Source organism: Prorops nasuta, unplaced genomic scaffold, assembly GCF_024137725.1.
Source record: "Prorops nasuta isolate Cenicafe-Biocafe unplaced genomic scaffold, Cenicafe_Pnas_1.2 PNAS00001, whole genome shotgun sequence".
NCBI lineage: Eukaryota > Metazoa > Arthropoda > Insecta > Hymenoptera > Bethylidae > Prorops > Prorops nasuta.
In genome coordinates, this window is record NW_027116798.1 from 15,948,860 (window position 1) to 16,093,038 (window position 144,179).

The following is a 144,179-nucleotide window of genomic DNA, read 5'->3' on the forward strand; positions in this document are numbered from 1 at the left end:
CGTTATTCCAGTAATTTTTCATAATTTATCTAATTACGATGCACATTTCATCTTCAATGCGATCGCAAACATGTATGAGGGTTCAGTATACCTGCTACCTGTACATAAGGAAAAGTATATTTCATTTACAAAATACATACGGAAATATAATATTCAGCTCAGATTTATTGATTCATTTAAATTTCTTGCATCAAGTTTAGACAAATTGAGCTCATACTTGGAGAGATCTCAATTGCAAAACTTAGAGTCAGAATTTTCGAATTTAAATACGGAACAATTTAATCTACTAACAAGAAAAGGTATTTTTCCTTATGATTACGTAGATAATCTGAATCGTCTGGAAGAAAATGCTTTACCGCCTCGCAAGTTATTCTATAACAAATTAACTGACAGTGATATTAGTGAAGAGGCATATAATCATGCTAAGGAGGTATGGATCAATTTTCAAATACAAACACTTGGGGAGTACAGCGATCTCTATTTAAAAACTGACGTATTATTACTGACAGACGTTTTTGAAAATTTTCGCGATAGCTGCATGGAAAATTATAATTTGGATCCTGCACATTATTTTACACTCCCAGGCTTCACTTGGGATGCAATGCTTAAATATACTAGAATAAAATTGGAACTTTTCACTGATGTTGAAATGTTGCTTTTCGTAGAACGCGGAATACGTGGTGGTTTGAGTCAGTGCTCTCACCGCTATGAAAAAGCAAACAATCGGTATATGAATGATTATGACTCAACAAAACCAAGCAAATATTTAATGTACTATGATGTAAATAATCTATACGGATGGGCAATGTGTCAAGCTCTACCTACTCATGGATTTCGCTGGATTGAAGATACTAACAACTTTGATATCTCTAGCATACCTATAGATTCATCTGAGGGTTTTATTTTAGAGGTAGACTTGGAGTATCCAAGCGTACTTCATGATAATCACTCTGACTTGCCATTTTGTCCGGTACGTGAGGCTCCGCCCGGAGCACGACAGAAGAAGCTACTTGCAACTGTCGAAAATAAGGAGCGTTATGTTATACATTATCGGGCTTTACAACAATGTATTCGTCATGGAATGGTACTGAAACGTATCCATCGCGGATTAAGATTCCAGCAATCTGCCTGGCTAAACAAATATATAGACTTAAACACACGTTTGCGAGCTGCATCTAAAAATGAGTTTGAGAAAAATCTTTTCAAACTAATGAACAATGCAGTGTTCGGTAAGACGATGGAAAATGTAAGAAATAGAGTTGATGTGAGGCTAGTTAGTAAGTGGGAAGGAAGATATGGAGCAGAAGCATTGATATCCCAACCAAATTTTCACAGTAGCGCCATATTCAACGAAAATTTGGTTGCGGTAGAATTAAAAAAATTAACGGCGAAATTTGATAAACCTATATATGTAGGTATGAGTATTCTAGATATTTCAAAAACATGTTTATACGAATTCCATTATGAATATATGCTTCCAACGTTTGGTAGTAAATGTAGAGCATTGTATACCGATACAGATAGTTTGATATACAGTATCGAATGCGATGACATTTACACGATCATGAGAGAAAATCTTTCAAGATTCGATACTAGTGATTATTCGCCTAATAACCAGTATAATTTACCTCTAGTAAATAAAAAAGTGCCTGGTTTGATGAAAGATGAGAATAACGGGAGAATTATGACTGAGTTTATTGGGCTGAGATCGAAAATGTATACATTTAAAATACAAGATAAAATTTTTAAAAAAGCTAAGGGCGTTAAGAGTTGCGTTATCGCTAGAAAAATAACGTTTGAAGATTATAGAGACTGCTTACAAAATTTTACTGTTCATATCCATAATCAAAATTTAATTCGTTCAAAATTGCATAATGTTTATTCAATTGTACAGCAAAAAATTTCTCTCAGTCCACATGATGATAAGCGCTATATTGTACAAGGTACTGTATCAACTCTACCATGGGGTCATTATAGGATAAATGAAATAGAATTAAGTGAAGTAGATTTAAATGAAGATTAAATAATTGCTTCTTTATTAATAAATTGTATGTTACAAAATATTGTTTTTATTTATCCATGAATTATGTGTATTATTGAATCCTAACCACTTTACAAAGACTTTGTCCCCCTTCTTACGTAATACCTTCTCAACTAGATATACATTAGGATTAGCAGTTTTTAAAAGTTCATGTTCGTAGAATCCACCATATATATCTGTACCACTAGAATCCCTTAGTAAATATGTAACAGGATTTGTTTTCTGCACTTTTATAATTTCAAATATTTCAGTTGTCCAATTTGGTGTGTAGCCTTTTGCAAATACATTCTTATATTTACTGATTCGTACAAAATCACCGACTTTGAACTTGGCACGACCAACGATCTTTATATTACTGAATACTGTTGCTAAGAGCTTATTAGCATGTTCAGGTTTCACATCGGCTGGACGCATTCCTATAGTACGATGTTTTCTTGAATTGTATTTGTCAACCAGTTGTTGTAGCATAGCTCTCCACTTGTAATTTCCATTCAACGTAAATCCTTTCCACATTTCTGTCTTCAACGTTCGATTCCAACGCTCGACTATGGTTGCTTTCAATACACTGTATGTTGAGTAATGATTTATTCCATGCTTTTTCATAAGCGATTGGAAATCACTATTATAAAATTCCTTGCCATCGTCGGTCTGTAGATTTTTCGGACATCTCCCACTCTTCAGGATTTTCAGCAATGCAGCTGTCACTTCCTTGCCTGACTTGGTTTTCAGGGCTATTGCCCAGCCATATTTCGACAATGCATCAATAACTGTGAGAATGTAGTGGTAGCCTGCGTCTGCATAGTTTCTCATGTCTACCAGGTCTGCTTGCCAGAGGTCATCGAAGCCTCGTATTATTACCCGTCTACGTAAAAAGTTCCGTCTGGCAGGCACATGCAACTCTTCTACCAATTGCTTCTTCTCCTCACTACTCATAATTATTCCACTACGTGTTATGTTTACAGCAGGTCATCAAGCACTGGCGGTAGTATAAGTTTCTTCAAGGCATAATTTATATCGTCTTCTCTATTCTTCTCATTTGCAAAATCTTTTTTTGCCAGCTGATTAGAGAAATATTCTACAACAATTTTCAATCCAACAATCATATCATTTCGTAATTCCTTGTCTTTTCGATCCAATTTATAATCATTATGATCGACTTTATCAACCAATTTATCGATTCTTATACCAATTTCATCAATTTCATCGATTTTTTTCATTAGAGTTGTAAATTTTTCCTCAAGAATGTTACATTTTAGGTAATAGTGAGTTAGCTTCTCACTGTATTCAAACAATTCTCTCATTAAGCTATCACGTACAGTCATCGAATTACGTAACAGAGCAGCCATATTCACCGCACTTGTCTCATCCGTAACATCACATTCTAAGTTTGAAATTATTTTCTTCTTGGCATTAAATGCATTCTTTTGTTTATCAAACTTTAACGTATCATTATCAATTTTGTGGAAATAATTTCTCACTTTACCGGTATTGAAACCAGCTCCAAATTTATTTATTGTCATAGTGAAGTAGTACGTGGAACTGAGAAAATCTTGAAACTGCAATCTCTTTTATATAGAATAACGCTTTCTTCTCTTATTTAGATCCTGCCAATTTGTAACTATTATGATCGATTTTATCATTCAATTTTTCGATTCTTTCATCAATTTCGTCGATACGTTTTTTCAACAGATTTGTCATTTTTTCCTCAAGAATTTCACATTTTAATGCATATTCATTCAGCTTTACACTATATTCATTCATTTCTTTTGTAAAGCTATCACGCAGTGGTGTCAAATTACTCATCAGAACACTGATATTCACCGCACTTGTCTCATCAGTAACATCAGATCCCAAGTTTGAAATTATTTTCTTCTTGGCATTAAATGCATTCTTATATTTATCAAACTTTAACGTATCATCATCAATTTTGTGAAAATAATTTCTCACTTTACCAGTATTGAAACCAGCTCCAAATTTATTTATTGTCATAGTGAAGTAGTACGTTGAACTGAGAAAATCTTGAAACTGCAATCTCTTTTATAAGATGATACCTTCTTCATGGAGCTCCTCAATTATTGACTGTATCTCATTATGGTGATTCGTATGACCAGCAGCAGATGATGCAATTAATAGTTTTAATCGCTCGACCAGTTCGTTTGGATCGTTCCAATGTACATAGCTCACGGGATTATTATTAACACGCATATATCCCTTGCCTTGTACAAGTTTTGTCTTCGGTGGAAATAATTCACTAATTATTTTCTTCCATTTATGTCCCTTATTCCCACGAAGCTTTCCTGTACTAATGTTATCTGCTCTGTGCACATTAGTTTGAGAAAGAATACTTTTATATGTGTCTAAATCATCTTTAGTATAATCTTCAGGTTCTTTCATGAAGATCAATTCAAATAGACCTTTCGTGCCAGGATAATACTCCTTATCGATAATAATAAAATTACTGTAATCATCAACATTAAAAGCACATTTCGCAAGCCACATTTTATTCGTCACTTTATCTAACTTAACTCCAAAATTACTGTCAATTTTATCCTTAGCATTATTCGTCAACAATTCTATATATTTGGATGCAATTGAACCAGACTTTATCGTACTTCGATTAGCATCTTTTACATCCTCGATGGATGTATGCACAGGTAATTCTATTTGTCTCGCTAAATCTTGCGTGCCATATTCATTATTCTTCTTCACCTTCTCCTCCTCCTCCTCCCCCTCCCCCTCCTCCTCCTCCTCCTCTTCATCATCTTCCAGAGAAAGGTACTGTGTTTCGTGCGACTGTGGATATTCCTGCTCATCATCCGATGAATGACCTTGAACGTTAATTCTGGAGCTGCGTATGAAATCTTTCCGCTGTGGAGTCGATGTGAGATAAGACTTTCTTCGTTTCATCGGAATTATGAAAGATTCCTCGTGTGAGAGAGATCTCTTTATAGGTTCCATTTTCATCTCATGTTTCGGTGCAACGAAAATTGCTTGATTATTTTCGGTGAGCTTCTTTAATGGTTCAACTATTGGTTTAAAAGTTTCATTTAAACTGTCTTCCATCATTACTCTGTCTGATTTGAGTGCGCGATATTTTTGACGAATTACTTCACTTGCCTCAGCAATCTTCTTTAGAAGCTTTTTCTCCTTCATTTTGTAAAGCTATTCTCTATTCAATATATAGACTTGTTCAACGTTCAAGGTTAAACTAACATTTTTGACCATTAACATCACTCTTTAATCACAGCATATTTATTGAAACCCTTTCGATATCGTCCATTTTGCATTGCACTGTCTTTATCAATTACTAAAAATCCATAATCACGCTTCCAACAATTTGAACACAATTCATAAAATTTTTCAAACGCCATATCTGTATTTACATGTTCGTTATATATATGTTTTAGGTTAGTTCCATCTTGTTTAAAAATAATTAAAAAATTTGCATTATCACGTATTAGATGTTTTGGTATCCTTGCATAAGTCTGACAAAGATAAAAGCAATCAATCTTAGAATGTCTACCCATGGAGAAGTAGTCTCTTATATTGTCTTGCTTATCGGTTGCAACATCATCAAATATGAAAATTGAATTTGGTAGTGCTTCAGCTACTTTTATAACCTCACTATTATTAGAAAATTGGAAATAACTAATTTCTTCATTGTCCGATAATAGTCGCTCCATGTATCGATATTTTGGTTGCTGCAACGATTTTGAATAAACGTATAGGTTTTCAAATCTCACACCCTGAGGGCTTTCTATAAGGCTCAGCAATACATTTGTTTTTCCACAATTTGAAGGGCCACAAACTATACAGCGTATGGTTGATGGGAGTAGAGGTCCGTGACGTCTCATGCATTTATCGGTTGTTCGGTAATCTATATTAGAAACACGAATACCGAGCGGCTGCTTTACGAAGTCCATGACTGAAAACTCTGTGGTCATACAACCTATTTATAGGAATGAAATGAATTGTTTGATCAGTTCTCATCATGCCGTTATTAGTGTTAGATGTGTCAAGTTTGGAGGTATTAACCGCTGAGCAGTTTGAATACATACCGAAAATTTTACTTTTAAAGTACTTTCCGCGTAGTATTCAAGAGGTTTGGAATAAATTGCCTGAACATATTCGTGCAGATCCTGAAGTACAACAATATCGCTGGTGTTTTAAACATCATAATCTACCTAATACAGATCACATTGATGGACCGCTCCCTTCAATAAAAGATTGCTGGGCTTGTCAGCAAACTCTGTGTGAGAAACAGAAAGAAAGTTCCACATGGTAAGCTACGGTTGTGGAACTTTTTTCAATAAAATACTGAATAAATTACCGTTCGAAGTACACATACCTGGCTACAATTATTGCGGACCAGGTACTCGACTTCGAGAACGGTTAGCACGTGGTGATCCTGGTATAAATCCTCTAGACGAAGCCTGTCGTGAACACGATATCGCATATTCAATATATAAGGATCTGCCACCACGTCACCAGGCTGATAAAGTTCTTGCACAGCGTGCACGAAAACGTATCACTGCTAGTGACTCATCTTTACGTGAACGAGCAGCTGCAGCAGCAGTCTGGGCATCCATGAATGTAAAACGAAAACTTGGCTTAGGCCTACAAGTGCATGGAAGAAGCATGAAGAAAAGAAAAATTCGTATACCGAAGAAACGAGGAGGTTTATTGAGGAAAAAGCAATTTACTCAAAAAAAAAAACGGGGGGGTTTATTACCTCTGCTCCCACTGTTGAGTGCAGTGGGCGCATTAGCTGGGGGCGCAGCAGGTATAACAAAAGCTGTAAACGATGCGAAAGCATCCAAGAGACAATTGGAAGAGATACAGCGTCACAATCGTGTAATAGAAGGCAGGCGTGGACATGGTTTATACCTAACCCCTTACGGACGAAGGGGAGAGGGTTTGAAAAGGAGGAAAAAAACCTCGCAAAAAAAAAAAAATAAGCAACCTCCCGAAATCTGGAGCTACTAGTAATATTCAATTATTACATGCATGTCAGGATATACCACATTTTCGAGGAGTTTTTATGCGCACATCTCTACCGCAAACCGTACTATGCAATGAGTGTGCAATCGTGAATCTTGATGAAGATAAAGGTTCTGGTACACATTGGGTTGCCTACGTTAAACGTAATAATTACGTAAAGTATTTCGACTCCTTTGGAAATTTGAAACCTCCAATTGAACTTTTAGATTATTTTGGTCCTTCTGCTATAATCTACTACAACCACGATCAATATCAATCGTATGATACAAGCATATGCGGTCAGTTGTGTGTCAAGTTTCTACGTGAACAATGTCTTTAACGGTTACGCTGTCTGACCGCGAGTCCATATTAGAGGCAGATTTTTTCCCACCGATCAATCTTCGGGAGGAGCAATATGAACTTGGTCTCGTAGACTTTCAGAGCTTCAATTCAATCGCTAATGTTGATGAGTCGAACAATAAGTTTTACTACGATACTGAAGATCTGACTATACCTACAGGTTGTTATGAATTGAGTGCTATAAATGATCTTTTGCGTACATTGATGCATGAGGCGGATAATGAAGATGTCATTATTCTACGTGCTAATAATAATACGTTGAAAAGTGAAATAAAGTGTAAATATCTGATCGATTTTACAAAACCTAATAATATAGGCTCTTTATTGGGTTTTTCGTCAGATCGAATTATTCAGCCGAACACTCTAGCCGAATCAGACCAGCCCGTAAACATTATAAGGGTGAATATTTTACGAATTGAATGTAATATTACTGCTGGTGCATATACAAACGGCAAACCTCAACATGTTATACATGAATTTTTTCCAAGCGTGCCACCAGGCTATAAAATCTCGGAAACACCGAAAAACGTCATTTACTTGCCAGTCATTGTGAAAGTAATTGACCGTCTTACTTTGCGCATTCTCGATCAGGAAAACCGTCTAGTAAATTTCGGTGGGGAAGAAATTACAATTCGATTACACATTAGAAAATGCTAATTTACAAGAATACTTATAAATCACCGATACCAGATGAGCCTATCATCAGTCCAACAGTTGCTGCAGGAGCAGATACATTGGGTGGGGATTACGTTAGAAGACCGCTAACAAGAAAAAATATAACCTTTCTTCAATCACTGGGTTTCAAGGTCAGAAATAAAAATGGACCTGTTGGACGTAACCGCACAACCTGTGTACGACAATCGCATTACTAAAATGGAAATACATGCTTACAATCCGTATGCAAATGCATCATTGGGAAATAGTGACGAAATTCGAATTCCAATACAACAGCAAGATTTAATTCTTCTACCATGTGAGAGTTACCTATACATAGAGGGAAAATTAATCGAGGGCACTCGTGCTCAGGGTGCAACAGTTCAAGATACAGTGGGACTTGACTGCAATTCCATGGCATTCTTGTTCGATGAAATTCGCTATGAATTGAATGGTATTGAGATTGACCGCAGTAAGAATGTGGGTATTACTAGTTCCATGAAGAATCTCATTTCTCTGACTGGGGAGGAGAGTACGAGTCTACACCATTCAGGATGGTTTCTATCAGATTATAAGCCTACGAAATATTTTAATTTTTGCGTACCACTGAAAATGCTGTTGGGTTTTTGTGAAGACTATAGAAGAGTCATAATAAATGCACGTCATGAGCTCGTTCTCATTCGAGCACGTAATGATACGAATTCGATATATTCTTCAACGAAAATCACCGACTCCAAAATTGATGTTCAAAAAGTGCAATGGAGAATTCCTCATATATCATTGAATGAATACACAAAACTTCAATTTCTACGTATTATCGACCAAAACAAAAGCCTCACCATGGCTTTTCGATCCTGGGAACTCTACGAATACCCGCTTCTACCAGAAACACAGAGGCATACGTGGGCTGTAAAAGCTGCAACACAATTGGAGAAGCCTCGATACGTTATTCTAGCATTTAGAACAAATAAGAAGAATACGCAGCATATGAAGGTGCTTGACTTCGATGATAGTTTTGTTCGTGATATTAAAGTCTATCTTAATTCTGAATTTTATCCGTATGATCGACTTGATACTGATACTGAAAAATCACGATTTTCTGTACTATATGATATGTATGTTAAATTTATCCAATCCTATTATGCTGGAGAAAAACCGTCGAAACCAATGCTTGATTACAACAATTTCTTAGAATATGGCCCTCTCTTTGTCATTGATTGTTCGCATCAAAACGAATCTATTAAATCTGGCACAGTTGACGTTAAAATAGAGATCGATTGTTCTAAAAATATTGCAAGTAATACTACTGCGTATTGTTTAATTATACATGATAAAATTGTTGAATATAACCCGCTTACAAGTATTGTTAGAAATGTAAGTTAATCGTTAATAGTTAGTTATGTAAGTTAATCGCTAATAGTTAGAAATGTATGTTAATCGCTAATAGACTATAGTTAAGCTTATCATTATAATGAAGGAAAAAAATAATAAATAAGATATAATAATCATTTATTTGTGTTTAAATTATTCCTTACAAATGTTTTCTAAATTAATCTTTTGAAATTTGACTAACAATTGCAAATGTCATATTATTGTAATTTCCACCATGATACGTGAATGTTAATATTTGATTTGAAGCTGCATCTTGAAAATTCTTGAATTGTTCTGGTTTTTCCAGTAATGCCATCATCCTCGCAGGCAAGAAGAACCATTCCTTCGTAAGCAGCTTTGCTATTATTCTCTCCCCATATTTGGTTTTAATTTTCGATAATTCAGTTATTCGGTATGACCCCCCAATCTCCAAAGTATTCAGTTTTATAAAAGTTTTTGGTTCTACAGTTGCGAGTTCATTAATCTTAGTTAAATCCATTTCTATAATAATAAAATAATATTAAGAATAGAGAATAACGTAAAAAAGAAAAAATAATTCTTACCTTCTAAAGATTATCTACGACAATTACGTGACAATAAAAAAATATTCTATCTGCAACGTGAAACTGGTACTTTGTACTGCTTGAAGCTTCAATACTGCTATTACACCACAATAAAATATTATGACTGCAGCGTTACAGACTTGAACTTTCGACTGCTTCACGCTTCTAATCGAGACTGAATGAAATTTCCTAATTGCTAGCGTGGGTGACTTTGAATAATATCCTAGGAGGGAATAAGATATACACACTTGGAAATTGAGAGTAGGGGAAGTGTTGCAGGCAAACGAAACTTGGGTGGCTTTGAATAATATCGTAGGAAGGGATAAGATATACACGCTTATTGGAAATTGAGAGTGGAGGGACTGTTGCAGGCGAACGACATTTTTGATGGGTTACTCACTCATGATTGTAGATTTCAAAGAGAATTCATTATTTTAAACCTGTTGATACATGTATTCTTTAGATCAAGTAGTTGTTAATTAAAATAAATAAATCCATTTAATTATATACACGTTCCTTATATAAAGTGACATCAGTCTAGAATATAAACTTTTCATTGTTTAAAAGCAAGTCGTGAGATACACGTTCTTCAGATCAAATAACCGTCATCTAAAACAAATATATTTAATTCAAACGTGTCATAACACGTACTAGATGGTGCAGATAGTCACGTTCCTCAGATAAAGTAATGACAGTTTAAAATATAAACTTTTCATTATTTAGAAACGAGTCGTGAAATATACGTCCATTATTACTTGGGTTGGGAATACTAGCATCTTAAGGACATATCCTGAGTGCAGCTTAAAATTTACGAGCGCATCAATTGCTTTTCGACAATCTTACGTCACACTGTGACTCTGTTTAGCACGTGGGATCATTTGTCTGCTCTGCTTGTGAGAAAAGTCTTGAGAAAAAAATAGCTAGAGGCTGAATGATTTGTCTGGTCTGCTTGAGGGAGGAAAAGTCACGAAAAAATAGCTAGAGGCTGGTTTAGAGGGTAAAATATGGTCAGAAAGTATCGAGCGCATCAATGGCTTCTTGACAATCTTACTTCACAACTGTGACTCTGTTTAGCACGTGGGCTCATTTATCTGACCTGTTTGTGAGAAAAGTCTCGAAAAAAAATAGCTAGAGACTGGTTGAGAGGGTAAAATATGGACAGAAGGTATCGGGTCAGTTTTAGAGAGCCCTGGGAAAGCTCATAGGAGGAACATTGGGTGGTCCCTAGAATTTCACTCCCCATTGTTTCGCAAAAGGAAAAATAATGTCTGTTAACTATGTAACATGTAGAGCATGCTTACAGGAAGATGTAATGAATAATCTATTCATTTATAATATGCTTACAGTAATTTTTATTCAATATTCAAAAGATTTAACATATAATACTTTTATTCAATATATATATATATATATATATATAACTAAAAAGAGTTTTAACATATAATATTTTAAAATATCAAGCTATTCTTCTGCCCTTGCTACCTCCATCGTTGTCTCCTCCTCATCCTCCTCCTCCTCCTGCTCCTCCTCCTCTTCCTGCGGAATTATCCCTGCCTCTATCTCAATCATTCTGATACCTCTCATCAACAGTTGTATACAGCGTGTTACTGTAAAAAATCATCAGATTTTAGAAAAATGTATGATGCAATCTCATTCATAATAACTTACTATTTTCATACTCCATTCCATGCGTCTCGATTGTTTCTTCATTTACCGCTTGTGATAAATTTTGCATAATTTCATCTATTATTCTTGTAATTATATGAATTACTGGAGAATTCTGTCTATACGCTAAATTAATAATCACTTGATACTGCATATTTTTTCACTTTATATTTATCGACAGCTTGTATAAGAAAAAAGGAATCTGTACCCAAGGTTCAAAACAGGTATAATGTGAAATTAAAAGAAGGACCCAAGGAGGAAAATAGTAGGAGGGAATAGAATGGGTATGTGGAGGGAAAAAGACCCTTCAATGGTGTAGAGGTAGATTGAGAGGGAAGAAAAATGGTTAAATGTGAAATCAAGTTAAATGGCGGGTCCATAGTAGGAAAATAGTGGGAAGGTCTAGGATAAGTATGTGGAGGGAGAAAAGACCCTCCGAGGGCAGGACTAAGAAATCAAAAATGGCAGTCCGTAAGATGCTTAGGACCCCTAGCGGTGTAGCTGCCCCAGTAATTTTCGTGATCGCTACCTAGTGGAGAAAAAAGAAACTTTTTCCTCCACCAACTAAAATACAAAAAAAAGTTCTCTGGGTAACTGTCAGGATAACTAACCATCTGGGCCCTAGGGTGATGGGAGAGGGGTAACCCTTAGGGAACTAGTGGACCCGTAGGATAACTAACCATCCGGACCCTAGTGACATGGGAGAGGGGGTAAGCCTTAGAGAACTAGTGGACCCGTAGGATAATTAACCATCCGGGCCCTAGGCTGATGGGAGAGGGGTGAGAGACTCTAAGAGAGAAAGAGAGGGTGAGAGGGATCTCTCTCTCTCTCTCTCACTCCCCATAGCCAAAGCATTTCCTCCGCACACCCGCACCCTCCTCATCACCCAATAAACCCTAGCTCTTAAGAAGACACTTCCCCCCGCACACCCGCACTCCCCTCACCACCGTGTCACAGGAACCCAAGACACTTCCCCCGCACACCCGCACTCCCCTCACCACCGTGTCACAGGAAAACCCAAGACACTTCCCCCCGCACACCCGCACTCCCCTCACCCCGTGTCACAGGATCCCCCTAGCTACCACTACTGACTTGTACTGTCGTAAAGCACGCGTGAGGGATCCCGTTAAACAAAAAATAAAGAAACCTAAACTTAAGTATTTTTATACATATATATTTGAGCATTTTAACCTTAATTTGACTGGAGTAGCCTACAACTAGAAATCAAAATGAGTGGCAACATACACATTAATAAGAAGGTCTGCGTTGATGGCATTTATTTGCGTATATTGCCGTGTATTGTATGTAATGCCCTTTACTCGTGTTTTGGCTGGTGTCGTCTGCTGTACTGCAGCAGCTACACTACCTTTTCAGGCACAGTATTCGCAGTAGGAAGTAACATAAAAAGTTATAAAAACATTAAAGTTTTCAAATGTTGAATATCTGCGACTAAGCGGTTCTCATTGGCTGCAGTACCCGCAGTAGGAAATGACATTAAAATCATTACGTCATAAAAACTTGACAGTACCGTAAAAGTGCACTGCAATGTATAAACGAACGTTACCTGTTATACTGCCGATACTGGCAGTACAAAAACGAACACAGCCTAAGTAGTAAAAGCAATGTTTATGTAAACACAAATTTTGGCAGGTCAGCTGGATGGTTATGTTCAAATCTGTTTCAGATAAGTAAAAATTAATCTTCATGTATAAAATGCATTGGAACGCGATGCTTTGTGAATAATATCATTTTTTACAGATACTTTGGTTAAATTTGGATGGTGTGCAAAGTCAATTTCAAGAGTATATACACGCAAAGAAAAATTTATTGGCAAGCGGATTAGGTACTTCTTAGCAAACACATAATGGCTGGGATGACAAATCATCAGATTTAAGGATTGCAATGGATATACCAGAGATGTGTTTACCCTCATGTATTAAGTTACCACCAGTTGAGTGTATCCTTCGCTCTGCTGATCTGTAAAGATGCAGAAACATCAATGTACATAAAACATTATTTAGACTCAGGTAATCTTCAAAAATTTGATGAAAAGAGACTCAGTAAGTGTTTTTATAAAATGTTTTCTGCAGCCTTGAAATTTTTTATGATTCAAGTAATATTGGATTATGCTATTTTGTAGATAATTCATAACTACAAAAAGGAATGGTAGACACGTCATTGAATACAAGTGAACTCAATGATGATATTGGTACATTAAATTCTCTTCAGGTGACTTCAAACTAGCAGCAGTCTTAAGAGATACGGCTGTTATGGTTTGTTATGTAGATCCAGCAAACCACCTTTATCAAATTGCTGCAATTCAAAATGTCATTTTGTTTTTGGCTTAATGTCATATTTGTTTCTTTAACATGGAAAACACAGAAACCGTTTAGCCCTAGCAGCTTGAAATTACAAAATGAAGTCATTTGATAGTTTGTGCTTCAAAAAGTGTCCTTGACCCATTATATGGAAAATATGGATGGCAGTGTCTCCTATTCCTAGGAAGAAGTATGCGTAAAGTGTCTAGGATGTAAAAACGATTGAAAAACTGTTTTAACTGCATATTCTCATCACAAAACTGAGTATACCCTTGAAGTTGAACATCATTTGAGAATATAACCACTCGGTAGTATGCAATTTGCCCCAAAAAATTTGAACGAGTATTAGCCTTGTCTATAGAGTTATATGAAAATGGTGAAATTTGTGTAAATTGAACCGGAAGTCGTTCATACTGTACAGTTGTGCATGAAAAATACGTGGGTCAGTTCTATAGTGTTTTTGCATTGTGACAACTCAGATAGAGATAGAGGTTACAAGTGATTGAAATGTTGGTAAAAGAGTAAATATTACCCCCCCCCCCCCCCCCCCCCCAAATTTAAAAGACTATAAGAATCATCAACATTTTTAGATAAGTAACTTCTTTTCATTTATAAAATTATATACATATGAGAATATGATGCTTTGTGAATACTTTACGTTTCAGGAAAAATTGTAAAGGAAACTGAAAGGTATGAATAAGGCGAATGTGAATTTATTAAAGAATTTCTGTTTTGTCAAGTATATTTTGAATGAGCTCTGACCCACGGCAAGCTATTTTTAAATATGATGTTTGTATTTATAAATAAAATGAGTAAACACTATCGCTCATAGTAAAAACTAATAAAGTCTTAATACAATGTTCACAGAGTAATAGTAAACCCAAGGAGATGCTTTTTAATGCTAAATAATGTTTTCTTAATAATTAAGGTATCAAACCTTACAACAGGCCTAAAGTGGCATGTCCAAATTAGCAAATTAATTGTTGTCTAAATCTGCCCAATATATCCTGCTTAGGGATCACTTGAGTAAGCTATCACCCATTAAAATTTTTTCAATAAAATTTTCTGAAGCAGGATAACGTGTAAGGTCCTGTGTTTCACTTGTTAAATAGAAGAAAAAAAATGTTCTGTTTTTCCTACTTAACAAGTCAAAACCAAAGCGGTAAAAATTTTTCTATTTTAGTAAACTTTACAAAAAGAGTACCAATAGGTGACAGTTTACCTAGCAGGGTGGACCTCAGCGGGATGCATATCATTCACATTGTAAATGGTTGTGGTTTGATTTGCAAAGCAATGTGCACCTATTTGTAAAAATGTTTTATTTATGATATTAATAGCGTACTCGGACTTCACATAATTTAATATGCTAATAAATTCTATTCATTTCAACTAAAGATCAATAAACATCATTATTTTTCTTACTGGCAATAATAATGTTACAGGTCTACATTTGTGATTTGATCAGTAAAACAAACTGACAAATGATCAGAAGCAAATATCTAGTTTCCTACATGACATCCAAAATATATGAGTTAATTGAAATGTAATCGAAAGCCAACTGTTCTGGAAATATCACCGATGAATATATTCATATTGAAATTTGTTATGAAGAAAAGGAAGATTACATAGGATATTCTGGTGTATCAGTGTTAAGAGAATAATTGTAAATTGCATAACTTTAAATGTTAGCAAAAAAACTATAATGTAGGTACTGTAGCCACTTTATAAACTGCTATGCGTTGAATTGTTATGAAGGTAAGATTAGATTTAATAAATTACTATATAAGGGCTGGTAACAAGTCATGGACTCTATTATTCATTAAGAAAAACTACCAAACATTTCATTTTCTTAAAACAACAATTTAACTAAGGATAATCCTTTGCAGGCACCGTAAGTTATTGTGGTTATACTGGTAGAGCGAACACAATTCAATTGGAGCTCTGCAAATAAAGCAAAAACGATATAGGTTAATAAATCAGTTTTGAGACGATCATCATTGGTAAGACCAAATATGTATTTTTACCTTTAGTTTTTAGCACATTTTCTATTTTCTTAATTGTTTTCCTGTGTTTAAGGATTGAAATATTAAGGAATTTTTTACAGTTGTTCAATCTTTCTTGATTACAGTTACTATTAACGCCTTCATTCAACATGGCCCATCCACCTTCTGTTTCATCTGTAAGCTAATCTTGGAAAAATTGATAATTTGGTCGATGGTGTACAACATTTTTGCCAAATCCTTTATCTAATTGTGCTATTTCTATGTGGTATATCTTAATTATTTTAATTAACTTAACTGAAACGTAAATTTATAAAATTTATAAAGAATATATGATAGTTTTAATGCGTATTTGTAATATAGTATAAACGCATTTTGGAGATATATGTTTTCCCAGTTTTCACTTACGGACGAAATTATGAATTAGGGGTTTGGAACCAATCTTTTCAGACAATGTTTTATGATATCTCTCCTGGCAGTTATTAGAGTTATCGATAATTCTGTATATTGATAGAATGTTAGGGCTGATTCTTTTCAACCAAAACTTTTTAAAATATGTAAAAAAGCTCTTAAATATATCGTAAAGAATGATATCTTCTTTAGTTTCATTGATTATTTGCTGAAACACTTCACAAATATTATTAGAAGGTAAATAGGTAAATTACACAGCCTTATAAATAATATAATTCCTTTGACGTTTATTTCAATTGATTGGGATTCAAGGTTTTGAAAAACCTGTCTTTTTTTAGCATTTTTGTTTAGACTCTATTATCATGGAAAAGAAAAATATTATTAAATCAAATAACTGTTTATAGCCATTTATAGGTAATTAAAATGCTTCATTTCAGTAAAAAAATTAAAATAAAATTGTAAGAAAAGGAATAGATGTATAATTCTTACATGTACATAATGAAAATAACATCCTGTTATATGACAATTAGTAAAAACTATTTTAATAGCATTATGCAGCCCAATTTCATAATCACACAAGCATTGTAACGGTTCCATGTTTTTCATAATTTTATTGCGTGCAAATTCAAAAATTTGTATATATGTAAACTGCTTTTTATTGGGCATCAAGATCCATAAAAATGGTACAAACTATAAATGAATCGTAGAATTGTTTAAACAGATATGTTGTATATGTATCGCGTTCCAAAAAGATTGGAACGAAAAACATTTATGAAAGTAAGCAGCTTAGAAAAATTCTGCTGAGGACATATTTTTATATTTTCCAATTAAAATCTATCAGATTATTATATTGGTTGAATGTCGACTGGAAATTATGGTAAGATCACCTTGAGATTTTTTAGTAAAAAGATACAATTTTTAACACATATACTTTCAGTTTTTGTTAAGAGATTTCCAAAACACTACATAAATATACTGATTAATCAAGTCGTTTATGGAATATTTGGATTTGAGAATAGAGATAAAAGCAATGCAGTGTATGTATATGTAAAAAGTTATAGCGTTATTTTTTTTTAAACAAAACCAAAATTCTTTACAATTTCAAATACAGAAATTTCATAAATGTTTCGTTTTAATAGTATATTCGCGTAGTATTTTGAAAAGCTTAATTCTGTAAGAAGCTAATGGATATGCAATAAGCATACAGCTTCCTTGTCAAAAATTTCAATGTGACCTGGTCATGAACATCCTGCTCTACTTAAGGTTTACCAAATTCGCCATCTGTTACAGAGTTTTAATCAAATCAATAAAAATAAGTCATGAACTTCATTATTCTTGGATTATACTTACATAGGTTCAAAAATTTAGTGGAGACCTGGTATTTTTAGGAAACGCATCAACATTATAGAGACCTTATTTAGCAATATGTTAATGAAACATTTAATATAGTATAAAAAATGTGAAAAATATTGTTTAAGTCTTAGCCTATTTAGAAAAGATAGAGTGGGGAGTATGTAACAATTAATTTTAAATTCACATACATATATTAAGAACAATATAATAATAATTTGGAAATACCTTCTCTTTATATTTAGCCATGATTGTTAATAACTGTTTACAATCTTTTATCTTCGGCTTACAATCAAACGTTGCATCCATGCAAAAAACTGTGCAACTTGTCAATTTTTTTATTAATATGTTGTCCGTAAAAATTACCGACATACTATTATCATTATGTTGGTATTGATAAATACGAATCTTATGGCTTTTGCCTGGGTGGGTCTTAAATTGTAAGAGATTTTGCCGTTCCCCAATGCTAAAATAGTCCTCGATATTTCGTAATATTTTCGGATTTTTTATAGTTTTGTGACTTCGCCAATTATGCATTGTTCTACTAATTTTTTTATATGGCATATTTTCTGCCGAAGATGGATATCTGCATTAAAATAGAATGTAAATTAAAAAAGGAATGGAGTAGATAATTAATAATTACTTTATAGCTATAGAATCATAGATATTTTTCGGTGTTCCAAGTCCCCTTTTTGTTGCTTTCAATATTGCGTATCTAAATTTAGATATATCTTGATAATTAGCCGGCTTTTCATGATTATGAGATTTCTTGTTTTGAAAGTTACTATTAATTATTAGCGCTGTTGCACTGCAACTTTTATTTTCACATCTTAAGTATCTAAAAATGTATGTATTTGTAAATGTATGTAAGTACACATGAACCAGTTAAATTTCATTAATTAAATAACCAATTTAAAGTAAAGAAGAATTTATGTTGCAATTATGTAATCATCTGAAGCATTAATATTTAAATAAATGTAATTATTATTTACGTTACAATATTGCCGTCATTTTTCTTGTAGTGATGTTTTTTATAATAAATATATCCATCGGGATATAACATCCTGGGCATTTTTCTTTTATCTTTATCCATCATGTCAAAAGGAAAATTCAGATTATTAAGTACGGTTAAATGACAAGACGTTTCATTGTTTTTCATCCTTCATTTTAATAGTAAAAGCGCGGTCAATTTATTAATTTACATTTCTTTCGATAATAGTAAAATTTGAAACATAATATAAATTCATATCACGACAAATTAATATTGTACAAATATTAGAATTTAAATATGACTCATTCAAAATTCATATAACTGAAAAAATTCCACAATTCAATTGCAAACATGAGAATTAAAAAAATAGTTTACAAACGTTGTACTGAATAAATTATCTAGTACATAAAGCATTGTATCCTTCTGTGGAAAATAATCTCTCCTTTTCACCTTTCCTTCTCATTTTGCTCTCCGGCTCCACGTAAAATATCCCACAGTTCCTTCCATCACAAAAGGTCTGTTCTTTTTTTCTGCATTGCTCTACTGGTGCAATAACTTAGAGAGAGAAAAAATGTTTGTCTTATTTCAACTAATTGCACCAGTTCGATACTGCAGCGAAAAGGAGAACAAACCTATAATTATATATCCACAAATTTTTCTAAATCACCTTCATACAAATCCATGAATTCTTTAAAACAAATCATGAGTCGAAAACCCCTGTTAAATCCATATAATATATAAAATTTGTCATGATTACTACAGTCACCTTATTAATTTAACAAATAGTTTGCTTTACGTTTTCTGCTTCCTACTCTTTTCTTCTATATTTATTCTGATTAATTTATAACTATATTTTCTATTCTTTCCTTTATTATTTTGTTTTTTCTTATTATAATAAATAATCCTTTCTCCGTTTTATACCCACTCCATTCTCTACTCTATTTCTATATTCTTACTTCTTTTAAATTTATAAATTTTCGACTTTTGTTTTTCAATTCTTTGTTAACTCTCTTTGTTGTTTCCTTTCTTTTTTCCAAAGTATCGTTCATCTCATTAATCCAGTATATTCACTACATGAATTATTTCATTTTTCGTTTCTCTTCTTATCACCATTATCAAACCTATAGCCCTTGCTCTAATTGTCCTTTCACTCCACTTTCACCATTGATTTTGGCAGTCAAGGTATTTTTTGGAAAGATTGAACAACTGTAAAAATTTCCTTAATATTTCAATCCTTAAACACAGGAAAACAATTAAGAAAATAGAAAATGTGCTAAAAACTAAAGGTAAAAATACATATTTGGTCTTACCAATGATGATCGTCTCAAAACTGATTTATTAACCTATATCGTTTTTGCTTTATTTGCAGAGCTCCAATTGAATTGTGTTCGCTCTACCAGTATAACCACAATAACTTACGGTGCCTGCAAAGGATTATCCTTAGTTAAATTGTTGTTTTAAGAAAATGAAATGTTTGGTAGTTTTTCTTAATGAATAATAGAGTCCATGACTTGTTACCAGCCCTTATATAGTAATTTATTAAATCTAATCTTACCTTCATAACAATTCAACGCATAGCAGTTTATAAAGTGGCTACAGTACCTACATTATAGTTTTTTTGCTAACATTTAAAGTTATGCAATTTACAATTATTCTCTTAACACTGATACACCAGAATATCCTATGTAATCTTCCTTTTCTTCATAACAAATTTCAATATGAATATATTCATCGGTGATATTTCCAGAACAGTTGGCTTTCGATTACATTTCAATTAACTCATATATTTTGGATGTCATGTAGGAAACTAGATATTTGCTTCTGATCATTTGTCAGTTTGTTTTACTGATCAAATCACAAATGTAGACCTGTAACATTATTATTGCCAGTAAGAAAAATAATGATGTTTATTGATCTTTAGTTGAAATGAATAGAATTTATTAGCATATTAAATTATGTGAAGTCCGAGTACGCTATTAATATCATAAATAAAACATTTTTACAAATAGGTGCACATTGCTTTGCAAATCAAACCACAACCATTTACAATGTGAATGATATGCATCCCGCTGAGGTCCACCCTGCTAGGTAAACTGTCACCTATTGGTACTCTTTTTGTAAAGTTTACTAAAATAGAAAAATTTTTACCGCTTTGGTTTTGACTTGTTAAGTAGGAAAAACAGAACATTTTTTTTCTTCTATTTAACAAGTGAAACACAGGACCTTACACGTTATCCTGCTTCAGAAAATTTTATTGAAAAAATTTTAATGGGTGATAGCTTACTCAAGTGATCCCTAAGCAGGATATATCCCAGATAGCCTTATCCGATTGTGCAAAAGTAAACGAAATTCTGCTACAAAATCCAGTCAACAAAATGACACCATATTGGAAACAGAACCTGACTTGTCAGTTTCTGCTAACAGATTAACAACAATATGATATCGCTTTATGCGACAGAACCTACAGTACATTTGTAGCAGAAACGCAAGTGAACCTGCAGCAGATTTACAGCAGGAACACAGTAGACTTTGCGGCAGAGCCTGCAGCAGATTTGCAGCAGAAACACAGCAGACTCTGCGTACTTAATTTAAATGTCTTACGCCGTATGACGCATGCGCAGAACGATAAACATGATGCCGTCTTTTAGAACAACGTTAAAGCCACTAGGTGGTACACCGTTTAAAATTGTATTAATTATAATATCTGAAAATTTTTAAACATATAATGATAAATATCCAGAAGAAATAACGTTTAATTGCCGTTGAGGGAACAACGTATTTACCCATAACCAATTCGAAACGGTTGAATACAAGGCATCTTTCTAACATTTTTTAAACGTACGTTGTATTCTCCAAGAGAAATAACGTTTAACTTCCGTTGTTGAAGCAATGTTTTTCTCCACAACTAATATGAAACGGTAGGATTGATGGGATCTTTCTAATGTATTTTAAATATTGATTTTTTCTATAGATGCAACGATTAAATGATGTTAGCACAACGTTTTCTTCGTGAACTGAAATTATGTCAAGGAAACAGTTCAAATATTGTTTTTAGTAATATTTATTCAAATGATTAAAAAATATTTAACAACAAAGATTTTTAGGATTTAATTCGAAATAAAAAATAATGTAAGGTGATTTTCAATAACAGTTGCATATTCATCAAAATTGTAACGATCTATTATATGCTAACGTAGCTTAGTGGTTAAGGTGCGCGCCATGTTAGAAATTCTTTCAGCTATTTTACGATTTGTAGCCAATTCCAGGAGAAAGGAGACTCGAAGGATCGTCCGCTCTGCTTCTAGGATGCAGATTATTATAGTGTGTAAGATTCGATGATTGATAGAAATCAATATAAAGACAATTAATTCATATAGATTACGTGTAGGAGGAAAAACCTGCTGCACGCAGGTTCGCGTCCAGCCATCTCCTAATATTTTTTCTTTTTTTTTTTTAGTAAAAATTGATTGTATAATGGTAACTTATAATATTTTGTGATTTTAATGCAAATTGAAGTGTTAAATTATTCACGCGATTCAATTTATTCATCCTAAAATTTTTTCAAGCGGACAGAAACGTTAAATTAACCGTTGTGTAAACGTTAAATCAACCGTTGATAGAAACGTGGATTTTGGCGACATAGGGCACGTTGTTTCAGCTATAGATAACGCGTTAAGAAATTACGTTGATTCAACATTTTTGGTTTTATTGGGTAACATTTTAAAGAGCGTACATAGAGTAACAAATCCTGCTTTGTTTTTGTTTTTAATCTGCCTTCAGAGACTGTACTGCAGACTCTGTCGCAAATCTGCTATAAATCTGCGCTCGGGTTATGTGTACAGATTGCGTTTTGTTTTTGGCGTCATTCTGCTAGAAGGTTAGTATGTGCCGGTTCTGACGGCAAATACCAAGTCAAATGTTTCTATAGTTGATAGCAATCTGACAACAAAATTTGAGCATTTCTGTTAGCAATCTGCTGCCAATCTGCACACAAAATGTTATCTGGGTATTGGGCAGATTTAGACAACAATTAATTTGCTAATTTGGACATGCCACTTTAGGCCTGTTGTAAGGTTTGATACCTTAATTATTAAGAAAACATTATTTAGCATTAAAAAGCATCTCCTTGGGTTTACTATTACTCTGTGAACATTGTATTAAGACTTTATTAGTTTTTACTATGAGCGATAGTGTTTACTCATTTTATTTATAAATACAAACATCATATTTAAAAATAGCTTGCCGTGGGTCAGAGCTCATTCAAAATATACTTGACAAAACAGAAATTCTTTAATAAATTCACATTCGCCTTATTCATACCTTTCAGTTTCCTTTACAATTTTTCCTGAAACGTAAAGTATTCACAAAGCATCATATTCTCATATGTATATAATTTTATAAATGAAAAGAAGTTACTTATCTAAAAATGTTGATGATTCTTATAGTCTTTTAAATTTGGGGGGGGGGGGGGTAATATTTACTCTTTTACCAACATTTCAATCACTTGTAACCTCTATCTCTATCTGAGTTGTCACAATGCAAAAACACTATAGAACTGACCCAAGTATTTTTCATGCACAACTGTACAGTATGAACGACTTCCGGTTCAATTTACACAAATTTCACCATTTTCATATAACTCTATAGACAAGGCTAATACTCGTTCAAATTTTTTGGGGCAAATTGCATACTACCTAACCACTCTATTCCTAAAAAGGTAGAGGGTAAAGTGCCATAAAATTTTATAGTTACTTTCTAGGGATGGAGCTTTCGATGAGTAGACTATATTATAATGTATTTTGTGCGCATGCGTGCGAGTAGAAGAAACTTACGAACACAAGTAATCCAAAAATGTTTTCATGTAAATGTGTGTGCATTGATACTTACAGCTGAAATTAAAAGATTATAATAAGTAATATAGAAAGTTTGAGGCATAAAAGAATTAAAAGTATAATAACCATCTCTGTAAGAAAACCAAAGAGAAATGGCCTGTCATTCACTATACATATTGATGCCATATGGCATATGCACAAAGAATATAACAAAAATACTTTTAGATAAGTATATCTTTTGTATATAATAAGTGCATATTCAAGAATAAATCTTTTGTATGCTTTGTGGATGTATTTTGTTTATTTTACAGATTTAATCATTTATTTATTGTAAGCCATCTTCAATTTTTTATTGATCTGAAGTTTACATAGAATGGAAATCTCCCACAGAATAATTTCCATACCCTTCGACAAAGAGTGAAAGATCAACTTAGTAATTTTTGACATATTGTCTAACAATAGCATGTTATATATTGTGTTTATATGCTTGATTAACACTAATACTTTACATATCGAAAGTACTCTTGACTATTTAATTAGAAAAATTTCATCATACAGTCTTAGGTCTAGTTGAGATAGTGTCTTTAATAGGTCTGTTGATTTGATATTATTTGTAATATTCTAATGTATTTTTCATATTATTATTATATGTCGAGTTTCGAAGCTGCAATTAAGATCCTCATACCGTGTTTAATGATTACAGGAAGTTCAACTTATATATAAAAGAAGAAAATATTTGGAATTGTCATACAAGAATGAGATAAGGAAATGGAGGAATTTTTATCAGCAGCCATAAAGGAAATTTCACAAGTATTTTCTGAACGGTGTGAAAAGATGAGAACAATTCAACAACTCCTATGGTAGCATGTGTGGTATCTATGCTATTATTGTAATATGTATAGTTTGCTACGACTTTATATCTTCAACAATAACACAGACCTGGAAAATTCAATTTTCTCAGTTTCAAGAATGGACGGGAAGGAGGGGGGGGGGCAATTCTTCCATTTTTTTTACTGAATATGAATGTGGCTTTGAAATTTCTCTATCACATCAGGTGTTTTGAAATATCAGTTAAATGGCTGAAAAACGGCTGTTTTCCTCAGTTTATGATTTTTATTTTAGAGAACAAATTTTCTTTTTGTAAATTACCACTATTGCATCGCATCCTGCTAGTATAATAAGTTTTGAAAATGGATTTTAAAGCTAACGAATAATACTATATGGTTTAATTGTGGAATTTAAACAAAATTCGTTCTCTGAAGTAAAATAATGAAAATGGCGAAAAAAGCCATTTTGTACTATTTAAGCTAAAAATTAAAAAAAAATCTGATTTACTGGAGTAATTTCAAAATCAGGTTCGTTTACAACACAATAAGATCTACAAGAATCGTCCCCGACCATTTTTAAAAATGAGGAAAATGAGATTTGGCACGTCTGTGTAAATATTTATTAAAATAAAGTGTATTAATTACTTTTCATATTATAAAAAAGAGGAATATAAAAAGCAACTTTAAAATACAATAAGTAACAGCTATAACACTAGTGAGATTAGACTGTTAAAATCTGGGTGTAGATAAGTGATGCTGAAATTATAAGGTTCTCAAAGGCGAGTGTTTAGAAAGGCTATAACTATTATTCTTCATCAAAAATATCTTCAGCTTTAGTGTAGAAAACATTAAAATTGTGTAATATGAAAAGGGGAATTTGTAAACGATTATATGGTATCATAAAAAAGAATAGTAAAGCATTACGTAATTTATGAAAAAAAAATTATTTTATTGCAGACGAAGAAACACTAAAAAAGGAATACAAATATTTGTTTAAACATGCATACAAGTTTTACTTATTTATGAGTTCGCTCCTTAGTAAAGGATAATATTAAACACGTCAATGTATCCACTAAATTGTGTAGACATGCATAATCAAAATGTGTTTGTATGTTTTCTGAATAAGTTTTATTTAATTTCAATAAAAAATAAGAATAGTTTGCATTTCAAAACTATTATACAGTCAACATTTTGTAACTGAAAGAAAAAATATATGATTTCATAATCTCCAAATTAACCTCATACAGTACATAAATGTTTAAGGAAGGATGAACATTACTATATCATATTATTTTATAGTTGATGAGACGGTAGAGGGCATGTGCTGCATAATATAAACTACTCACCCAAAGTTCCTTAAATTTGCTATAGGAAAATATTATGGCACTTTACCCTCTACCTCCTAAAAATTATTTTTGTTGACAAATCATTCAATTTCCATTGATTTTTCAGAATGTAAGAATATCAATGATTAATGTCATTTATAATTCACAAAGCTGTTGAACTGGTTTTATTAAAAGTAGCAATTCAAAGCAGTGACCTAAGGGACTTGCAAAAGTAATAAGTAATAAGATTTCGAGATGTGACTTAAGGACCCGTCGCAATTTATTGCTGCTTTGGGGGCATCAATCAATATTTCGTCATTACAAACTAATTTTATGATAGAATAAAATACTTTTTTTTCCAGATTAATAAAAAAAATCTCGGTAAGGCTGTAGGTGCTATACGTAAAAGAAAATGAAGGGGTATCCATTTATAATTTTATTAACGTGTTTCCATGTATAAGTCCTATAATATATATGTAAACATTAATAAAGCATATAAATTTTAAGAAATTGTTAAATCCATTTCTTTATATAACTTGATTAATCCTTTTCTCCAAGTATAAATATTAGACTCAATGAATGTAGAAAAGCTAAGAGCTACTCCGATATTGATTTTATAATAAAATATTTGTTTTTCAGAAATCTCAATTTATGATTATAGTCACAAGTACAAGAGGCTTCGGATATCCTGTACAAAAGTCTCTTTGTGTGTATCTAACTTAATTTCACATTATTATTATTTTACCGCATTCAAAACCTTATGGGACTCGTAATGCTAGTGTAACAGCTATATTTTGGTAATTATATTCCGTATTTGTCAGTACCAGGATTATCATAGCAAATATCCTAAATGAACTCTTTTTAAATTAAATTATCGTAGTCATTTAGCATATTTTAACTGTTTCATCATCCAATACTGCTGCCGTCGTTTGACGATACCCAAGATCCCATGTAAAACAATTTATATTTCTCCTGTGTCCTCTTAAAAATGCTGTGCTGGTAGTCCACTTTTTAATGAGCAACACATAAACATTATTACCTAAAAAACATGAAATATTTAATAAAGAAGGCATAAAGAATGTAAAAAAATTCATGGATCTATAATAATATTTAAAACATTCGCAAAACATGAGCTATACCTTTGCTACCAGTAGTGACGAAATATTGATTGATGCCCCCAAAGCAGCAATAAATTGCGACGGGTCCTTAAGTCACATCTCGAAATCTTATTACGTATTACTTTTGCAAGTCCGTTAGGTCACTGCTTTGAATTGCTACTTTTAATAAAACCAGTTCAACAGCTTTGTGAATTATAAATGACATTAATCATTGATATTCTTACATTCTGAAAAATCAATGGAAATTGAATGATTTGTCAACAAAAATAATTTTTAGGAATAGAGTGGTTATATTCTCAAATGATGTTCAAATTCAAGGGTTTACTCAGTTTTGTGATGAGAATATGCAGTTAAAACAGTTTTTCAATCGTTTTTACATCCTAGACACTTTACGCATACTTCTTCCTAGGAATAGGAGACACTGCCATCCATATTTTCCATATAATGGGTCAAGGACACTTTTTGAAGCACAAACTATCAAATGACTTCATTTTGTAATTTCAAGCTGCAAGGGCTAAACAGTTTCTGTGTTTCCCATGTTAAAGAAACAAATATGACATTAAGCCAAAAACAAAAGGACATTTTGAATTGCAGCAGTTTGATAAAGGTGGTTTGCTGGATCAACATCACAAACCATAACAGCCGTATCTCTTAAGACTGCTGCTAGTTTGAAGTCACTTGGAGAGAATTTAATGTACCAATATCATCATTGAGTTCACTTGTATTCAATGACGTGTCTACCATTCCTTTTTGCAGTTATGAATTATCTGCATAATAGCATAATCCAATATCACCTGAATCATAAAAAATTTCAAGGCTGCAGAAAACATTTTATAAAAACACTTGCTGAGTCTCTTTTCACCAAATTTTTGAAGATTAACTGAGTCTAAATAATGTGATATGTACATTGATGTTTCTGCATCTTTAAAGATCAGCAGAGCGGAGGATACACTCAACTGGTGGTAACTTAATAGATGAGGGTAAATACTTCTCTGGTATATCCAACGCAATCCTTAAAATTGATGATTTGTCATCTCAGCTATTATGTGTTTGCTAAGAAGTACCTAATCTCCTTGCCAATAAAATTGTCTTTGCATGTACTCTTGAAATTGTTTTTGCACACCATCCAAATTTAACCAAAGTATCTGTAAGAAATGAAATTATTCACAAAGCATCGCGTTCCAATACATTTTATACATGAAGATTAATTTTTACTTATCTGAAACAGATTTGAACATAACCATCCAGCTGACCTGCCAAAATTTGTGTTTACATAAACATTGCTTTTACTACAATCGTACAAGTCAGCCGTAATCAGCAAGCAGAACTTGCAGCGTAGCTACTTCGCAGAGCTGCCAACTCAAATTGACCTTTTTCAGGTTTATTTTTCTATTGTTGGGAATGCTGCTTTCCACTTTACAACGGGCCTTGGTTTACTACAGTCGCAGTAATACAACTTTCGAAAAGAAAACCACTAGATTAACCCGTGTTTGGTGAGGAGGCTTCCGCGGGTGCGGCGACAGCGACACTTTGCCACCCGGGAGTAGTAATTTCGCTCTATGAGGTTGGCAGCACTTAGCGCTTGAAGCATTTTATTCAAGATGCGATCTCATAGCAAATTTGATGTACAACTAATACATAAGCTGCATATGTATGCGTGTATACAAGTAAATATGAGATATCTGAAATAAGAATTGGAGCAAAGGAGCATAGCGTGAGAAATAAGTAAGGCATTTAATTTGAATGAAATATAAAAATAGATTTAATATTATTAATTGAAAAGGATGATTTTTCTAATCACTTTATTAATGATATTAAATAGTTATTTGAAATTAAATACACATGAAAATTTAATAATCAGACAAGTTAATACTTTATATTTTGATTGCTATTGCATGAAGAAATTAGTGTTAGCAAACGTTCTCTGTATTAAAATAAAGATTTTATTTCGCAGGTTATTTCAAATGAATATGTCAGATTTTTCTCAATGGTGTGGTGTATTCTATGGTAAACTACAGTGATCCCTCCTTCAATTGATGCACAGATGGACATGGCTAACCGTTTAAGAAGAAGCTATGAAATAAAAAACCTATAAATATAAAGATTGATATGCTGAATAAGTATTAAGTAAGTAGCAATATCATTACCACATGTAAATGAGTTAGAGTCCATTGCAATTAATGAGAAAAACATGAAATGATTTATTCGGTATAATACACAAGTGAGACCAACATGTATATTCTCACACGTATTAGGTTTTATATGTGCTTATTATCATCTCCGTATCTATTAGGTCATGTGCAAATCAAAATTTGTAATTATTAATATACAAGTAAATACAGAGATGATAATAAGCACATATAAAACCTAATACGTGTGAGAATATACATGTTGGTCTCACTTGTGTATTATACCGAATAAATCATTTCATGTTTTTCTCATTAATTGCAATGGACTCTAACTCATTTACATGTGGTAATGATATTGCTACTTACTTAATACTTATTCAGCATATCAATCTTTATATTTATAGGTTTTTTATTTCATAGCTTCTTCTTAAACGGTTAGCCATGTCCATCTGTGCATCAATTGAAGGAGGGATCACTGTAGTTTACCATAGAATACACCACACCATTGAGAAAAATCTGACATATTCATTTGAAATAACCTGCGAAATAAAATCTTTATTTTAATACAGAGAACGTTTGCTAACACTAATTTCTTCATGCAATAGCAATCAAAATATAAAGTATTAACTTGTCTGATTATTAAATTTTCATGTGTATTTAATTTCAAATAACTATTTAATATCATTAATAAAGTGATTAGAAAAATCATCCTTTTCAATTAATAATATTAAATCTATTTTTATATTTCATTCAAATTAAATGCCTTACTTATTTCTCACGCTATGCTCCTTTGCTCCAATTCTTATTTCAGATATCTCATATTTACTTGTATACACGCATACATATGCAGCTTATGTATTAGTTGTACATCAAATTTGCTATGAGATCGCATCTTGAATAAAATGTTTCAAGCGCTAAGTGCTGCCAACCTCATAGAGCGAAATTACTACTCCCGGGTGGCAAAGTGTCGCCGCACCCTTCCGCGAGTGGATCTGATCGGGTCTGGACTCTGGAGTGGGACTACGATAACGATAGAAACATCGACTGGTAGAATTCTACAATCGATTCTACACAAAAGCTATCGCCATACATTGGCGTAAGAAACGTGCAACTCGTATTCGTTCTTTAGATATTTTTACGTTGGTATCAATGCCTTGCTAATATAACGGTTATGTTTTTTTTGCAGATTAAATTAAGCTGAATTGAAAATAATTCATTATACAATTAAATAAATATTATATATTCATTGTATAATCAAAAATTTTAATGTCTTTATTTGTAAATTATATGAATGCAATTGAACAGGTTATTATGATGAAACATTAACAATAATGTATTGAAAATAATGAAAAAGCCGCAGAATAACATGCGTTATACGATGAATTTATTTCTTAGTGTATATTAATTTATTTTTACTTCAGAGTAGAATTGATAATACATTTTTTCAAGAGCTAGTTTATATCGTATGTAAAGGTAATAAGAAAGCAACTGAGTTTTCTTTTGGAACAATATTTTTTTAAAAACTTAGAGATCGACAGTTCAATCAATGAATTGAGGAGAACCTTTTTTTACCACTATGTCGATCTTATTACAACAACCATTAACGAAGGGAAAAGGCTATGCTTTAGATATTTAAAGAGAACAATTTCTTTATTAGGCCATACACTGTACAGAATACTCACAACTAAATTATGCAAAATAATTATTAATCAGATGTTCTTTAGCTAAAAGACCTGAATTACCGCTTACAAAATATGTCTGTTCAATAATATCAGCTTCTTCAATATTAAACTCTTGCGAATTTCTATTTATCATTGTACTTAATTTACCAGAATTGCAAATATTGTGTAATACTGAACAAGCTATTATAATTTGTCCTACTCTTGCAGGATTATATCTCAATGTTCTTTCACCTAATTAACAACGAAATCTATTTTTTAAAAGTCCATTGCACCTTTCAATACAACTTCTAGCTCTTGCATGCGTTTCATTATAACGAAACTGCGGTGATCCTGGAGGAAAAATACCTGGAACAGGTGTCATGAGCCAAGGCTGTTGTGGATAACCCGAATCTCCAATTAACCATATATTGTGGTTACCTACAGAGTTACAAAAAGTGTGTAATATTATATTGTTAATAGTGAAAGCGTTTTGAAAATAATAATATTAATCTTTGTATCTCAAATTCGATTTTTAATGAAGACTATATTTATAACTGTTTACCCATATTATGTTGAGTTTCCAAGTGTTCACATATTATCGAATGATTCCAAATAAATGCATCGTGTGCTGCTCCACCGTAACGAGGGTTTATACTTAATATATTTAAATCATAGTCGCATACCTTTAAGAAATAAATTTTATGAAATTAGATATTGTAATTATAACAAAAGTTTAATATTAATTTAATCCGAGATAAATTAAGAATTTTATTACTTTGCAATTTGTCAAGAACATTGAATATTATTATTGCATTTTTTTAAATAATAAAAATATATAACTAACAATTTGGACATTTTTAGAATGTTGGCCTTTCCTATTCAAATAATTATGCTTCTCTATCGGAGGTCCTATGATATTTATGTGTGTACAATCTACAGCACCTATAGTTCCTGGAAAATTCGTTGCTCTCATGAACCGAGACTTCTTTTTATTAAGTTCTGTAGCTTCTGTGGGAAATATTATCCATTCTTCGGTTAGATATTTACTTATTAATTCGCTAACTTCTTTAATTGCATTTGAGACTGATTGTTGCGACATTGAAATATTAAAACTTTGACCTATTGTCCTTTGATATGATCCAGTAGCAAAAAAATATAACGCAAAAAAAATTCTTAATTCAGGGGTTATGGACGCTGCATGATAACCAACGTGCAAATGTGGAATCAATTCATCCATTAAATAATGCACCATATCTTTTGTAAGGCGAAATAAACTCTTAAACTGCTCATCTCGAAGTGAAAAGGGATCACTAATTTGCCTCATTACTTTTCTTTCAAGATTATATCCATTAATCTGTTTTCGTCTCTCTAATTCATCAATTATTTGATAATTAATAATATTCACAGGTAACATTTGTCAATAATCGTAGCTAAAAAATATTTAAAACAATTTGTATATAATTACTTATAAAATATGAGATGTTATATAGTTTTAAAGATATTTCACAATTTATCTAGATTTAATTTTTAGTTTTAAATAAACGGTGTTTAAGAAATTTATGTTTTACTTTGACAGTGATACAATGATAAATTTTAAAGAAGTGGTGAAGTTAGCAATCTATCGTACATAAACAGGAAAAACTACAATTTCACACAAGGTTTTCTTATGTTACATACATATTTCACTGCAATTGAACGAAATTTCTTGCAAACTATTTATTACCTTCTTATTATTCCTAATTAATATAAAAATGTAAGTAAATTTTAAAATATATACTAGATTTTTCCTCTATTAATTGTGTAATAATTTGAATTCCAGATGAGAGTAACTAATGAGCACTGGGAGGTACTCTTAAATTTTGCTGAAAATCATCCTTCAATTATAACGAATCAATTTGTAGGCCATCATGGAAAAAAGAATCTACGATGTCTTTGGGAAGATTTAACGAAACTTTTAAATTCTCTTGGATATGGTGAAAAGAGATTGGAAGATTGGAAAAAAGTAAAGTGAACATATATCATTAAAATAATTACTTTAACACTAAAGCTACCATTTGACGATCAAATCATCATTTTTAAATATAAACATGTGTATATAAAAACACCCCGGTACGTTTAGTGTTAAGCAATGCAGCTTAAATATTAATTATGTTATAAGTGTTTTATTTTGCTTTTATAGACTCTTGTAGACTGGAAGTCAAAAACAAAAGCAAAAGCAGCAAAAATCCGCTTACATCAAAGCAAAACTGGTGGTGGTGAAAGAAGCTTTATTATTTTATCTCCATTTGAGCAGCACCTTCTTCAACTAATGGGTAATGTGGCTGTCCAAGGAGATAAAGGCTTAAATAAAATTGGAGTAAAGAGGACTGTGAGTAATCATTGTTGTTATCATATTTCTAAAATATTCCATTTACTAGGTAAATTTTATTACTTTAAAATCCGTGTAAATTTATAACCATTAAAAATTATGATACAATAGGTTAATTAGAAAAAATATAGAAATTAAAAAAATCCTGTCGATTTTATTTTCAAGGGAGGGACTTTTCATATGTTTCTCTATTGAACTACGTGAACCTTGTAGTCAGAGTAAAAATAAGCACAAAAATTTTCAAAAAAGATTGAAAAATCGATAGTTATCTTTACACATTCAAATTGACACGTTACATACATAATTATTACATCATGTTTTTACAGGCTAGCTCATCACAAAAGGTTTATAGTCCTAAGAAATTACGACTTAATGAAATAGGTGGACATTCTGCTGAAAATGAAGATCTTTTGCAATTATTGGCAGAAGAAAATGAGATACAAGCTTTAGAAAATGAAACATTGGATGTAATGGAAGAATTAGATTCTAATACAGTTTTAGAAGATCCAATGGACAATGAGGAACAAATAAAAAAATCTAAATCTACAATACGAAGGAGGGAACAAAATAAGTTTCAAAATTGTATTGAAGAAATGAATGAAAAAACTTTGACCCTTTGACAGATATAAATTGTAATATAAAAAATTTAGGAGCAGAAACTAAAAGAATAGCCGACGCTTTAGTACAGCTTATCCACAAATGAAAAATAATGAAAAAAGTAAAAGATTGTTTAAAGAAATAATATATTAAGTTAAAGAAGCTGATTATTGAGCACAAACAATTTGTAGGCAATTATTCATGTATTTCAGCTAGAAAACATCCGATTCATGTGTACTTATTTTATATCATTTAATTATCAGTGTACTGTACAGAGTGTATAGACTAATAAAGAAATTGTGTTCTCTTTAAATATCTAAAGCATAGCCTTTTCCCTTCGTTAATGGTTGTTGTAATAAGATCGACATAGTGGTAAAAAAAGGTTCTCCTCAATTCATTGATTGAACTGTCGATCTCTAAGTTTTTAAAAAAATATTGTTCCAAAAGAAAACTCAGTTGCTTTCTTATTACCTTTACATACGATATAAACTAGCTCTTGAAAAAATGTATTATCAATTCTACTCTGAAGTAAAAATAAATTAATATACATTAAGAAATAAATTCATCGTATAACGCATGTTATTCTGCGGCTTTTTCATTATTTTCAATACATTATTGTTAATGTTTCATCATAATAACCTGTTCAATTGCATTCATATAATTTACAAATAAAGACATTAAAATTTTTGATTATACAATGAATATATAATATTTATTTAATTGTATAATGAATTATTTTCAATTCAGCTTAATTTAATCTGCAAAAAAAACATAACCTTTATATTAGCAAGGCATTGATACCAACGTAAAAATATCTAAAGAACGAATACGAGTTGCATGTTTCTTACGCCAATGTATGGCGATAGCTTTTGTGTAGAATCGATTGTAGAATTCTACCAGTCGATGTTTCTATCGTTATCGTAGTCCCACTCCTGGGTTAACGGGAATCCGTATACCGACATTACAGAGCGAAAACTATTTCGCATGCAGCGTCGTTATTTGTTCACGGATTGTAAAGTTATTACAGGTTTTTGGAAATGCCAGAAGCTTATCTACTAAGTTACATTAGGAAAATTAACAAAAAATGAAAAAAAATTTTGGTTTAAATAAATATATTAACATTATTGAGAAACAACAATTAAATCGCAAAATTCCCCAACGTACTTTACTAGATAATGTTCATACGTTTCCAAAAAGTCCACATAAATGCAAATCCGTCAAGAAATGACGATGCTGCATGCGAAATAAATAATGGAAGAATTTCGCATGCAGCATCGTCATTTCTTGACGGATTTGCATTTATGTGGACTTTTTGGAAACGTATGAACATTATCTAGTAAAGTACGTTGGGGAATTTTGCGATTTAATTGTTGTTTCTCAATAATGTTAATATATTTATTTAAACCAAAATTTTTTTTCATTTTTTGTTAATTTTCCTAACGTAACTTAGTAGATAAGCTTCTGGCATTTCCAAAAACCTGTAATAACTTTACAATCCGTGAACAAATAACGACGCTGCATGCGAAATAGTTTTCGTTCTGTAATGTCGGTATACGGATTCCCGTTAAAGGGGTTAAGGTAGGACGTATTCCGACGTGATTGAAGTATCAAAAACGGACAAGTGACCAATAGCAATAGGTTTTACCAACAAGTTAAAGGATTTCCATTTATTTGAACACTGCTTGCCATTAACTAAATATCCTTTTTTACCTAATTCTGCAGCAATTTCCTCCCATAATTTTTGTTGACCAATATTTTTATTTTTCCTTATATGTTCCAACAACAATTTTGTGCTTCCAATTGTCCAGGAATATTTATTCAGATCTGTCAAAAAAAAGAAAGTATTAATTATAATATTTCCTTTTAATAAAGTCTAATGAAATTAAGATTTAATAATTATGATAAATACACTTTTTTCACTCCAATGTTTTGGGTTGTGCAGGAAATAAAAGTATAATTAATGAAACTGTGTACTTTACTATTTTAGTATTCTGTACTACATTTAAACTTTACATACCTACATATCTATTGTGAGCGCAGTATTGATCCATCTTTATTTCTGAAACAATTAGTAATTAATTGCAAATATACAGAAAATTTATTGCGATTCAAATACAATAAAAATAAGATTAAGATTATCATTTTAAATATAATTTAATTCTTTTTAATTTTTTATTTTTACCTGATGAAATTAGAAAACTACGTGATAAAATGTTAATAATAAAAGTTTATAACTAAGTTTATCTTTATTTGCTTATTGAAATTTTACCAAAGCTGTTTTGAATTTCGATCACGTCTGAGTACGTCCTACCTTAATCCCCTTTAACCCGGATCCGATCAGATCCACTCGCGGAAGCCTCCTCCTAGACTTGGGCCGGTATTCATAGTCGTTACTTATATTTAAGACCGACTTAAGCATAGGTTATCTTTTTCTATTACTGTTAGGTGAAAAAGAACAATCGATACTTTAAGTCAGACTTAAATATAAGCAACGACTATGAATACCGGCCTTGGATCCATCTAGGGTTCCTTCGAAAGTTGCAGCTCTGAAACTGGGTCTAACCCTAACCCGCATCAGATCACTGAACGTAAGCATCCGCAGTCAATAGCGGAACGGGGCCTAAGTCTTGCTTAAGTTTTTTTGTGTGCCATAGCCCTTAAGGTACGATTTTACTTGTCGCTCGTCGCTAGCGATAAATATAAGATGATATAGTATATGCAATCCAAGATGGACACTAGCGACAGAATATGCAGTTTATCTCTCCTATGTTTTCACTTGTCGCTTGTCGCTCGTCGCTAGCAGCGACATATTCTGGGCGGGTTCTGAATGTAGGAACGAAGGAAACGGGTAATCGCTAGCAGTAATCGCATAATGATTTATTAGGTGTAGTGACTGTGGTGTCGTGTTATGGTATATGATATTTGAATTTAATTTGCATATGTATAAAAAAATTGTGAATATTATAATAATAATCAAAAGTTATGAGGTATGCACATATATTGAATGAGGAATTAATAAAGGTTTCATATATATTTGAAATGATTGTGTTTTCTTAAATCCTTGTTATGAAAATATTTCCTTCATTTTCCTATATAGCATGAGAGGATGAAAATTATATAGTTCATATATCACAAAATAATAATTTACATTAGTAAAGTTCCCGAGTAGAAATTTGTTAGCGCTCCAGTTAGGGCCGACTCTGTCATGCCATGTTTGTAATCCGGCCCTAGTAAGGTTATCCGATTCGGCCCGGACTGGGGATGTAACGCCTCGACGGAAATGGCCCATATTTAAGTTAGCGATCATGGCCCTAATCAGGCAAAACAGATTTGGAGCGAGTCTCAATTGTAAATCAGGCTCTAATGCGGCTATCGGGTTTGGCCCTAAACTGATAATCGCAACTGGCCCTGACATAGCACAACCAGGGCTGAGCCAGATGGGAAGTTCGGGTTTGGCGTTAATAAAGAAAAATTGATTTAGGCCGGATCTGAAAATTCCAGTCTGGCCCTGATCCGGCAACCCAAAATATAAAATTTAAAAAAAAATTGTTTCTTTTACTATATTAATTTCTTCACAGGGATAGGACATTATATTTTTTTATTACAAATATTGATGTTATTAATTATATAGACCTAACATTAATCAGAAAACACAGTAATTAATTGAAATATTATTACTCCGATGACGGGACTCGAACCTGGAACGAAATTGAACCTCACGCACAGCAGCAGCCTGCATCTTTAACCCACTCGGCTATCCTACAACCTGGTGTGTTAATGTTTGGATGTTACATATACATGCTATTATAGCTTATTTGATTTATTTTACATTAAGAGACATTTGTATAATAAATGCATATTATCTTAATCAAACAAATATTCTCGTACCAAACATCCGATCTAAGGATACTTATCCGGGATAGATAATGCCTACTTCAAGATTCCTTTTATTTGACACAGCAACTAAGTAGTGCAATCTGTATAAACTGTATAATTTATGTTACGTTTATTGTAGAATGCTGAACAGTTTCATGTGCACACATACATAATTCGGAATGAATAAGGAATTTAGAAAAAAAATTTTACTTCAAATATATTTAAAAAAAGAGTTAACGGTAACAATGAATATTTACTACGAGGTATGAGAACGTTTTTTGGTTAATTCAAAAATAGTGTAGATTTAGTACGATTGAATTTTTTGGAACTTTTTTACCGCGTAAAAGATTACAATAAATATATATATTTAGGTGATAAAATTTTTAAGAAAGAAAGAATGCTAAAAGAAAATACCGTTTATTATATTTGTTTCATTATTTGTAAGTGATATAAAATTGCCTTAAAAATAGGTATTAAATTATTATACATTAATATAAAGTAATAAAATACATCCAATACATATATATTAAATAAGATACACATGCATAAATATAATACTGAATGAAGCTATGTATCAACAGTATTAGTAAGCCCTCTGAGTTTCCTGTGGCCATCCCAATCCTTAGCATAACTTATCATAGTTCCCAATCCCGAGCAACAATTTGTTAAGGCATGCCTGATTTTATCGTGGGCCGGATCAGGCAGAGAAGCGGTATTCATTATTAAAAAATTTCCTACGTGGTCCTGACCTGGCCCTGATAAATAGATTCGGCTGCAAATTATTTATCTACCATATATCCGGCCTTGATCTTATTCCCGGAACGCAACCATTATTAAGAAATGTCTGATCCTGTACTAATCCGACATTTGTTTGAAAACCTGATTTGTTTAACTGTATAATATTTGATCCGGATCTGAATTATTTCCCTGAATTAATTGTTAAGTATGGTAGAAGTCACGTGTGCCATATTGAAGCCTGAAGAGGGATGAAGCAGCGAAAACCAGGTATATTCCTGATTGTTCCTGCCTGACCTTAACCCTCTTACGGTTTTATGTATATTTCAGTTAACTTGGCCCTAATCATATTTTCCTAATATTCACCTGATCGAATTTTTCTACTTTAAAGTTTGTAATACAGTCAAATTGGAACAAAAGAAAGCTGTATAAACGGGCATAATCGAAACTACGTTTCATTCATTCACATCTCTTACTCAAGTTGTTCAGTATCTATCCATTTTAGAGTATAAAAATGGATGAATTGATAAAAAAAAGAAAAAGAGAAGCTGCACGATTACGTGTTCAACGCTTTCGAGAACGTGAAAAACTTCAAAAACAAGCAAATTTGTTAAAAATGTATAATAATTTAACTGTGCCTGGTGTCCCAGTAAATCCTACTATATCTAGTGTTCAGGATAATGAAATTATTAATGATATGGATGATATGGTTGTGGAAGAAACTAATAATATTTCACCATTATTATTGAGAGAAGTGTCAACGGTAGAAAGTGAAGAAATTGAAAGTGAAGAGATTGATGAATACATAAATGTTAATAAAAAAACTGAAACACATGAAGACGTAGAGATGCTTCGAAAGTGGGCAATTTCCTCTAATATTAGTTTAGGGAAATTAAATGAATTATTGGTCATTTTGAGAAAGCGAGCTTTTCCACAACTTCCCATGAAAGCCGTTACATTTTTAAAAACATCTTCCGCCAATTACAAAATTGATCGTTTAAGCGATACATCGGAATATGTTTTCTTTGATATGGAAACTCATCTCAAAAGCATTATTGATGTATCTCATCTTGATGAGAAGATAGAGCTTCTATTCAATGCTGATGGTTTGCCATTATATAGATCTTCGTCAAAACAATTTTGGCCTATTTTATGCCTTGTTTATCACAAATATTATGTCTATAAACCATTTCCAATTTCAATTTATGCTGGCGAAAATAAACCTACAGATATAGAACAGTATTTGGATAAATTTATAATTGAAATGAACAGGTTGCAAAAAGAAGGCATCATTATTGCTGAAAAAAAATGCAGATTATTATAAAGGCTTTCATATGTGACAGACCAGCTCGATCTATTCTTAAATGTATAAAAAACCATGGTGGATATTACGCGTGTGAACGGTGCATCGTGAGAGGCGTTAGAATAGAAAACTGCACTATTTACCCTGAATTAAAATGTAAATTAAGAACTCATGAATCGTTTTGCAATCGACTCAACCCAGAACATCACACTGGGACATCTCCACTTCTACGTTTGCAAAATTGCGACATGGTTAAAATGTTTCTCCTGGACTTCATGCACTTAGCCTGTTTAGGAGTGATGAAGAGATTATTTACGGAGTATTGGTTAAATAAAAAATCTTCGACAAAAATAAGTTTTGGTAATAAGCTTATGCTTTCACAAATGCTAATTTCCTTACGGTCACAAATACCTATAGAATTTCAACGTACAACGCGTGATGCCTCTGCTTTTTAGATATTCCGCTGTCAATTTCCTACTTTCACCCACCGTATACCTGTAAAATGAAAAATCATAAATTAATGGATTTTTCATAATTGTATGCTTCTAAAAGTTTGATCATAACACTTTTTAAATATTAGCCTCATATTGCATAGAATTTTAGTGCAAACTGAGTTGAGAGCCCTTCTTTTCTCAGAATGTGGTATTAAATTTATTATTTTGTTGACATCTTCTTTAACTCCAGGTCTGAATATAAACATAGGGTTCTGGCATATCCTATGCCAAACCAAGGTCATTTTTATCTTCCTCTGTATATTCAGAATCAGGAACTACTACGGAGAATATCGTTGAAGCCTCTGCTTTTCAGATATTCCGCTGTCAATTTCCTACTTTCACCCACTGTATGCCTGTACAATGAAAAATGATAAATTATTGGCATTTTCATAATAATAAGGTTCTAGATGTTTTAGTCATATCGATTGTTAAATATTATCCTCTTATTCCTTAGATTTTTAGTCCAAACTGGATGGCAAGCCCTTCATTTATCACAATGTGGCTTTAAATTTATTACTTTTTTAATATTTTTATTAACTTTATGTCTTAACATCACCATTGAGTTCTGGTATATCCTATGCCAACCATAGGTTATTTTTATCTTCCTCTGGACATTCTCAATCAGAAAATACCACAGAGAATATCAATAAAGTCTTTGCTTCTTAAATATTCTGCTGTCACACACAATTTTATCTCCTTTTCAATTGTACAAATGTCATTTGCAAAATACTAAGCTAATGACTTATTATGATTAATATATCATTCTAAAGAATTCTCATCATAACATTCATCAATCATTAGTCTTATATTTTAAAGAATTTTACTTTGTACTCACTAGCAGGTGTTTCTTTTTCCAGGCTTCAGTTTCAAACACCAAGTTTTTGTATATTTTAATAATTAACTGCTGCTGTCTATATCACCATTTGCATTTCTTACTTTTAAATATAGAATTTGTCCGGATAGTTGATATTACAATTATCAATGTTATAGTATCGTTACCATGGAAATCCATTTTGATAATTTTAAACTTCTCCGTTTATTGCACAACTTTCTAGCCAAAAATCTTTTTTCAAACTTTTCTTATGCAAAACATTATATTAACCTGAAAACATAAAATCCCACAAAGTACCACAAAATATTAAATTTTAATATATTTTACAGTGCTGTGTTACTTATCTGATTCTGTTTCAGACTCTTTCATGTATTCATTCCTTTAGTTTGTTTAACAACTTTATAGCCAAAAATCTTTTTTCAAACTTTTCTTCATATAAAACATTATATCTTTCTAAAATGAGGTGGCATTACAAGAATCTTAACCTGAAAACATAAAATCCCACAAAGTACCACAAAATATTAAATTTTAATATATTTTACAATGTTGTGTTACTTATCTGATTCTCCACCAGACTCCTTCATGTATTTATTCCTTTAGTTTAATTATCTACACTTTGAATTATATCATACTATTTTTATCCCAACAGAGTAATTTTGATTTTGACAGTTCTATCAAAATCGATCGAAATTTAGGGTTATGCCGGTATTGAATATAGCAGTTGAATATAGCAGCCAACTTCAGCCCGAGACATACAGATCAGCCCGAGACATACAGAGAGAAAAGGGAGAAGAATTTCAACTTCGGCATATATATAGCTAACAGAGTATGAGATCTCTGGATTGCGTGAACCGATTTTAATGTTTATGGGCTCAAATGAAAGCTCATTCAAAACCATTTTAAGAAAAGCTTTGCTTAAATCATGATAGTGGATTATTCACAAAGAAAAATCGGTTTAAAAATTAGGACAGCCAAACTTGCTGTATAAAAGAGTAGTGCCTCGACGGCCGTATATACATGTCATTATCTACTTTTTTGTGTACTTGCCGTCGAGACACTACCGTGTCTCTTGATATGTTGAAATAATTATGCTTGCGTACTTTAAAATGTTGCATACTATTACACCAATTTACCTTAGGTTTTTATTATGCTTGATCTCATTTACTTACAAAATATAATTTTTACAGCTGTCATTGTTAATAAAACTGCAGTGCATTGCTTTAATTTCTTTTTTCTACTGACTTTTTTGTAATATATATTCTTTATTTAGCCTTCACCATTGAGGCAAATTGCACAGTTTTATTCAAAATTCCATCTGATAGATTGGTTTCATTATATTTAGAAATTGGAGCACTTAAAAGTTCTTTAATTATATATATTAAATCTTTTAATTTGTATCCTTTTGTCTTTTAACCTTCAACAAACAAAAATTACCACAAAGTATATTCATTTTAATTATAATTGATATAATAATTAGTAGCCATAAATACTTATCTGATACTTAAACTTCTTTCATGGTATAATTGAAATCCATCTGTCAAAACATTTATGATACTTGATAAGATTTTAGAATGTGTTTTAGAATGGACTGTACAAAGCTAATACGTGACTGCTCCCAATTCAACTATGTATAAGATTAATTAAAATTGAATACGTTTGTCAAAGGCAGCTACTTTCTCCACCATTTTGTCCCCATCAAAATTTAGGACGTTTGATACTCTACCCCTAACCTAAATTAAAATCACTTTTAGCAATTGTAATTTTTTACAGTTAGCATTCAGAAATTAAGAGGGGAGACTCATATAAAAAAAATTTTATTTGCGTTTTTTTTATGGCTTAAAAATTTTATTTAATATGTAAAGAATGTATTCCCAAAGTCTGAGCCTTTAAAAAATATTATAAAGGTCTTTTTAGAGACATCAAAGCTATGTGCTTGAAAAGCGCTCAGTTCAAGAATACGTTTAAGAACTTTTCAGTTCGAAACCTTTAAACGCGTTTTTCTGAAAACGTAAAATTTTCCGCGCTGTAGAATGTAACTCAAAAACCATGAAGGATAGAGGGGAGGAGGACAATCGGAATACATTTAGAATGGTCACAAAATCGTATGCTTGATGAGCCACTTCACATGAAGTTTGTAGCGGCGCTAATGTCAGTGAGGACAGCAATAACTAAAAGAAGAGACGGAAATTTTAAAAACTATTCAAATCACAACATAATTGTAATGAATAACGAAATAATTATTATCTAATCTTTATCTTTAATATTATGTTAGTAAAATCGTAATAATCAATTTTGTAAATTATTATCGTAAATTCTAAAGTCAAATTTGTTAGCAGTAAAATATTAAAAATTCTTTAAGATAACGAATTATTCAATTATTTATTTATCCTATTGGATTTTTGTTTGTGAAGTACAATCTTTTTATTATATATTAACAGGATTATACTAATTTAAACTTTAATAAAATCTTGATAAATCAGAGTTTAAATATATTTTATTTTTAATTGATTATATTAATTGAAATCCACATCTTTAAATTTTAAGTAAAAGAATATGATGAAAGAATCGAGTAAAAAGAAAAATAATTGTAATGAAAGTAACAGAAGAATAAAAGAATTTAGTATTTTATTAAGTAATGTAAATTAACATAAACATTATTGTTTAGTTAAACTATAGGTTCAACTTTGATTATAAACTCAATAATTTTCTTGTTGTAAATATATTAATGTTCAAATCTTTATTCTTAAAAATACAAATGTTTATTCAACAATTTTTATTAATAAAATAATCCGATAATTCTATCTTATTGGTTAACATTTTTTAAAAGATATATTGTGTAATTACTTAAGATTTTAATGAGATATAATATCTAAAACAGGTACAACAATATTTGTGCGAAACAGTGCCTCAAGTTGGCTCCGAACCTGTGGTCAGAAAGGAAGGCCTTATTCTAAAATAAAGTATTCAAAGCCAGGTTATGTGGTAAAAGAGTTTTTATTTAATATACAAAAGTTTACACTAATTTTACAAAAGAACCGCTAAGTTAAAATAATCGACTTCCTAGGGAATTTGTCGTCGTCAAATTCCAGGGAATTTCGGTAAACGAAGTTTCCCAAGAACCCCAGAGACTAGAATTCCCCAGAAAGGAGCGCGGACTTATAAGCTCCCGGACTGGACAATTTCCCTAGGGTATTCCCTAGTAAAATCCCCAGCCCCGGGAGGAAGCGAAGTTGGAGAAGTGGTTTTAGGGAAGGGGAAGTCCCCTTGCCCTTCGGCCGCCTTCTCCAAGAGCTCTAGTGGCTCCGAGCCACCCCAACCCTTAGGGTGAATTCTACCCCTCCCACTACCCGACTCGTCGAGAGCCCTGGACTTGGGGGTCGGAACACTGGGTCCGAGGTAGTCCTCGGAGGCAGTGTGGAGGGGAAGGAGAGGGTTGAATTTCTCCCGGGCAGTCCCCGGAGAAATCTCCCTTAAGGAGGGAGGAATGTGCCGCAGAGGGGTAGTCCCCTCTTGGTAGGCAGTGGGCGGTGGGTGATACTTACCAAAGTATGCTCCCAATGAGTTCGCCGGTGGAGGCGCTCTTGCTGGCCAATAGGAGGCGCTGCCGTTGAGGCGTCAAAAAAGGAAGAAGCCGTGGAGGCGTAAAAGATGCTGCTGTTGCTGCGGTCAAGCAGCTGTCGAGCTAGTTTGGGGTGCGATGGGTCCTTATCAAGGACCCATCTATATAATTACGCGACACTAATCTTGCCAGCGAGAGAGCTGCCGCGGGCGCTGGCCACCTAGTGGCCAAGCGCGCAAGTAGTGTCGCTTCGCGGCCGCGACGCGCCAGGGCCAGAAGACGCGCAAGCGCGCCGCGGAGAGAGAGACAGATAGAGCGACTAGACGCTGTCGGTCTAGCCGTCTATTGTGAGCGCAATAGAGATGGGAGATATAACAGAGAAATGCGGAATCTACTTCGCAACATTTTCTGCTCCTCCCAATCTCGAACAAACTCCCCCCGTTGACGCGATGGCGTCAAAACAAGGAAGAAAGAGTGTAGTCAGTTTAAACCAATTTTATTTACAAAAAAAAAATAAAATAAAAGATATAAAAACAGATAAGGACGAGACGACTATTTACAGGGCTTCATTTGAAGCTTCGCGGAATTTAATTCCAGGGCCGGAGTCCACCGGAGTATAATTTTTCCCTGAGGGGCCCAGGCCTTCCATCTCCGCAGTTTGAGGGCCGAATATAGCGGCACCTCGATTGTCTGCCCGAAGGCTCGGACAATAATTTTTTGCGCATTGCGCTCGATTTCCCTGGCGCTGGGATCGTCTAAGACTTTCCCAGCCCAGTTCGTCGAGGCAATGCGCTTCTGGGCGGCAACCACGGGCCTCCGACGTCGCGGGTTCGATGGTGGTTTCCGCGGCGTTGGTGGTGGTGGCTTCTCTTTTTGCCCCGCCGGGAGAACGTGGCCGAACAGCCGTAGAAATTCCGCTTCCTCCCGGGGGACATGCAATTCGAGGACATCGTCCCCCTCGTCCTCGTACCCTACGCCCAAGAGGTGGGCCCATGGATAGTCCGCCATGATCAATCGTTCTGCACCGAAAAGGCAAATGATGAGTACGAAGACTCAGTAAGTATCGTGGGAGTTTTGGAAGAAAAGACATGGCGGAGATCATAAAGTGTTCCTGAAGGTTTGGAACAGGAAACAGGGCGACCTGACGAGTCCCAGGACGCCCGAGAGGGAAGGTGGTAACCTGAAGAGTCCCAGGAAACCCAGAAGGAGAAAGTTAAGCGACCTGAAGAGTCCCAGGAAGCTTGAAAAGGAAAGATGACAACCTGAAGAGTCCCAGGATGCCGGAAAGCAGGGTAAAGATAGACCCTGATACGACCCAAAGCGAGGGTTAAGAAGGGAGTTTACAGAGTTGCGAGAGACTCCGTTGAATCTCTTTTCTCGCGGTTTTAACTATCGCTACGCGAGCTACCCCGTCTACTCCAGGAACTAGTTTGAGAATCCGCCCCAAGGTCCACATGCGCGGGGGATTGTTAGGTACTTTAACAAGAACTAGATCTCCTTCACCAAATTCCGAGTTAGAATTTTGCCATTTCGGCCTATGCTGCAGAGTATGTAAGTATTCGGAAGACCATTTCTTCCAAAATGTCTCGGTGATTCGATTCACGGTTTGCCAACGGTTTAATGATGATTCGCGTAAATCCAAGGTGGAAAGTTCAGGGGGGGAATTTAACGCCCGTCCTGACAAGAAATGCCCCGGAGTGAGTACGTCCAAAGACTCTGGATCATCATGTAACCGCGATATAGGTCGTGAATTTAGGCAGGCCTCAATCTTAGTTAGTAGTGTGGTCATTTCCTCGAAATTAGGCACGAAAACTCCAAGGGAGCGCTTCAGGTGGTGTTTCATACTTTTTACAGCACTTTCCCAAAGACCGCCCCAGTGGGGAGTAGCGACCGGAATGAATTTCCACTCGATTTCACGGATGGACTCGGTGGGTTGAGCGCGGGCGGCTTCTAAGGCACATCGGTAGGCGCGTTTTAGTTCCGCGTCCGCTCCTTGAAAATTAAGGCCGTTGTCTGAGTACATAACGGCGGGTTTTCCACGACGAGAAATGAATCGAGACAGCGCAGCGAGGAAGGCCTCGGTATCCAATCGAGAAACGAGTTCCAAGTGAACAGCACGGGTGGATAGACATACGAACACTGCCACGTAACATTTCATGGATTTTGCGTTACGACCGTGATGCAATTTAACTAAGAAAGGCCCAGCATAGTCTACTCCGGTGTGTTCAAAAGTGAAGCTTCGCGAAACCCTAGCGGCAGGGAGTGATCCCATAAGCTGGTTACCGAGTTTAGCGCGTTCGCGAACACACGTGACGCATTTGTGAACGCATGATTTTACTAGATTTCGCGCATTCACGACCCAAAACTTTTGTCGCAACGTGGACAAAGTTAGTTGGAGCCCCCCGTGAAGTGTATCTAGGTGCGTTTGCCTAATGAGTATGGCCGTTAAGTGGCAATCCGGAAGAATAATGGGGTGTTTCATGTGTTCAGAAATTTCGGCATTCCGAAGCCGCCCCCCTATTCTTAAAATTCCTTGTGAATCAATGACCGGGTGTAAGGAAAGAAGCTTTGACCGCGACGGTAAACGTAACCCATGATTCAAGGCTGAGATTTCGCTCGCGAAGTGTGTTCGTTGAACAACCTTTATCAAGGCTTCAATCGAACTGCGAATTTCCGATGCAGACAGGAGGAAGTCCTCCCATTGGCCGGTTTTCCTGGTCCGCTGGACAAATCGAAGAACATAAGCCATAACTCGGACCAGTTTAGACCAAGACGAAAACTGATCAAAAAACCAACACTCAGTTGTGTCGAATTGAGCTGTTAACGCTACCTTTCGACTTTCTTCCGCGGTTTCAAAGACCTGAACGGGATTTGCGGTGTGCTCACGGAGAAAAGCAGGCCCATGCCACCAAAGTGAGTCCTCTGATAACTGTTGAGCACTGGTTCCTCTTGAGCACAAGTCTGCAGGATTCAACTTAGTGGGTACATAATGCCTGCTGGCTTCCGATAAATGCGTTTGGATATATGAAACGCGATTAGCCACAAACGTCTTCCAATGCACAGGTTGCTTTGCTATCCAGGCTAAAGCGACTTGCGAATCCGAATAGCAACGAATCGCATCACAACTCCCGACCAAGCTTCCCTTGACGTGAACCAATAACTTGACTAGAAGGGCAGCTGCGACCAACTCCAGACGAGGGATTGAAGTGGTCTTGATCGGAGCGACCTTTGTTTTGGACATCACTAAATGTACCGAGAGGTTACCGTCCTCATCAGTGAGGCGTTCATAAACGACTGCGCCGTACGCAAGTTCTGAGGCGTCACAAAATCCAATTAATTCGCGTTTTCCAGTAGTAAGTGATTGTCCGGTCCACCGTGGAATCCGTAAAGTCTGTAAGTCTCGGAGATGCTCATAGCACTTGAGCCATTTTGACTGAATAGGCTCAGGAATTTCTTCGTCCCAAGAGAGTTTAAGCAACCAGGTGGATTGCATTAACTGCTTTAGAGTGATGACTATTGGAGAAATCCATCCCAATGGATCGAAGATCTTAGCATTCTCTGATAATAGGATGCGTTTGGTTAGTACACCAATGTGTGAAGGAGAAACACGGAAGCGGAAGCTATCATCCCCGTGATCCCAATATATGCCCAAGACTTTACTTGATCCAGCAGGATCCTCAAAGAAAGAATGCAGCTCGGTAGGTTCAAGCGGGGAAGACCCCGGTTGATTGAATGCCCATTTGCTTAAGGAGAAGCCCCCTTTTGCCAGTAGAGCGATGAGTTGTTCCCTGACCGAACTAAGTTGCTGTAAGTCATGGGCCCCAAAAAGTATATCGTCTACATAAGTAGAATTTAAAAGCACATCCTGCGCGAGAGGGAAGTTAGCTCCGTCCGTGTAAGCTAATTCGCGCAAAACTCGCGAGGATAGGAACGGTGCCGGTCCAGTACCGTAGGTCACCGTGTTGAGTTCGAATGCCTGAAGCTCACCGGAATCAGACTTCCATAAAATGTTCTGATACTTGCGGTCCTCAAAACGCACAAGAATCTGTCGGAACATTTTAACAATGTCAGTGACGCCTACATAACGAAAGGAACGCCAATTCATCAGGATCCGCGTGATGTCCTGTTGGAGTTTGGGTCCAATGAATAGCGTATCATTAAGCGAGACGCCAGTAGAGGTTTTAGAAGATGCGTTGAATACAACGCGAATCTTTGTTTTCTGGTTCTCGGTCTTAAAAACGGCATGATGAGGCAGAAAGACGCGAAAATCAGAGTTCAAAGGAACAGGAGACATATGTCCTAACACTTGATACTCCTGTAAGAAGTGAGAATAACTTTCAGCTTGTTCTGGAGAGGTTTCCAATCGCCGAAGTATTCGTTTTAAGGTTTTCTCTGCTACCCGAGAGGAAGAACCTAAGCTGTGCTTCTCGATGTCAGATCGAAAAGGTAAAGCAACGACAAAACGACCTGAAGAGGTGCGTGATACCGTATTCACAAAATGTTGTTCACAGAGGGAGTCCTCTGTGGACATGGGTTTGACTTCCGGAACTTCTTCCAGTTCCCAGAAGTCGCGAAGAGTTTTTTCTACCTCAAAGCAATGATGCACCGTGACACAATGAGAGCGACCAGCCTTGGGTACGACCCCCGAAACGATCCACCCGAAAATAGTCCGCTGAGCAAGCAACGTATGATCAGGAGAATGCATGTACGGGCCTTCCATCAATGCTGCAAGATAGTCTGCACCAATGAGCACATCAATTGGAGCCCTGGTTGAAGCGAAGTTATCAGCCAGATCAATTTCGCTAAGTGCTGGAAAGGACGACGGAGAATAAGTCGGAGGCATATACTGAGTAATCCTGGGTAAGATCAATGCAGTTACGTCCAACGAGACACCGTGTCGTGATAGAGAATGAAGCGTAATCTGTACCTCTGCTCGAACGTTTTGAGCCGAATTCAGAGAGACGCCATGAATGGTCGCGTTGACACGTTTTCGTGATACCCGTAGCTGCTGAGCTAGATTTTCCGAAATAAAGGAAGTTTCAGAGCCTGTGTCAACTAAACCGCGGACTATAATACGAGAACCGTCATGAGCGTCGATTCTGGCAGAGAAAGTGGCCAAAAGCACTGATCGGGTGTCGGAAACACTAAGATGTGTTGTAGTATTCGAGCTAGAGGGTTCTGGCTCGGAAAAGGAGTTGACCGCGGGGGTAGACCCCCGTCCCTTGCTCCCCCCGGTGCCAGATTTGTCAAAATGTAATAAAGTATGATGCATTTTACTACATTTCCTGCATCGTGACGAAGAAGAGCAATTGGAGCAACTATGCCCGGGCCTCAGACAGTTGATGCAAAGATTCTGTGAAAATGCGAACTTTGAACGTGCCTGAGGGGTCAATGCAAGGTAGTCCTTGCACTGATACAAGAAATGGTTACTACCACAGTGAGCGCAACCGGTACTATTCACGCTAGTAGCGTGTGACTTCAAGGATCTCCCCGATTCCTTTTTGGAAGTTCTAGGTTTGTTACCTAATGATTGCAAAGAGTTAATGTGACGCGTTAGAAACTCCGAAAATTGAAGAAAGGTGGGGTAATCCTTGCTGCTTCCCAGATACATCTCCCAGGCCAAGCGGAGGGTGTCATCCAGTTTGTTCTTCAGTGAATGAACAATGATGGGATCCCAATGATCGACGCCGTAACCCATAGTTTTGAGGGCGTTGAGCGCAACCGTGACCGAGTCCCTAACTTCCTTGAGAACTTTAAAATTGTCACCCCGAAGCGTGGGTACTTGCGAGATCTGGTCCAAGAACGTATCCGTGATCATTCGTCTGTCAGTATACCTAGCTACTAGAGTGTCCCATGCTATCTCATAGTTCTCGGAGGTGATCGCTAAAGATTTAATAACCGTAGCCGCTTCACCTTGCAAGCAAGATTTTAGGTAGTGGAACTTGTCTCGTCCGGAGACATATGCCTTTTCATGAACAATGGAACTGAATGTTTCATAAAAGTTGTTCCATTCTAAATAATCCCCGGAAAACTTCGGCAAATCGATAATTGGAAGCCTAATGTGGTTCATTTCGCCTGAAGGCGCCGTGGGAACTGATGCTGGCATCACCTGATTGGAGCGAAGTTCATCTAAATGTCCTAGGATGTATTCTTCCGCGTCACTATGGGCATCAAGGGCCGCTTCATACCAACTTTCGGTTACGTAATCCATTTTAGCTAATTCAGCCGGTTTAGTATGAGTAGTGATCTTAACGTGAGTTTTATGCAACACCTTAAGCCACTTCTCGACGGCCGCAAGCCTATCCTCCAAGAAAGGGAGGGTGAAGTTGCGTACTCCACGTTTCTTAATGTTAACGACCAACCGAACGAATTCATCCCGAATCATGGGCACGTAATTGATCGCTTCTAGTAATTCCCCTGAGCTAGGCGTAGTCATCTTGAATCTCTATTCCAGAACAAACCACAATCTTAACCCAGTCAGAATCTCCAACTTAAAAACACTGATGCACTTCGAACGTTTTTTGCCGGAAATCCGGCTCGAAGGACCATAAATTTGTGCGAAACAGTGCCTCAAGTTGGCTCCGAACCTGTGGTCAGAAAGGAAGGCCTTATTCTAAAATAAAGTATTCAAAGCCAGGTTATGTGGTAAAAGAGTTTTTATTTAATATACAAAAGTTTACACTAATTTTACAAAAGAACCGCTAAGTTAAAATAATCGACTTCCTAGGGAATTTGTCGTCGTCAAATTCCAGGGAATTTCGGTAAACGAAGTTTCCCAAGAACCCCAGAGACTAGAATTCCCCAGAAAGGAGCGCGGACTTATAAGCTCCCGGACTGGACAATTTCCCTAGGGTATTCCCTAGTAAAATCCCCAGCCCCGGGAGGAAGCGAAGTTGGAGAAGTGGTTTTAGGGAAGGGGAAGTCCCCTTGCCCTTCGGCCGCCTTCTCCAAGAGCTCTAGTGGCTCCGAGCCACCCCAACCCTTAGGGTGAATTCTACCCCTCCCACTACCCGACTCGTCGAGAGCCCTGGACTTGGGGGTCGGAACACTGGGTCCGAGGTAGTCCTCGGAGGCAGTGTGGAGGGGAAGGAGAGGGTTGAATTTCTCCCGGGCAGTCCCCGGAGAAATCTCCCTTAAGGAGGGAGGAATGTGCCGCAGAGGGGTAGTCCCCTCTTGGTAGGCAGTGGGCGGTGGGTGATACTTACCAAAGTATGCTCCCAATGAGTTCGCCGGTGGAGGCGCTCTTGCTGGCCAATAGGAGGCGCTGCCGTTGAGGCGTCAAAAAAGGAAGAAGCCGTGGAGGCGTAAAAGATGCTGCTGTTGCTGCGGTCAAGCAGCTGTCGAGCTAGTTTGGGGTGCGATGGGTCCTTATCAAGGACCCATCTATATAATTACGCGACACTAATCTTGCCAGCGAGAGAGCTGCCGCGGGCGCTGGCCACCTAGTGGCCAAGCGCGCAAGTAGTGTCGCTTCGCGGCCGCGACGCGCCAGGGCCAGAAGACGCGCAAGCGCGCCGCGGAGAGAGAGACAGATAGAGCGACTAGACGCTGTCGGTCTAGCCGTCTATTGTGAGCGCAATAGAGATGGGAGATATAACAGAGAAATGCGGAATCTACTTCGCAACATTTTCTGCTCCTCCCAATCTCGAACAATATTTTCTTAGAGTATCAGTAATAGTTCATGTTCTTTGGCTGATAATCATTGAATAATCATACTATGCATAACAAATTTATAATTTACAATTTTTTCGTAACATTTTTGTTCTTACAATTTTTTCGTTATGTATTGTATTAAAGGACTTAGTTAAAAAATGTCCTCTCATAACAAGGTATAAATGTACAACTTTCATTGTGAGATCTTTTCTATGCTCTTGACATCCAACGGATGGTACGTTTCCAATTTCTTCGAACTTGTCTAAAATTGTATAGAATATGTCTAACTTTATTCCGCAACTTTGAACAACATCTAAGACAGTCTTTTCTAACAATTTAGTCAAGTTGAATAAATTATCACTCGCATAACATAAAGATCCATGACTCATTAAATATACCACTTTATCTCTTTGTTTGCTAACGCTAGAGCGTAAACTATTGGAACATGGTAAACATTTTGACGACCGACAAATTTTTTGAACTATGTATCCTGCTATATAAGCTTGAACTTCATCGCTTGTGGATACATTATTATAATTATGATCAATGGCAGGTGATACTGATGAATTTGGAGTGACTTTATCTACATCGTCATTATTATTATTCGAGTCAGTTAAGTCAAGCCGGCCTTCCAACATTTGATCTAGTTTTTGTAACCACTGATCTTTGGATGGTTTGTCTGTCGTTAATACAGTTTTCTCCATTAAAACTTTTAACAAATCAGAACCATTCACATTACCGCCTTTTGGTGGCTTGACTAACGAATAACAACACAGTAATCTAAATACTTGTGTGAATAATAACGGATCTGGATGGTCGTTACTTCCACATGCATTGCGCATCATGCCGAAAAATCTCTAAATAGAAATAAAAATGGAATATTAAAATTAATCTTATTTTACGCAAATTATACAGGATGAAACAGCACCTAATCTGTTACGAAACATTAACACTCATAGCAGTTTGGAAAGAAATTGCAGATCCCAAACATTCTGCTTAAGACATGGACGGGAGTCTGGTCTTAAAATCTAAATTGCAGATGGCAATCTTCTATGATACAGACACTAATTCTAGATGTTCTTCCAAACTGGAAATTAAATGTTTTAGATCTGCAAGATATTTGTTAAAATATATGCTATTAGGAAACGCTGTAATTAAATATTATTAAAAATCATTTAAGGCGAATATTACAATATTTAAAAGAATATTTTATATGCTATCTTTGATTATATATTATTTATATTACATAAATAGAGGTGCTGAAGTGTGCGTGCGTTGTATTTGCATAGAGATCGTGCACAACACTTCAGCAAATCCTACATTTATATGCAATATGAAATTCAAATATTCCAGAACTGTCTGAATTAAAAAATAAATTTATTTTGGTGTCTTGTAACACTGTAGATCTGCCACGTTCCCTTGCAATAAAAATATATCTATTCATTTCATAAAGTATGAGATAATGATGAATGGTTCCTTTAAAAATTGCAGTTTTCCCTAAAACACTGTTAAGCTTCTTTATTGGTAATTGCGTTCAATTTTTATACTAATTGAAATAGTTAAATTCTATCTGTTAAAATAAATATAACTATTACCTCCAATGCATCCTGATTTAATCGCGCTGTCATTAAATAAATATAATTGCACTCTTCCTGCAACATTTCCAAAATTTCTATTGTTGCACGCAAAGTAATTTTGAAGCCTGTCAATGTACTTTGCGAAATTGGCATGCGTAATTTCTCATGATTTAGATGAGCTTCCCAATCAATTAAATATTTTTCGAACGTTAAAATAGCCTGTAATTAAACATATACAATATTAATTAATGTATAGAAGTGTATGCAGAAACAAGGAATTTTTGCTCCAAAGTTTGTTTTTAAATAAATGCATGAGATATATCGCTGTATTCTATCAATAATAATGGAGTAATAAAAGTTGTTGAAAATTATACATCATTCGTAGCGATAACAAAATGCGTAATAGAAAAAATATATTTCTGCAATATCAGAGAAAAACACGTTTAATCCATGCCGTAATTCATGAATTTGTAAAAGTTTATTTTTCATTGAAAATCATATTAAATAGATCAAAAATGTTTAATATTTCAAACTTGTAATTTCTTTAAAGGCAATACGTAGTTTAAAACGCGGTTATACCTAACTGTAGAGTGTAGAATTCAGTAGTTTAATTGGTATACATAAGTTCCTACAAAGTCATAATTAAATAACACAATAAGTTTTTACACGGTACCTTTAGAAGATTCCGTGAATAAAATTAATTAAAGTCATTGCAGTAACATATTGCAATATTCATGAGATATTTAACCGATTTTTGACATCATTTTATAATATTTGTTTAACACAATTATTAAAAAGTGAACAAATAACCTGCTTATGTACATTGGTGCTATCTATTCGAAGGGCATCTTTAGGGGTTCGTGACATCATTGCGGTGATCAACTTACCAATTCTTTCAATGAATTTTTGCGTTGCAGATGAATCTTTCAACTGCGTACATTTTTCATCATTTTGATAAAATGACATCGCAACACGCACTGTGTCAGAAAATAACTGGAACAAATACATATTTAAACTAAATTAATCTTTTATGATAAATATAATTAATATATTTTAATTTTATATATGTATATTTTTAAATTCGTTATAAAACACAAAATAAGAAATATTAGTAAACCTATTCTAATATTCTCAATAAAAATACAAAGCAAGTTCTGTTTAAATTAATGCTTTTACTTAATTTTATAAAAAAAAGTTTCATAAGCATTTAAAAAAATATAAAAAAGCAAATAGAAAACGTTATAGAAAAATTGAAATAGATTTAAAGTTATATAACAAAAATGTTCTTTTGTTTCACGAGAACAAAGTTCTGTATGAAAAGATTTTAAAACAAACCTCAAAAGCTAGCGGGACGTTCATTTTCTGATAACCCTGCGGATTAAGGTGTGATGGAGTCAATTTATACGCTATTCTTAAATTCGCTCGTGGATAATTTTCTAAATTCAAGAGGGAATTCCAATGCTCCAGTTTTATGAGACCGTCGGGTGTCTACAAATTTATGAAATAACATAAAGGTCTGATTATATTAAAATTTCACATAAAAATACTAACTGAAAATTCTGTTCGTTTTACAATGCCATTTCGAAAACATTTTATGAGGTGTGGAAAATCAGACATAAAACGTAATTTTTTTGACTGATCAAATGGATGTGTACAGGATATATTCTGTTCTGTTATACCAAAAAGCTTCCACATTTTGCGGTTCCATGTTGCACCATCCGTAGTGACTACATCAACATGAAAACCAGAGTTCCCAAGCAGAATAATGCATTCTAAAATCAACTTATGCAAAGTCTCACTGATAACTGAGTTTCTGCTGACAAAACAACCTAATGCTTGGACCCAAACTCCTCGGAAGGGTTGAAACATAAAAACCAAAGCATGGTCTCCTCGCATGTTTTCTTCTTTCTTCGACATATTTTCACCCAAATAGACAAACCCGTTTAATAGCATTGTATTACGGTTAAACGAAATGGATTCACTCAATTTCATCTCATCTACTAATAGTGTTCCTGTAAATATAATGATTTGTTTAACAAAATAAAAAAGAGCAAATAATTGTTATTTAATCACAAACACATCAGAAATATAAAGGATTAGGTACCATCCAGGATAGCATAAATGATCTGGACACGTTGGAAGTAATTAAAAGGATTCAGGTTTAGCAATGTTTTTATAAATATTCTCATCTATTTTCTAATTTTCATTTTGTGTTTATGATTTTACGCTATCTAAGATATTGTTGAAAAACTTTAGAAAAATGTACAGATAACTCTAAGTAAATAACTCATTTCCCTAATGGATAGTAAAATATTTCAATAGCTTCACTTCCAAAAATAATTTTTTATACTTTAAAATCACCCAGTAAACATGAATATTTTAATGTATAAAGGACCAATATTGACCTAATATTGCCATTGCTGAGCCAGCGATTGTCCTTTATAAATCGGGCACTCGTGCTTGCTGAGTATTTGGCCTTAACATATTTGATAGAAAAGTATTAATAAAAGAATTTTCAAAAAGCGAGAATATAATAATACCGCTAAGAAGAAGGTGTTTCATAATGCAAAAAAATGCAGAAGAGGATTAAATATAGGTTCAATCAATAGTTCGACATTTAGAAGTGAATCCATTATATATATCAATGTACATATCCTTCAATTTTAAAATTTATAAGTCTCTGTAACTTTTTAAATATTCTTTCATAATTTTATAGAACCATAACAGTTTTTCAAATTTATATAAAATAAATAATAAGCTCTCTGAAAATAATTCACCTCTTTTTTCGGATAGTTCCATTTTTAAAGCTTTAAGTTTCAAACATTGAAATATAGCCGGTTGAAAACCATAAGCAGAGCTATCAATGGATCGTAGGTGTTTATTTAGTGTAGAAGGACAAGGAAGAGGTAGGATATTCCTCTTGCGTAAATGATCATAACATCTTTTACTCTTAATGCGTACTAAAAGGCACTCATATACCCATTCTAAGGTGTAGCGTCGCTGTTTGGCATTGGCAGCTTTAGCATTTTTAAAACATGTTTTCACGGCTTCCTGTTGCTCTTCCGGTAAGGCAGCAATTTCACCATCTAACACTTCTTTCTTAATTTTACCGCAATTTTTCAGTGCTTCCGCAATATTTTCTCGCAGTTTTCTTATCTGTAAAAAGCTTATATATTTAGAGTAGAAAACCACTAAAGCCATAAAACAGGTAAAAATTCAAAAGATTTATGGGGCGTTCTACTAAAGATCTGCAACGCTCATAATATATAATACGTGTCACATGAACTATTACATTATTAGCGTTTTGAGCTTTAAGTGGAACGCATCCGTACAAGTTTCCTGTAAAAATAGAAAGCAAGCGGTGAAAAAATTTCATCTTATACACTGCTTACAAATATTAATTCAAACTAGAAGTTATCAAAGGAACCATCTCAGTTGCTACACAACAATTTAAAGCAGTGTTATGTACACTTAAAATAATTATTAGAATTAACACAAGTTTGCAAGGACAATCTAATTGAACCATTCCAATCTCAACTCAGATGATTGTTACTAACAGTCAATGATGTTATTAACCACTATATATTATGTTGTAACCAAAATAATAATTATTCATTGAATTATCTTGAGAGTGATATAAAATGAAAAAAATTACTCTCCCGCATATTCACATACGAATTTCATATTTTTTAAGATTCAAATGAAATCAACAGAGATATTATTTAACGTCTAGTATTCCTGATATGCTTTGAACGGCTATAATTACCTTATTGTCTTTACGCTTATTTTTCTTGCGTAATAAGTTTATTCGTTGTTTAGAATATCTATATTTATTTTGCATTTTTAAAACCTTCCGACGATCGGAAATTTGCAGTGTTCGCCTTTGTTGACGACATTTTATGCATCGTATTTGGGTTTCTTGTAAAACATAAGGTTCCGTAGAATCTATGAAGCCATGGCAATCTTTATGGCGGCTGCAATAGATTCACTGTTTTATTCTCTATATATTTTTTAAAATTGAGAGTAAAACGAAAGGGAAGATACATTACGAAAAGCTTAAAATTTAATACTTAGCGCTAAATACTAATTTTCAAATGTACTTAAAAAATATACATATATATTATGAAAGCTTTAATGAGGAAATTGTATAATAAATATTAATTTTTTAAAATACCTGTTATGTTTAAAACCTGTTCCTGTACATATTTGTGTTTTTTCGGCTAGCTCCAATATATCCAGAAAATCTTGAGGGGAGCTTATAACTCTGTTCAACCTGCATTTTACTTTTTGATCGCCTGTACGTAACTATACATAATAAAATGACGAAATAATGACTTATTATTGAAATATTTATTATTCATAAACCTAATATTAATTTATTGATTGATAGTGCAAATGAAAATAATTAACTATACTTTTTAGCCACTTACCATTACAAAAAGGTCATTGTAAATCTCTATACAAATTCTGAGCTCTAATGTTACGTAGTGAGATTGTAAAAGTAATAATCCACCTATTACAGAGGTATGTTCTAACCAACTCCATGTTTTTGGCAGAGGTATTGTCTTTAAATATTGCTTCAGAGAGTTAATGGTGAACCCATTTTGTAAGAAGTTTCGAATTGAACTACTTTGTGAAATTGAATTATTTTCCTCCATCTATTAAAAAATTATAAATTCATGCGTATAATCCAATATTGATTATAAATACATAATTATATGGTTATTAGTGTAGCGTATAAATATGCTAAATAATAATATTAATCTTAATTTTTACATACAGCTGAAATATTAAAATCATTAGTGTGGGAGATTAGGCCAACTTCCTTCTCTATACATCCTGCTGTTGAAGCCTCAACTGCTATCTGTAAAATTTTCAATTGACCACAATTGTGAAGATGGAATGAAAAAGGAAATTTTGAATAATTTAATATTCTTCAGCAATATATGCTGAAAATATATAACTATAGAAATATTTCATTTCTACTTACATTTATATTACTGGTAGCATTATGAGAGGTTGAATCATCCTCACTTTCCATATGGATTTCTACTACAGTTTCAGCTTCTTCCTGTAAAGTTTATAATTGACCAATTATAGTAAAAATGGAGTAGAATAAGGATAGTATTGATAACTTATTTAATTACAAATATTTATAGGAAATATAAATCTAAAATAGAATTAAATATATCTTATTTCTACTTACATTAACAATAATACTCATACTATGATCATGACAGGTTAAATCATTTTCATTTTCCATACTACTCTCTGATAAAGTCTCATCTCTCACCTGTAAAATATTGAATTAACTAATTTTTTAAAACTCAGTTGAATGCATTAATTTTTAATTTATATTAATGCTACTTTAGGCTAATAATTGATAATTTATATTAACTTTATTCCAAGGTAGGGGGATCGCATTTATCCTCAGTTTACATTTTTCCCTTTGACTTTTATATAGAGACCCATCAGAGAGATTTGTGACATCTTCTTTTATGACATCATTTTTTTGGAAATGGAGCTCACAAATAAAATCAGAAGGGTTCAATTTTTTTTCTTGTGCTATCGCCTGATTCCAAATTTGCAACAAAGCTGCACACTTAAATTAAATTAAATATAGCAATTAATATAATGATATTTTTTTGCCTTCAATTAATTAATATACAAAGCCGTTGCTGTACCCAGTATGTTGAAAAGAGAAAATACTTAGTATTAATTAAAGATATATTTAACAATAATACCTTCGGTACACTAAAAATGGCTAACTTGCGTTTCCCTTGCAGAATTCTTCGTTTCACATCATTACTTCTGCCGCTACAGCAATTTGCAATTGCACATATTTTTCCCATTGCTAAAAAGCGAAGTTACTTTTGACAAATATAATATGTATGTATACAATACACCCCTTACGATTATCACGGTTACGTCACTTACGAACTCTGCAAATCATTTGAAAGTGATACGTGAGATGAGAAAAATAATGGTAGTTCTCAACGACATCAGCGCCGCGTAGTGCCTAAATGTTCAATTACATACATCAAGAATATAAGGTCACTTTCTGCTAAAGAATTATAGTTCCGTTGGTCCTCCTTCCCTCTATCCTTCATGTCAAAAACTAATTGACCGATTTAGTTCAAATTTGGCACAGCTATTTGTCAATTGATTAGCCTCAGCATGAACCTAAAAATTTGTTAAAAAATAATTATAAACAAATAATTTAACCCATTATTTAAACAAAAAAAGGAATTTATTTTTACCAAACGTCTTAAAATATTTATTTTTTTTTGTATTTCTTGCTAATTTGAGGTTCATGCTAAGCAGGAGAGTATACATTAAAGAATTTTTTTTTTTAAATTTCGTCAATTACAAGGACGTGGACGTTCCACGGCGCAATTCGAAGGAGCCAGGTTTGACCAGCTAATGCAATGCCATTTTTTTTTTTTTAAACGAAGTTGATCCTTTTTTCCTTGCAATGTCAATATAATCATAAGCTTTACTAGAAAATAATAACTGGAATAATTCATTTGCAATAACCTCTTCAAATATTAGCGTTTTACATGAGTCTCCCCCCTTAAATGTTAAACTTAACTATATCGCATTACATGAAATAAAATGAAAAACTTTAAATAAAAATAATTTGGCTATACTCATTTAAGGTGGCGGCAAATCCGGTTCATCACTTGAAATAATAGAAAGACGTAACATATATAATAACCCACCCTTTAGAACTGATTACAAATATATAATTTGAATTAGGTATTGTCAAAATTACTTTGTTTATACTTACAGGAGCTTTCCCCAAAAACGGAAAAGTTTTGTAAATCCTTAACTTTATTCAAATGATTTTTACGTTTGACAAGCTCGTATGATAGCTGATTTAATGTGCCCGTCTCTGCATCGGACGGAAGTTACGTAAACTTTTTCTCTGCTGTGAAAGTATCTTTTACCTTTTCTGTCAAAAAACACAATAATTAGTTTTATTACTTACTTTATTATTTGTTAATGTTGCGTTTTGCAATGCTGTAGAGGTGTAGCTAATACACCAATTTGATAATCACAAAAGGTAGACTAGCTAGGTTAGTTCAATTACCTGACTATGATGATAACTTTGTTTGAATTTCAAATATCAATCGTTCGTGATCTTTATCATTTCTTATATATTTTGAATATTTCATAGATTTTGAAACTAATTATCTTTATGAATTTTACCATATGGACCTAGAAGCCGGTTAAAACTTTCAAGTTCCCAATCATCCTGAGGAATCGCCTGTGAACTGAGTTGCCTCATAGTTTTACCCTTTACAGGCCACTATAAAGTGAATCTTTAAATTGGACTCAATTTTCCGGCATTGACCGACACCATTTTTCCCAATTGTCACCTACTAAACCTAATATTAAGTAAACAGCAGTATAAGTGAAGTCGAATATTACATTATTTAAACACGTACGCACATATTATAATACAATAATGTTTCCTTATAACAAATTCTCTATATTTTTAATTATAAATATATTGAATATTAATGTTTACATATATATCATAGCTTGCTTTTCGAATTATGTCAATTAAATTGTATATATATACAGGGTTTAACAGCAATAATGTTTTTAATTTTAACTACATATTCTTGGGGCTAAACTGAGCAGAAAAGTCCTATACTATAAGGTCCGGGAAAGCATCATCGCTGAGATAAATCAATTTTAAACCGATAAATCAGGGCTTTCATTCAATGGAAAAATTACTTTACCCTCACTTTCGTTGACGGTTCCCCTTAAAAAAACAAAAGAAATTTGTACTTCTCCGCCGATCCGTATTGTCATACACGCATACACACAACTACGCCGATGAAAATATTACTTCCTAATGTTTTACATTCCTAATCCTCGTGCTAATGAAATTTATTTTCTGCTTATTTTTAAAAGGATCCTTGATAGCACGCACTTAGTTGAATAGTCTGGAGAATAATATGCGGCGTTATTCATAGATTAATTTTCAAGTCGTTTTATAAATTTGATGACGCCACATATGAACTGCTCTAAGGTAGTCAAGATATAAGAATTATATTATAAAAGCTATTATAAGAAACTGTATTTTTTCCTATTTTTGGAAATCTCACCGTTTTATCAGATAGAGTAGTTTGCTGTATCATTGGAAGATCAAAATGACTCGAAAATATATTTTTAAGTGAGGCCATAGTCTTCTCTGGAAATTTCGATATAAGTGGAGAGCTTGAAGAATCCCTTTACGAATAAATAAGCTTGTTTTTATTTTATGAAAGGACAATCCACAAAATTGAGAATAATTTTTTCTTTATGCCATTAGATTGTCCATAGTTTTTGCCTTTCTGCATAGTGTCTGCCTAAATGGACTTGCCAGTAAAACTAGCCAATTGCTAGGCCAGATTTTAGTTTATAGTGGCTAAGTTGATATGGTCACCAAAACGAAATATTTTATAATTCACCAAGCAAATTGTAATAAATTTTAAAAGAAAATAGGATAAGTATTTACTAACTTATCTGAAATCTCCTCGTACATAAGAGCGTGCAAAGACTATGAACAAAAAGCTACAGTATTAACAAAAACTTATTTTTAGTTAAATGTAACTTGTCCTTGCACATAATGAAAAAAAGGCTCATTTATTCTTAAAGGGGTCCTTCATGCTCTCCACTTATTAGGCCGAAATTTCGAAATAAGACTATGGCTTTACTTGAAAACCAATTTTTGAGTCATTTTGTTCTTCCAATGATGCAGTAAACTGCTCAATGTGACAAAGCAATAAGATTTTCAATAACAGAAAAAATACGATTTTATAATAGCTTTTTGAATATAATACTTATTTTTTGTCTACCTTAGAACAGTTCATGTCGCGTCGTCGAAAATATAAAACGACTTGAAAATTAATCTACAAATAACGCCGTATCGTTATCCAAAATTTTCATTGAAATGGGTGCTATCGAGGATCCTTTTAAAAATAGGTAGAAAATAGATTTCATTAGCATCAGGATCAGGAATGTAAGATATTAGGAAGTAATATTTTCATTGGCGTAGTTGTGTGAGTGTGTGTATGCGTGTATGACAATACGGATCGGCGGAGAAGTACAAATTTCTTTTGTTTTTTAAGGGGAACTGTCAACGAAAGTGAGGGTAAAGTAATTTTTCCATTGAATGAAAGCCCTGATTTATCGGTTTAAAATTGATTTATCTCAGCGATGATACTTTTCCGGATCTTATAGTATAGGACTTTTCTACTTAGTTTGGTCCCAAGAATATGTGATTAAAATTAAAAACATCATTGCTGTTACAATCTGTATATATACGTATAAACAGAAATATGCTCCCCATTTGAAATAAGATCATGCGATTTCAGGTATAATTAGGAGTGTCAATCATGATACCAGAATAAGATAATATGAGTTAATGGATGTAATAAATTGAGAGTTACACAATTGATCGATCGATCAACAATTACATATATAAAATTACAAATAAATTTGATGTCAATATATGTGTAAGATTTTTCACACGAATTAATGTAAAATTTGCAACTTTTGTATTTAAATTTTGATAAGGAAATAGATTGTTTAAATTATGGGCAAATTATAAATAAATAAATTTCAGTCAATTGCAGCACAAATAATGAGCAAATATGTAGTATTTTATTTTCATCATTTGTTGTTGTGAAGGTGATGCCAAACGGAGCCATCATAAAGCGCGCTACTTTGCTACAACTGATAACTGTGAATATTGTAAATTTATAGTAAATTTGATGCAAACATTTCATTTTGAATTGCTGTAAATTTTTCGGCAATATATTTTGTATTGTTTGTGAATATACTTGTGTAAATTTTACATTCATATCACACAGTACATTTTGTGCAAATTTTTGTGTACAAAATGATGTAAAATTTATAACATATTTATTTTATTTTAATCAGCAATACATGACTCAAATTATCTATTAGTTTTGCATACCTTAATATCTCTCCAAGATATCCCAAATAATAAGAATCTGTATGGTATTTTGTTTTCATTTTTCCTTGTTGTCAATATGAGAAAAATAGTATAGATCATAAAGCGCGCCATCTTGCTGCAACTGATGGTTGTAAATATTATAAATTTACTGTAAGTTTGATGTAGACCTGTCTAGCTGGGATATATATAATTAATAGATAATATTAAAATTTCAAATACAAAATAATTTATACATTGATCAGATTTATTTCGTATCCCTGAAAAATTTCTATTCTGTTATTAGGTTCATACATTCATCACATAAATCATAAATGAATTTACTAAATGTTGCATTACAATTATTACTTTGGAAATCAGTAATTTGTTAACAGATATTTCTATTTCATATGTAGCAATATGAAGAAAGCTAGATAGACGGATTTGGAATTAATTATATTATGATGACGTGTTTCCTTCAAATTTGTATAAATTTATATTCAACTTGTTTTCAATAGTTAGGTTTATTTCATATTTACAGAAAGTTTCCATTCCGTACAAATATATATGTATCAGAAAAAGTGTTTGTGAGGACACTAAGCCATATGCCACTTTTATTGTATACATAAGAAGAAGGAGCTTTTAATAGTATAATAAGATGAAAAGTAATACAATGTACTCTTTGCTGCAGTTTGTATCGACAATAAAGAAAATACACAGCAAATGGTGTCTATGAGGACATGTCTTCATAAACACACTTACAAGGACATGTCCCTATATGCACCCTTTCTTAAAATCTACAAGGTGAGGCCTCTTATGCTCCTATTGATAAATCGTACAAGGAAAAGTCACCATATAAACCGTTTTATTTAAGCTTATAAAGAGCAATTCTTGAGAACAACTTATGCCTCTAGCTAATCAGATCAATAATATTTAAACGCGTCAGTAAATAAACAACCCACAAAAACAATCTTCACCTGTAAAAAAGGCGGCAATTACATAAACTGTCCAGCGTGAACAATATGGTACAATAAAATATTCCAATTAAAAAAATTAGTGAAATCGAAATGTTAGGTAAGTAATTATTTTTTCTGTGCCAAAAGTTTTATTTTCGAAAAAGAAATTGTAACACAAACAAGTCACTTGCCGGGGGCCCGTAATGTTTATACGTAAGTTGCTATCCTACTATACAAGCGTTGCTTCTCCTAATTCTAAAATGTGGCTATTTAAGGTAGTAGTCTGGTAAATAGACCGGTTTTGCATGATATTTTTCGGGAATTTTTTTGACTACCTAAATGAAATGCAAAAAATCTGAAAATCTTATATGTTGTTAATACTATATTGAATTATACAATTTTTTTTTTAATTTTTACGATATTTTATTTAAATTATATGGGGTCAAAGTAGGTGAAAAATAAAAAACATGTGCTGCTGGCCCGTAAGGTATCTCCAGTTTGGGTAATCGGAAACATAAAAATACAACGGATTATTGTTCAATAGCGTTGTCATTCTGGCAGGTGCTAGAAAAAATTAATTTGGTTGAAAAATAATAAAATGGCGGACTTCGAAAGAAAAAGATACAATTTTTTAGTGTAAATTGGGCTGTAAATTGAAAAGTAATGAATGAAAAACATTGATTCTAGTACCCGCCAGAATTATAGATGTGTAGAACAACCTGTAAAAATTTCAGCCCGATCGATTCAACAGAAAATCTGTTATGCCTCGGGCCGACCGAGAAAACGTGGTTTCGAGAAAAACGCGTTTAAAGTTTGGCTAACAGAACTTTCATCCTCACACTAATCGTCGATCCCCGGTGCGTGCAACAAGCTTTAGGTCTCTTCATACGTGTCAAACGCGGGTATATCTGGTTATATCCTTTCGTACATCAAAAGGTATACGAGACTTCAAGTAAATATAAAGGTAATGAGTCATAATAGTGAGGAATAACCGTTAGCAGCTGCCGTGCACCTTACAGCGTTCAATTATGCGGCGCTCTCGAATATATGTTATATCTTTGTTAATATTTTGAATATCGGTTTAAAATTTATACACCATATTCTCATGTTGGTATACTATCGAAATATGAAAAAAAAAGAAAAATTTTTTTCGATCCAAACAACCAGACTACTACCTTAATATCATTATATAGAATGGTCCCACGGCGAGTAACTTATTGTTTGTGTTACTATTACTTTTTCGAAATTAAAACTTTTACCACAGTAAAAATAAATACTTACCTAACATTTGGATTTCACTAATTATTTTAATTTGAATTTTTATTTTACTATATATTGTTTACGCTAGAGGATTTATGTACTTACCGTCTTTTTTTACAAGCTAAACTTGTTTTTTGTGGGATCTTATAATGTTTTGCAAGAAAATAGGAATTAAAAATAAACAATTGTTTTAACTAATTGATTCTAACAAAACATTTTTCAATGTCCTCTCTTTCCATAATGTAAGGCAGAGTCCTACCAAGTCGGATTAAAACTAAGTCAGATTAAAGTGGTATATTTCGTGTGACAGACACTATATAACACTTTAATCCCTCTTGGTTTTAATTCAACTTGGTATGTCTCAGCTTAAAACTTGAATTTAAGATATTAATTTATTAATCTATTAAATAACATGCGAAATATTACAATGATTATTTCTTATCATAATTATACTATTAGAGGCTTCTCTCACAATATTCACCATTTAAATTGTATTTCCAACCATTTTTGGCCAAAATCACCTATAGCCCTTTCTCTATGAAGAATTTGTTTCCAAAGTTATCCTTGTTTTCACCTTTTTCTTAGGTGTTACTCTTAACATCAAATTTGCATTATGATTCTTTTTCTTTTAAAATAGTATCATTTTTAGTTTCCTTTGTTTGATATAAACTGGGAAATATACTAATCAATGCAATGGAAGTCTCTGTTATTTAGGTATACTAGTTTTAAGAATCCTAATTTTATCCAATGTATGCCTGCACATAAAAAACTTTAAAGTTCTTATCATAATTGCGCTTTAACCCATTAACGCCCAAAACGGCAAGAATCAAAGGTTTACTTTGCGATCAGATTTAAAGTGCTAAATCTTGTTGCACATATCGCAAAATACCTTTACTTATGTTTTCGAGGTCGCTCTACAAGATGGTATAATTTAAATTATGATTTGGTTGCGTGAAAAAAAGATATAGTGACTTTTTCCTCAAAAAGTGCTAAAAATTTTGCGACAAAAATTTTAAAAGTTAAATTTTCTACTAAAATTTGATGTTCCTCTTCATTAAAAATGGGACAAGTTGGCACAAACATTCCAAAGTTTCAAAATATCGTCCGTAGGAAATGAAAAATTTTTGATGGTCGAAGCAAAATGGCGGCAAACACGATTTTTTGTTACAAAATTTCACAAGCTTTTTTCTCATCAATTACGAACTTTATTGAAAATTTCCCAAGGATAAAAATGTCTTAGAATTAACTGAAGAAAATTTTAAATTTTTTTCAAATTTTTTATAAACAATTTTTTATTTTTCCTAATATTACGAGACTGAAATTTAAAAAATTGTTTATAAAAAATTTGAAAAAAATTTAGAATATTCTTCAATTAATTATAAGACATTTTTATCCTTGGGAAATTTTCAATAAAGTTCGTAATTGATGAGAAAAAAGCTTGTGAAATTTTGTAACAAAAAATCGTGTTTGCCGCCATTTTGCTTCGACCATCAAGAATTTTTCATTTCCTACGGACGATATTTTGAAACTTTGGAATGTTTGTGCCAACTTGTGCCCATTTTTAATGAAGAGGAACATCAAAATTTAGTAGAAAATTTAACTTTTAAAATTTTTGTCGCAAAATTTTTAGCACTTTTTGAGGAAAAAGTCACTATATCATTTTTTCACGCAACCAAATCATAATTTAAATTATACCATCTTGTAGAGCGACCTCGAAAACATAAGTAAAGGTATTTTGCGATATGTGCAACAAGATTTAGCACTTTAAATCTGATCGCAAAGTAAACCTTTGATTCTTGCCGTTTTGGGCGTTAATGGGTTAAGAGATTTTTCTCATAATATTCTCCATTTTAATTATTTAGAAATTTAATTTTTGTAGGAAATGATAATAACCTGTCATATCTAAGATTAGGGTAAAGTAGATCAATATTAGTTTTTATTCTTGTGTTATAATGTAATTAAACATTTAAAAGCAATTAATACATATTTTTGTTCTTTTCTTTAATTGAAGCAGTAAGATGTTTTTATCGTCCAATAACAAATTTCCCAGATGTGTTATATATTGTTTTAGAAATGTAGTATTGATATCAATTTTAAAAGAAAGGAAGTAACACATACACTTCAGTAGTGGTTTGAATATATTAAAAGATTGCCTATAATTTTATATTACCTTAGCAGTTTCTATTATTTAATATACCCTTGATCATGAGCCATATACTTGAATATTAAACGTAGACTTCCCAGTGTCAATCTTCTTCGTATTAATCTCAATTAATCTAGTTAGAGAGCTCGATTCTCAATAACGTCAAAGTAAATATTTTATTATAATTTATATACATAATCTGTAAAAAAATCCTATAAAGTACCACAAAGTATGTGCACTTCATCCTGTATTGTAAAATATAATATTATACTTATCTAATCTTCAACTCCTTCTATTACTATTAATTGAATTTATTTCCGAATTTAAAAAACTTTCACAATCATAATGGGGGTGAACAACATCATCACAATAAATATAACCTTATTATAAAGACTGCAGTTGAAATAATTTTGACAGATCAAATAATATTGAAAGTAGTGACAAATTTTGAGAGCCAAATATTAGGTTGGTAGTAGTAATAAATTTTGTGGGCTGAGGGCCGTTGTGTAACGTCTCTTCTCCCCTGGGAACAGATACTATAGAAATAAGCTGAATTCCGAACAACATAGTGGGGGAACAAAATCATGCGCCTTAGCTCAACGCGCACCCCCACTCCGAGGGTCAGAGAGTCCAGCTCTAGGTTAAGAAACGTAGCAATTAAGTTTTGGATATTCATTCTAATTACTACTTCAAACCCAAGCACACCAGTGCTCCAAAAATCGATTTGTTCTAATTTCTGTTCGAACTACTTAGTATTACACATTTTATTCAATTTAACTTGTAGTTTGTTTTATAATAATTATTCTATTCTTCGCTATCGAAGTGCAACCAGTGTTTTCATTTCTTCCCCGATTTCACCCTCATCATCAAGGAAGCCAAGCCTCAACGGAATACAGGTATAAATCTCCGAATTTTCATTAGTAGTGGTAGCTAGGGGGTTCCTGTGACACGGTGGTGAGGGGAGTTCGGGTGTGCGGGGGGAAGTGTCTTCTTGAGAGCTGGAGTATATTGGGTGATGAGGGGGGTGCGGGTGTGCGGGGGGAAGTGTCTTCTTAAGAGCTAGGGTTTATTGGGTGATGAGGAGGGTGCGGGTGTGCGGAGGAAATGCTTTGGCTATGGGGAGTGAGAGAGAGAGAGAGAGAGAGATCCCTCTCACCCTCTCTTTCTCTCTTAGAGTCTCTCACCCCTCTCCCATCAGCCTAGGGCCCGGATGGTTAATTATCCTACGGGTCCACTAGTTCTCTAAGGCTTACCCCCTCTCCCATGTCACTAGGGTCCGGATGGTTAGTTATCCTACGGGTCCACTAGTTCCCTAAGGGTTACCCCTCTCCCATCACCCTAGGGCCCGGATGGTTAGTTATCCTGACAGTTACCCAGAGAACTTTTTTTTGTATTTTAGTTGGTGGAGGAAAAAGTTTCTTTTTTCTCCACTAGGTGGCGATCACGAAAATTACTGGGGCAGCTACACCACTAGGGGTCCTAAGCATCTTACGGACTGCCATTTTTGTTTTCTTAGTCCTGCCCTCGGAGGGTCTTTTCTCCCTCCACATACTTATCCTAGACCCTCCCACTATTTTCCTACTATGGACCCGCCATTTAACTTGATTTCACATTTAACCATTTTTCTTCCCTCTCAACCTACCTCTACACCATTGAAGGGTCTTTTTCCCTCCACATACCCATTCTATTCCCTCCTACTATTTTCCTCCTTGGGTCCTTCTTTTAATTTCACATTATACCTTTCTTGAACCTTGGGTACAGATTCCTTTTTTCTTATACAAGCGGTCGATAAATATAAAGTGAAAAAATATGCAGTATCAAGTGATTATTAATTTAGCGTATAGACAGAATTCTCCAGTAATTCATATAATTACAAGAATAATAGATGAAATTATGCAAAATTTATCACGAGCGGTAAATGAAGAAACAATCGAGACGCATGGAATGGAGTATGAAAATAGTAAGTTATTATGAATGAGATTGCATCATACATTTTTCTAAAATCTGATGATTTTTTACAGTAACACGCTGTATACAACTGTTGATGAGAGGTATCAGAATGATTGAGATAGAGGCAGGGATAATTCCGCAGGAAGAGGAGGAGGAGCAGGAGGAGGAGGAGGATGAGGAGGAGACAACGATGGAGGTAGCAAGGGCAGAAGAATAGCTTGATATTTTAAAATATTATATGTTAAAACTCTTTTTAGTTATATATATATATATATATATGTCGGAAATAGAACTGAAAATAAGTTGTTACTATTTGTTATTCATATGTATATTGAGTTTCTATTGTTTTGATTGTTGTAACGGTAGCAACCGATGAGTTTAATTCATTCTCTATCTAACAGTCATACAAGAAGCATTATAAAATACAAAATAAAGAAAGTTAATGTAAAAGAAATTATATCACATTTATTTTGTAATTATGGATAGTGAACCAGAACTTCAAGAATCCTGTATTCCAGAAAGAGATGTAGATGGATCCGACATCAGAAGTGGGATAGAAATAAATCAACGTATGAACAATTTGAGTGATATACAATGGCGCTCGTTTATTGATTCTCAAAATAAAAATATGCTTGAGCTAGTTAAAGTGTTGCAAGGTTCAAAAACAGGAGTGAAAAATGAATGGGAATTGCCAGAGTATAATCCGGAAATTCAAGAGGCTGATCCATGTTCTTGGTGTGCTACAGCTGAATTGTGTATGTCAGATAGCCAATTGCAAGGATTGCAGTTAATACGTGTCCTTAGCAAAGCAATGAAAGGATCAGCATCTATTTGGTTTGCTCAAATATCATATGCTGAGATGACCTGGGAGGCTTTTCGAAGTTTATTTATTGCTAGATTTGTATATCAAGAAACAAATGCAGGAACGCTAATCAGTTTAACCAATGAACGACCAAAAAGAAATGAAACGTTAGCGGCATATTCCAGTCGATTAATTGCTATGCTAATGAATAAGTGGAAAAACAATACAAAGGAACAGATTGCGGTAGCTACAGTTTTGGCTCATATAGTTCAAGTTGACATGCGAGTTCAGCGCATTGCTTTTACTACTGATATTACATCACGTCTTCAATTACAAAAAGAATTGCAGGCTTTTTCATTTATGAAAAGAGGTGTATCGATGGAAAGCGGGCAAAATTTGAATGAAACAAAACGTCTGAAGTTGGATCAATTATCTGATGTAATTAAATGTTTTCATTGTAAGAAGGTGGGACATAAGCAAGCGGAGTGCTGGTATAAAGGAAGAGATAGCAGAAATCAGTCAACGTATTCTGCAAGAGACGAAACATCACTACAGAAAAGGCAAAATACTTCAACTGCAAAGATAGTCTGTTTCAAATGTGGACTTGTTGGACACATAGCAGCCCGTTGCACGAAAAGGAGCTTGGGGGACAGCCAGAGAAATGACAGAGACTACAATGAACAAAATTATGAAAGAGCAGATCGACGAGTAGAAGTATGTACGGTACAAGCCCCGAGTGGAACACTTGAGCACCTTGGTAAGCTGTATGAATTCCAGTTTGATTCGGGCGCTGAATGTTCATTAATTAGAGAAGGTATAGCTTATAAATTTAGTGGAAAGGAATCTAATAATGTAATAGTAGTAGCAGGAATAGGTTTAGGCAAAATCCAATGTTTACGGCAAATTCTTTGCGAAATAAGGATAAATGAGTTTACAATAGAAATATTATTATTTGTTATACCAGATGTATATTTAAGATGTAATATAATTATAGGGCGTGAGATACTAAAGTCAGGATTAATTGCCAGTATGACAGCGACAGAGTTCTTTTTATCAAAGCAAAAACAATTGGCAGATGCGGTTGTAAACAAATGTGAAATTAGCGAGATAGAAACGAGTTTTGATCAAATTGATACGGATATCTCATTAAGTCTAAAGACGCAATTAATAAACATACTGAAGCAATATTCAAAGTATTTTACAGCCGGAGTACCTTCCACGCGGGTTAATACAGGAGAATTAGAAATTAGATTAATAGATCCAAATAAAACTGTGCAACGAAAGCCTTATAGATTTACTCCGATTGAGCGACAAATTGTGCGAGAAAAAGTTAATGAGCTTTTAAAGGCTAATATTATAAGACCTAGTTCCTCACCATTTGCAAGTCCAGCGCTGTTAGTAAAAAAACGTGATGGATCTAATAGAATGTGCATTGACTATAGAGAGTTAAATAGTAATACAGTACCAGATAGATACCCACTTCCGTTAATTACTGATCAAATTTCTCGTTTATATGGCGCTAATTATTTTACATTGCTAGATTGTGCTAGTGGTTTCCATCTGATACCAGTTGAAAGTAAGTCAATAGAGCGAACTGCATTTGTGACTCCGGATGGACAGTATGAGTATTTGACAATGCCATTTGGATTACGTAATGCAATCTCAATTTTTCAACGGGCAATAGTGAAAGCACTAGGAAATCTTGTAAATGATTATGTTATCATATATGTAGACGACATTCTTATAAAATCTCAAGCGCCTGAGCAAGGAATAGAAAGATTGAATACTGTCTTAAAGGCATTAACTGAAGCAGGGTTTTCTCTTAATGTAAATAAATGTTCTTTTCTTAAGAGGAAAATAGAATTTTTAGGATTTGAAATACAAGCAGGAGAAGTTAGGCCAAATTGTAGAAAAGTGGAAGCTCTTACTGCATTGCAGCCGCCTCAATCAGTTACACAACTTAGGCAGTTCATTGGTTTAGCATCATACTTCAGACAATTTATTTTTAATTTTTCTACCATAATGGCGCCGTTATATAATTTAACCTCAACGAAGGGAGAAACAAAAGATAAATTGAAATGGAGTAGTGATCATGAGAAAATTAGACAACAGATCATTTCAATTTTAACTAAAGACCCAGTATTGATGATTTTTGACCCGAAATATGTTACTGAATTACATACTGATGCGAGTATGGAGGGATATGGTGCAATTTTATTTCAAATTGTGGAAAATTATCGTCGAGTAATAGCTTATTTTAGCAAGAGGACATCGCAAGCTGAGTCTCGTTATCATAGCTATGAATTAGAAACGCTTGCTGTAGTAAATGCAATAAAACATTTCCGCCAATATTTGCATGGACGAAAATTTAAGGTAGTAACAGATTGTAATTCACTTAAGTGTACTAAGAACAAAATTGATTTAACGCCAAGAGTTCAAAGATGGTGGGCTTATTTACAAAGTTTTGATTTTGAAATAGAATATAGGCAGGGAAAGCAAATGAGTCATGCAGATTTCTTATCCCGAAACCCTATAAATAAAAAAAAAAGTGAAATGCAGTTCTTAAAAGCGCAACAAAAGCATGTTAACTTAACTGAGCTAGGAATTGACTGGATACTTGCGGAACAGCAACGTGATGCAGAGATATCTGAATTAATTGAAAGGATTAACGCGGGAAGTTTAGATGAAGACTTACGTAATACATATGAAATTAGATCAGGTATACTTTATAGAAAAATCCAACGTAATGGTAAAACAAGATGTCTTCCAATTATTCCACGGACAATGAGATGGTCAGTAGTTAATAATGTTCATGAGTCGCTGGTTCACTTAGGATGGGTAAAGACTTTAGAAAAACTTTATGAGTGCTACTGGTTTGATGGAATGTCTCGTTTTGTTAGGAAGTTTATAGATAATTGTATTACTTGTAAAGTAGCAAAGCCTCAATCAGGGAAAATGCAAATAGAATTACATCCGATACCGAAAGTAGCTGTACCTTGGCATACGGTACATATGGATGTAACAGGAAAACTGAGTGGGAAAAATGATATTAAAGAATATATTTTTGTTTTGATAGATGCTTTTACTAAATATGTATTATTGCATCAAGCAAGGAATATTGATACTAGAAATAGTATAGCTGCTATAGAACAGTGTACAGCTCTTTTCGGTACCCCGACACGTATTATTGCAGACCAAGGTCGTTGTTTTACAAGTGATGAGTTTAAAAAATTCTGTGAAAAGAATAATATTGTTTTACATTTGGTTGCAACAGGAGCGGCCCGGGCAAATGGGCAAGTAGAACGGGTAATGGAAGTATTAAAATCTATGCTTACAGTAATAGAGAGTAGTAAGGATAAATCTTGGCAGGAGGCGCTAGGTGAAGTACAACTTGCCCTGAACTGTACAATAAACCGAACTACAGGTGTATCTCCCCTAGAGCTTATGATTGGTAGAGTGGCACGCCCAATGGCTCTAATGGCAAATAATGATGAAACTGATATAGATTTGGAAGATATTAGAAAAACGGCAGCAGATAGGATAAAAAATGTAGCAAAATATGAAAAGGATAGGTTTGATAAAACAAAGGCGAAATTAAAAAAGTTTTCTGTAGGAGATTTTGTGCTTATGGAAAATGAAGAACGTAATCAAGTGAAGTTAGACCCGAAATTTAGAGGACCTTTTCAAGTAACAGAGGTATTGGAAGGAGATCGCTATACACTCAGAGCACTCAATTCGAAACGAACATATAAGTATGCACATGATCGGCTAAGGCTGATGCCGGAGGGGCAGATATTGCCAGATAAATAGATAGTCTCAGGTGAAGAGATTGTATGGAGACCGCACTAAGGGTTTCACGAAAAAAAAAATAATAGTTGTGCAATCCGGATGTAGATTGAAACAAGTAATGAATAAATAAGGCTTATGGCGGTGAATTAGAAATTTATAAGATTGCAAGCTCGTGAAAGTCTTGGCGGGGGTCGGGTCACAGAGACCGTATTGAAATAGGACAAGAGGTCCTAGTAAATTATTGTTGATAAATGTGAAAAAAAAAAACAAGATATTAAAATTGTAAATTTTAGTTAAGCAGAATAAGATTTGTAAACCATTTGTTCTAGATTAAGGTGGTTCAAGATTACGATAGTTAACACGGGGACGTGTTCATTGCAGGATGGCCGTGTCGGAAATAGAACTGAAAATAAGTTGTTACTATTTGTTATTCATATGTATATTGAGTTTCTATTGTTTTGATTGATGTAACGGTAGCAACCGATGAGTTTAATTCATTCTCTATCTAACAGTCATACAAGAAGCATTATAAAATACAAAATAAAGAAAGTTAATGTAAAAGAAATTATATCACATTTATTTTGTAATTATGGATAGTGAACCAGAACTTCAAGAATCCTGTATTCCAGAAAGAGATGTAGATGGATCCGACATATATATATATATTGAATAAAAGTATTATATGTTAAATCTTTTGAATATTGAATAAAAATTACTGTAAGCATATTATAAGTGAATAGATTATTCATTACATCTTCTTGTAAGCATGCTCTACATGTCACATAGTTAACAGACATTATTTTTCCTTTTGCGAAACAATGGGGAGTGAAATTCTAGGGACCACCCAATTTTCCTCCTATGAGCTTTCCCAGGGCTCTCTAAAACTGACCCGATACCATCTGCCCATATTTTACCCTCTCAACCAGTCTCTAGTTATTTTTTTCGAGACTTTTCTCACAAACAGGTCAGATAAATGAGCCCACGTGCTAAACAGAGTCACAGTTGTGAAGTAAGATTGTCAAGAAGCCATTGATGCGCTCGATACTTTCTGACCATATTTTACCCTCTAAACCAGCCTCTAGCTATTTTTTCGTGACTTTTCCTCCCTCAAGCAGACCAGACAAATCATTCAGCCTCTAGCTATTTTTTTCTCAAGACTTTTCTCACAAGCAGAGCAGACAAATGATCCCACGTGCTAAACAGAGTCACAGTGTGACGTAAGATTGTCGAAAAGCCATTGATGCGCTCGTAAATTTTAAGCTGCACTCAGGATATGTCCTTAAGATGCTAGTATTCCCAACCCAAGTAATAATGGACGTATATTTCACGACTCGTTTCTAAATAATGAAAAGTTTATATTTTAAACTGTCATTACTTTATCTGAGGAACGTGACTATCTGCACCATCTAGTACGTGTTATGACACGTTTGAATTAAATATATTTGTTTTAGATGACGGTTATTTGATCTGAAGAACGTGTATCTCACGACTTGCTTTTAAACAATGAAAAGTTTATATTCTAGACTGATGTCACTTTATATAAGGAACGTGTATATAATTAAATGGATTTATTTATTTTAATTAACAACTACTTGATCTAAAGAATACATGTATCACAGGTTTAAAATAATGAATTCTCTTTGAAATCTACAATCATGAGTGAGTAACCCATCAAAAATGTCGTTCGCCTGCAACAGTCCCTCCACTCTCAATTTCCAATAAGCGTGTATATCTTATCCCTTCCTACGATATTATTCAAAGCCACCCAAGTTTCGTTTGCCTGCAACACTTCCCCTACTCTCAATTTCCAAGTGTGTATATCTTATTCCCTCCTAGGATATTATTCAAAGTCACCCACGCTAGCAATTAGGAAATTTCATTCAGTCTCGATTAGAAGCGTGAAGCAGTCGAAAGTTCAAGTCTGTAACGCTGCAGTCATAATATTTTATTGTGGTGTAATAGCAGTATTGAAGCTTCAAGCAGTGCAAAGTACCAGTTTCACGTTGCAGACAGAATATTTTTTTATTGTCACGTAATTGTCGTAGACAATCTTTAGAAGGTAAGAATTATTTTTTCTTTTTTACGTTATTCTCTATTCTTAATATTATTTTATTATTATAGAAATGGATTTAACTAAGATTAATGAACTCGCAACTGTAGAACCAAAAACTTTGATAAAACTGAATACTTTGGAGATTGGGGGGTCATACCGAATAACTGAATTATCGAAAATTAAAACCAAATATGGAGAGAGAATAATAGCAAAGCTGCTTACGAAGGAATGGTTCTTCTTGCCTGCGAGGATGATGGCATTACTGGAAAAACCAGAACAATTCAAGAATTTTCAAGATGCAGCTTCAAATCAAATATTAACATTCACGTATCATGGTGGAAATTACAATAATATGACATTTGCAATTGTTAGTCAAATTTCAAAAGATTAATTTAGAAAACATTTGTAAGGAATAATTTAAACACAAATAAATGATTATTATATCTTATTTATTATTTTTTTTCCTTCATTATAATGATAAGCTTAACTATAGTCTATTAGCGATTAACTTACATTTCTAACAATACTTGTAAGCGGGTTATATTCAACAATTTTATCATGTATAATTAAACAATACGCAGTAGTATTACTTGCAATATTTTTAGAACAATCGATCTCTATTTTAACGTCTACTGTGCCAGATTTAATAGATTCGTTTTGATGCGAACAATCAATGACAAAGAGAGGGCTATATTCTAAGAAATTGTTGTAATCAAGCATTGGTTTCGACGGTTTTTCTCTAGCATAATAGGATTGGATAAATTTAACATACATATCATATAGTACAGAAAATCGTGATTTTTCAGTATCAGTATCAAGTCGATCATACGGATAAAATTCAGAATTAAGATAGACTTTAATATCACGAACAAAACTATCATCGAAGTCAAGCACCTTCATATGCTGCGTATTCTTCTTATTTGTTCTAAATGCTAGAATAACGTATCGAGGCTTCTCCAATTGTGTTGCAGCTTTTACAGCCCACGTATGCCTCTGTGTTTCTGGTAGAAGCGGGTATTCGTAGAGTTCCCAGGATCGAAAAGCCATGGTGAGGCTTTTGTTTTGGTCGATAATACGTAGAAATTGAAGTTTTGTGTATTCATTCAATGATATATGAGGAATTCTCCATTGCACTTTTTGAACATCAATTTTGGAGTCGGTGATTTTCGTTGAAGAATATATCGAATTCGTATCATTACGCGCTCGAATGAGAACGAGCTCATGACGTGCATTTATTATGACTCTTCTATAGTCTTCACAAAAACCCAACAGCATTTTCAGTGGTACGCAAAAATTAAAATATTTCGTAGGCTTATAATCTGATAGAAACCATCCTGAATGGTGTAGACTCGTACTCTCCTCCCCAGTCAGAGAAATGAGATTCTTCATGGAACTAGTAATACCCACATTCTTACTGCGGTCAATCTCAATACCATTCAATTCATAGCGAATTTCATCGAACAAGAATGCCATGGAATTGCAGTCAAGTCCCACTGTATCTTGAACTGTTGCACCCTGAGCACGAGTGCCCTCGATTAATTTTCCCTCTATGTATAGGTAACTCTCACATGGTAGAAGAATTAAATCTTGCTGTTGTATTGGAATTCGAATTTCGTCACTATTTCCCAATGATGCATTTGCATACGGATTGTAAGCATGTATTTCCATTTTAGTAATGCGATTGTCGTACACAGGTTGTGCGGTTACGTCCAACAGGTCCATTTTTATTTCTGACCTTGAAACCCAGTGATTGAAGAAAGGTTATATTTTGTATTGTTAGCGGTCTTCTAACGTAATCCCCATCGGTGATTTATAAGTATTCTTGTAAATTAGCATTTTCTAATGTGTAATCGAATTGTAATTTCTTCCCCACCGAAATTTACTAGACGGTTTTCCTGATCGAGAATGCGCAAAGTAAGACGGTCAATTACTTTCACAATGACTGGCAAGTAAATGACGTTTTTCGGTGTTTCCGAGATTTTATAGCCTGGTGGCACGCTTGGAAAAAATTCATGTATAACATATTGAGGTTTGCCGTTTGTATATGCACCAGCAGTAATATTACCTTCAATTCGTAAAATATTGACCCTTATAATGTTTACAGGCTGGTCTGATTCGGCTAGAGTGTTCGGCTGAATAATTCGATCTGACGAAAAACCCAATAAAGAGCCTATATTGTTAGGTTTTGTAAAATCGATCAGATATTTACACTTTATTTCACTTTTCAACGTATTATTATTAGCACGTAGAATAATGACATCTTCATTATCCGCCTCATGCATCAATGTACGCAAAAGATCATTTATAGCACTCAATTCATAACAACCTGTAGGTATAGTCATATCTTCAGTATCGTAGTAAAACTTATTGTTCGACTCATCAACATTAGCGATTGAATTGAAGCTCTGAAAGTCTACGAGACCAAGTTCATATTGCTCCTCCCGAAGATTGATCGGTGGGAAAAAATCTGCCTCTAATATGGACTCGCGGTCAGACAGCGTAACCGTTAAAGACATTGTTCACGTAGAAACTTGACACACAACTGACCGCATATGCTTGTATCATACGATTGATATTGATCGTGGTTGTAGTAGATTATAACAGAAGGACCAAAATAATCTAAAAGTTCAATTGGAGGTTTCAAATTTCCGAAGGAGTCGAAATACTTTACGTAATTATTACGTTTAACGTAGGCAACCCAATGTGTACCAGAACCTTTATCTTCATCAAGATTCACGATTGCACACTCATTGCATAGTACGGTTTGTGGTAGAGATGTGCGCATAAAAACTCCTCGAAAATGTGGTATATCCTGACATGCATGTAATAATTGAATATTACTAGTAGCTCCAGATTTCGGGAGGTTGCTTATTTTTTTTTTTGCGAGGTTTTTTTCCTCCTTTTCAAACCCTCCCCCCTTCGTCCGTAAGGGGTTAGGTATAAACCATGTCCACGCCTGCCTTCTATTACACGATTGTGACGCTGTATCTCTTCCAATTGTCTCTTGGATGCTTTCGCATCGTTTACAGCTTTTGTTATACCTGCTGCGCCCCCAGCTAATGCGCCCACTGCACTCAACAGTGGGAGCAGAGGTAATAAACCCCCCCGTTTTTTTTTGAGTAAATTGCTTTTTCCTCAATAAACCTCCTCGTTTCTTCGGTACACGAATTTTTCTTTTCTTCATGCTTCTTCCATGCACTTGTAGGCCTAAGCCAAGTTTTCGTTTTACATTCATGGATGCCCAGACTGCTGCTGCAGCTGCTCGTTCACGTAAAGATGAGTCACTAGCAGTGATACGTTTTCGTGCACGCTGTGCAAGAACTTTATCATCCTGGTGACGTGGTGGCAGATCCTTATATATTGAATATGCGATATCGTGTTCACGACAGGCTTCGTCTAGAGGATTTATACCAGGATCACCACGTGCTAACCGTTCTCGAAGTCGAGTACCTGGTCCGCAATAATTGTAGCCAGGTATGTGTACTTCGAACGGTAATTTATTCAGTATTTTATTGGAAAAAGTTCCACAACCGTAGCTTACCATGTGGAACTTTCTTTCTGTTTCTCACACAGAGTTTGCTGACAAGCCCAGCAATCTTTTATTGAAGGGAGCGGTCCATCAATGTGATCTGTATTAGGTAGATTATGATGTTTAAAACACCAGCGATATTGTTGTACTTCAGGATCTGCACGAATATGTTCAGGCAATTTATTCCAAACCTCTTGAATACTACGCGGAAAGTACTTTAAAAGTAAAATTTTCGGTATGTATTCAAACTGCTCAGCGGTTAATACCTCCAAACTTGACACATCTAACACTAATAACGGCATGATGAGAACTGATCAAACAATTCATTTCATTCCTATAAATAGGTTGTATGACCACAGAGTTTTCAGTCATGGACTTCGTAAAGCAGCCGCTCGGTATTCGTGTTTCTAATATAGATTACCGAACAACCGATAAATGCATGAGACGTCACGGACCTCTACTCCCATCAACCATACGCTGTATAGTTTGTGGCCCTTCAAATTGTGGAAAAACAAATGTATTGCTGAGCCTTATAGAAAGCCCTCAGGGTGTGAGATTTGAAAACCTATACGTTTATTCAAAATCGTTGCAGCAACCAAAATATCGATACTTGGAGCGACTATTATCGGACAATGAAGAAATTAGTTATTTCCAATTTTCTAATAATAGTGAGGTTATAAAAGTAGCTGAAGCACTACCAAATTCAATTTTCATATTTGACGATGTTGCAACCGATAACCAAGACAATATAAGAGACTACTTCTCCATGGGTAGACATTCTAAGATTGATTGCTTTTATCTTTGTCAGACTTATGCAAGGATACCAAAACATCTAATACGTGATAATGCAAATTTTTTAATTATTTTTAAACAAGATGGAACTAACCTAAAACATATATATAACGAACATGTAAATACAGATATGGCGTTTGAAAAATTTTATGAATTGTGTTCAAATTGTTGGAAGCGTGATTATGGATTTTTAGTAATTGATAAAGACAGTGCAATGCAAAATGGACGATATCGAAAGGGTTTCAATAAATATGCTGTGATTAAAGAGTGATGTTAATGGTAAAAAATGTTAGTTTAACCTTGAACGTTGAACAAGTCTATATATTGAATAGAGAATAGCTTTACAAAATGAAGGAGAAAAATCTTCTAAAGAAGATTGCTGAGGCAAGTGAAGTAATTCGTCAAAAATATCGCGCACTCAAATCAGACAGAGTAATGATGGAAGACAGTTTAAATGAAACTTTTAAACCAATAGTTGAACCATTAAAGAAGCTCACCGAAAATAATCAAGCAATTTTCGTTGCACCGAAACATGAGATGAAAATGGAACCTATAAAGAGATCTCTCTCACACGAGGAATCTTTCATAATTCCGATGAAACGAAGAAAGTCTTATCTCACATCGACTCCACGGCGGAAAGATTTCATACGCAGCTCCAGAATTAACGTTCAAGGTCATTCATCGGATGATGAGCAGGAATATCCACAGTCGCACGAAACACAGTACCTTTTTCTGGAAGATGATGAAGAGGAGGAGGAGGAGGAGAAGGTGAAGAAGAATAATGAATATGGCACGCAAGATTTAGCGAGACAAATAGAATTACCTGTGCATACATCCATCGAGGATGTAAAAGATGCTAATCGAAGTACGATAAAGTCTGGTTCAATTGCATCCAAATATATAGAATTGTTGACGAATAATGCTAAGGATAAAATTGACAGTAATTTTGGAGTTAAGTTAGATAAAGTGACGAATAAAATGTGACTTGCGAAATGTGCTTTTAATGTTGATGATTACAGTAATTTTATTATTATCGATAAGGAGTATTATCCTGGCACGAAAGGTCTATTTGAATTGATCTTCATGAAAGAACCTGAAGACTATACTAAAGATGATTTAGACACATATAAAAGTATTCTTTCTCAAACTAATGTGCACAGAGCAGATAACATTAGTACAGGAAAGCTTCGTGGGAATAAGGGACATAAATGGAAGAAAATAATTAGTGAATTATTTCCACCGAAGACAAAACTTGTACAAGGCAAGGGATATATGCGTGTTAATAATAATCCCGTGAGCTATGTACATTGGAACGATCCAAACGAACTGGTCGAGCGATTAAAACTATTAATTGCATCATCTGCTGCTGGTCATACGAATCACCATAATGAGATACAGTCAATAATTGAGGAGCTCCATGAAGAAGGTATCATCTTATAAAAGAGATTGCAGTTTCAAGATTTTCTCAGTTCAACGTACTACTTCACTATGACGATAAATAAATTTGGAGCTGGTTTCAATACTGGTAAAGTGAGAAATTATTTTCACAAAATTGATGATGATACGTTAAAGTTTGATAAATATAAGAATGCATTTAATGCCAAGAAGAAAATAATTTCAAACTTGGGATCTGATGTTACTGATGAGACAAGTGCGGTGAATATTAGTGTTCTGATGAGTAATTTGACACCACTGCGTGATAGCTTTACAAAAGAAATGAATGAATATAGTGTGAAGCTGAATGAATATGCATTAAAATGTGAAATTCTTGAGGAAAAAATGACAAATCTGTTGAAAAAACGTATCGACGAAATTGATGAAAGAATCGAAAAATTGAATGATAAAATCGATCATAATAGTTACAAATTGGCAGGATCTAAATAAGAGAAGAAAGCGTTATTCTATATAAAAGAGATTGCAGTTTCAAGATTTTCTCAGTTCCACGTACTACTTCACTATGACAATAAATAAATTTGGAGCTGGTTTCAATACCGGTAAAGTGAGAAATTATTTCCACAAAATTGATAATGATACGTTAAAGTTTGATAAAGAAAAGAATGCATTTAATGCCAAGAAGAAAATAATTTCAAACTTAGAATGTGATGTTACGGATGAGACAAGTGCGGTGAATATGGCTGCTCTGTTACGTAATTCGATGACTGTACGTGATAGCTTAATGAGAGAATTGTTTGAATACAGTGAGAAGCTAACTCACTATTACCTAAAATGTAACATTCTTGAGGAAAAATTTACAATTCTAATGAAAAAAATCGATGAAATTGATGAAATTGGTATAAGAATCGATAAATTGATTGATAAAGTCGATCATAATGATTATAAATTGGATCGAAAAGACAAGGAATTACGAAATGATATGATTGTTGGATTGAAAATTGTTGTAGAATATTTCTCTAATCAGCTGGCAAAAAAAGATTTTGCAAATGAGAAGAATAGAGAAGACGATATAAATTATGCCTTGAAGAAACTTATACTACCGCCAGTGCTTGATGACCTGCTGTAAACATAACACGTAGTGGAATAATTATGAGTAGTGAGGAGAAGAAGCAATTGGTAGAAGAGTTGCATGTGCCTGCCAGACGGAACTTTTTACGTAGACGGGTAATAATACGAGGCTTCGATGACCTCTGGCAAGCAGACCTGGTAGACATGAGAAACTATGCAGACGCAGGCTACCACTACATTCTCACAGTTATTGATGCATTGTCGAAATATGGCTGGGCAATAGCCCTGAAAACCAAGTCAGGCAAGGAAGTGACAGCTGCATTGCTGAAAATCCTGAAGAGTGGGAGATGTCCGAAAAATCTACAGACCGACGATGGCAAGGAATTTTATAATAGTGATTTCCAATCGCTTATGAAAAAGCATGGAATAAATCATTACTCAACATACAGTGTATTGAAAGCAACCATAGTCGAGCGTTGGAATCGAACGTTGAAGACAGAAATGTGGAAAGGATTTACGTTGAATGGAAATTACAAGTGGAGAGCTATGCTACAACAACTGGTTGACAAATACAATTCAAGAAAACATCGTACTATAGGAATGCGTCCAGCCGATGTGAAACCTGAACATGCTAATAAGCTCTTAGCAACAGTATTCAGTAATATAAAGATCGTTGGTCGTGCCAAGTTCAAAGTCGGTGATTTTGTACGAATCAGTAAATATAAGAATGTATTTGCAAAAGGCTACACACCAAATTGGACAACTGAAATATTTGAAATTATAAAAGTTCAGAAAACAAATCCTGTTACATATTTACTAAGGGATTCTAGTGGTACAGATATATATGGTGGATTCTACGAATATGAACTTTTAAAAACTGCTAATCCTAATGTATATATAGTTGAGAAGGTATTACGTAAGAAGGGGGACAAAGTCTTTGTAAAGTGGTTAGGATTCAATAATACACATAATTCATGGATAAATAAAAACAATATTTTGTAACATACAATTTATTAATAAAGAAGCAATTATTTAATCTTCATTTAAATCTACTTCACTTAATTCTATTTCATTTATCCTATAATGACCCCATGGTAGAGTTGATACAGTACCTTGTACAATATAGCGCTTATCATCATGTGGACTGAGAGAAATTTTTTGCTGTACAATTGAATAAACATTATGCAATTTTGAACGAATTAAATTTTGATTATGGATATGAACAGTAAAATTTTGTAAGCAGTCTCTATAATCTTCAAACGTTATTTTTCTAGCGATAACGCAACTCTTAACGCCCTTATCTTTTTTAAAAATTTTATCTTGTATTTTAAATGTATACATTTTCGATCTCAGCCCACTAAACTCAGTCATAATTCTCCCGTTATTCTCATCTTTCATCAAACCAGGCACTTTTTTATTTACTAGAGGTAAATTATACTGGTTATTAGGCGAATAATCACTAGTATCGAATCTTGAAAGATTTTCTCTCATGATCGTGTAAATGTCATCGCATTCGATACTGTATATCAAACTATCTGTATCGGTATACAATGCTCTACATTTACTACCAAACGTTGGAAGCATATATTCATAATGGAATTCGTATAAACATGTTTTTGAAATATCTAGAATACTCATACCTACATATATTGGTTTATCAAATTTCGCCGTTAATTTTTTTAATTCTATCGCAACCAAATTTTCGTTGAATATGGCACTACTGTGAAAATTTGGTTGGGATATCAATGCTTCTGCTACATATCTTCCTTCCCACTTACTAACTAGCCTCACATCAACTCTATTTCTTACATTTTCCATCGTCTTACCGAACACTGCATTGTTCATTAGTTTGAAAAGATTTTTCTCAAACTCATTTTTAGATGCAGCTCGCAAACGTGTGTTTAAGACTATATATTTGTTTAGCCATGCAGATTGCTGGAATCTTAATCCGCGATGGATACGTTTCAGTACCATTCCATGACGAATACATTGTTGTAAAGCCCGATAATGTATAACATAACGCTCCTTATTTTCGACAGTTGCAAGTAGCTTTTTCTGTCGTGCTCCGGGCGGAGCCTCACGTACCGGACAAAATGGCAAGTCAGAGTGATTATCATGAAGTACGCTTGGATACTCCAAGTCTACCTCTAAAATAAAACCCTCAGATGAATCTATAGGTATGCTAGAGATATCAAAGTTGTTAGTATCTTCAATCCAGCGAAATCCATGAGTAGGTAGAGCTTGACACATTGCCCATCCGTATAGATTATTTACATCATAGTACATTAAATATTTGCTTGGTTTTGTTGAGTCATAATCATTCATATACCGATTGTTTGCTTTTTCATAGCGGTGAGAGCACTGACTCAAACCACCACGTATTCCGCGTTCTACGAAAAGCAACATTTCAACATCAGTGAAAAGTTCCAATTTTATTCTAGTATATTTAAGCATTGCATCCCAAGTGAGGCCTGGGAGTGTAAAATAATGTGCAGGATCCAAATTATAATTTTCCATGCAGCTATCGCGAAAATTTGCAAAAACGTCTGTCAGTAATAATACGTCAGTTTTTAAATAGAGATCGCTGTACTCCCCAAGTGTTTGTATTTGAAAATTGATCCATACCTCCTTAGCATGATTATATGCCCCTTCACTAATATGACTGTCAGTTAATTTGTTATAGAATAACTTGCGAGGCGGTAAAACATTTTCTTCCAGACGATTCAGATTATCTACGTAATCATAAGGAAAAATACCTTTTCTTGTTAGTAGATTAAATTGTTCCGTATTTAAATTCGAAAATTCTGACTCTAAGTTTTTCAATTGAGATCTCTCCAAGTATGAGCTCAATTTGTCTAAACTTGATGCAAGAAATTTAAATGAATCAATAAATCTGAGCTGAATATTATATTTCCGTATGTATTTTGTAAATGAAATATACTTTTCCTTATGTACAGGTAGCAGGTATACTGAACCCTCATACATGTTAGCGATCGCATTGAAGATTAAATGTGCATCGTAATTAGATAAATTATGAAAAATGACTGGAATAACGTGCGAATCTTTATAGTTTAAATTACAATTGTTGTGAGAGGGTCCTCTATATTTACCTGTTAAATGATCATGATCGCGAACACGTATTTGATTTGGAAGAAATGGCTTTTTCATATATGACAGTCGGGATCATTGTTATGACGAAAATTTTCGCTAATACTTAGCGTTCTCATAGGCATTACAGTCTTTAGTTTTTCGCTCGCTATGCTAGCAATTTTATCGAGTTCTCGCACAAACCATTCTATACACTCGAGTCCACGATATGATTTATAGGTTGAGAGCGATGAATCACGAACGCTTTTAAAATAATATCCTACACTAAAGGGTAAATGTTTTTGATAAATACTACTATTACCGCTCGTTTCATTCACTTTCTCTAATAAACATTCAATGTCTGCATATACGACGAATGGGGTCCTCTCATTGTTCTTGTCATTTTTAAAGGACACCCAACGGTCCTCTTCAGGTAGCAGTATACGGACGTTTATATTGAGCTGACTGCAATCACGTTTATGAGATTGAAGTTTATCCTCATTGAAGAAATAGTGTAAACATCTAAGAGAAAAATCATATTAGTATATAAACATTAAATAAAATTATATTAAAATATAAACAGTATAACATACCGACTACAAATAAGATGAGATTGTTTTTTTCGAGTCAGTTGTTTCTTTAGCAAGCGAGAAAGATTCGTGATACATAAAAAATGTGCTGCACCTTGATGTTCGAGAAGAAGAAGATTCGCATGTCTCGATTTCTTTCATTCATACAAACTATCGAATCGTGACCGGTCCCGGGCAAACTATTCCAACGTATAGTGCCCGAAACGGTAAATCTACGAACAGTACGGTTTTGTATAGTAAATTCAATCCTCGTGAACCAAGATGTTACAAATTGGTGTCAGAAGTGGGATTCCACAATTCGATAATTAACCAAATACTAAACGAAAAGATGTCCAACGGTAAAGGTTTGACCCCTGTCCGTTTCGACCAGCTACAGGCGGGACTAGCAACTAGAAATCATAGGATTAGGGAATTAGAGCTAGAATTGGAAAAGAGAAAGGGTGGGTTATCGCAGGACGAAGTCGAGCTGCTGCGGACGGAAAGACAAAGTAGAGATAAGAAAATGCGCGAAATGGAAAACACGATTGAAGTGTTATCCGCGAGACAGGGAAACCCTGAGGAGATGGAAGAACTCCGTACGAAAATCGACGCGCTAGAAAGGGAAATCGGAAAAAGAGATAGGCGCGAAGAAACTCAAGAGGCTACTATAAGTAGGCTAAGGGGTCTCATAGTCCAAAATGATCGCGAACGCGCAGCAGAATACAACGGAGACAGGCTGGATAGGGAAAGAACCCCGTTTAGCGTAAACTCGCAGGAACCATACCTGAACCCCTATAAAGCAATAAAACTCGTGATACCCTTCGACGACAAGAGCAACACCCTCAGAAAATACTTGGCCAGCTGTAGACAGGTCAAAGCGCAGGTAGCCCCTGAGATGCACAGACCCTTCGTCGAACTTCTGGCTAATAATTTGCAAGGAGTGGCCGGAAATGTTACGCTGGTAACCAAATTCGAGTCGTACGAAGAATACGAATATCACTTAGAAAGGTTATTTGGGGTCACTAAGTCAGTAAACCGGTGCTTAGGGGAACTAAGTATTATGAAACAACAACCTCGCGAAAATCTACTTGACTATGTAGGCCGCTTTAAGCTAATTTCCACTGCGTTAATAGAAGGGGTGGAGGACGAATGGCAAGGCTCACCACCAGTAGGCATTATACGGAAGCATGAAGAGGACATCTTAAAGTCATTTGTTAACGGGCTGCGGGACGATTTGCATTTAAGAGTGCGACTGTCTAGGTATGGGGACCTAAAGGAGGCAATTTCTAACGCCGTAGAGATCGATCGCGATTTGCAGCCAGAAAAAAGGTCAGGGAACGCAGAACAGCGACAAACATCGACACCCCCTCAAATCGGAAGGGGTAATCAGAACCTCTCACCCCCCGAAATCCGAGAAATATGCCGCTATTGCAAAAATCCGGGCCATGATATATCGGTCTGTAGGAAGCTCGCTTACAGAAAAACCATGCAAAATCCCCATGCCGCTCCTTTTACACCAAATCCGTCGAATAATCCAACCAATTACAATAATCGACCGAGCCGCCCGAACCAGAGTAACCAAACATGGAACGATTCCACACCGGCCCGCGATTCAATTCCTCATATCCTTCTCCGGGAAATAACCGACAGTACCCTGTGAGGTTTATGCAATCGGACCAACCAACCCTCTATTCAAACCAAAACCCAACGGACCATTATCAAAATCCCCCACAACCGTTAGAACAATACCCGAGCGAAAACGTTCATAGCTATTCGAGCAGCTATAATAGTAGTAACGAGCTCCAACCTGGACATTTTTTAGACCAAGATCCGCCGGGAACTTCACCAAACCAGAATTAAAAATCGCTGCTATTAACTTGGGCCACGGCAACCACAGAAGCGTGGATTGCATCACTGATTCATTACAAGGCACCGCGGAATTTTTGCTAGACACGGGAGCACAAGTAAACGTTATAAAGTTGCATAAATTAAAACACGGTGGGTTCGATAGCTCCGACACCTTGTCACTAACGGGGATCACGCAGGGAAAATTGCCTACTTTAGGCTCTATCACATTGTAAGTATTTGGGACAACCGCTAAATTTCACGTAGTCCCGGACCTTTTTCCCATTAAGTACGATGGAATCCTTGGCAACGAGTTCTTCGCGCGCAATAAAGTCAGGATCTGCTACGAGGAGGAATGCTTAAAAACGGATAGCATTACGATACCGTTCAAAAAACCCGAGGTGATTGCACTGACCGGAAGGACGTGCGGCCCTTTTAAGTTTAGAATAGGGAACCCCGAAGTAAAAATGGGGTGGGTACCGAGACTCAGTCATCTACAGGGAATATATATAGGAGAAGTAGTAGTTACGAACTCCAAGGGCTATGCCCATGTCGCTGCCTGCAACGTCAATGAGGAGAACGTGTTGGCCGAAGTTCCTACCGTGGAACTTCTCGAATATAACGGGGTGCCTAGAAAAGCACCACCGTTCGCTGAATTCGTTGAATCCGTTGAGTTTCCTTACGAAACGACTCAACCCATGAAAACCGCTGAATCCACTGAATTTTCTAAATCCACTGAATTCCAGAATATTTTCCAAGTCTCTAGTAGTGGTAAGTTAGGATTAGATTTAAACCTAGATAAGCTGAACAATGAAGAAAAGGAGTACGTAACGAATTTAGTTACGAAGCACATGGAGAATTTTAAGAGACCGGGGGGCCGATTGGGCCCAGTCAATACTCCAAAATGCTCCTTCAATACTATTGACGAAATCCCAGTCTATACTAAACAATACAGGTTCCCTCCCGTCCATAAGACAGAAATCAACCGACAAGTACAGGAATTGTTGGACAAAGACATCATTGAACCTTCGTTCTCTCCTTTCAATTCCCCAGTCTGGATTGTCCCGAAGAAGGAGGATGCCAATGGCAACAAGCGTTGGCGCATGGTGATAGACTTCCGCCACTTAAATGAGAAAACCGTAACCGATAGATATCCGTTGCCTGACATTACAGAAATCCTAGACCAATTAGGAGAAGCCAAGTATTTTACGATACTAGACTTGGCATCGGGGTTCCATCAAATTGAAATGTCCAAAAGGGACGCACATAAAACCGCGTTTTCTACCCCCCACGGGCATTACCAATTTAAACGAATGCCATTCGGTCTGAAAAATGCCCCAGCCACTTTTCAACGCGTCATGGACTCGGTACTAGCGGGGTTACAAGGGACAGAGTTGTTCGTCTATATGGATGACATCGTGATTTACGCCAAGACCCTTCAAGAACACACGGTAAAATTCGAGAGGCTGATGAAAAGACTGCGGGACGCTAATCTCAAATTACAGCCCGAAAAGTGCAGCTTTTTGAGGAAAGAGGAGATATACTCCGTCTACCCTCGATGCCCAAGCTGCCTTATGTGTTTCCTGGTAGACAATTGGTGCAATAACTGCACGGCACAGGATCCCCAGTACAGGTTCCATAAGGTGTGCAATCTGTGTGAAACCTACATCGACGATCCCAGAGACGAGTGCCCACGCTGCGTCAGACAAGTCCTGGAAAATCGTGCTAGTCGACTGAAAGCAGAGGAGGACGCCCGGGCTGCAGACCAGGAAAACTAGCTGTAATCTTTAGTTAGAAATAAAAAGCCCCTGTGGCGAGCGGTGGGCTCCCTGACCCCATTCTCATAAAAGAATTCTTCTAATTCTTTTATTATCTCACGGGGGGAGGAGTAACGTCTCTTCTCCCCTGGGAACAGATACTATAGAAATAAGCTGAATTCCGAACAACATAGTGGGGGAACAAAATCATACGCCTTACCTCAACGCGCACCCCCACTCCGAGGGTCAGAGAGTACAGCTCTAGATTAAGAAACGTAGCAATTAAGTTTTGGATATTCATTCTAATTACTACTTCAAACCCAAGCACACCAGTGCTCCAAAAATCGATTTGTTCTAATTTCTGTTCGAACTACTTAGTATTACACATTTTATTCAATTTAACTTGTAGTTTGTTTTATAATATGTAACAAGGCAAATTCTTTTGCCTTGCTACATGAATTATTTTTGATTTTTAAACACCGCGCGCAAACAAGGGTTCTCTCGATCCCGGGTGGCGGCGCTGCGCCCGCGCGCACAGCTGCTACGACCGCCTGGGCGAGAGGCAGGTTTGGCGCAGACACACCATTTTCACCCGTCATCGAGACAGGACGCTTTTTGGAAGATCCAAGGAAGGATTCGATCAGGTTCGGATACCCATGTAAGTGGACCACGGACCAGGATTTGATATACTAAGAAGGAAGGAAGGATGGTAGACAGAATATTGGGAACTGTCAGGAGATTCATTGGGGACTTCAACTCCATTCATTCATCCTAACTTATCAATTGAATCTGCTGTGCATGCCTGGCTTATACTTTGCTATATTGTTTATTGCATGAAGGTAAGCGTTGAGGACCGATTGTAGGACTCAACGTTTAAGTATTAATATTCCTTTGTGATTAGCTTAGTGGCTCCAGATCTAGTAGGGCATAGCGGGTCTACGTAGGAAGTATTATTGAATCTAACTCCAAATACAGGAGATATATGCAGAGCTTTTTCCTTTGCACTCATATAGTCTAGTATTTCCAATAAGGAAAGTAAGCTATTGTTGAAATGAGTCGAATTATAAATTCCATAGCCTGTACGATGACAGGAATTAGGCTTTAATGCCAAATATATATATTGTAACCGGCGGAAAGGGAATTCCGGGTTAAAATAAATTATTAATATACACGATCCAACTACGAGGACACAATCTTTATTCACACTAACTAATCTCGGGGGGAGAGGCCTCCCGCGATGTCCTGGCACACTTATTATACGCGCACAATGATTTCATTAAACACTAATTAACAGGAAAAACTAGGGGAGGCAAAAAGGGGAAGGGAAAGGGGCGAGGGAAAACTCTCCGGCGGCTCCGACGATGAAATCCAGCGATCCCACGACGTCCGCCACGAGAACTCCGCGTTAACTCCAATGAATCGATGGCTGGGGCCCGCAATATTGAATTACACCGAATTTCAATAATTGCGGCGACGACCCAGCTCTCTACTTAGACCACGTACTGATGCTCTGATAGTAGAACAAGATCTGGCCCAATTTGACGGATATTCCTCCGTCCTCTCAATCATTTCCCTCATTCCGGGGTGTCATAGTTGTGATCGGGATCCAGGGACCAATCATTAATTAGGTATGGATCCGCGATCCATATTTCTCGCCGTTCCGGCTAATCACCCATATACTTGGCATGATAGCCGGCTGGCTAGCTCCTGCGCTAGAATCCTGCGTGGTCGTCCTTAGCAGCAGACGACACTATGGCTTCGTGGTTCGGCAGCGGGGCGATGCGGTGCGGGGTCGGCCACGATGGGCCGGTAGTGGCGCGGGCCGGGGAGAACGCAGCTAGGCGCGCGAGGCGTCAGCGCGGTAAGGGGAGGGGACTGGGACTCGCTGCCTGGCGCTCGAGGCGCGGCGCGGTAACGGGAAGGAACCGGCGAAGCGCTCGGCGGGGAGACTGGGTAAGGGGACGGTAGGAGCGTCGCGTAAACAACCGCGCTCGGCAGGAAGGTTAGAGAGAGAGGGCATTATAGGCATTCGGGCATGGGAGCGTAAAGGATAGGACAATAACAGTTTTCTAGCTCATGTTGGAGCAGGGAATCGGTCTTATAAGCTACGAATAAAATTTACCATTAGAAATATAATATTTAATCCTAACTAATATACAACCTACTGACATTCGCTCAATCCGCAATCATACCCTGTCCTAAAAACATTTACTCTCCTTCCGTGGATGGCAATTACAATATCCCTTCAGCGGGTAACTACATTACCATCACACGGAAGGTTCATCTGGGCTCACTCACTCACTCACACACATACATCCAGGGGACGGGAGGCACTAAGGGGGAGACCGAAGAAGAGCTAACAATAATCATTTTTCGGTAACGGGTTTCCACCACGTTACAACTCCTCCCCACTTAGCTCGGACCTCGGGGGGGTAGGGGGTGCTATACTAACTTAACCTACTATTTACAACAACTTACTCTCTAAGCCATCGCGGGAGAATGTGCCTCGGAAATTTTCAAATTTTCTATAAAAAAAAAGAGGGGGGAGATATGCTTAAACTACTAAAGGGTCCTTATGCGGAAGGACAACGCAACTTACTACTAACTGTACATAATTCAGAATATCTAGCGCCTTATCGCGCTCCTGACTCGATACAATTCAAAGGGGGTGGCGCTACGCGCCTTCTTAACTATCAACTAAATCTGGCACTGTCGTGCCGCCAGAACTACAGGAGCTCTTAATTTATCTAGGTGCCACTGCACCGACTACTAGGGCTCCTGCCCATTAACAAAATAATCAAAAATTTCCCTTTCTGGGAGAACCGTGGAGAAAATTGGGTCGTCGAGCCCTTAGGGCTTTTGTGGCCCAATTTGTCCTTAAATTTCTACGTTACTACCGTCAGGTAGCGGGAGGAAACTCGCGGCAGGGGTCGGGGGGGGTTTCCGGCGGAACGCGGACGCGAGTCGAGTGCTAAATTCGCGCGGAATGACCGCCGCAACCAGTGCGCCGATCCACACAACCACACACACACTACACACGCCACCACCATGCCAATAAATTTGAAATAAACGCTTACCTGGACGGCTTGGTCGGCGATGAGCTCCTGGATGAGGAAAGAGGAGGTGTGTTGGAACCGGGGGGGCTTTTCCCCGTCCGGGGTTACTTTCCCGAAATTAATTGGCTTGCCCAAAGCCGCAACAGTTTGAGGGGGACTGGGCGATCGCGAACCGAACTCTATATGGATGAGGCGAGCGCTACGCGGGAATTCGACCCGTGATTCGAACATGGAACTATCAATTCGCGCGATCGAGGCTGCGGCGGTATTTGGAATAGCGACTGACCGCTCTCATCCACTGCAACTTAAGCAAATCCACATAATACTGGAAATTTCGAACTATTTAGGCGCAACGGTTCAGGGGCTAGCTTCTTAGGGCGGCGGGGTATCGGCTAATTTTCGGGCGGCTGGGACAACGGGCTAAGGGCAACACATATAGGGGACTATTTCAACATAGACATATAGGGGGGGGGGGGGGGGAATAGGACGGACAGGGGATCGGCGTCAGTCGGACGGGCTCCTTACGAGCGGCGACAATGGGGGCAGGTGGCGTTGGTCACCCCCTCCCACCCACAACCAAAACAGAAAAGAAGGCGGTTGGGTTGTGGGCATCCCCGGAAGGAATGCCCACTCCCGCCGCAAGCCCAGCACCCCTTGGGGTTGGGCCGGTGGGTGGGGGTGACCCCCGCTCCTGCGGGAACGGGGCCCGGGGACGGCTGACGTCGGGGAGCGGGAGGGAAAGAGGGAATAGGGGAGGAAGGGGGAGAGTGGGAGGTGAGGGAGGAAGGATGGGGAGGGGAGGTCTGTAGGGACAGAAGAGGGGTCATGGGGCCGCGGGGAGGACTGGGACGGGATAGTTGGGGAGGGGGGGAGATATTGAGGGACATCAGGGGAGGGATGGTGGATGGGGCAGGGGCGAAGGAACGAGGGGAGGTTCGGGGAGGCATTAGGGGGCGGACCGGGGCAGCCTGGGGCTGAAAGGGGGGAAGGGGGGACATTACGGCAGAGGGGGGGCGGAGGAGGGAGCCGGAGGAGCCGGGGACGGGAGAGGGACAAGTGGGACGGAATGGGGGTACGGGCGGTCGAGAGGACGGCGGACCAGGGACGGGGGGCAGGGAGAAATGGACGTGGCGGGGCGGGCGGGGAGGTTCGGGGGTAACAGGGCGGCGGGGGGACTGGGAAGGGGGGGAGGATTGGTAGGGCTCCATTGACGCGATCGGGGAGTAATAGGCGTCGAGGTCGGCGGGATCCATCTCCGGGAGGCGGGATCGGCGCGGAGGTTCTAGCTTCTCCAGCGCCTCCCGTACCTCCCGGGCCGCGGTCCGCACTGCAGCAGCCTCCTCCTTGGTGGGGAGCTGCAGCGGCCGCGGCTTAGCCGCCTCCCGCCAAGACAAGTGAAGCTTCCGACGAAGCTCCTCCGTCATTGGCGGGAGGGGCTGGATCCCGCCGGCCTCGTCGCCGGCGACAATAGGGGGATAATATAGTTCGCGGGCCGGGGGAAAGGGATCGCGGACGCCGAAGGAGGGCCCGGGCTCGGTCGGGGATCGGGGTGGGCTCCCCGGCGGAGTCCGACCCTCCCGACCCAACATCCTCCTCGGTCCGGCCCGATGGTGTGGCAGCATCCTGTAAATGGGCAAAAACCAGTTAGCGGGGTTGTGGCGGTTCTTAAGATTAACAGATTAGCGGGGGGGTGGACGTTGGGTTCGGGGCCGAAGTCGGACGGGGGAGCGAGGGGGTGGGCGTTCGTTATTCGGGGGTTTGGGGACGGTAACCGGGGTCCGGGGTCGCTGAAGTGCCGGTGTGGACTCCGTACTGGAGTGTGTTCCTCTCGGCCTGGCGTCGCTCGAACTCCTATCCTGCACTGTGGTCTTTTTCTGAAATCGGGGGCGGGGGTGATCGCGTGGGGATACGACGGGAGGAGGGTTATCGGTTGGGGTAGCAAAGTAGGGTTTCAGATCTTTGACGTGCACTCGTTTCACTAGAGTGCCGTCCTCGGCCTTGAGGCGGTATACTGCTGGGGACAGGACCGTGTCAATGAGATAGGGGCCTATGAATTTGGGGGCCAGTTTCGAGGCAAATCCCTGGGTGCCAGACGAGAGTACGTAATATTTGCGCAAGACTTGGTCGCCCTCCTTGAACTCGACGTTCCGTCGTCCTTGGTCATACCGGGCTGCTTGGCGGAGGGTGGCTTCACCTAAATTCTTCCGGACCAAGTCCCGCAAATGTCCTAAATTAGTAACTCTGTCTGCCCAGGTTACGGTATCGCGGGGTTCGTATTCGGTAGGGGAGGGTTCTTTTGCGAGGGTTCGGATCGGTAAGGGGTGGCGGCCAAAATTGAGAAACGCGGGGGAAAATTGGGTCGAACTCTGGGTTGACGTATTTAGGGCAAACTGCAGCGCTTCGAGTTTTTTGTCCCATTCGCGGTGGTCTCCCTCGACGTACATCGCGAGCATGGTCTTTAGGGTCCGGTTTACGCGCTCTACGGGGTTGGCTTGGGCGTGGTAGGGGGGGGTGGTGATTTGGGTAATTCCGTAAGCTTCTGTAAGGGCTTTAATATCCTTGTTGACGAACTCCGTGCCGTTGTCGGTCAGGAAGAACGTCGGACATCCCCAGCGATGGACTATAAGGGAAGAAAAAGCGGCAGCGATAGATCTGCCATCCGCCTTCCGCAAAGCTTTCAACTCTACGTACTTGGTGAAGGTGTCCTGAAAGACCAACAGATATTTGTTCTGGTTTTTGCTTTGCGGAAGCGGTCCCATAACGTCTGCAGCTACGAGGGTCCATGGTTCTTCGACGACTCGTTCTCTCATCAGTCCTGGGGGGCCTTGGGTGGACTGTTTGTGGGTCTGACAAGCACGGCAAGTTCGGATATACTTCACTACGGAGTGATAAATTCCTGGCCAATAGAAGTCTTGGGCTAGGCGGGCATAAGTCTTTTCGATTCCTAAATGGCCGGACTGGGGAGGATCGTGTGCGTCGCTAAGGGCTCGGGGGCGGCTTTCGGGAGGCAATACTAATTTCCAGGCATTCATATCTTCCATGGCGGGTTCTATCAGTGGATTTGGGCGATGGTAGTACAACTTGTCCTCGTGAACTTTCCAATCCGGGTATTTCCAGGGGGCTTCTTGTACATTCTTCAAGCGATTCAAATACCAATGATTTTGGGAAGATCCTATGGTGGCCAGGGCGGTGACAAGGGAGGGATACATGCGGGAGAGGGCATCAGGGACAACATTAGCAGAGCCTTTCCTATGTTCGATCGTCATATCGAACGATTGCAAGGCCAATGCCCAACGGGCGAGCCTCCCAGTGGGATCGCGTAGCCGCTGCAGCCACCGCAAACTACTATGGTCGGTAATTACTCGGAATGCCGTACCCTCTATATAGGGGCGGAACTTCTTCACGGCCCACAATACCGCCAAACACTCTTTTTCCGTCGTGGAGTAGTTTCGTTCCGCGGGGCTCAGCACTCGGCTCGCGAACACCAAGCTCCGCTCCGCTGCTCATTTGTGTCAGGACCGCTCCTATCGCGGAGTTGCTGGCATCGGTCTGGACTATAAAGGGTTTGGAGAAATCAGGGCGGAGGAGGACAGGGGTAGAGGACAGGGCGGACTTTAAGGTTTCGAAGGCGGTCTGTTGTGCTTCTTCCCACTTCCAGGGTGCGTCTTTCTTCAGGAGCTGCGTTAGTGGGACCTTGTGCTCGGAGAATTTGTCTATGAAGCGGGCGTACCAGCCCACCATCCCCAGAAAGCGTTGTAGTTCCTTGATGTTTCGCGGGGCGGGGTATTGTACGACGGGGGCGATCTTTTCGGGGTCGGCCTTCAATCCTTCCTTATCGATGATGTAGCCCAGGTAACTGACCTGCTGACAGCATAACTCGCTCTTTTCTGGGTTGACGGTCAAGTTAGCGGCTTTTAGTGCTTTTAGGACTTTCTCCACGTACTCCGCGTGTTCTTCGAAGGTTTCGTTGACGATAATGATGTCATCCAGGTATGCGAAGACGTGGGTGGACCATTCGGGTTTGATGAGTCGGTCCATCAGTCGCTGGAAGGTGGCGGGGGCGTTGGTAAGGCCAAAGGGCATTCGGGTGAACTGGAAAAGGCCGGCTCCGGGGACGGTAAAGGCAGTTATTTCTCGGGATTCGGGGTCTACGGGGACTTGGAAGTAAGCTTGGCTCAGGTCGAATTTGGTGATGTAACGGGCTGTTCTTAATCCGTCGAGGATGGCATCGATGTTGGGCAGGGGGTAGGCGTCCTTCTTGGTTACGCGGTTGACATCTCGGTAGTCGATGCAAAAGCGAAATTTGCCAGTACTTTTCTTGATAATGACGGGACAGCTGCTCCATGCACTACTGGATGTTTCAATTATGCCAGCGGCCAGCATGTCCCGTACCTCTGCGTGCGCAACCTTTAGCATGGCAGGGGATAGACGGCGGGGACGTTGTTTAATGGGAGGGTGACCTTGGATATCAATATAATGGGAGGTGAGGGGAGTAGGGGGGAGGGATTGGTCGGAAATGGGCATCAGGGTTCGGCAGAGGGTTTGGAGGGTTTCCTTTTCGCTAGGAGAGGGAGCAACTAGGGCTAGGCCATCAAGGGTAAGTTCAACGGGGGGTTCGGTAGGAGAGGGAGGGCGTAAGGGTCGAGAGGGAGAGTTAGGAGTGCGCCACGTCAGGTTTGCGAAGTCCAGGGTAATCTGCAGGGCTTCCAAAAAATCCACTCCTAGGATGCAGTCGTATCCTAGGGCCTTGCACACCCGAATCGCCAGGACTTCTGTCTGCCCGTCCAAGTGGAATCGGACTCGGGCTTCCCCTTGGGCTGGTTCGACGGCTCCATTAGCAACTTGTATATATGCTACTATGTGGCGTAGGTGGTTTTTCAGGAGGTCTCCTATTCTCTTCCCGAAATATGAGCGGGCAGCACCGCTATCCAGCAGAGCGGGGAAGGTGTGTTGGCCAAGGCGTAAATTTAGGAAATATCTGGGATCATGTTCGATGGGGGAGGCAGGGGAGAGTTCGGGGAGGGAATCCAGGGCGGTATTGGGACTCTTGGGGTCGGGAGTTGAATCGTCGAGTCCTAACGATGTCCCGATCATTCGTTTCCCGGGCTCGGCTTATCTTTACAGTTGGGGCAGGTCTTAGGGACCGTGCCCATCCGTCCACAACGGCAACAGAATTTCCCTCGGGGGTGGGAGCACTGGGGAAAATGATGTCCTGGGCGATGACAATTCCAGCAGGTGTTCGGGGGTGGCCTCATCTTTTGGGAATCCGTGTCTCCAGTGGCTGGGCTTCCAGGAAGGGGTTGATTAGGATCGAGAGGGGTGTTCGGCAGGGTAGGAGGGGTACTGTTTTGAGGAATTTTTGCGGGTTGGTTGCGGGGGGCTTTGGAGGGTTTGGACTGGGGGGAGGTCGGGGAGGAGGGTTTATTGGGGGTCGGGGAACTGGGAGTGACGGTGAGGGTAGGTTCTTTTCCTTGGACCAGGGTTAATTCGGCTTCGATGGGGGCGGCAGGATTACGAGGGCTGGTAAGGGGGTTATACGCCTCAGTAGGGAATAGGGACGCAGAGGGCAGGGGAGGGGGAGGATGTTTGGAACGATCAGCCAACCTTCTGGTGTCCACTCGATGGCACTCGTTGATCAGGTCCTGGAAACTGGACAGCTCTTCTCTAGCTATCTTCTGGCGATACAGGGGAAGTAGATTGTGGTAGGCCAGGTCCAGTTGCTGCTCCAATTCCATAGGGGGGTCCATCCGTCCCAAAATTCTCCTAATTTTCATAATGAAGTCCAGCGGTCGTTCCTGTGGTCCTTGGGTTCGAGCGGTGGCTTCTCGTCGGATTACGTGGGCGGGGTATTTGACGGCGAAGGTTTTGCAGAAAGCCTGGACGAAATCGTAATATCCTGTCCATGCGGGACTTTCCAGTCGGAACCAGGTTAACGCGGTTCCGGCGAGGGCAGAGGGGAGAGCGCGTAAGACGGCCGGGGCCGCTAGATTTCGACCTTGGATCAACTCGTGCAAGGAAGCCAGAAACTCTCGAGGGTCCTCGTCGAATTGTCCGGTGAACACAGGGATATATTTAGTGAGACTATCCCACGCGCGCATTTCCGGGGTAAGGGTCTCTGATAGGTGGGAGGAATTTAAGTAATAAGGATCGAACTCTCGAAGGGTGCTAGGCTGAGGGGGTTGTTGGGAATGTTCCGGGATTGGGGTAGGGGTGAGCATAGGGGTGGGAGTATGGGTCGGAAAGTAAGGGGCACTAGATTCGGCGTTAGAACGTACTGGGTATGAAGCCTGACGGGCCATAGGCGACGTCGCTTCATACTGGTTCGGTCCGTGCCATCTAGGGGTTGCCAGGGGAGGAGGAGGGTTGGGACGGGACGGGGCCATAGTGTACGTACTATGGAGGATCGAGGCAGGATTCCACCTGGGGGAAGGGTGGCAGAGTAGAGGGGTAGTTCGGGAGGGAGGGGGGAAGGCAGGTTGGTAGGGGGTAGGGGAGGGGTGCGTCAAAGGGGTGGCGGGTAGCGTTCGGGGTAGCGGCACACGATCCGGGGCGCTAGGATCCTGAAATGACGAAAATTTACGCGGCAGGGGCGGGGGTTGATCGGCGGGAGGGGGGGCTAAGGGCAAATTCTAGTAGCGAGGTTCCGTTCTTCCTGAAAATGAACAAGGGTGAAAGGGGTTGTTCCGGGAAGCTGCTTCCGTCCTGGTGGATTCCTGTAAACGCGAAGTCGATTCTTCGGCAATAGTGGTCGCTACGGGGGAGGAAAAACTAACTGCGTTGCGACGGGGTTGAACCACCTCCCGTCGAGGGGTGGGAGGGATTTCGTCGCACGATAGATCAATTAAATGGATCTCCCGAGATCCATGGGGGTTGCGGGGTTCCACGGGGGTAGCTAAGGGTAGTCTTGGCGCAGGGGTGGCAATTATATTAGCGGAGGGGGGTAGGTCGCAATCTAAGGGGAAGGTCAAGTTCGTTCGTGGGGGAGGCATTACGTCCGGCGCGAGCATGGAGTCCCAATAGTAGGAATTCCCACTATTGTCACTCTCGAACGATTCGGTTCTGTTCCCGGCGGCCCGAACGTCAAGGTCCATTTCCCACGGGATGGACATGTCCCCGAACAAAAAACGACTACGAAACCTGAAAAGTCGATCGCGAAGAATTGAGGGAGACCCGGAAATTTGTAGTCCGTAGGAGCGTAAAATTAATAAAATAATCTGTAAGGGGAGGGTACGAACAACGTCGCGATATGTTTCGAGGGAAAAACCGGGAGGGGAGGGTGGAGAAATGCTCATCACCTACCTTTTACGCCGACCAGGGAAGCAGCGGTCCCAGCACTCCGTTGGCGGTGGGGGAAGAGAGACGTCGGTATGGCAGGTGGCGGCAGGTGCAGCAGCGGCGGCGGCAGATGGCGGTGGCGGCGGCGGTCGGTAAGGCAGGCAGGCAGCGGCAAATTTTCAATTCGAACAGTTTGAATCACTCGCGAAAACTTCTGAAGTTCGAAAATAAAAACAAACACTAGAGGTCACGAGCACTCGACCCGCACCCGCGACGCACGGAAACGCGGGAGGTCACCGCCAGAGCCAACGGCCGAACCCAGTAGGGGAGGGGGGGGGGGGGAATAGGGGAAGACCAGGAGAAAATTCGGAAACTGCACTTTTTTAATGAAATCACTGCACTCGCGGGCACTTCGGACACTCTACGCGGCGGGGCCCCACGTTGGGCGCCAATTTGTAACCGGCGGAAAGGGAATTCCGGGTTAAAATAAATTATTAATATACACGATCCAACTACGAGGACACAATCTTTATTCACACTAACTAATCTCGGGGGGAGAGGCCTCCCGCGATGTCCTGGCACACTTATTATACGCGCACAATGATTTCATTAAACACTAATTAACAGGAAAAACTAGGGGAGGCAAAAAGGGGAAGGGAAAGGGGCGAGGGAAAACTCTCCGGCGGCTCCGACGATGAAATCCAGCGATCCCACGACGTCCGCCACGAGAACTCCGCGTTAACTCCAATGAATCGATGGCTGGGGCCCGCAATATTGAATTACACCGAATTTCAATAATTGCGGCGACGACCCAGCTCTCTACTTAGACCACGTACTGATGCTCTGATAGTAGAACAAGATCTGGCCCAATTTGACGGATATTCCTCCGTCCTCTCAATCATTTCCCTCATTCCGGGGTGTCATAGTTGTGATCGGGATCCAGGGACCAATCATTAATTAGGTATGGATCCGCGATCCATATTTCTCGCCGTTCCGGCTAATCACCCATATACTTGGCATGATAGCCGGCTGGCTAGCTCCTGCGCTAGAATCCTGCGTGGTCGTCCTTAGCAGCAGACGACACTATGGCTTCGTGGTTCGGCAGCGGGGCGATGCGGTGCGGGGTCGGCCACGATGGGCCGGTAGTGGCGCGGGCCGGGGAGAACGCAGCTAGGCGCGCGAGGCGTCAGCGCGGTAAGGGGAGGGGACTGGGACTCGCTGCCTGGCGCTCGAGGCGCGGCGCGGTAACGGGAAGGAACCGGCGAAGCGCTCGGCGGGGAGACTGGGTAAGGGGACGGTAGGAGCGTCGCGTAAACAACCGCGCTCGGCAGGAAGGTTAGAGAGAGAGGGCATTATAGGCATTCGGGCATGGGAGCGTAAAGGATAGGACAATAACAGTTTTCTAGCTCATGTTGGAGCAGGGAATCGGTCTTATAAGCTACGAATAAAATTTACCATTAGAAATATAATATTTAATCCTAACTAATATACAACCTACTGACATTCGCTCAATCCGCAATCATACCCTGTCCTAAAAACATTTACTCTCCTTCCGTGGATGGCAATTACAATATCCCTTCAGCGGGTAACTACATTACCATCACACGGAAGGTTCATCTGGGCTCACTCACTCACTCACACACATACATCCAGGGGACGGGAGGCACTAAGGGGGAGACCGAAGAAGAGCTAACAATAATCATTTTTCGGTAACGGGTTTCCACCACGTTACAATATAAATATATATATATTGTAACGTTGCGTTCTCGCAACGTTACTATAGCTGCCATCTAGCGCTTTGCTAATCTCAAGCGCTAGATAGGCGGGTCGCGTACGAACTAGGGAGTTATCAACCGATAGGTATTGATCTAGGATCGATAACTTGTCGGCTCCCTAGTGCCGCGCGATGGGTGTAGCGGGGCAGCGGCGGGACAGGCGCAGGGCCTTACCTGCTCCCGCGGACTGCCCCGAGACACGTAGTTTAGAAGTCAAAGGTGACACATAGTGCCTAGAAGCGCCCCGCCGCCGACAAAAGTGCGACCCCCACGACAGCCGCCACACAGAAACGGAGAAAAGAGGAGAGGTGCAGCGACTGCCAGGGAGCCGCGAACCCATATCGGACGACGGGACACCCCCAGCCCTTCGGGCCAGCCACCAAGGGCGAGAGCGAGAGAAGGAGAGAAAGAGAGAGAGACCGAGAGAGCGAGAGAGAGCGAGAGAAAGAGAGAAGAGAGCCTACCTATCGTAAGCGGACATTTGGGTGATTATTCGTTGTGTAATAAAGTCCAGTGACGTCCCGGGGTGTGCTAGGGCTTTAGGGCTCGTAGCACCGACCGGTTGTATAGGGAACCGCTGGCCCTGCTCACCTGTCACGGGTAAGCGGGCAACCTAGCGGAGTGGTCATTCCGTCGGACCGGTAACGAGCATCTTATTGTGTACAGGCGCGAATTAGTAAAAGTGTTCGCGATTGCATCGATTAGTTGTGAGTTGACCGTTGACGGGAACGTTCCCGTAATTCGTTTCAAGGCCGCGGACTTAGTATAATCCCCGGGAGGACTAGTGACCTTAGAGTCCTCGACGTATACAATCCGGGTCGTTGTGGTGTTTGAGTACGCGGGAACGGAGTCAGTGCGAATAACCGTCGGGTGACGCGCACGCGCGGGGATAGGGACCCATCCGCGTAACGTCGCGTCGTGGTTAGCCTACGAATCCGCCGGAGGCGCGCGAGTACCGCGCGACTCGGCGGGACCGCCGCGAACGCCAACTAGTGGCTCGAGCGCGGGGCTAACTACTACGTCATCGGGGCTTCAGCCGCGTTCGCACGACTTAGGCCGCGCCCACATTTAGGACCCTGCGTAACACCGTTATACCACGTGCGAAGGATCGGGTATTGTATTAAGCACCGATTTTATAATAAAGAGAGTTCAATCGAAATTAGCGAGTTAGTGTATTAGCACCCCACCCCTATATTCGCGTACGAGGGTTAGAACCCCCTCTGTACCAATAAATATTCGGGAATTATTAAATAATTACATCGAAGGCGCCCGGGTCTTATAGGAAGTCGCCTATTGGGACGCGAACGCAAGCGGTGGGGGGGAATCACTCCTCCCTCCCCGCCTACACCATCCCTTGGGATAGACAGTAGCGTCACAATATATATATATATATCTTATAGCGGACAATATTTTCCCGACCTTTCGGCAGTCAATATTGCCATATAAAGAACATCAATCTGATTTTTCAGGCCTTATTCAACCCGGTAACGGGGAATTAATTCCGAAACGTACTATATTACTTTGTTGGGCGCCAGGTCGGTTCTTATGACCAAGCCTTCGACATCAATTGATGTTTTAAGTTGCACGGCTAGTCAGCCCCCCTAAGGTAAAGGAGAGGGGCAAGGTTAGGAGAATACTCCCGGATTGACAAGTTTTATGACTTTCAGGTGTTAACCTAGGTGTTGCGGTAAATTAAATAGACCAGACTTTTAGGGGCAAGATAACCGAGACTTTTAATATTCCATATTAAGAGATTCATACAAAATAGTATTCGCTCGGTAGTTTTTCCCCTATTGGTTACTCTCAAACTTTATATACGCGACAGACTCATACCATACAGAAATATCCCACTCATACCAACATACTGCACGACATACTACGACCCGAGGAGCGGGGAGAAACAGAGTTTTCCTGACTGTTATTAATCAGGCGTCTTCTCGGTTGGCGAATACGGCCCGATGACGGGGAAAATGGTGAATCCCTAATTATATGCCAAGTCCCGAAGGAGGCTACACACGGGCCAGAGACCTCGGTCCAATGGGGGAGGCACGCCATGGGCACTCACTCTCTGGCTACGTCCTCCAGAGAGGCCCCGCCGGAGTGACGCTCGGATGGGGCCCTTTTCAGGGCATCGGACACCCCGAATACTTCCGGATAAGCACCGCAAGTTACGATCCCGTCCCTCATCCGATCGGACGCCTAGCACCGGACTCGAGAGCGGGGAACCTAAGGAGGAACCACTTCGCTTTTACAGGGACCGGCGTCTCGGGCTCGCGGATGATTCTACGACCAACCGACGGTCCACAAGCACAAATCAAAATACAATTAAACAGGGGAAACAACCATTCGGACCTGTAATACCACCCTACATATGCTCTTCGGTGACGAGACGCCTGGGGAGTGATACCCCGGCGAAGCTCAGGACCCACCGCCAGCCCACCGACCCACCCGGGATGGCCACAGGAGAGAAATTCCCTCACCGTGATGCCCACCGGGGAAGAGCCGGGAAAACCGACGGGAAAGCCCCGAGTCCGCCGTGATACCTCCCCCCTCCTAGGCCTATCTACCTCACTAATTCGCCGAACCGAGAAGATGAAAACACGGAACTCTAACCTTTACTCCTATCGGTCAGCACCGGGTTGGTCAGCCTCGCCGCAGGTCCTTTGTTTGGCACCTCGTCCTCGCCTTCCTGATCCCGGCTGCTACTTTTAGGTGCTCCGTTGCTCCATCTCCTCCTCCAGATCCATCGGATTTTCCTCCAGACTCCAAAACTGCTACGACCGCTGCCTTCAGAGGACCAGACGGAAGAGAGCGAGTCCACACAGGCACTCCTCAACTTCCAATTCCCCGGACATCTCCCCTCACCCTGGATTATCATCTAGTTTTCTGTAATTCCGGCGGTATTGGCCGATTAATATCACGTGCTCTAGTCGAAGCATCGTGATTAGCGGAGCTACCGACTCAGTCGCGTAGCCTATATTGTACCGCTAAGCGAGGATATTGTCTCTCGCGGATAATATATAGTGTGATATCCAGGTGAGAGGCCCGAGTCCTACCTTCTTCCTTTAACTCTCTGCAGCCATACTTTCTTCCATATCCTCCTGATATTCTCTTTTACCGACGGATCTGGAGGGGCTCTTTTTCTCTTATCAGACTCCAACTTCTCCATCTCTCCCTACTCCTCGTCCGTTCTCAACCACACTCCTCTACTCTAAACGTAATACGCTCTGCACATTCACACAAAACGAACTTACAGACTAATAAACAAGTTAATAAAGGCGCTACTAAGGCGCTGACTCGATACAGAACAATATAATATTAGATAAATGTCATATCCGGTGATAAGTAATCATTTTCCGTATTATTAGGCCAAGGTATGTTTTAGATTGGTAGCAGGAATGGAGCAACGTGCAAATAATAGGGCCTTCCAGGCCAGGATCGCCCGCTTATAACGGGGATCCTAAAATTCACGTTATAACTCCCCCTTCCTACCCCAAGGGTACTATCAAACACCGTTGCCTCACGTCTTGACCCAGATGACCAGGATCAGTAAGTAGGTTCGGTTTGTATTTCTTTTCTTCCCGTTAGAAACATCTTCGGGGTTGAAAAGAGATCTCCCTCCGCAGGGGACCCATCTCCGCACCGCGAAGGCTCCTGAACCTACTTCCCTCATTAGGGGAGGTTCGTTAAACTCCTCTACAATAATTTCACCCGTGGCGGGGATTTTCTTAAAAATCTACGCCCTAACGCAACAGGGGAAATTCTCGCTCTTGCCTATCCGATACGGGGATACCTAAATTTTTGACGGCGCCAAGTTATACTAACAACCAGAACGCGCCAAATTAAAGATGTCAGTCTATAACTAAAATTCATACCCATGAAGGGGTCCGAAGTCTTACTCACCCGTTGCCGGGTAAAACCTCAACTAGACATGCCAAATTATCTATACGAACTAAGGGACGCCAAATCCGTACCCATGAAGGGGAATAGGATGGCTCCCACCCGTTTCCGGGGAACTTAAAACTAACTAAATATAACACCCGCAACGGGGAAGGAGTGTTTCTTCCCGAGTCGGGGATTACTCCTATACGCCCAAGGATGGGGAGGATACAAATAAATAAGATATATACCTTTATATATTTTTTTTTTTTTTTTTTTTTTTTTTTTTTTTATTTATTTTAACGATCCAATTTCATTTACGATGAGGACAATTTAAGTAGGTGTGGCCCCGTACTCGGCAGATATAGCATCGAGGTCGGCCTCTCGTGACTCTTTGGACGTCTGGATTTGCTCCCTCTTCTTGTACTTGGAAGAAATTTATCCGTCGCTCCATCACGATGCTTGGCTCCCCATCCTTTTTGTAGTATTGCCGGGTTGATTTTATGCAGGTGGCTCCGGCTGGGAGACTCTTGCGGGTGACCGTCCGCAGAACGCTCTGACTCGCTCCAGTCTTAGGTATCGCTCCTTTGGGCGCGGCCGTTGAGGGCGAGGTACTTTCTCCCGCTTCGGGGGAAAGTTTCACGGTCGTGTCCTCGGATAGGGATTCGGTATCCGAATCCACGAGGGGACCTGTTTGAGCGCCACTTGGTCCGGGCATGCTATACTCGGGTATCTTTTTACGCGGCGGATCCCCTTGGATACTCCGCTCGTCGTCCGCTTCGTAGCTGGTGGTGGGGTTAGACCCAATTTCCTCCGGATCTTCAGACGCCGCAGAAGATGTCTGGGTTCCCGTCGTGATTTGGTTTCGGGTTTCCTCGATGTACTCGGTCTGAGTACTCTGAGTATTGAGGGCGGCAACCCGGACGTAGGGGATGTCGCCCGTGCCGTATACTCTTATGGGCGGGTTATCCTCCCGGCGTAGTCTTTCCAGGCTTTCAACCACCCTTTCTTTTAAGCTCGGATATCGGTTGAACCATTTTTTAATTTTGTTAACGAATGGTAATAGCGGTCGAGCCGGGTCGGTTTTGTATTTGTCTGGAGGTTCCCCCACTATTCTCACCTCCGTGTCGCTGCTGTCGTAGTCGATGGGGGGCGGTGTTGCTTCTCGCTCGACTTCTTCAACACTATCCTCTCCCGTTAAGTCCACGAACTCTGCCTCTTTTGCTCCCGAGGATTCCTGGTCAGAATGTTGGCCCTGGCTTTGGGGGCCAGCCGTTCCTCGCGGTCGAGTACGAGGGCGTCTTAACGGGACGGTCGGGTCCTCGTCGTTGGGTACTCCGAAGCCTCCTTTTTTAAACATGTTGATGTTAGTTATCTCCTTTTCAACTGCGTCGGGGGGCGGAAGGTGATGGAACTGATCTTTCTTGGCCCGCCCGTGTCGGGGATGGTCTCCCGAATTTTCCGGGGAAAAATGGTTGATGCAATCGAGCAACGCTCCCGTGTCTCCGATTGCGGGGATTCCTGTACGGGAATATATGGCTTCACGTAAGAAATGTGGGTTTTAATATTGCGTTTGGTGATGACATCCTCCAATTCGTACATTATCGGGGAAATAATTTTACACACCCGAAATGGGCCCTGAAATTTGGGTGCCAACTTGGCTGAAAAGTTCTTCGCGCCCGAGGACAAAACGTGAGCCCGATAAAGCACGAGATCGCCTACTTTGAATCGTTGTTCGCGGCGATGACGGTCGTAGTCTCGAGATTGCTTCGCGAAAGCCTGATCTAGACGCTGGACTACCCAGTCCTGTATCATTCGCAACCGACGCATTCTCTCGCTCCAGTCAGATTCATCTTTGCCTGGAGAAGAGCTAACGTTTTGACTCCGCAAGCACTCAACTGGGGAAAGTTCACGCCCAAGATTGAGGAAAGCGGGACTCATCCCTAAGGTGGAATGTCGCGCCGTGTTATACGCGAACCTAAAATCAGCCAAATGCAAGTCCCAGTCCCTATGGTTATCTGAGAGGAACGATACGATCATTGTTTTAACGACCCTATTCACCCGTTCTACCGGATTAGCTTGAGGGTGATATGGCGGAGTAGTAGCGTGGTGTATCCGAAAATCACGACAAAGTTCGCCTACCACACGATTGGCAAACTCTGTTCCGTTGTCGGTCAGTAATACGCGAGGCGTTCCCCAACGCGAGAGAATGAGTTCCCTAAATGCGTCGCTTATTTTTGGTCCCGTAGCCCTACGCAAAGCACAGAGCTCGATCCATTTGGTGAAATAGTCTTGAATCACCAACAGATACGCGTAACCCTGTTTGCTAGGGGGAATGGGGCCCATAATATCCATGGCTACGTATTCCCATGGTCGCTCTACCACCCTACGCCCCATCAATCCTGCCGGAGCGACCGCTTCTACTTTATTTCGCTGGCAAATATTGCATCGCTTAACATACGCATGAACGTCCCTATATAATCGCGGCCAAAAGTAACGCAATGCTACGCGCTGATATGTCTTTTCTATTCCCAAGTGACCGGCTTGAGTCGCTTCGTGGTTTTCGCGCAATACCCGATCCTGTAATCGCTTAGGTATTACTAACTTCCAGGCCTCCAAATCCTGCACCTCCGGCTCACAGTCGCGCGAAGGCCTATGTACGAAGAGTCTACCCGGCTTCAACCGCCAGTCTGAGTACTTCCATGGCTCTTTCTCGATCGCCTCGCATTTCTGAGTGTACCAGATGTCGTCGGCATCCGCGAGATCGTCCTCCGGACTCACACTGTCCTCCCCCGTCAACGCCATGGACCAAAACGCCCCGAACCCTTGTGAGATGTCGGTTGATGTCCCCGATCCCTGGGGGATACCTTCAGCCACCCCGGACTCGTGGGGGAAGTTCGTCGATACTTCCTCCTCCTCGCCCTCAAACATTCGCGAAAGCGCATCCGGTACGTGATGCAGCGCTCCCTTTCTATGTAGGATCTTGAAGTCATATTCTAGTAATTCTAAGGACCACCGTGCCAGACGACCCGTCGGATTCTTTAGGTTATGTAACCACAGTAAACTGCTATGATCGGTGATGACCGTAAACGCTGTTCCTTCCAAATACGCACGAAACTTTTTGATCGACCACACGACCGCGAGACACTCGAGTTCAGTCGTAGTATAGTTTCGCTCTGCCTCGGTCAACGTACGACTAGCGTACGCGATGACTTGTTCCGCCTCGTCCAGATTCTGGGTGAGTACCGAACCCAGACCCACCGTGCTCGCATCGGTTTGTAGGGCGAAGGGAATCTCGAAATTCGGACAACCCAAGGTCGGCGCTGTCGTTAAGCAGCGGCAAAGATCGCTAAATGCCTCTTGTTGCTCCTCGCCCCAACACCAAGCCTGTGTCTTTTTCAAAAGTCGGTTAATCGGTTCGCTTCGAGAGGCGAAGCTTGGTATGAACCGACGATACCATGAGACCATGCCCATGAACCGTCTCACCTGCTTGATGTTTTTAGGCGGAGGATACTCGAGGATCGGAGCTATCTTCTCCGGATCCATGCGCAAACCGTCCCTGTCCACCAGAAAACCCAAATATCGAACCTGAGATCTACAAAATTCGCTTTTGTCTGGATTAATACGCAACCCCGCCCCCGCTACTTTATCGAACACGATTTTAAGCCAGCGAAGATGGTCGGAGAAGGTTGCGGTTATGACAATGATATCGTCAAGATACGCAAACGCGTGCGGCTCCATTTCCGGTCCTATTAATCTATCGAGCAATCGCTGAAAAGTTGCCGGTGCCCCTGTCAAGCCAAAAGGCATCCGTATAAAATGAAATAATCCACGGCCCGGCACAGTAAAGGCAGTTATTTCTCTACTGTTTTTATCCATCGGGATTTGAAAATACGCTTGACTTAAGTCAATAGCGGAAATGTAGCGAGCCGATCTTAATTTCTCCAAGATACTCTGCATATATGGTAGGGGGTACGCGTCTTTCTTCGATACTGCGTTGACGCGACGAAAATCAAGACAAAACCTATACGATCCATCCTTTTTACGAACCATTACAATCGGAGATGACCACTCACTGCTGGAAGGCTCTATAATTCCCTCGGCCAGAAGACGATCGACCTCTTCATAAATGGCTTTTTGTACCACCTGTGCTACGGGATAGTAGCGTTGTTTAATCGCAGCCGCGTTACCCACGTCGATGCGGTGAGAGGCGAGGATAGTCACGCCCGGAGCCACCAATAGTTTGGGACGCTCGACAGCTAAGAAACGCTCAAGCTCTCTCTCCTCATCGACCGTGAGTTCGCTGATCCCAAGGCACAGGTCTGAGTACTTTCCCCCGGAAACGGGGAGTTGATTTTCTCCCGAAAAATTCACGGGGATTCTCATTTCACCCATTTGTAGGGGATAGCGATATTCATCTATTTCGTCTCCCCATAGCCGGGGGAAATTATCCACGAACGCGAAATCGGTAAGGTACGGACTTTCCTGCTCCCGAGTATTCGGGGATTGGATCGCGGGGAAGTCTCGCCCGTCACCCTCGAAGGGGAAGACGCACTCCGGCCGTGAGTCAAACCACCAGTTTTGACCAGCGAAGTTGATCACGATGCCGAAAGAGTTTAACGCGTCTAACCCTAAAATACAGGGGACTGCTAACGTTGGAAACACCCGAGCTCGTACCTCCCGCTGCTCAAACCCAATCGTCATGGGGAGGCATATTTCACCGTCGATTTCCGTACTATACCCGTCCGCGGTAGTCACGGTGCTTTTCGTTCCGGGAAGGACAGGAAGATCCAAACAAGCCAGCATTTTACTCGCGACAGCCCCAAGGAAAGTTCGAGTAGCACCACTATCTACTAGGACGGGCAACGGAACCTCTCCCACGAAAGCTGCAAGAAACAATAATGGGCCTCCTTTCCGGATTACCAAAATCGACTCGGACGACCGTTGAAAGCGCGTCACGAATCCTTCCAAATGATCGGCCATTGACGACGTCAACGGCCGCTGTTCTCGTTTCCCGGACCGCAGGGACACTTTAGACTTATTACGCCGTCCTTCCCGCAACGATAGCAAAATATTCGCCTATTAGTAGAGGGACAATTTCGCCATGAGTGACCGTTCTGCCGACAATTCCAGCAGAGAGTGGGTCTTCGATCCACCGGCGCGGAGTCTAAATTCGACCTATCCGCCGCAAGATTTATTGTTTCATTGGTAACTTCTTCAATGAAAGTAGGTTCGTTCGCGTCTGAGACTGGATCGTTCATCTCTGTTAGCATGGCCGCGGTTCGCCTAGTAACGCGTGAGCTTCGGGCGCTCGGTGGACATGCTAATTCCGGGTACAATGTTCGATCCGGTGGGGGTGGAGCACAGTAAGTCTGGGCCGATTTCACTGCCTCCTCGACTCGGCACGCGCGCATCTCGAGTGCATCGAACGACACTATCGAATCGATGTCGATTGCTGGCTGCAATCTAGGCAATAGGTTTTTATAGGCGGCCCAGATCCATTCGCGTTCCGGCCAGGGAGGAGTCAGTCGGTCTAGCATATTTCGAATACACACGAAATAATCGGCGACCGGTTCGCCCTCACCCTGAGTACGCTTGGCTATATCTTGTCGTAAATTAAATTGGACGTTAGGTCCACCGAAACGTAAGCGAAAGGCTTGCTCGAACGTTGGCCAATTTCCCCAACGCGAACGCAAGCCTCGATATCACTGTAACGCTATTCCGTTCAATGCGTATCGTACGTAATCGAGCATCATCGAGTCTGAAATGTTAAGCGGTATCCGAACATCGATCAATCGAAGTAAGAATGCTTCAGGGTCTTCCCCTGTTCTCCCGGAGAAGCTAATTTTTAACCTGCTAAACATGGAACAGATCGATGATACCTGATTCGCCAAGTTTTCCCGCGGGTAACTCGAATGACCGTACTGAGTCGGCGGAGGTACGGCATGCGTGGAGTACGCGAGATACGGGTCCAATGATCCAAACCCCCTTGAAGTTGGAGGGGATAGATCATTTGAGAGGCCCTGTCCAACCGAATCTCTCATTGGGGAATATTCACCCATTCCGTCGTTGCTTGTCGACACATTAACTCCCGACGAACAACGGGGATTCGTATAAGCCGCGGTCTCTTGAAGCATAGCGGCTGAGGGCCCTGCCGTCACTCGAACCGTTTCCTGAGATGACGATCCCGGTACGAACGATACGAAAGGGTAACGTTCCCGAGTCGTCATTTCCCTCGTCTGGTTCGGAACCTCTGCTACGGGGAGCACCCTGTCGGGGAACACCCGATCGGAAGATTCTATTTCGGGGATTGTTCCTGGAGGAACCACCCGACTCGACGGAGGAAAACTAACGTGGTGAGGAATTCCCCCTTCCACGCCAGCCCTCTCCGTCGGAAGCAATACCGACAATCTTTCGATTAACACCGCGAGCTGTTGTTCTAACCGCGAGGTGTTTTCTCGATCACGACTTTGCTCGTTTAGGCTCGGCCCTTCCAAACGTCGATCGCTAGGAGGACTTCTTTCCAAATTAATGGGAAGGTCTCGCTGAACTCCATCCCCACGCGATGCCGCACTCCACGGTTGACCGGTATCCGCGCTGGCGATTTGTGTTCCCGGGGGAGCCACTGATCTCCCCGGTGATGTTGCCTGATCCGCGAGACTGGCCTCCTCCCTGCCCGCATCGCTCACCCGACTCGGCCCTGGATTTCGATTTTGGGCGGTCAAATAGTCGTATAACCGATCGCGAAGAGTAGGCAGAATCCCTTTCGTGGACTGGCCCAGCGTCGCCAATTGTGCAGTTACTTCTGCTACATTTAAGGTATACACCCACGCGAGGGGGTCCTCGTTATCTGGCACGGGGTCGGGCATTCCTGACTATTACGCGACCTGTAAAACGCGAAAAACCTAACCGCCGATGTCTTTCGTTCGCCTATTAAGTGAGTTAGTTGATACCCTGAAATACGCGAAACTGCTATCTACTGTTATCTCTACGCTCGCTCGGTTACTTAAAATTAAAGCGTTTACCCGCGACCGGGGAGTATAGCCTTCTGTAACTTATCAGGGAGAATGCGTTACCGAATATCGAAAACCGAAAAGATTCTCTTCCGGCCCGACCCGACTTGAGGAAACGCCCTTTATTCTGGCTAATTAGTCGGAAGTAAGGAAAGCTTCCAGGGAAAACGACAGACTGAGATCTTCCCAAGTCCGCGCCCCCAATTGCCCACTCACCCGACTCTACACCCGATTGATGCGAAGTATTATCGCGAAGCGTTTTATGGGGAAAAACACCCAAGTTTCAAACCGCGAGAAATACCGTATAACGGGGAAAGCGACTGGCAACAGGGAATTCTTCTAGGATATGGTAGTCGCCGAGAAATAGCCCAGGACTACCACCACCAGAAGCCACCTGCCCAAGTCCACAGCCGAAGTACACGATGTATTTCCGCGACGCGAAACTGGAGATAACGCCCAAAACTAACGCCGCGAAGAATACCGCACCACGGGGACTAAGCTGCAATACGGGGAAAATTTCCGGGAAGTGAGAGACGCCGAGATATTCCCAGGAACTCACTACCGGAAATCCACCTGTTCTACCTACACCCGTGCGATGTACCCCGCTAAATATTGTTCGGGAATTATCGCCGAAACAATACCGCGAGAAGTACCACAAACCGGGAAAATCCTATCAAAACTTCTGGGGAAAATCACCCAAGTCGAATCGAAAGCCCGAAAGAGTCGTATCGCACGCGAACACTCGAACGCTTCTCTCGCGATCTCCCGATTCACGCACTGAATCTAACTTTCGCAATGTATTAATTAATTTTTATTCTAGCTATTAAGCTAGCACCCAATTAAGCGAAGGGGAAAAACTAAACGCGACTCAACACACGAATAAACGTGGAGGATATCACGTAGCGGATATAAATGGCGGACTATGTCCGCCTACCTTTGGTAGTCCTTTTCCTTATCTCTCTCACTCCTTCGCACCTTTACTGCCCTTCTACTAAGCCCAGTGTCCTTGAGATGGGGGACCCCGGTTGGCAATCCTCTCCTTTGGATCTCCTGAGTCGGTCCACTCGTAGCACTATTTGTCCCAGTTTCAATTTCCTCAGCTCGCGACACGTCTTACTCGTCCTCAATTATGCTAAGCACTGGCCCGGTCCGCGAGCCGCGACTCGCATGGAGGGGGTAAAGGACCAATCGGCAACTAGGAAAATGTAAACACTTGCCGATCCCAAGTACCTGGAATTGCTCCGCGCTCTTGTTATTGTCGCGGCCTCAAGTACTTCCGAGTAAGACAACCGATGTAAACATACGGTCCTATAGCCCATCACCCAAGTTATTGGGGATTATGTTTTTCTGCGTGTTTACGCAGTTCGTCTCAACCGGGATTAATATAATAGGACGAACACAACATTCAGGACAAAATTTACAGATACATAATTTATCATTCATACCTCATTCAAACCAAAACAATTTACGCTTAGCAACACCTTATTTAGAATATTCGTTCTAATAATATTCTAGAATGTCGAATCCTTTCACATTCTCGGGCCCCACGTTGGGCGCCAAATTTATAGCGGACAATATTTTCCCGACCTTTCGGCAGTCAATATTGCCATATAAAGAACATCAATCTGATTTTTCAGGCCTTATTCAACCCGGTAACGGGGAATTAATTCCGAAACGTACTATATTACTTTGTTGGGCGCCAGGTCGGTTCTTGTGACCAAGCCTTCGACATCAATTGATGTTTTAAGTTGCACGGCTAGTCAGCCCCCCTAAGGTAAAGGAGAGGGGCAAGGTTAGGAGAATACTCCCGGATTGACAAGTTTTATGACTTTCAGGTGTTAACCTAGGTGTTGCGGTAAATTAAATAGACCAGACTTTTAGGGGCAAGATAACCGAGACTTTTAATATTCCATATTAAGAGATTCATACAAAATAGTATTCGCTCGGTAGTTTTTCCCCTATTGGTTACTCTCAAACTTTATATACGCGACAGACTCATACCATACAGAAATATCCCACTCATACCAACATACTGCACGACATACTACGACCCGAGGAGCGGGGAGAAACAGAGTTTTCCTGACTGTTATTAATCAGGCGTCTTCTCGGTTGGCGAATACGGCCCGATGACGGGGAAAATGGTGAATCCCTAATTATATGCCAAGTCCCGAAGGAGGCTACACACGGGCCAGAGACCTCGGTCCAATGGGGGAGGCACGCCATGGGCACTCACTCTCTGGCTACGTCCTCCAGAGAGGCCCCGCCGGAGTGACGCTCGGATGGGGCCCTTTTCAGGGCATCGGACACCCCGAATACTTCCGGATAAGCACCGCAAGTTCCGATCCCGTCCCTCATCCGATCGGACGCCTAGCACCGGACTCGAGAGCGGGGAACCTAAGGAGGAACCACTTCGCTTTTACAGGGACCGGCGTCTCGGGCTCGCGGATGATTCTACGACCAACCGACGGTCCACAAGCACAAATCAAAATACAATTAAACAGGGGAAACAACCATTCGGACCTGTAATACCACCCTACATATGCTCTTCGGTGACGAGACGCCTGGGGAGTGATACCCCGGCGAAGCTCAGGACCCACCGCCAGCCCACCGACCCACCCGGGATGGCCACAGGAGAGAAATTCCCTCACCGTGATGCCCACCGGGGAAGAGCCGGGAAAACCGACGGGAAAGCCCCGAGTCCGCCGTGATACCTCCCCCCTCCTAGGCCTATCTACCTCACTAATTCGCCGAACCGAGAAGATGAAAACACGGAACTCTAACCTTTACTCCTATCGGTCAGCACCGGGTTGGTCAGCCTCGCCGCAGGTCCTTTGTTTGGCACCTCGTCCTCGCCTTCCTGATCCCGGCTGCTACTTTTAGGTGCTCCGTTGCTCCATCTCCTCCTCCAGATCCATCGGATTTTCCTCCAGACTCCAAAACTGCTACGACCGCTGCCTTCAGAGGACCAGACGGAAGAGAGCGAGTCCACACAGGCACTCCTCAACTTCCAATTCCCCGGACATCTCCCCTCACCCTGGATTATCATCTAGTTTTCTGTAATTCCGGCGGTATTGGCCGATTAATATCACGTGCTCTAGTCGAAGCATCGTGATTAGCGGAGCTACCGACTCAGTCGCGTAGCCTATATTGTACCGCTAAGCGAGGATATTGTCTCTCGCGGATAATATATAGTGTGATATCCAGGTGAGAGGCCCGAGTCCTACCTTCTTCCTTTAACTCTCTGCAGCCATACTTTCTTCCATATCCTCCTGATATTCTCTTTTACCGACGGATCTGGAGGGGCTCTTTTTCTCTTATCAGACTCCAACTTCTCCATCTCTCCCTACTCCTCGTCCGTTCTCAACCACACTCCTCTACTCTAAACGTAATACGCTCTGCACATTCACACAAAACGAACTTACAGACTAATAAACAAGTTAATAAAGGCGCTACTAAGGCGCTGACTCGATACAGAACAATATAATATTAGATAAATGTCATATCCGGTGATAAGTAATCATTTTCCGTATTATTAGGCCAAGGTATGTTTTAGATTGGTAGCAGGAATGGAGCAACGTGCAAATAATAGGGCCTTCCAGGCCAGGATCGCCCGCTTATAACGGGGATCCTAAAATTCACGTTATAATCTATATACTTTTATTTTTCTTCCTTACTTATATCTTTGTACATAGTTTGATTTCAATCAATTGCTTCCTGACTAGGTGTTGAAATTATATTATAGTTAACATAAGGTTAATAAATTTGGTGCATAAGCACATTAAAACAGGAGATTCAGAGACTCCGGTGGACAACCCTAGTTATGTAATTTTCTTAGCGATGATTTAGATATTGATGGACTTGGCTACGCCTTACTTGACCTGGTGTTACCTTTTTACTTGTGATTTATATTTCCTACAGGGATAGTGCAGCAAGTAATTAGGTTCTTGGAGGGCTATCGCTGAATAAACTTGAAAGGGGTCTTTTGTCCAGTTGGAATTGTTCATGCCTGGACTGAGAGTCATACGATTGATCCACCTCCTCAGTGTTGTCTAATATTCACTCTCTTATTTCTTATTTATATATAGATATTTTCTTATAAATAATTATTACTACATTGCTCTTTGGGCTTTAGAAGTTAACGGTAGATTTGGGGAGAAATCCCATGTATAACTGTATAATTATCTTAACTTTATACTTGTAAATTGATAGACAGAGCAGTTATAGAATATAATTCTTATTTTGATTTTTATTAATGTGTACTGGTTATTTTTGTTTCGACTGTCCAAGAGAATCCACTTTAATTTCACAGCATGCCACGTCCTTGAAAAGTCTCAAGCCGGCAAGCCTCAGACTGGCTCATACATAAGGTTCATGAGCCTGGCGCTCTTTATAAGTAAAGCCTGTGTGCCTTTGCACTGAATTTTTGTTAAAATTGTGCCTTCCCCACAATAGCAGGAATTCATGTCGCAAATAATTATTCTATTCTTCGCTATCGAAGTGCAACCAGTGTTTTCATTTCTTCCCCGATTTCACCCTCATCATCAAGAAAGCCAAGCCTCAACGGAATACAGGTATAAATCTCCGAATTTTCATTCATACAAACTATCGAATCGCGACCGGTTCCGGGCAAACTAGTCCAACGTATAGTGCCCGAAACGGTAAATCTACGAACAGAACGGTTTTGTATAGTAAATTCAATCCTCGTGAACCAAGACGTTACAGTGGTCAGATGGAAAGCAGCATTCCCAACAAAAAAAAACCTGAAAATGGTCATTTTGAGTTGGCAGCTCTGCAAGAAAGCTACGCTGCAAGCAGAAATGAAACGGGAGATTGCTCATGGCAGGGTCCTAAAATAATCCTTGCCGGTAGGCAGTGCCAGGGGCTGGACACACAAGCCTCGAAGGCTCGAATTATTTGTACCGAAGGCAATTCTTAGTCAACTAAAAAAAGTTAAAATTGAGGAAAATACAGTATTTAAGTTGGTAGCAGTGCTTGATGCGTTGGGTGAAAAATGGTCACGTTAGGTTAGTAAGGACGACATCTTGTTACTTGACTATAGCATAATTCACTATAGAAATATTACCAAATTTCGTTTAATTTAATTGTATTAAACGTAATGAATGAAATTATTTGAGACAAAATAATATCTATAATGAACAGTAAAAAATATAATTAAAGTAACAAAATAATTAAAAATCCAATGCTTTTAGTTTGATGCGATAATATGGTGAAAGCAGCCAGCTTTAGTGAAAACTGAATACCAAAATATTATAAGAACCGAAAATCGTTTAAATGCATTGCAATTAACTATTCTACATATCATAAATTTATTTAAATGATTACAATAAAAGAATATATATAATATTATAAAGGTTGTCCTTTAATTTTATTACTCCGATTAAACGTTCTAATTGAAACATGGGGCATTCCTCATCAAATCACGGAGCTCAGAAACAAACTACTTTTTATTTTCTTGAAAATTGTTTACTGTGTAGAACTTTTTGATATAAACTTCCGTGTAAATTTGTAGAATTTTTCATTAATCCTAAAAAAACTTGTGAATTGTTGAAAATGTAACGCTTTAACGATTCCGAGGTTTTAAAAGTTTATATTTAAAAGAAGAAGTAAGATATTTCAATGTTCGGCATGCCATTTTCCTCATCTTGAATTGAATTTTATTGTAAAAAAATATGAAATAAAATTTTCCCTATTATCTATTTATTTTGCATCGAATCAAAGTAAAATTTTTGGTTTTTCAAAGTGAAAATCATTTTTCATTTTTTTTTAAATTCTCAGATAAAAAAAAGTTTTTAAGGCCAATATAATCATGGAACAATCTTCGGTTCTTTTGTTTACGTCAAAATAAGAAGAAAATATTTTTTTTATAAAGTGATGATTTGTAATTAAAAGATATATGATACTTTCTTCTTCATTTTAAGCATAAGAAAAGAACCGAAAATTGTTCCATAGTCGCATTGGCATTAAGAATCGTGTTTTTATCATAGCAATTTCGATTGATATATCTAAGTATGTAAAACAGACATCGCTATTAACACAATATTTTTTTATACGTTTAATCTAGTACTATTTGGATAAATATAGAGTTGCCCAGCATAGTTAATGCTGGTAACATTGTAGATTAATCAACATACCCAAACACATTTTTTTTACATCTGAAAATTTTAATATCTTGAAAAGTGCAGATGATGTAATAACTTTAGAACCAAATTTGGATTCAGCGAGAAAATTTACATAAAATTATACTTCGAAGTCTTAAACAACTTTTAAAACCCCTAATTTTGTTGTCCTGTGTAATTATATGTATTTTATTACCCATATATAATTTAAAAAAATAGAGACTGTTCAATAGCAAAGAAGGCTATGCTTGAGGGCAACTCCGCATGAAGGAATAGCTTAGTTTTTAAATAAATAAAATGTAAACAAATTAAAATAAAAAGTCCGAAAGCACAAAAACCTCTTTTTATTGTTTTATACACCTTTTAAACTAATCACGATTACTAATGATATACGATCTTACAATGAATTAAGGCGTATGCCGGTTACAATGTTTGTTATGCACTTTCGCATTCAATTGTCGAATCATTCCACATTTCGTACATATTATCGTTTGACACGAGTCACGTCATTTTTCCAAACAGCCGAGCTGTCGAACCATTCGTATTCGTTTAGAATCGGGCCTTATGTCTTTTGTGAGCAGCCAGATTGCGGAATCACTCGTATTCGTTTAGGACTGGGCCTTATATTTCTAACAAGCAGCCGGGCTGCTGTTTCATTCCCATTCGTTTAAGACCGGGCCTTATAACTTTACAAAAAACCGCGCTGTGGTATGATCAAAAGTTTAAAGCTTCAAGGGAAACCGAGCTCGCTTATTATTTCGATATTTCAATTATCGTTAGGTAATTCGTCTTTTCAATCAGGTTAAGGTGCTCGGGCTCGTCTTGATTGAAGGGCTATTACCAAGAAAATGTCTGCTTTCGGCATGTGTCAGGGAATTGACTCTTGTAGTGTAACAAAAACAAAACTTGCCAATGATTTATAATCGGTTACTACGCCACTAATATCGATTACCTGAAAAAGTGTCGGGGTTCGATCTTTTACCATGTAAAGATCGAACAGAAACTTTATCGCACTTTGAAAGAATTCACTGAGCAATTTTACTCTAGAAAGAATTAGATATTCTTAAAATTTTAGAAGATTCCTTGGAATAATTGTAATAACGCGACTAAGTCAAATTACAAATATGTCTTCGTTTTACTATTAAAGTTTTGATAAAATAATCTTTTATATACAATTCTAAAAACGTTTGTTTCTTCCTAACAAAAAATCAATCAGTGAACTCTGCCAAAGTGCAATATAGACTCCCTTTTTTGTAATTATTGATAGGATTAAAAAATAATTATTTATATTCAACTTTTTTTTTAAATCGGAAAAATATGCCTTTCGTACTTTAAGTAGATTAAAAGCAGAGGTAATTTGGTTCTTATGAAAATTTATATTCCTCCATTTATAGGAAATTTGTTGGAAATACATTTTTGCCGCTCGATGCATCTTTTCAATCATTAGTATATTATACAGGGTGTATCAGCAATGATGCATTTAATTTTAACAACGTACACTGTTCAAAACTGAATCATGTACAGGTATAGTTTCTGCTTCCCTATACTATCTTGTAGCAAAAATGCTTCTCGCAAAATTGATTCATGTCCATCTCAACTCCTCTATACTATCTTATAGCAAAAATTTAAAGACAACAGCGTCAACAGCAGACGAAACGCGACATCGACAAATATGAAGATGACGTTTTAGACGTATAGTAAAAGTATTATCCAGAAAGCATATTATTTATGTTGGAAATGTAGGGATGTCGAAAAATGGAATGGAAAATAATGCAAATATGGTGCATATATATAATATTATTTATCAAGTATAAAAGGGAAGAGATCGGATGCAATTTTCAGCCTATAAAGAGGAAAAAGCATCAGATAAGTATCGGGAGCAGCAAGTCAGAAGAAAGATTAATTTAACAAAGCAAAATATTCTTTAATCTTTCTTTTGATTTACTGCTCCCGATGCTTATCTGATGCTTTTTCCTCTTTATAGGCTGAAAATTACATCCGATCTCTTCCTTTTTATACTTGATAAATAATATTATATATATGCACCATATTTGCATTATTTTCCATTCCATTTTTCGACATCCCTACATTTCCAACATAAATAATATGCTTTCTGGATAATACTTTTACTACGTCCAAAACGTCATCTTCATATTTGTCGATGTCGCGTTTCGTCTGCTGTTGTCATTAAATTTTTGCTATAAGATAGTATAGAGTAGTTGAGATGGACATGAATCAATTTTGCGAGAAGCATTTTTGCTACAAGATAGTATAGGGAAGCAGAAACTATACCTGTACATGATTCAATTTTGAACAGTGTATTCTTGGGACTAAACTTAGACGAAAAGTCCTATAATATAAGGTCTGGAAAAGCATCATTACTGAGATAAATCAATTTTAAACCGATATATCAGGGATTTGATTAAACGGAAAAATTACTTTCATTTCACTTTCGTTGACAGTTCCCGTTTAAAAAACAAAAGAAGTTTGTACTTCTCTGCCGATCCGTATACACACACGCACGCAACTACGCCGATTATTAATATTACCTCCTAATGTCCTACATTTCTGATCCTGTTGTTGATGAAATTCCTTTTTTGCCTATTTTTAAAAGGATCCTCGACAGCATCCATTTACATAATTAAAAAGTCTAAAGAATAATACGGCGTTATTTGTAGATTAATTTCAAGGCGTTTTATCTTTGCGGTGACACGACATATGAACTGTTCTAAGGTAGTCAAGAAATAAGTATTTTATTAAAAAAGCTATTATAAGAAATTATATTTTTTTCTGTTTTTAAAAATCTTACTGTTTTATCAGATAGAGCAGTTTGCTATGTGCATCATTGGAAGATTAAAATGACTCGGAAATAGATTGTCAAGTAAGGCCGTAGTCTTCTCTGGAAATTTCAATCTAAATGGAGAGGTTGAGGGATCCCTTTAAGAATAAATAAGCCTTTTTTCATTTTCTGAAGGGACAAGCCAAAAAATTAAAAATAATTTTTTGTTAATGCTGTAGATTATTATTCAGTCTTTGCACGCTCTTAGGTACGAAAAGATTTCAAAGATAAATTAGTAAATGCTTATGTTTTTCTCTTCACTTTATTACGATTTGCTTGGTGAATTTTAAAATATTTCTTTTTGGTGACCATATCAACTTATAGTCACTATAAACTAGAATCTGACCTAGCAATTGGCTAATTTTACTGGCTAGTCCATTTAGGCAGACACTATGCAAAAAGGCAAAAACTATGGACAATCTACGACATAAAGAAAAAATTATTTTTAATTTTGTGGCTTGTCCCTTCAAAAAATGAAAAAATGGCTAATTCATTCTTAAAGGGATCTATCAAATTCTCCACTCTCTTAGAATGAAATTTCTTGTGGACTATGGCCTTACTTGAGAATCCATTTTCGAGTCATTTTGATCTTCCAATGATGCAGTAAACTGTTCTATCTGATAAAACATTGAGACTTCCAAAAACAGAAAAATATACAATTTCTTATAACAGCTTTTATAATAGAATACTTATGTTTTGACTACCTTAGAGCAGTTTATATGCCGCGCCACCGAAAAGATAAAGCGACTTGAAAATTAATCTACGAATAACGCCGTATTATTCTCCAGATTTTTCAACCAAATGGGTGCTATCGAGGATCGTTTTAAAAATAGGCAGAAAATGAATTTCATCAGCATCAGGATCAGGAATGTAAAACATTAGGAGATAATATTAATAATCGGCGTAGTTGTGTGCGTATGTGTATATGCGTGTACGACAATACGGTTCGGCGGAGAAGTACAAATTTCTTTTTTTTGAAGGGGAACTGTCAACGAAAGTGAAATGAAAGTAATTTTTCCGCTGAATCAAATCCCTGATTTATCGGTTTAAAATTGATTTATCTCAGCAATGATGCTTTTCCGGATTTTATAGTACAGGACTTTTCGACTTAGTTTATGCTTAAGAATATATGGTTAAAATTAAAAGCATCATTGCTGATACACCGTGTATATTGACTCGAAGATGGTAAGTACTTCCTGACGCTATATTGTGTTTGAAATATTTATTTTATATTTCGAATTGGTATTATGCTTTTCCGTTAGCTTTTGAAATATTTAGGGGAGAGTGAGGCAAAATGATCACTCGGGGTAAAATGATCCCTGAGGGTTTTATGGAAACTATTGATACTATTTGTTTAAACATTAATCAATATTAAAATATAAACTTCTAAATACACAATAATATAATATTGTAATGTCTATTTTTAATACGTAAAAAATTGTTAGCGGCATTTATGTGTTTTTCATCATTTTTCTGTAAGATAAGCGATTTTTGAATCATATAGGAAATAAATGTGGAGATACTTTTCAAATCGCAAAATTGGGTAAATCATAATAAGTATTAACTTTTATTTCCTCTTAAAATTAATTTAAAATCGGCTTTGGTCAAATTTTAAGATTCGATAAAGGATGCGCAGCTCATTTTGGGCAAAACGATCCCATAAGCTCGAATTTATAAACCAAACTAAGCTCGAATCTCAGCTTAGCAATTTCTTAAGACGAAGATCGAGCTTAGCACTGTATTGAAGGTTAAAGTAAGACAATTAATCTTAGCTAAAACCGTGCTAAGCTTAAGTTTCGTTTATAAATTTGAGCCATAGTGGATTCATTTGTAAGAAGCAGCCGGTGCTTAAAAAGTAGTAACGATGATGACAACGAATGTATTTTTCATACAACAAACAGTTTAAAAACGAGACTTATTGAGAAGGTTGGATCCAGTGTACTTTTTTCATGCTTTTTGCGCTTTAAGCGATTATTATACTTCAATAACACGTTTTCTTTTCATAAAATTCAGAATGTTAGCACTAAAATATGCTTTTCTACTTTTTTATAGAAAGTATTATAGCTTTTGTCCATCGTATCTATAAATATAAATTCATTATTTTAAATTATTCGGCATGGGATCATTTTACCCCACGGATGAGGGTAAAATGATCCTTTTGTAAGATTTACTTTAAATTGATTACTACAAAACATCTTTAACAATTTAATTGTCGCGACCACGTAGAAATATAAAGGAATATGTGATCTTCGTTACATAAAGTTTTTGCTACGTTAAAATCGTTAATAGCGTCACTGGGAAGGGTTTTTCCTTAGGGGGATCATTTTGCCCCACTCTCCCCTACAAGTTAATTTTTGTCTATTTTTCACCCTTCGACGGCGATATTTTCACTAATTTTGCTTGTTGAACGTCAAAGATATAGCAAAAATTATATATAGCTGCTAGCTAATAAATGATAAATATAAGAACTAAAATATTTTTTCTCATAAGTTGTTATAAATTGAAAAAATGTATTCTATTTGATTTTTTTACATTCAATATAATTGTTTAAATTTTCTGTAACATTAATTTTTAATGTATATATATAAATAATTAGAAGACTGGGTCCGATAAAACTAATAGATTATTTTTAAACTTTACCCAAATTGACCGTAATTAATAAGAATTAATCAAATAGCTTAATCAAATTATTGAATGATTTGATACTATAGTAAAAAAGTATATCAAAGAATGCCTGAAAAAACAAGAGTAAACAAAAATATTATTCAAATGGGCATCAAATTCTAAAGAAGCGCAATAACGTTATCTACGCAGTGCTGCCAATTACGTTGCTCAGAATTTTAGGTTGGCTAAAGATTGCCTTCGAGCCTAGGGTGACAAATAAGAAAGGGTGGGCTTAGCTGAGTGTCCTACCCCTGGGCAGTGCTGGTAACTCGTGGGAAATCCCTCCCCCCACCACGTCGACCAAACTGGCACGCACACATGCATCCGTCATCCGTGAGAGAACTTTGCACCCCTAGCGGAGAAAACTGAACTATTAGGTGCCCACTTGCACTCCTAGCGGAGAAAAGCGAACTACTAGCGACCCACACTACCATTTGGCATATCTGTGTTTCGACTACCGTCGCTGGACGTCGATTCACTTCGAGTGCAAGCGAGAGAGGTATAGTTTCATCGGTCCTCTCTTTCTAATTCTTATTTCATACTTCTCGGCTACTCGGATTCTCTTTCGACTGACCGTAAGGCTATCGGCTTCTTTCAACAAGTTTCGGTAGGATTCGGGAGCGGAAAGGAGCGCGACGTTGATTCTCGGACCTCTCAGTCTATATAAAATGCTGCGTTTACCCAACAATTCGGAGCAAATGGAAATCCTTTTCCTAAATAACTTCTTAATTGTTATAAAATGTTTATATGTAACCATTAAATTATTAGATTTGGTAATAAATACAAAAATGCGTTCTTATAATAACAAATAATGAGTTGAGGTAAAATAAACTCAATGTTTTTGTATTAATCTGGTAACAAATGCATTTTTATATTTATTATTGAATCTAATAAGTTAATGGTTATTAAAAAAAAAATCGTTGTAAAGAAAAAAAAATGAAAAAATATTAACCTCTGCCAAGAATCGAACCCGAGCAGTGATGCCGATCTGCGGACGGACGGACTCCCCACCATCCGTCCGCGGACTCACCAACACGTCCAGGGATGCCTGCATCCGTGAGTCAACCCCACTCATGTTCCTACTCCCTAGTAACTCACACCATTGCAGGGATGCATAGGTGTCTCGGCTTGCGTCGCTCAAGTTCGATGAGCGTCGGTTGTCTGGGGTGCGAAAGAGAGCGGAATAATTTTCTCGGATCTCTCTGTCTCGAACCCGAACTGACTCGAACTGAACTTCGTTCAGCCGACGAGCTAGAATCCTTTTCGGTGGCAATTTCAACTTTTCCTTTCGTAGATTCCGGTTCAATTACTGTAAAAAAGTTTCGTATGATGATAAAGAAATGTTAAAATTTTTTTATTGTATTATTAAATAATAAATAAAAACAATATATTAATACATTAGAATATAAGAATGTACAATTTTAATTCCCACACCCCTTTATAAGCAATTAAAGTATTTATTTATTTCTCCATTAATAATAATCATTAAATTAATAATTTATTTTAAAAGCAATCTTAGAATGTATACAAGTCTTAAACAAAATTAAAAAAAAAAAAAATATCCAATAAGACTCGAACCCGCGACAATCTGCGTTGCGAGCAGACACTTAGCCACCTGTGCTACACAACCTTTCGACATTTCTTGCATAAACGGACAATGTAAATGGAGGTTCTCGTGAAATGATACTTATCGTATTTCTTTCTTCAACATAGTTTTAAAGCTGAAATTGTATGCGGAGTTATAATTGCACAATATATATATGAGGCCGAATAGAAATTATGCAAATTACAAATATTCAAATCTCCGAAAATCAATTTCAACATTATTTTCGAAGATGTTAATGCAAACGCTATTCAGCATTATGAAGCATGAAATATAATAAACGTCTATTTTCAGAAAAAAATAACAATGGAAAAATATGTTTCTTTGCTTATATCGTTAAATAATCAATAGAAGTAGGCTTTTTACATGTAATAATAATGTGTAACATTAATACCTACATCCTATATCATGCAATTACAATTTAATTCTTCATTCCATTATTAATAATGATTATCTTAGCAATTTTTATCAGAAATCATTATTTCAATATAAATATTTTATATAAAAGTGAAAAAAAAATTCAGAAGGACTCGAGCAGCGTTGCCAACTCCGCCATTTTGATTATACTACGGTGTACAGTGATGTCAGTGATGCCAGAATCAAGTTTCTAGCAACAAAAATAAAGTTAACCGCTAGCCAGCAGCAGTATAGAAAATTTGAAGGGAAGGGATATATACCTCTTCCCTTCGAATTTTCTATACTGCTGCTGGCTAGCGGTTAACTTTATTTTTGTTGCTAGAAACTTGATTCTGGCATCACTGACATCACTGTACACCGTAGTATAATCAAAATGGCGGAGTTGGTAACGTTGGACTCGAGTCTGCGGTGATAAGCATAGCCAGCGGACATTTAACCATATGCGTTACGCAATCTTATGTTGTCTCGTAAATAAAATAGCAATGTTAATGAAGCTTTCTTTGATATCTTATTTATATTTTCTTGTAATATACCTTACATAGAGATAATTCTATCGCTTTCCATCATACCTTCGTTTAGGCAACAATTTCGAGCAAAACATTTTCTTGATAGCTAGGCTATAATTGATACGTTAGTTAAGGATAAGGAGAATATGTATAAATCAGATATAGCAAACATGAAGAATATTCCATAACAGTAAATCTATGCCTTTTTCACCTTGAACTATTATTTTAGTTCTATAGAAATGATTTTAATTATGTTGGTCTCAATTTTATTATTAACTACTTATAATTGAAGATAGAGTCTTGTTAAGGATTAATTTAATTAAGTAATATGGACATTTTACTTAAAGCTCTAGTCTGTAATATTATTAACACTAAACGCACCGATAATTATTTTATTTATGTTTAATTTGCAAAATGACTTGTAACCTATACGTGGTACCTTTAATGTTAATTATTTAATAAATTGGAAGGAGATAGAAATAATAAATATGATACACATTTATTTATTTATTTTTTTTTATTAACTTAAATAATAATTTTTGATTACAGGGCCAAACCCTCCTCTTCCACCCCACCCTCTCTCTCCACCACCCCATCCTCCTCCTCTTCCTCCATACCCTCCTCCTCTTCCTCCATATCCTCCTCCTCTTCCACCCCGTCCTCGTCCCCGCAATTGTGCCCAATGTCGGCGCGCCTTCCCACCTCCAGATTTTTTATCTGTAAAATAATAAATAGGAATTAATTCAAATTACAAGAGCTACATTACAGAGAAATTGTTATATAAGTATAGTAATTGAAATGCCAATATGTATACTATATAAATAAAACAATTAATACTTACGGTGACGCGCCGACACCATTTGCTGTTGCTGCTGCTGTTGTTGCTGCTGCTGTTGTTGCTGCTGCTGTTGTTACTGCTGCTGTTGTTGCTGCTGCTGTTGTTGCTGCTGCTGCTCCTGTTGCTGCTGCTGCTGTTGTTGCTGCTGCCCCTGGTGTTCCACCAACCTCCTCACCAGGTCCTCCAACGCAGCAATTCGCTGGTTGGTGGTGGGGCCAACCTCCGACACACTGGCCATGACATCTTGAATTTGATATGAAATAAACATATTAATTTAATTAAATAAGAAAAGTCTGAAAATGTAAAATTTCCAGGACGATGAAAAAGGTTTACTTACTTTCAGCCGCCGATTCGTTGCTCGACATTCTGAAACATAAATGTTAGTAATAAATTAAACATGTATTTAAATTGTTAATTTAATTATTAATATTTGCGTTGTGTATATTATGCAAAAATTTTAAAGTTTAATAAATTGAATAATATACACTAAGAAAAGTAAGAGTACTCACGCTTCAAATAGATGAGCCAGTTGATCCATGAGAACTGAAGCTCCACTTTGACAGCTACCTATAAAAGCAACCTGACTAACAATATTATCGTATTAAAATTGGTATAGTTTCTCACCAATTCCATATGTAAGGTGTATTGGAAAGAGTTAAACTAGATCATCAAATAATAAAGGTAATAAATCTGTCACCGCAAAATGTAAACACATATAGCGCCTCGAAGTAAACAAATGTTTACCTCGTTCAGTCGCTTTCAACCGCTTTCTTTGAATGACTTAAATTAAATACCGCAATAAAAGTGTAAAAGTTCGCGTGATTTTTTTAGCGTATTTCGCGCTTTTTTTTGTGAATTTTATTCATAAACAGTGAATAATCATTTTCACGCGTTTTCCAGTGTGTGTAAGTGTGGTGGTAGCTTTTTGTGAAAAGTGGTACTCCCTGCTAAGGATTATTAACAAGGAAATATTACATCTTGTGTGAGTACAATAAGCTTCATTATAATAAAAATTATAATAAAATGGCTTCAAAGGAAAAATCATCAAACCGAAAAGCAAAAAAATTTCAATTGCAATGGTATGACGATTATCCATCTTGGAAGATTTGGGTGAAGAGAGTTCCGAATGATGATTACAAGTATTTTTGCGTTGCTTGTAATAAATCTTATGCTTGCGGTCGATCACAAATTTTACGGCACTCTGAATCCTTAAATCATCTAATGAAAATGAAGGAAATAGATACTGCAGAAGACGAGGATCTTACAAATCCTGGTACTTCTAGAGATGAGCAGCTTGATTTCAGTGACAAAGTTAAAGTAGCTGAAATCAAGTTAGCTACCTTTTTCGTAGAGCACAACATTCCGTTTGTTTACAGTGCAGAGCTATTGACGATATTTAAAGAGATTGGTAAGGAACCAGATGTTCTTCAATCAATGTCTTTAGGGAGAACTAAATTGAAAAATATTATTAATAATGTTTTATGTCCGTATGAGACCAAACGGATAACAAATAAATTAAAAAACAATAAGTTTTCCGTGTTTGAAGATGAAACCTCAGATATTACAAACGAAAAAAAAATGATATTGCTTACACGATACGTGGACAATAGATCTTTACGCGTACATACTGAATTACTTCAGTTAATTAACTTAGACGCGAGCGATTGTTCTGCTCAGAAAATATTTAATTCATTTAGTTCAGAATTAATTAAAAAAGAAATACCTTTAGCTCAGATTATCGGATTAAGTTGTGACAATGCTTCGGTAATGGTTGGAAAACATGATTCTTTCCAAACCAGATTAGTACAAAAATGTCCACGATTGGTAACAATGCCATGTATTTGTCATTTCTCTGCACTGGTAGCTGCTAATGCTTGTAAAACTTTACCAACGGAATGCGGAAACTTTATAAAAAAAGTGTTTTTTTTTTAAAAGGGGAAGCCCGAAAAGAACCGCTATTTTTAAAGATTTCCAACAAGCGTTTACAAACGAAAATAAAATATTAATAAAGTACGGAGAAACACGTTGGCTTTCACGTCAGAAATGTATAGAACGTTTGTTAGAAGTATGGGATGTATTGCATAGTTTCTTATTAGAACAATTTTCAGAAAAAATAAGTCAAGCAGAGGAATTGCTTCGAACAATGGAAAATAGCAAAACCAAAGCTTATTTATTGTTTTTGAATAATATTATGAAAATATTTAATTCATTTAACGCTTTTTTCCAAGCTAGTGAAACTAAAGTATACCTAGTTCAACAACATTCTTTGCAATTTCTGACCTTTTTCTTGCAAAAGTTTTTAAGGCCTTCACTATTAAAAGAGGAATTAGTTCCTCAATATTTAAGAAATTTAAATTTTTCAGCAATTGAAAACCAGCTACCTCTAGAATCAGTTAATATTGGCCTTGAGTGTGCTGATTATTTAGAAAATCAATTGATAGAAGAGAAGCTTGATGAAAGAGAAGTACAATTAATTCGTCCATATTGTTTGTCGTTTTTGGTAAAAGCTAGCGAGGAAATTCGAGACCGCTTTCCTATTTTCGATAGATTTTTAGAAAATTTGAATATTTTTAAAGCAGAAGAAGCATTATTTACCGAGGATCGAGAAGCCAGTACTTGGAAATTGCTGGAAATATGTCGTAGATTAGGCAATTTTGACAAAGAATTAATTAAAAACGAATGGACTTCTCTTTATTCAACAGAAAGCTCCGAAGTAAAGCAATATTGGTCTAAGTTACCATTTGACAATATGTGGATGGCGATATGTTCTAAATTAACAGAAAGAAAAGAAATAAAATATCCACAATTGCGTTTGTTATTAAATATTTTGAGGTCTCTTCCTCATTCAAACGCGGAAGCAGAAAGATGCTTTTCCATAATTCCCGATAATAAAAATAAGAAACGTAATAAACTATCGCCTGAAACAGTAAATGCAATTTGCGTAATAAAGTATGCACTTAGATTCAAAAATGAAACATCGCTTTCAATGAGTGTGACAGAACAGCATTTACATTTAATGAAAACCCAATTAAATGTAAGGCATTCTGTTACAGCAGGAAGCAGCTTAAATGTTTATAGTTGTGATGATAGCGATGACACTGACATAGATTTAGAATAAATAATTATAATAGCAAGTCGTTTGTTAAACGACTACTTTGCAAAGCTTGTATTCAAACATTAAGTCGATACTTTCACCGACTACTTTGCAAAGCTTAAATATAAATGTTTTTAGTCGGTGCCTTGACCGACTACTTTGCAAAGCTGAAATATAAATAGTAATAGTCGGTGCTTTAATCGACTACTTTGCAAAGCTAAAATAAAAAAAGATTAATAGTCGGAGCTTTCACCGACTACTTTGCAAAGCTAAAATTGAAACATTGTATAGTCGGTATTTTTATCGACTACTTTGCAAAGCTCTAACATATTGTCATTTATAGTTGGTTCCTTTACCGACTACTTTGCAAAGCGTTAAAAATTATAATTGATATAAATAATGTCTGTAGAGTCAGAGGATTGTTTAGTGGGTAGAATTTAGGTCTTAAAGATCCAGGGAGTTTGAGCGGGCATCGAAAAAATCGGTGCAATGACAATTCCTGGGGACCATGAGTCCCACACTACCAACGAACTAAAATCCTATCGTTAATTCGAAGGAAGTTTACTCGTTGGTGTGCGTAAATGCATTTTAACCTCACAAAAAAAAGAAAAAAAAAATAATAAAAATGTTATCCTATCCACCCTTACACTTTATTTGCAGGAATCCTCTCGCCGCTATAAGGAAACAGAGTAGGTACGAAAAATAAAAAAGTTAAAAATTTTATTTATTTAGATAATAAAAATGTCAATTTTTCTTGAACATAAGCTATTGCATTTGCAAGAGCTTTATGTGTAAAAATAAGTTTCGACTTATTCCGTGAGGCATTATTTACAGAAATCAGCTGTTACTTTCGAAAAGGCGATGTCCTATTAATCTAAATGTACATCAGTCCAACAAGGATAGCGCTATGAAATCATAACACGAGTTTTTCTAAATTTCGAAAGCGCAGGTACTTATTAAAAGGAATGCGGTGCCTCTTTATCTATTAGGAGAATGCGTGCGAGGGAGAAAACCACAGTCTTCGCTACGAATATCCGCACAAAGAGGAGAGCGCGATAATGCTCCAAATTTTAATAATTGTAATACGAGTCATAAATACACACAATTGCTACTAGATTTTATATAATATTTCAGTGCAAATGAAATAAATTTTGTGCACATATAATTGTAGCAACTCCTGAATATACAGAATTAGCTGATGGTAGTTTTCAAGGTGTATAATAATTATTTCTTGATGAATTCATTATAATTATTCATATTTAGAGCGTTATTGCGTTCTCCTCTTTGTGCGGATATTCGTAGCGAAGACGAGCAATCTCCCTACCATGTAATCTCTAAATACAATAAGGGGGAACGCTATCCTTTTAATAAGAAAATTTGCTTTTGCTATTTATAAAAACTCGTGTTATTATTTCGTATCCTTATCCTTGTTATACTCATACATTTGAATACCTAGAACATTTGCTTTCTAAGAGAAACAGCTGATATTCGTAAATAATACGTGGCCCCGATTAAATGCTATATACCATATGTTTTTAAAATCACTATTTTTAAGTCAAAAATTTTATAGGTTCCTCCTTCAAAAATGGTTTTCATTACGCTGGTCTTTATCAACGAAATGTGTAATCATCATTAAATATATATATTCTTTTGTAAAAACATACGATGTTTCCGTTAAAAAATTAACGTCATTTCACGTATACCCTTTTATCATAGTAATGAAGTCATTTTATGACTGTTATTTTTTTTCTGAAAATAGACGTTTATTATATATCATGCTTCATAATGCTGAATAGCGTTTGCATTAACATCTTCGAAAATAATGTTGAAATTGATTTTCGGAGATTCGAATATTTTTAATTTGCATAATTTCTATTTGGCCTCATATATATATTGTGCAATTATAACTCCGCATACAATTTCAGCTTTAAAACTATGTTGAAGAAAGAAATACGATAAGTATCATTTCACGAGAACCTCCATTTACATTGTCCGTTTATGCAAGAAATGTCGAAAGGTTGTGTAGCACAGGTGGCTAAGTGTCTGCTCGCAACGCAGATTGTCGCGGGTTTGAGTCTTATTGGATATTTTTTTTTTTTTTAATTTTGTTTAAGACTTGTATACATTCTAAGATTGCTTTTTAAAATAAATTATTAATTTAATGATTATTATTAATGGAGAAATAAATAAATACTTTAATTGCTTATAAAGGGGTGTGGGAATTAAAATTGTACATTATTATATTCTAATGTATTAATATATTGTTTTTATTTATTATTTAATAATACAATAAAGAAATTTTAACATTTCTTTATCATCATACGAAACTTTTTTACAGTAATTGAACCGGAATCTACGAAAGGAAAAGTTGAAATTGCCACCGAAAAGGATTCTAGCTCGTCGGCTGAACGAAGTTCAGTTCGAGTCAGTTCGGGTTCGAGACAGAGAGATCCGAGAAAATTATTCCGCTCTCTTTCGCACCCCAGATAACCGACGCTCATCGAACTTGAGCGACGCAAGCCGAGACACCTATGCATCCCTGCAATGGTGTGAGTTACTAGGGAGTAGGAACATGAGTGGGGTTGACTCACGGATGCAGGCATCCCTGGACGTGTTGGTGAGTCCGCGGACGGATGGTGGGGTGTCCGTCCGTCCGCAGATCGGCATCACTGAACCCGAGCCCGCCGCGTGACAAACGGCAGCCTTACCATCTGCGCTACATCAATCATTTGGTGGACCAAAGGCAAATAGGCCTTTTAAAGATTGAATACAATTCTTTCATTAACTCGTCATAAACAATCAAGAATTAGCTGCAATAATAAATACATTTATTTACACACCATTATTGCACTAAATTTATTATATTTTTAATTTGAAGCATACATTTTGCATGCAGATACAATAGTTTAAGGGTAACCATTCAGTACTCTAAATATATTAAGCTGTTCCTATGCTCCATTGTCATAAATTAATTAAATAATATTATAATATATGTTACACGTGTAATGGTATAATTTATGATAGATGAGCATATGAATAGTTTAATGTATTTAGAGTACTGAATGGTTACCCTTAAATTATCATATCTTCATGCAAAGTGTATGCTTCAAATTAAAAACAATAAATTTGGTACAATAATGCTGTGTAGATAAATGTATTTATTATTACAGCCAATTCTTGATCGTTTATGACGTGTTAATGAAAAAATTGTATTCAGTCTATAAAAGGCTGTTTCGCTCTTGGTACATCAAGTGAGCCCTGTAGCGCAGGCGGTAAGGTTGCCGTTTGTCATGCGGTGGGTTCGGGTTCGAGTCTTGGTGAAGTTTAAAATATTTTCATTTTTTTTTTTTTTTTTCATTACAATGAATTTTTTTTTAATAACCATTAACTTATTGGACTCAATAATAAATAGAAAAAGTGCATTTGTTAACAGATTAATATAAAAACATTGAGTTTATTTTACCTCAACTCATTTGTTATAATAAAACGTATTTTTTGTATTTATTACCAAATCTAATTAATTAATGGCTACATTTGACCATTTTATAAAATTTAAAAATCAATTTAGGAAAAGCATTTTTATTTTATTCATTCACTTATACCATAAGTACTTCAGCTGTCAGATAGATCAAAGCTGTCACTACTCCTTATTTCTTTATTACACTTTATTTTTCAGTATACTAACATTTGTTTTCGTTCACGCCGTTCACGGTGACAGGCTGTGAATATAATATATATAATTTTTGATATATTACGTTCTGCATTTAAGCTGGCGACTGACGTATTTCCGCTGGCAGTATACTTTGTGCAGTTTGCATTCCTTGTATCAAAATTCACTTACTATAGAGCGTAGTACTATTCAAGATGGCGGACTTGGCAACGCTGCCTAATAGTTCAGTTTTCTCCGCTAGGGGTGCAAAGTTCTCTCATGGATGACGGATGCATGTGTGCGTGCCAGCTTGGTCGACGTAGTGGGGAGAGGGATTTCCCACGAGTTACCAGCACTGCCGGTAGGCGGCGCTGATGTTTGTAAAAGTCGAAAATTTTCCATAAAGCCACTAACGCCATCTGTTTGACGCGAATGAGAAGCACTTTGTTAGGCACACACACCATTACTGTGGTGCGAATGCCTGTGCAACCTCCTTCGGCTACCATCGCTCAGTATCGGACATCTTCGCTATACATCGAGTTCGAGAGAGAACGGCATAGTTTTATCGGATCTCTCTCTCCTTCTCGATCTAACTTTCGTTTAGCCGAAGAGCCGAGTAAAATTCCTTTTCGTCCTGCTTCAATCCTCCTCCATCTTTCAAACCTCAGATTCGAGTTCGTTTCCATCCAATAAATTTTTTTTTTTTTTTTTATTGTAGAATGTTTTTTTATTGCCATGAACATATTAGATTAAAAACTATGTACAAATGGGGTTTTAATATTCCATAGTTACGATCAAAATATTCTTATAAAAATTTAATTTTTATTTCGTTATCAATTCAAATAAGTTATTAATGATTACTATAAATATTCTAAAATTATAAAAAATGAAAAAAAAATATTCGAAGAGGTCTCGAACCTGGGCTCATCGGTTCCAAAAGCCGAGACCTTACTACATTCGCCATAAGAGACTTAAGAATATAGATGATAAACTTCCATAAACTTTATAGCTTCAAATTCGCGTACTCTCCAAGTGTTTTAAGCCGCCGAAGGCGGCCCATTTACTTGCTTCGGATCGCCGAAGGCGGTCCTAGAGAAGTGTTTTATGCCACCGTAGGCGGCCCATTGCATGCCAGCCCCCTCCGGGGGTTGGATTTAACCTACTTGCCTAGGTCTAACCGGTTAGGTCGCCTAACCAGGAATTCCCTTGGGATAGGCCTCCTTCGTGGCGGCTTAAAACACTTACCCAGGCCTAACCGGTTAGGTCTAAACCAACGGCCAACCCCCTCCGGGGCTCTTCTGTAAAATGTAAAAAATACCCACAAAGTAATTCATTCATTTTCATTTATTCATTTAAAATACTTATCTGACAGATCCAGAATTTTTCTCTACTGTGCATAACCTCTGACTCTATTTACAGACGTTTGACAGTCCAGCGTTGCCCGCTACTCAAATTTAGGAAATTCGGACGATTCGGTCGGTAATCTGCAATACCGGCTTTTAACCAATGTGAAGTTAGCGTTTTTAGGTCATTTTATCGTTAGGACATTTTATCTTAAGGTCATTCTCCTACCCACCGTGAAGATGTCCGAAGCTGAGCGATGGTAGCCGAAGGAGGTTGCACACGCATTCGCACCACAGTAATGGTGTGTGTGCCTAACAAAGTGCTTCTCATTCGCGTCCGACAGATGGCGTTAGTGGCTTTATGGAATTTTTAACTTTTTTTGGTGTGCCAAAGACTATTTTTGGCTATATTCCACTTGCACACACTATACAGTTCCTCGCTCGCGACACCCGTGGGAAACATATTAGGACTATTGATAAAGGATCGATACTGTAATTTATGCAAATCTACAAATGAGATCAATAATCTATATATATTCTTGCATTTTATTAAGATTAGAAAAAACTGTAAAGGAACCGTCTCTCTTTCCGCTTGGCTCTCATCGAGGCCAGACGCAGAAGTGTTCCTTGACGCAACTCCAAAGTTTACATAGTAATAAACTTGTGTTTATTAACTGTAACATAGAACTACAGCATTTCTTCCATCCCACGAAATCTCCTGTTTTATCCGGGTGTGCTGAGGAGCCACAAATTGGTGACCCCGACGTGATCTGGGCGGATTAGTGCGTCGAGATTATACAGCAAACTTCTGTGCCCTCCATTATTCTTTGCCGCGTCCGTCGTACAAGGGATACTCAAAATGCCTGTTGAACGCTCTCCTTCGGGAATTCCTATTGGAATTGCCAGGACGATTGACAATGCTAGTGAACCAATTGATGAACGAGATTTGGAAGGAACTTCTTCCAGCAGAACTACTGATCTTCCAGAGCAGCCATCAGAAAAAGATCAATTCCAGCACATGCGGGAGGATCTTATCTACGCCGTTCGTTGGCCCCAGTTACCTCCTTTCATGAAGGACCGACCAGACATCTGGTTCATATTAATTGAGACTGAATTCTATGCAAGCCGAATTAAAAGTGACGACACCAAATTCAGCATAGCCCTGAGAGCACTAGATCCGGACACGCTGCAACAAATCACGGATATCATTTACCTTCCACCGAGCAAGGACAAATATGAATGTTTAAGAAAAACCGTGATCCAACGGCTCTCCGATTCTCGGCAAAAGCAAATTCAGAAACTTCTCAATGAGCTCGTCCTTGATGATAAGAAGCCATCACAATTTCTCAGAGAGATGAGAGATCTTGCGGCTGATGGAATCAAAGAAGACATGCTCCACACGCTTTAAGTTAATAGACTTTCATCTCAAATCAGGCCGCTATTGATCGCTTCAGAGTCTTTGAACTTAAATGCATTGGCAGAAATGGCTGATCGTATGATGGAGATAACGGGAAACTCTGCCAATATAATGGCCGCTAATCCTACGGTGAACAGAGTAGATTCATCGTCGCAAACAGCTACTAGGCTAGAAAAAAGAATGGATGAATTTGAGAAGGTCCTAACGCATTGCCTCACTCAGCTTACAGGGACTTATTTCCCAGCTTGCACTCAACGCAAATGCAAGTTCGAGTTAATACAGGGGCAGACCTAGGTCAAGGTCTAGGACACCTGAAAACAAATCGATATATTATTTCCACAGAAAATTTGGACAGGCTGCAAAGAAATGCACCATTCCCTATTCTTTCACGTCAAAAAACGCGGGAAACTGAAGGAGCTGTTGCCTATACAGGCGGTCGGTGACAGTTGACAATCTCAGAGATATCCGCCTCAGTCCTCATCGGTAACTTCTGAGCTCCGCCTTCACATCCATGATGCCAGGACGAACCAAAAATTTCTTATCGACTCGGGTTCGGTGGTTTCAATCATTCCTCTGCCAAGAGGAGTACACAAGCCGAGGAAAGGGAATCTCACACTCTATGCTGCAAACAAAACTCCAATTAGCACATACGGAGACAAGCATCTAGTCATAGATTTAAATTTGCGAAGGAAATTCGCATGGTCGTTCATAATAACTGATGTCTAAGAGGCTATAATAGGAGCTGACTTCCTCAAGAACTTTGGGCTACTCATCGACCTCAAGAACCGACAGCTCATAGACTCTGTTACAGGTTTGTCGTGAAAGGGGACTCTATGTCAAATGCAGTGCTGTAGCGTGACCACAATTGCATCAGATACTCCGTTTGCTGAATTATTAAAAGAATTCATTCATATCACTAAGCCTCAATCGCTACCAAATAAGAAGATTGAAAACTACGCGCATCGGATACTTACACAGGGATCTCCTGTAACTGAAAGACCGCGGAAGTTGGCTGGAGAGAAGGCACAAGCAGCAAGATCAGAAATCCAACGTCTCCTGGAGACAGGGATAGTTCGTCCTGCAAGCAATTCGTGGGCAAGTCCATTCCATATGGTTAGAAAAAAGGATAACACATGGAGATTGTGCGGTGACTATCGCAAATTAAATGATGCAACTACACCTGATAAGTATATTCACCACCTCTCGTCTAAGATCTCTTCACTAGGCTGCATGGAAGCAAGGTGTTCTCGACCATAGATCTCGAAAAGGCTTACCATCAGATACCTATGCATGAAGAAGACATTCAGAAAACAGCTATTACCACACCCTGGGGGCTGTACGAATACCTGACAATGCCATTTGGGTTGAAAAATGCTACACAGACGTTTCAACGCTACATCGACTCAGTGTTGAGAGGGTTTGACCATGATTTCACTTATGTAGATGACATCCTTGTTTTCTCTAAGTCGCAAGAAGAGCACAAACAACATCTTAGGCTACTCTTCAAGAAACTTGGAGACGCAAGTTTGCAAATCAATGTCAATAAGTGCATCCTTGGACAACCTGAGGTGGAATTTTTAGGCTACAAGATAACAGGTGAAGGGTACTACTCACCCACTACAGAGAGAACGGAAAGAATTCTCAGTTATCCAAAACCAACCACGGTACAAGAACTGAGACGATTTCTTGGCATGGTAAATTACTACCGGTCATGCATTCCAAACGCTGCTGCTCACCAGTCTATTCTAAATGAATACCTCAATGGATCAGTAAAAAATGACAAAACGAAGATCATTTGGAACTCTATATATCTGAACAAGCCTTTGAAGACACGAAGAAAGCCCTGTCCAATGCGACTCAGAATACATACCTGTCTAACAAGTCACCACTCATAGTTATTGCAGATGCCTCCACTACTGCCATCGGGGCAGCGTTGGAGCAGAAGATCAATGGCAAACATCAACCAGTGGGTTTCTTCTCATGGAAATTGAGTGACACTGAGAAAAGGTACAGCACTTATGACAGGGAACTATTAGCTATCTTTGCTAGGGTAAAGCACTTTGCACACTTCCTGCAATGTAGAGAGGTTATTATAAAAACTGATCACAAACCACTCACTTATGCCTTCAAGCAAAAACTATCCAAAGCTTCAGAAAGACAACTCCGTCAACTTGACTACATTTCGCAATTCACTACTGACATTGTCTATCTTAAAGGTGAAGAAAACGTCACAGCTGATGCACTCTCAAGAATTTACTCAATTGAAATGCCAACAATTCTTGATGTTGAAATGATCATGGAAGAACAGCTAGTGGATCCTCAACTCGCATCTCTTATCTCTCAGTCAGCCTCCATTTCTCTACAAGAAATCACAGTAAAACCGAACATTACAATATACTGTGACATAACACATGGAGTAGTGAGACCATATTTACCACAAAGCCTGAGGAAGAAGGTATTTGACATAATTCATAACTTCTTACATCCCAGTCGAAGGGTCACTTCCCAACAGCTGAGGGAGAAATTTGTCTGGCCTGGAATAAATACAGATGCAATAAGATGGGCAAAAGAATGTATCCACTGCTAAAAATGCAAGGTCCAATGCCACGATCGAATGAAACCAAATCACATGGAAATACCTGAATCAAGGTTCAATCACGTTCATCTAGATATAATCTTTATGAAAGAAGTGGATGGATATAAATACTGCCTAACCATGATGGATCAGTTTACCAGATGGCCAGTAGTAGTCCCTCTCAAAGATATCTCAGCTGAATCTGTTACATCAGCATTTTTTGATCACTGGATTTCAAATTTTGGAACACCACTCACCATAACCACTGACCAAGGCAGTCAATTCGAGTCAGCTCTCTTCGGTGCACTCTCCAACTGTGTAGGAGCCATCAGAAACAGGACTACGACGTATCATCCCCAATCCAACGGCATGCTGGAACGTTTCCACAGGACTCTTAAAGCAGCACTGATGTGTTCACCCAAACCTTGGCCTAGCATCCTGTCAATGGTACTACTTGGACTTCGGACAAGCCTGAAAGAAGACACAATCAACACCAGCAGAGATGGTATATGGTACAAACCTCAGAATTCCCGGTGAGTTCTTTGTTTCAGAAGATTTGCCACCAGAGCCAAGATTCTTCTTAGAAAAACACAGGGAGTTAATGAGAGCACTGCGACCCACTGCTACCGCTCACCACACTAAAGCCAGGGTTTTCATTCTAAAGGACCTACTTACTTGCAGCCATGTCTTTATCAGATGCGACCACACAAAAGCACCACTGGAAGCACCTTACATGGGTCCGTACAAAGTGACGCAAAGAATCAATGACAGAGTCTACCAAGTGGAAGTTGATGGCAAACAGCAAAACATATCCGTCGAACGTTTGAAACCAGCTTACATGAGCTAAACCGACCCATCGATGGATAACAACTCACAACCTCAACAAAGCGTCACAATCACTAAGACACACACCTTAGACCAGGGCTCGGAACGGTTTGCAACTTTCGGCTGATTTCCAAGCTCTATCCCCTCCACCAAGTCACGTGGGCTCGAAGTCGCTGGTCGTAGCTGCGCGCGCAAGCCTAAGCCAGGTGCGGCGCACGTAATTATTATGGTTCAGATAAAACACGTGGTACCAAATTAATGTTTATCAGCAATAGTAATATTGTTTATGCTGAAAAAATTCCATATGAATAAAAATGTTACATTAGTATAAATTATGTACCATTTATAGGCTTAACGTCATTTTAAATATAGTATTACAAAATAATATAAGTCGAAAGTGTTACACTAATGTAATTATTTGATTTTAATAAACATTAAATTTATTCGATCTATAAAAGAATAGTGGTATGGCCCTGTGTATTGAATTTGTAACTATTAAAAGTACGCAAATTGCAGTATTATTTTTCATATTGTAGTTCTGCTGCTAAAAATAAATATGCGTACAAATACAATAATATTTACCATTTTTTTTACATGAAAGATATACCTGTACTTATATACCTATCTACTTTAGTGATGTAGACAGTTTCAATAATCAAATGACAGATTCTTGATAGATTTCCACATCACCCAGGAGGTACTTTTAATGATGCATCTTTTTTAAGTAGTATCCCCAGTAGGTTTAATCCACTGTAATTAACAACACGAGAAATTAAAAATTAATTTGGTTTATATATTGTGATTTGAGGAACTATGAAAGAAGTATCTATCTCGCTGTGTTAGTCAAATATGTTTTCATAAGAGTAGCCAAAGTGGAATCATTCATGGAAAATCGTAAATCATTTTTAATTTGTTTCAGTTTCGAAAGTAAACATATTCACGCAAATAAGTAGAATTAAACAGAAAAAATTTTGCGCCTAAAATTTCTGAAAAGACAGAATTGCTTCTTAGAGTTGCAAGTATTTGGAGCAGATTCTTGAAGTAAATATTTACAGACGGCAATGTGAGGAATAGTATTAAATACTAAATCATGCCTAAAAATACATTAAAATTTGCACCGAAGGAATTAATACGTCTAATCAACTGAGAAATAGACTGTTTTGACGTTTGCAATTAATAGTTGACATTATGAAGGTGATTCGTTAAGCTATATTTATTAAAGCTAATTCACAAGGAGAATGCATATTTTTTGTTCTATAAGAAATTTTGAAACTTTTGCTGGTTTTTAATGATAAATAAGACGCGATTTTATGAGAATGTGTACAACTGTACGCACACTATTTTAAGCAAATTCACACCTACATGTAATTTTAATTTGATATATCTAGTGAACTGCTAGAAGGAATGTTACTTTCATATAGTGTTTTGAAAAGCTCTTGAGATAAGCTAAAAGAATATGCAATAAAAAATAGTAGGTTATTTAAAAAATTCAAGGTGACTTTCATATGTTTTTCAAAAACAATTTGAAAATCAATCTAATGATAACATTTTATGTCCCCTTTTGAACCATAAAACTTTTGTATGAAACATTTTTTGAAAAATTATTGGATTTCGAAATAATCAACTGGAAACTTTTCTAACGAACACCCTATGTGGTTATTATACTCAGGAGGTTGACTAGAAGATTTAATTATTTTAGTATCATTTACAGTCTCCCAATGAACTTTTTCAGTATAACAACAATATTATTGACATTGCCAAATATCAGCAGTTGTTCGATAGATGATTATTGCCGTTTAAAGTGTCACAATAAACGGTCATTAAAACGGATTAGTCGATTAGGTCTCCGGTTGTGCGATTTCATAATTTAGAGGTCGAAATAAATCTTCTCTTCTTTCTTTTGTTCATAAAAAATTTATTTCTTTCGATAGCAAGTGATATCGATTTCTTCCTTGATTTTGCTGGTTTTGTGTTGTGAATTCTCTAATTTATTGACAGTTAGAGTGATAAAATGAGTGGAAATCAAAAATATAATCAGCGTTTCAACAGTTGCTGAGAAGACAAATTCTTCGCTTATATATCCAACAAAACGGTATGTCTGATTTGCCATTATGAGCCATCTATAGTTTCTAAATTTACTATAGAAAAACATTATTTTTCAAAGCACATGTCGAAATATAATCATTCAATTTATGAAGATGATGAAAGACGAAATTTAATAGAAGGATTGAAACTAGTTCTTAAACAATATTCTGATGAACCTCCAAATTTGGATATTGCTGCCCAAACATCCTCATTTGCTCGTAAAGCTTCCTACGATATTTCTTTGCTTATTGCTCAACGTGGTAAGCCTTTCGTTGATGGCGAATTTATTAAATCGTGTCTTCTTAAAGCAGTGAATGCATTTGGAGGATCTTTGACGGTTGATGATGTTCTTCAAATTCCATTGAGCAATAAAACGGTTGCTTCCAGAGTGCAAGTAATAGCTGGTTCTATTGAAGAAAAATTTAAATCTCTGCTACAGTCGTGTGTATATTTTTCATTGTACCTCGACGAAAGTACTGACAACCGTCATGTCAGTCAATTAAGTATATTTGTGCGCATTGTACAAGATGACTTTTCTTATACCGAAGAGTTATTAGATTTCTTCCCGTTACATGGTACAACGACAGGCGCAGATATTTTTAGCGCGGTAGAAAACACTTTTGACAAATTTAATATTAATTTTTCCAAGTGT

General features: G+C 37.8%; 4 protein-coding genes and 2 long non-coding RNA genes across 6 annotated transcripts; 3 read left to right on the plus strand and 3 right to left on the minus strand.

Annotated features, from left to right (window-relative positions):
- The first annotated feature begins 14,546 nt into the window (after window positions 1-14,546).
- On the plus strand, window positions 14,547-15,448 carry LOC136776865 (uncharacterized). The gene is made up of 3 exons (XR_010823171.1): window positions 14,547-14,741; window positions 14,820-14,978; window positions 15,395-15,448. It is a non-coding gene; the product is annotated as an uncharacterized lncRNA (long non-coding RNA).
- A 15,176-nt stretch (window positions 15,449-30,624) lies between these two features.
- LOC136773209 (putative nuclease HARBI1) lies at window positions 30,625-32,010 on the minus strand. The gene is made up of 4 exons (XM_066726674.1): window positions 31,441-32,010; window positions 31,159-31,279; window positions 30,963-31,034; window positions 30,625-30,848 (listed from the first exon to the last, which is right to left on the minus strand). Exons 1-4 carry the CDS (start codon window positions 32,008-32,010, stop codon window positions 30,625-30,627), a joined length of 987 nt encoding a protein of 328 aa, XP_066582771.1.
- A 405-nt stretch (window positions 32,011-32,415) lies between these two features.
- LOC136773215 (uncharacterized) lies at window positions 32,416-33,584 on the plus strand. The gene is made up of 3 exons (XM_066726688.1): window positions 32,416-32,598; window positions 32,776-32,964; window positions 33,291-33,584. The coding sequence occupies exons 1-3, from the start codon at window positions 32,416-32,418 to the stop codon at window positions 33,582-33,584; spliced, it is 666 nt and encodes a 221-aa protein (XP_066582785.1).
- Window positions 33,585-54,555: 20,971 nt separating this feature from the next.
- LOC136780765 (uncharacterized) lies at window positions 54,556-55,360 on the minus strand. The gene is made up of 3 exons (XR_010823856.1): window positions 55,142-55,360; window positions 54,926-55,078; window positions 54,556-54,583 (listed from the first exon to the last, which is right to left on the minus strand). It is a non-coding gene; the product is annotated as an uncharacterized lncRNA (long non-coding RNA).
- Window positions 55,361-56,260: 900 nt separating this feature from the next.
- Window positions 56,261-59,442, minus strand: LOC136773221 (uncharacterized). The gene is made up of 9 exons (XM_066726701.1): window positions 59,335-59,442; window positions 58,989-59,192; window positions 58,797-58,883; window positions 58,581-58,661; window positions 58,371-58,454; window positions 58,021-58,248; window positions 57,765-57,895; window positions 57,357-57,564; window positions 56,261-56,746 (listed from the first exon to the last, which is right to left on the minus strand). The coding sequence occupies exons 1-9, from the start codon at window positions 59,440-59,442 to the stop codon at window positions 56,261-56,263; spliced, it is 1,617 nt and encodes a 538-aa protein (XP_066582798.1).
- Window positions 59,443-129,562: 70,120 nt separating this feature from the next.
- LOC136773243 (uncharacterized) lies at window positions 129,563-131,657 on the plus strand. The gene is made up of 2 exons (XM_066726750.1): window positions 129,563-130,415; window positions 130,903-131,657. The coding sequence occupies exons 1-2, from the start codon at window positions 129,563-129,565 to the stop codon at window positions 131,655-131,657; spliced, it is 1,608 nt and encodes a 535-aa protein (XP_066582847.1).
- Window positions 131,658-144,179: the final 12,522 nt, after the last annotated feature.

Excerpts from the sequence above, each read along its gene's own strand:
- LOC136773221 (XM_066726701.1), bottom strand. The coding sequence starts at position 59,442 with ATGGGAAAAATATGTGCAATTGCAAATTGCTGTAGCGGCAGAAGTAAT. Across the intron at positions 58,884-58,988 it reads TCCCCCTACCTTGGAATAAA|GTGAGAGATGAGACTTTATC; the intron begins GTTAATATAAAT and ends AATATTTTACAG. Across the intron at positions 58,662-58,796 it reads GTATGAGTATTATTGTTAAT|GAAGAAGCTGAAACTGTAGT; the intron begins GTAAGTAGAAAT and ends TAAACTTTACAG.
- LOC136773243 (XM_066726750.1), top strand. The coding sequence starts at position 129,563 with ATGGCTTCAAAGGAAAAATCATCAAACCGAAAAGCAAAAAAATTTCAA. Across the intron at positions 130,416-130,902 it reads ACTGGTAGCTGCTAATGCTT|CAATTGAAAACCAGCTACCT; the intron begins GTAAAACTTTAC and ends TAAATTTTTCAG.
- LOC136773209 (XM_066726674.1), bottom strand. The coding sequence starts at position 32,010 with ATGTTACCTGTGAATATTATTAATTATCAAATAATTGATGAATTAGAG. Across the intron at positions 31,280-31,440 it reads ATTCTAAAAATGTCCAAATT|GTATGCGACTATGATTTAAA; the intron begins GTTAGTTATATA and ends TATTTCTTAAAG. Across the intron at positions 30,849-30,962 it reads GCTCATGACACCTGTTCCAG|GTGAAAGAACATTGAGATAT; the intron begins GTATTTTTCCTC and ends GTTGTTAATTAG.
- LOC136773215 (XM_066726688.1), top strand. The coding sequence starts at position 32,416 with ATGAGAGTAACTAATGAGCACTGGGAGGTACTCTTAAATTTTGCTGAA. Across the intron at positions 32,599-32,775 it reads GATTGGAAGATTGGAAAAAA|ACTCTTGTAGACTGGAAGTC; the intron begins GTAAAGTGAACA and ends TTGCTTTTATAG. Across the intron at positions 32,965-33,290 it reads AAATTGGAGTAAAGAGGACT|GCTAGCTCATCACAAAAGGT; the intron begins GTGAGTAATCAT and ends ATGTTTTTACAG.